Source organism: Salminus brasiliensis, chromosome 13, assembly GCF_030463535.1.
Source record: "Salminus brasiliensis chromosome 13, fSalBra1.hap2, whole genome shotgun sequence".
Classification (NCBI taxonomy): Eukaryota; Metazoa; Chordata; class Actinopteri; order Characiformes; family Bryconidae; genus Salminus; species Salminus brasiliensis.
The window spans coordinates 78,171-222,349 of record NC_132890.1 but is presented as its reverse complement, the minus strand read 5'-3'; the positions used below and the strand labels follow the sequence as shown (position 1 = coordinate 222,349).

The window sequence follows — 144,179 nt, the reverse complement described above, 5'->3', positions numbered from 1 at the left end:
CTGTGACTCTTACTATCGCTCTCCCACATTCTCTCAGCTTCTCTCGCGCTCTCTCTCTCGCTCTCTCTCTCGATCTCTCACACTTACTACCGTATCTCATCTCTTTCTTTGTTCTCTCTCCTCCTGTCTGTATTTGCCTACCATGCTCTCTCTCTCTATCTCTCTCTCTCTCTCTCTCTCTCTCTCTCTCTCTCTCTCTCTCTCTCTGTCCCTCCTTTCTTCTTTCCTCACTCCATCACTCTTGCTTGCAGTACAGTATGGAGAGCTTGCTCTGCACTGGAGGAGATCAATGTCTGTTCCCAGGTGCAGGTTGTGGCCTGTGGCGGTAGGTACCTGAAGGCCACTGTGGCTTCAGAGATTTAATTCAGTAATTAATAAAAAGACAAGAAGTCAACAACATAAGAAGACATGAAAACATAAGACCACCGGTAAGCAGCCTAAGACCACTGTGCAGAAGAAACTCCTTTAGAGCTGGAGGAAGAAACCTTGGGAGGAAGACTCACGGGGGGAACCGACCCATCCTCCTCTGATCAGAACTATTTATAAATTATTGACTAAAAAATAAAGTTAGGCCCTGAGTGTCTGTTGGAGAGTCCAGGTCGTGTCCCAGATCACTATGTGTGAGTCAGAGTCGAGTCTTGGGTCTGTTTGGTGAGTCCTGAATCTCTGAGTCTCTTGGCCTGAATCTGCAGAGTCGTGTTGTAGAAGGTAAAACCAGATCTCCTCTCACCTCTCATTACTAACAACCTTCAGACTGAAGAACAGCGTTTAAAGGAATGTGGTCTGAAACTTCAGCTAGACCGAAACTAGACGCTGCTCTGACCTCTTTCTTATAAACCCTGATTTCACTACCTGTAGTTCTTCATTGTGACCTTCAGACTGAACAGTGTCTCTAATGAAAAGCTCGTTATTAAGCAGTATCAAACCTGGAGCTCTCAAATGCTCTGCATTCGGTCCGTACAGAACACCTGAGCTGAACGTGTCCAATGTTCAGCTGGGTTATACATCAGGTCTTCTGTGTTCACTTGTATTGTATATGTTGAGTTTATTTGTTCGGTTTATTGAATATTGGCACAATCAAAAAAACTAATTGGCACAATACACAATGTCGTGTATTAGTACATTCAGGTCACATGTATGACTACCATCCACTTTGCGAGTCTAGTCCCTTCAGTGTCTATAGATTACATATGCAGAACATCTCGTGAACTGTGTGAATAGATACAGACAGTCGTAAACAGATGGCTCAATAAAACCAACAGAAGGAAACAGGTTCTTTGCCAGATTCAGCTGCATTATTCTTTAACAACAATACCCCGGCACTTCCACTACGGATCTTACACCGTTAATGGCCAGAACACCCACGTTCGGCCGTCATGCCGGAGAAAGAACTGACGGTTGCCAAGCAATAGACTGAGGGTGTTGGCATGCTTTGTGTACCTCCAGCAAGGTTAACAAACAGTGAGGTAAAACAGCAAACACACAGTAAATGAATCCTGAATATGCAAGCAAAGCACGGCCTGACCGAACTGTGCGCTGTTTAGATCCTCCAGCGCTGAGGATCAGCTTTCCGGACACTAAAGTGTGTGGAGATCAGGGTGAAGGCAAATCACGGGTTTGCCTCTTTCATTCTACTCAGGGGTTCTTATTATAGGGACTTGTCTCAGTCTCCTGAGCTCTGTCTCTCCAACCCTGAAGGAGCTTTTCAGAATCCTCCCATTCCTTATAGCCACCTTACATCAGTACAGTGCTGCAAGCACATGTTCCAGTTCTCCAGATGCTCTGCAGGAATAAACTGTACTGTACTCTCTCAGATACAGTTCATACACCCTCAGAAATCAGGTTGTTCTGTAGGTTCTATATAGAATCATGACAACTCAAAGAGCTATCTGAAGGCTTGGTGAAAGATTTCTTCATACACAAGGAAAACCTTTTAAAGGTTCTTCCATGGAATCTCTCCAGAGAATCCTTAGTGGTTGCTTGATAAAGATATGAGAGGTAATTCCAGATCCTGCTGTTTCTGCTGGAAAGGGAATGTATCACATGCCTATTAATAAGGCAGACGGGCCTATCCACACAGGAGTAATATCTGAGGTCATTACTGTGGTCTGTCATACACATTTTGGTAGCCTGGGTAGCTTTTACGGGTGGGCAAATATGTCTGAAAGAAGGTTACTGACTGACATTCTAATCCAGAGTGCAACCTCTGTGATTTCTACTGACATACGACGCTTATTAAACTCCAAATGAGGCTCATTTAATACCATAAATGGATGCTATGCTACATTAACAGTCAGATGCAGTGACACTTCATTCAGCAGTCTTTCAAACCCAGGACATTTTTACCAAGGCAGTAATCTCATCTACATGGAACAGCAGTGTCAGTAATAATTATCCGTGTTAGGGGTGATTTCAGAGGACCTTGGTAATTGTATGTGAATGGGAATATGTCATACTCTGCTGTTTGGGTGGAAGCACCAACCTAGCTACAAATAGGCCTGATTGAAAACACCCTTAAATTAGACCTAAAGGCCCACACACATGTTCGGCTTTAGTTTCTGAAAGTGAAACATCAAAAACACTATAAATGAATGTAAAATATGAATTAAAATTAGGAACAGAACCAGTCTAAACCGATCCGACTCTTCTGTGAAGATCCAGCAGCAGTACTGGTGTGGAAAGCTGAGGCTACAAAAAGCAGTTTTACCAACAATGTGGCTTTTAGAAACAGGTGACTGTTTCTAAACTATTCAGTTAATAATAATCAGGTAGTCTTGATGATGCCATATATGTAGGTTTTAAAAGGCAACATGAAACCAGCTGTCTCAGCAAGGTGCCTGATTTCTAATCATCTCCAGCCTCATGCCTCTTTATGCCACGTTTAGTCTCTGTGGATCCCCAGGCTCGTGTTGTGTGAAGTATTTGCTCAGTATTGACCCCTGTGATATTTGAAAGCCTCCACGCTCGTACGGTTGTGTTGTTTGCTCGGAGCGGAAGTTCCAGGATATTTATCTCTAAGGAGCTCAGCTGAGACATTTCAACAGGCAATCACAGAAATGCAATAGGCTGGAAAAAACAAAGAGCGGAAGCCTTGGGTGGCTCTACGTTTATATCAGACCATGAAACATTGTGACGTTCCTTCACACAAAGTGAATATAGGCTGTTTCCCTGGAGCATGCACTAACTGTCAGTGATGTACTGTCAGCGTCTCTGTTTTTGTAGTCTTTCCTAGTTACCGGGCACAATTAGATTGAGCAGGACTGTGTGTCGGTGGTGAGGTGGAAGGACTGCTCTGAGCTTTCCTCACTGGAGTTCTCTTTCAGCTAGCGTTTATCCGAATGTGCGTTCCAGGCAGGCCTGAGCCGCTGATCGAATTCTTTCATTTGAAGAACCATACCAACTCTCTTAACAGCTAAAAGTCACATATTCCTCACATGCAGAGCATGTATTTCACACTGGACAGCATGCAAACGTGTCTAACGTGCCTTTCTGCAAGAGCCTCTACTGATTCTTCCCTCCAGGAAGCACCTCACGAACACCCTCTGAAGTCAGAAGCTGAGGTCAGACACATGTTCAGCCAAAACTGACTGAGTTGTGACTCAAACACTATTAGCAACATGGCCTAACAGTCCTCAGTGGTGCCATTTCATACACATAGGAGTAATGTTTCTAAAAACTACAATCATTGTAAAATGTATATATATACAATTAAATAAAGGTCTTGATAGGTTGCTTTTTTAAAAACTTTCCACACAAACTATCGAAACCCGACCAATCGTGTTGTTTCATCTCTGAGACACTGACCCAGTACTCCCCTCCATCAATATCTTTTTCAAATATAAGATGCTAATGAATGCACAGTTGATTAAAGTTGTTGATCTGTGAAAGTGTAAATAATCAAGTGAGAGCTGTTTTATTGGATGTGTTAAACTTGACCCCCGCTACCCCCCCCCCTCTTTAACAGTGAGTAACTGAGTAAAGTGGGGGATGTTGTATCAGAGCACTCCGAGGTCTAACAGTGGTGTTCAGTAACTCTGTGTTCGGACCCCCTTGGAAACTTTTAATCAGTCATCGTTTGAGTAAATAGCTGTTTAGTCTGTTCAGCGGGAGAGAAGCTCCTTATCGAAACAAATGCCCTAATTAACCGCTTTTGATAAGTATCACGCTTTGCACTTTGTTTACTCCGAAGGGTCCCGAGGCCGGCTGAGTGGGAAGTTCTGGACATCATTAAGCTGTGAAAACACGCCTCGCTGTTATGATCTGTCCGTCCCCTTCTTTTACCTTCAGCAGTGTTAAGCAACTCGTTCCTCCACAATGTGTTTTGAAATGTGACCAAAGCAGATTAGAGCTCTACACGGGTCAGTACCGGCTAGACGGAGACCTTTCGATTGTTGGTGCAAAGGTGAACGCCACAACAGATGTGCCGGCCGCGACCTTGCCGGTCTTATCTTACTCTTGGACGATCAGACAAGCGCTTCACCATTAAACCGTCATTGCCTACAAGGGCATCTTCACAGGGGGTCTGTCAGGATCTGGTGGGAAAAGAGGAAGCTTTGCATTTAAATGAAGTGAGTTTAAGCACTTTATGAAATTTGGTTGAATACCGTCCACGTATCTAAAATACATCTGCTGCATTACTGTTAGGGTTCTAACGCCACATTTACATACGCCCTTGTAGATAGTCTGAGAATCCATGTGCGTATTGTGAACAGTATTAGTCACTGAAATAACAGAGGGGAAAAAGTTTGGGCCCATAACTGGTGAGTTTGTTTAAGGCTTTCCGTTCTCATTAATATTCAACATGTAGGAATGAAGCACATCAAACAAAGCGCAGCGTGGAGGCTTAAGCAGTGCCTGTCATTTCACTAGAACAACGTTATAGCTCCATTCCTTTTGTATATCTTTCCCTTTATACCGAGAGAGACGACACGTACCACCCACGTAACCAACTGCGGCCTTTAAACCGTTTGAATGACAAGTGACAAGGCGAGTAAAAGTTCTTTCATGCTTTCGTGTCAGAGAGAGAAAACCCCGAGTCGCAGGGAAACTCTTCTTAAAGCGGGTAAAACTCACAACAGCAACCTGTTCCTGCTGTATTCTACAGCATCTCTGCTATTCTGCAGTATTTGTAGAACTCTGGCCTACATAGCAAATCCTCAGTGCTGCAGCATCTCCACAGTGCTCCCAAACTTTTACTGGAGAAGGTAAAAAAGTTCTGTTCGCTTACATGGTGATCTTAAACGTACTGCTGTATAGTTCAGAACATCTCCAGCTGGTGTTTTTAATGAGGGCAGACAACCAGACAGACAGACAACCAGACAGACAGACAGACAGATAGACAGATAGCATGATAGATCAATATCTTTATAGATTAATAGGATGATAGATAGACAGATAGAGAGATCAGACAAGGACTTGGTTTTTCTTTTTGGTCTGGGCTGTTGGCTAGGTTTTGGTCTTTGGACCGTGTTCAGACCTGTAGCTCGGCTTGTGGTCTTACTGTTTACCGAGTGTTTGAGAGCTCGTGTTCGTCTGCTTGGTCAGTTTCTGCTGCCCGTTTATTTATTGCACTGCGTTCATTAAAGCTCTCTGTGTTTCTGTTCTGAGGTTTTACTACGACAGCGTTTAACAACACCTCACACACACAAACATCTCGACATCCAGACACAGCCTGTTTGTTTGTTTATTTAATCTCTCAAAAGCAGTGCTGGGTAAACACAAACATGGAGGATTCAGCATTCTGTCTCTCCATGTCTCATTTGTTGTGTTAATAAACTGTGTGGATTGGCTATAAAAGGGGGAACAGCAGAGCGGAGTGGTCTTGGTCTCTCTACTGGGGGACAAATGGGTTTCCACCACATTAACATCAGCCTCGTTTCTCCTCATCGCTGCTGACAGGAAACAAGAAGTGGAGAAAGAAGGTAATTAAAATGGGAGGGAAGTGGGAGACTTTACCGCTTTGGAGGAGAGATTTGGAAAGGAGCAAAGAAGTGAGCAATGAAGGACTATTCCTGTGGCCACTCCTCCGAGCCGCCTCTGCAGCGCTGACAGAACGGCAGAATGGCTGCGGGCCTCTATATAATCTCACCGTCCCCCAAAATGAGATTCTTTTGATTCAGACAATGGGGCTTTGTGATTAAAACTGAAAGACACCTCTGTCAGACAGAAGTGTATTAAAGTGAAATTAGGCCTGGTGTGAGGTGCTATCTGGTGAAGTGTCACTTTTCATTGTTGCCAGTCTGAGCGGGTTTTCCACTGATTTACAGAGCTTAGCTGTGGGCCCCCCCGGCCAGGCTGCGGGGACGGCTGGTCCTACCTGCTCTTACCTGCTCCTACCTGCTCTTACCTGCTCTTACCTGCTCCTACCTGCTCTTACCTGCTCTTACCTGCTCCTACCTGCTCCTACCTGCTCTTACCTGCTCCTACCTGCTCTTACCTGCTCCTACCTGCTCCTACCTGCTCTTACCTGCTCCTACCTGCTCTTACCTGCTCCTACCTGCTCTTACCTGCTCTTACCTGCTCTTACCTGCTCTTACCTGCTCCTACCTGCTCTTACCTGCTCTTACCTGTACGTACATTCACGACTGCACTGGTGCATGTTTAAAGCCCACTCCACACTGCCCTCCACACTGCACTCCACACTGCCCTCAACACTGCACTCCACACTGCCCTCAACACTGCCCTCCACACTGCCCTCCACACTGCACTCCACACTGCCCTCCACACTGCACTCCACACTGCACTCCACACTGCACTCAACACTGCCCTCCACACTGCACTCCACACTGCACTCAACACTGCACTCAACACTGCACTCAACACTGCCCTCCACACTGCACTCCACACTGCCCTCCACACTGCCCTCAACACTGCACTCCACACTGCACTCCACACTGCCCTCAACACTGCCCTCCACACTGCCCTCCACACTGCACTCCACACTGCACTCCACACTGCCCTCCACACTGCCCTCAACACTGCACTCCACACTGCCCTCCACACTGCCCTCAACACTGCCCTCCACACTGCCCTCCACACTGCACTCCACACTGCCCTCCACACTGCCCTCAACACTGCACTCCACACTGCACTCCACACTGCCCTCCACACTGCCCTCCACACTGCCCTCCACACTGCCCTCCACACTGCCCTCCACACTGCACTCAACACTGCACTCCACACTGCCCTCCACACTGCCCTCAACACTGCAAGCTGAGAGCTGTATTATAAGACTCGACTATGCCGGGTTCTGTGGATACCTGTGGATGATGACTGCTGGGTCTGTTACTGGGTTTCTTGGTTTTTGAGAAGGATACAGTGTATCTGCTGAAGCTGGGATGCTGGGATTACTAAAACCAGACAGACCTTTCTGAGCAGCATTATCAGGCATTACTGTCCCTGCCTGGGTTTCTTTATACTGGTTGTTTTTATGACAAACTGAACAATTCCAGGTGAGTCTTTTTGTACAAAGTAGGAAACAAACAATTAAGGAAGCAGAAAAAGCCCAGATGGGGAACTGGTTGCACTTTAAGCAGCATTAGAGCGGACCTGCCAAATCCCAGCCTTTCAGCGTGTTTCAGTGCTGTGGTTTTAATACTCTGAGAAACTGTGAATGTTCTTGCATAACAATCTAGTTGTGAATTTCAGCCAAAAAAGCACTAAACCTCAGTTCTGTACTAGTGTTAGTCTTAGTCTGCTGTCCACTGTCATGAATTCTTCCTTATTTCTTAAGGGGGGACTGACGAGGAGCCTAAAATCATATTTAACACGTCACTGAAGGACAGCTTATAAAGCTTCATAACACTTTATAAAAGTCATCACTGGAAAGAGCTGGAAAACACACACACACACACACACATGAACACTTGTACTCACACACAGACACATTTAGTGTGTTCACTGTCACATTGTCTGATTTTAATTTCATCTAATCAAGTCTCATGCACAGCCCTAAACGAGCTAATCTGAAAATCAGTTTTCATTTGACTTAATTAAATGAACTTTTAGAGCCCTGGGTGAGTGTGAGTGTGAGTGTGTGTGTGTATCCAGAAGCTGTTATTTCATTAGGTGACAGAGAACCTGTGTAATACATTATACACCCTACATCCCCCCAAATACCTGTGAGGGCAGACATCAGCCGCTCGCTGTAAAGCCTGCTAACAGAACAGCCCCAATCCCATTAGCCTAATGGATCACTCTAATAATAAAGCATTACCTGCTCGTAGACCAGATTAGCAACGATTGTGCCTTTGCAGGGATTTGCCCGAACGCTTGTCCGAGGTTCTGCCGTGCAGCAAAACTCTTTAAGCAACTTTATTTCCCTCCCCGTCGCCGTGCGCTGGAGGAGACTTTAAGCACGTCATTAAAGATTAAACGGGAATGATGTTCTCCTAACAGCTTGTTTATGCTCCTCTGACACAAAGCGTGAGGGAAATGGATGTTTTGTGGTCGGCTGCGGGTCCGGGACGGATTTGCCGCGGGTTTACTGTTGCTCTGTGGGCTCTCCAAGTTCTAATTGGTCCATAAGTTCTACCCTTATTGCAATAACAACGAGGAAGCAATGACCCAACCTTGGTGCTCCATCAAGTGAAATAGACCTTTGCTTCCCGCTCTCAGGCACAGAAATGAGCAGCGAGCTTCTGTCCCCGGAGACACGGCAGCTGCCCGGCTATATGTCTGCAGGCCCAGGTCCGCTTACCTGCATGGTGTGAGATGTGGTTTAAGGCTGCGTTTAATTTGTAAGATAGAAAAGCAGGGAGGGGGGCTTACACCAGAGGAGGATGGCTTTCCTTTTTGAGTCTTGGTTCCTCTCAAGGTTTCTTCCTCTTGATCCGAGGGAGTTTTACCTGCCGCTCTCGCCCGGTCCATCCCTGTGACGACATCCATAGTGAAAAAAACTGTAAATAAGCTGAATAGAACTGAGCTGAATTCATGTCTGCAGGGGGGTTCATTACAGTCTCTGAATATCTGATGAAGGGTCTGCTGGACTGTTTATCTTATATAGGCCTGAGCAACACCAGAGGTAGCCTTCATTTTCATCTTATCTGCTCCGTGTTGGGATGAGGTTCTGAGGGTGCTCTGTGTTGTAATTGCTACCTGGCTATGCTGTGTTCATCTGAGCACAGGCATCTTCTTGGGAGGCAGCTCGGGTCTCTCAGTTGAGAAATATGTGCAGAATGTCTGTCTCTTAGTTCAGGTACGTAAGCTGTCAAATGGCTCAAGAATGGGATTCGAAGCAGGTGAACTTTACACAACCTTGGCCGTTCATTCCAGATCCAGCCGGATTCTGTAATTAGCTTCCTAAAGGATGGGCGTTACAGGAAGCTGACAGAGCTCCATGTGGGTGGATGATGCTCTGAACCTTGACACACTACCCTGTGAGTTATATGGGACGATGGTTAATGCATGCATATATATGTGTGTGTGTGTGTGTGTGTGTGTGTGTATCTTATGCCTATGAGGGAAAATCAGCAGATCCCAAGCTCCGCCCCCATGCTGCTACCTAGGCCGTCGCCTCTAGCTCTGGCTGCAGAATAAACAGGCAGACATATGTGTTCCTTGGCGGGGATGCGGAAAGGTTGCTGCCGCCAGTTTCTGCCTCAGCAGGGGAAACTTCTCAGGTGCTGCCCGCAGAAAGAAGGGCGCTGCAGGAAACGCTATGCTACTGACAGCCAATAGGAGAGTAATCAGGAAGCACCGAGAGCTGCAATCAGCTCCGAGATGTGCTGCAGTCCGCAGGGGTGCCTTTCTTTTCAGTGCCACTGGCAGAGCAGACATATGTCTCCCTCCTCTTTAAAAACAGAGCAGTATTCAGGGTGAGAGAGGTTTCAGTACAGACGTTGGGAGAAGGCCGGATATGGTGTTTTTCACGGTCACCTTTTAGACAATAGCTTTCATGTTGCATCATTTTAGACTCTGTAAATAGAAATGCTGTGCTGTAGACGTCATTATACCATTAAACAAATGGAGTTCTCTGGAATAGTGACTCCACAGGAGGATCAAAACATGCTTCACTTTAATGTGCATTAATGTAATAAGACAACTACATTTAAAAGCCTTTATTTAATTCTGTTCATACAGAAATGATCTTTATTTAGAGACGGTCTGCACAGGCATTTATTTAACACATGAAAAACACATTTAAAAATAGCTCTTCTGACTCGTTTAAGATTTGTAATGATGTGTAAGGTGCTGTACAGACACTGACATAACCCTTAAACTGATGTGATGGACATTCATTCCATTTCTAACACTGTAGCACTGAAGTTGAGCTTATACACTCTTTCAGTTCTGTTCTCCAACTAAAATCATTTTTAAAACCATGTTCATATTGTTTTAGTTTGAGAGCGTATTTTTTCAGGGAGTTCATGTTCCTAATGTCAGTTTAATAGTATCTTAGATAATCCTAGATATGCGTAAGAAAAGCAGTTCACAAGCAGTTTCTTACGCATGTTTTCTTCAAGGGTTCTTTACCAAATTCAGTGGTTCTCCAACTACAAGTTCCTCAAATGTATGTAGATGGTTCTTTATAGAAAATTTGTTCTAAATTGCATTTAAAAAGTGCCACTATTGTCAAAGAACCCTTTTTAGTGCTAGAACCACATTTTCTTAATAAGTTTTGACATGACAGAGATGATATATAATGTATCTATGCTGATGAACATATTTTTAGAAATAATTTTACACCTGATTAGAATAGAAACATATAGCTGAGCTCTGAGAGTGAGGATGTGCTGGCGTCTGTATTAGATGATGTGACGTGGATCATTCTGCTGTATACAGAGTTTATAAAGTTCATCTCTTATTCGGTTCTGCGCCCCACTGTTCTCTCTCATCTCTCTCTATGTCGTTCTAATATGAGTGACTTCATTGTTAGTCGTAATGATTGACAGCATCTCCAGCTCTCTGTATGTGCGCCTGTCAGCTCCGCCCCCTCTGGGGGAGCCGATTTCTCGTCAAGCTGATCTACACTCCTCCTTTTCACTCCTTTCCTCCACATTCAGTGTGACAGCTCGCTCCCGCGGGCTCATTGATTCTATTGACCCTTAAGAGTTTGTGTTTGAAGACGTCGGCGTTGTGTGGTCATGAGAGACGGGCTGATAAGGAAACGCTAACCTTAAATGTACTGTTAGCATAATTAATATAGAATATTAGAATGAAACACATTTCTGAACTGTAAAGAGCCATGTGAGCATCTAAATGGTTCTTTAAGACCCCGTTTACACCTGGTCACTTCATAGGAGTACGTTTCTGGTGGTCACTGCATTCACTAAACTCTAGGAAATCCCTCTATTTTCTACATTCAGAACATTCTTAATTAAACTCTTAAGCCCATAAGGTCCTGAATGTGGACCCACATTACAATACCTTAATGTCATAACTGCACTACATTCAGTACCACCTGGACACACCTGGTTGAATACATCACTGTATTTTCAAAAAAGAGGCAACCCCAGCCATCCTAACAACATCCTACTCTGGTGGACTCCCGTGAGTGTTCCCAGTACCCTCGCTATTGAAAACACAGATATGGTCATGATGGATATGGACGTTCACTTAGAATTAAATGGTAATGTGGGTTCACATTCAGGACCTTATGTTAGTTCACCTTTTTGAGACAAAATAGGTTCTTCTGCCGCCTCTCATCGAGCAGATTATCCACCTCAATACCTGCCCATCGGTGTGTCCCCACAGGTAGCTGTAGGCCTGCCAGTGGAAACTGGGCCTCAGGTGTCAGCTCTCAGGTGCACAGCATTGAGTTAAGCTGCTTTAAAATGATTCAAGTCTTTTTATTTTATAAGCCCAGATAGATTTAAGAGCGGCTACATGGAGTGATCCACCATAAGGTGCAGCAGAAGATTGGAAAATCTTACCATCTTTTAACCTCAGTGTCTTTCTGAGGCCCAAAGCTTTGGTAAGACTCCAGTCTTAAAGGACCACTCCAGCATTTCTCCATCTACTGAGTCTGCTCTGTAAAACACACACGCGAAAAGAAAAAAGAAAAAAGTGCATCATGACTTTTGGAAACAGTATGTAGAAAATGTGAATTTCTGAGAAGTGAGATGTGGTTTCTGTATAGAGGGAGATTAGGGTGAGAACTTTTCCGATATTGAGACCAGCACTGAAATCCTGACTCTGATTTTGATCCGATAAACAGCTCTTTAAAATGAGCTGTTTAATTAAAGCAGTGTTGTGTGAGATTTGGACTTTTGCTCCTGGGCTCCCTCTACAGTTGGGAAGTGTAATTCACTCTACTGCAGTAAATACAAATCAGGCTTTGAGCGCCCCCTCATAAACAGCTGTACACATGCATTTCTGGACAAGCTGAGGGCTCTAGAAGCAGGATCATGCTAAAGCTCCCTGTCAGTGGAGTATCAGCATGATCCTGAAGCTGCTGATTTAAGGTGAAATGATACAGAATTTTGATTTAAAGCACTTCCCTTGGAATTACAATCTAAAACTATGATGTCACACTCGATATCATAACATCACATCACACAGTGTTCTGTTTCAGGATAGATTTATTACAGCACTGGATTAATTCAGCTGTTCAGTCCAACCTTTTCTGCTGATATCAGTCTATAAATACCGATATCCATCAATACAGACCATCTGTAATTCTAGCAGTATGATGTAGTAGTTTGAAGTGAGTCATCCATTGCACTGATTAATGTAGACATACCTGTTTTTATTTCATTGGAATTGGATTTTAATAACAGAACAAACAGTTTAAGTGCAGCAATTATTTGAAAGAGAAAAGAGGGAAAGGACGAGTGAATAACCTGGCATTTAAAAGCGCATTAATATCTCTGAATGTCTGCATGTTCGCTGCAGCTGTAAATCCGCCACCTTGCTGGAAGAGTGGAGAGCCACGGGCTGAGGCTCGGGCTGAGTATTGCATTGAGCACTTTCTGTTAAGAGTTCATGACACTACTTGGATGTACATCCAATGCAGGCGAGGGGGAAAAAAACAGCTCTGCCCACACATCACAGGCCTGTTCGACTCCAATCCCCGCCTCTCTGTGATGCCGATGTCCCAAAGCTATAGTGCTGACAACTGCACACTGACCCAGAAAAAGGACAGGGTTAGAAGCCAACTGCAGCTTTGCCTCAAATTCTCCAGCAGTCAAGAGACCAATTTTGACAAGAATAACTCCATTGTCCCCTCAGCTTCCCTCGGCTGCTCTTTTACGGAATAGAGGAACACTGCTGCAGCTAATGGAAGGAAAAGTCCCATCACAGATAGTATTTCACAAGCAGGCGTCCTCAGCATTGCTCCTAAATGATAAATGACCACTGCAGACCCCTGCCTTGGTCTGTGAACTTCTTTTTGGCTGGAATTCCAACAGAAGATTCATCATGCATGGTGTAAACCTAAGCTAGACAGATTTCTAATTTACTGACCACTGTTACTCCTGAAACATGTCCTGCTAGTGTTCATGCAGAGAGCTGTTCCTTCAGCAGTCAGTGTGAGGAACATGTGACAGGATCTGCTGTCATTACTGTATATTACAGTCAGGATAATCGTAATGATGACCTGGTAGCAGGACGTGTGTTTCTCTCCGGTAAGAGGAAGATAGAGTTCATCTTAGTGACAGAAACAACAAAATGCACTCTGCCTCCACTCTTACTGACTTACTTTGGCATTGTTGAACAGCACTGACCCACACCTTCTTTATTTATTTTACTTGTATTCATTTATTTATTAATTTCTGTTTTGTTTCCATGTTTAATGAAAATTTTTTCTTTCTCCAGAACTTTATTCAGCTGCTTGCTGTTCGTTGATCCTGGAATCAGACAAATGCATAAAGCTGCAGCAGTGCAGCTGTAAAACCCGCGAGCCTTAGAGATCCTCTAAGAATGTTCCCTATGATATTATTCATACCATGCATGAAGATGTAAGAGAAACCGACGTGAGTTGTCTTTAAAATCCCCTTAGTCCTTTACTCGATGACCCTAACAGCTGTGCCTCCGACACATAAATGTCAGTCTGCGGAGGTGAATCTCAGCCTGCAGCGAGAAACTAGCACAGAGCCTCAGACTTGATTGACTGCAGAGGAGCTGAGAGAGGCCTGAAAATGACCCATAACAAACAGTTCTCTCACACACACACAGACGCACACACACCACACACACACACACACAGACGCACACACACCACACACACAGACGCAAGGCCTGAGTGGAGACGTAATTATGATTGGAGTGAGAGTAAAGAAGTGAGAGCAGAGGAATGGAGAAGGATGAAGGTGGTGCTGCAGTTGAATCTCAGAACATTGTGGTTTTAGGATGTGTTGTTGCTGATTGCTCGGTGGCAGATGTAGGAGGAGGGAGGAAAAATCTTTTAGTGAAAAAATTAATAAAAAATATTTTATTCTATTTATTTATATATTTATATATTTATTTTGGAGCGTTTCTATTGGTCTATTCATCATTAAAATCCTGATACAGTATAAGGAACTGCAGATTCACATTATGGAGAAACAGTGATGTTTTGTCCTTGACAGTAACAGATAATACACATCGCAGATCATAAAACTAATTAAAAAAGCAAAACTTTTATATTATATTTAAATATCAATACCCAGCCTCTTCTAAGGGTCCTTCATTTGCCTTCTTTCATGGAAACCGCTGTCAGTGATCAAAACAGCTGTGTTCTATTGCAGTACAGCCGGGGTGCATGCACACACACTCTGCACAGCTACCACACACACACACACACAGGACTAGACTGGAACTCAATCCAAGACTGAGCTCTTAGAGAGCAGTTTTCATTAGCTCAGTTTACCCATAGGGACAAAACCTAGTACTGGACTAAACTCTGTGATTTACACAGTCTATTTAAAGGTAAGCTTTGGGGGTAATAGAGTCTAATCTAGTACACACTATAATGTAGTGCTGCTAATTAGACCTCTAGATCCACGGCTATGATCATATTTCAAGAAAAGACAGGCTTTACATTCATGACAATCCAGAAGGACAGCTGCCAAAAATGTCTTTCCATTACAGTGTCGGCGCCAGAGCTTTGTGTCGGAGCGTTTATGATGAATGGTGGTTTAAATGACAGCGGGAGGGCAGGTGTTTTTTTCCTCATGCTCATAATGAACTGCAGCTCAAATAAAACCAGACACAGCAGAATGCTATCAGACAGACTAAACTCTGCGTATAATTAGCATTCAGCTGGAAATCAGTAGAGTTACATTAGTCATGGTCAGATTTCCAACCTCATTTTTTTCTCTTTTAAAAGTTTCTTTCTTCTTTTTCCACTCTCAGTTTGAGACGTATCGACTAGCTGTCTGATACGGATTCTTTAAGATTGGGTTTTAGAGTACTCCAGCCTCCACTACATTACAGGACAGGCACTTGAGGAGACTGACAGAACATCGAGCAGTGAATAAGTAAAGGAAGATTTGTTTCCTCAGTCCAGCTTTCAGAAGAGATGAAAAGTCGCAGCTCGGAAATCCAATCCAGCCTCTGGCTTTATGAATACCGTTGGGTTAAAGGTAGCACTAACACAAAGCAGTGCCCTTTCTTCTCCTGTACCGCATGTTTTGAATGCAGTGAGACATGTCGTGGGTGAGTCAAAAGCAAGTTCTCCTGCTATTGCATAAGCATTCTTTTCAATGAACACCATCCACAAATCAGAACGGAGCACTCTGAACCTCCACGCGTCTCCAGCTCCAGCAGAACGGAAGCTAATAACTGAACCCTATTCAGAGGCAGTCATGGAGAACATTCCTAGCATAAATTGTAATAGGTTTTTATTTGTACTTTGGAGTCCACTGCAATCCATCAAGTGAGAAGTTTTATTTTCCAAGCGTTCAGAAAAATACATTAAAGATCTTCAGCAGAACCAGCAGATCTAAAACCAGCAGACTGAGGGACAGCTCGGTCCACCAGGCGGTCAGGATGCTCAGCTCCCTCTCTGCCCTGCCTCCCCTTTCCCTTTCACCCCCTTTACACACAGACTGCACACAAGCACACACCTCAGTCCTGAACTCTGCATCACCTGGTCAAACACACGTCACTTTAAGAGTCCAGAAGATCTGCACTACTGTTAATATCTGCACTGAGCATCCCCAGACTTTTACCTGCTGCTTACGCCACTTTCCCTCTTATGTCATTTCGGGGAGCTCTATACATATCCTTTATTCACACACTTCATAAATACATTGCTGTATATGACGCTGATGTTAACATTTATTTATGTTTAATGTTTATTGTTACACAGTGGGTCTGAGAGTAACACAACACTTTTGACTTCAGGAGTAAAGCCCACAAGTCCCATATTTATGCTTACCTACTACATCACCCTCTCACTCACTCGCTAATGTTTAGCAGGCTGAAAGTGGAGAGTGGTGCTTCTCACTACTAACACTGTGTGTCTTTACGTTGTGGAAGATGTGCTGGTTTATGCAAACCACTGCCACTCTTCATCAGCTTCATTCCAGTTCCAATTCTCCACCATCGTTTAGAGTTTCTTTTCCTCCTCCACCGTACGAGTGTGAGGCTCAGCAGGCCTTGCAGAGCAGATCACAATTATGCAAACTCTTGTTTCCATCATTTGGGCCGAGCTGATCTTGTTCACAAACTGCCCAAATACAGACAGCATGTTCTCTGCCCCACCAGGGAGATCACTGCTACACATTCCTGATCACTGTTAAGATCATCTCCCAACCTACAGGCAGGAGTGTTTTTGCGCAGCTAACAACCTGGATGAATATACGAACACTGTGATCTCCTACGTCAACGTCTGTGAGGACATCTGTGTGCTTACCAGGACATAGTTAAACATATTAATGCCCTGGCTCAATGCCAAACTGAGACCATGATGCTGGTCAGAAGAGGAGAGATACTGAGGTGGAGACCGGATGCTTTACATCAAGGCAAGTCACACTCTAAACAAAGAAATCAGAGCAGCCAGAATAAGCTGAGTGGTCTGATGTTAGACAACAGGGGATCATCTGGCTGATGAGCTAAACTCCTAATATCGTATGTTTGAAAAGCACAGCACCACACACCTCACCAGGTCCAACTCACACCTCAATCAAACCACAGTACAAACATCTGCACCTCTCTTCCCGCCTCTGACTCCTCAATCTGCCCTGAAGATCTGTGAACAGGATATGCAGTAACTCTTCAAGCCCAGGTGGAGTTTCACTGTCTAAAGGTCTGCACTGACCAGCCTGCACCTATCTTCACACCGATCTTCAGTAAGGAGCTGTGTAAAGTACCTTCCTGCTGCAAACGCTACAAAACTGTACTCATTCCCAAAAAGGCAACCATCGCTGAACCACAAGACTACAGACTCTACTTTCCTCTGACCACTGTGGTCATGCAATCCTTTAAGAAACTGGCACTAACACACCTGATGGGCATCACCAGCCCTCAGTTGGATCCCATGCAGTTTGCATGTTGGGCCAGTAGGTCTGTGGATGAATAAGTAAACATGGGACATCACCCTATCATTCACTACCTTGGCTAGAGTCCTGAAGTGAGAATCTAACATCATCTGCTAGTTCAGTTCTACCACCATCACCAGTTCAGCCATCATGGTGTGTGTGTGTGTGTGTGTGAGAAAGAGAAAGAGAAAGAGAGAGGGTGTATGTTTGCACAAACCTACTGTACCTGGCCAATAACACCTGATTCTTTTAACCGGCAGGATTCTTCTCCTGCTATAGAAGCAAATCTTATGCGGAGCACCGAATAGCCTCTATATGTCCTGTAGTCATTAATCTCGTTAATTAGAGCAGAGCTGTTACCTATTACTTTCTCAACAAAAGAAGTATGGCTGGAGGGGTACAAGGGCCACAGAGAGGGTACAGAAATAATTGGAGTTTACAATTGGCTTTATGTAGCAGACAAAAAAAAAGCTTCCCTGCTAAATCATGATCTTGACACCCACTCTAATAAAACATCACACCCCAAAGACCCGCCTCAGTAAATACTATGACAGCAGCTGTGTGGCAGTAGAATCATAATGTCTTACAATTCATAACCTCTTCTTTCTTTGGCCTTTAGTTAAATGGAGCTTAGTGTGTTCTGGCCCGTTCTCCGCAGAGCTGCTTTTCTAATGAATCGATCAACCGTTGTGAATCTGGAAATTCCATGTTTGCAGTAGCAGTTTAGGACCCCTGATTCCAATCTGATTCAAACCGATCCGATCTTAGTATAATTCATTCAGCTCCACAGTTTAGATCAGATGAGCTGCTGATTTCTGGGTTCAGTAAAATCCTGTTATTTTCAGTATCGGTTTCCGTAATCAGACATTCTGGACTGACTGATTTAGTTGAGTCGAGGCTTTTCTTAAAATGATGTTTTATAGAGTTTAATGATCCAGTGTGACTGAAAGCAGATGTAGAGACAGATGGGGGAAGGCAGTTAAAGAAGAAAGGTGCTGTAAAATGTAAACCACTCAGTAAAGCCACCTTTCCCCACCTCTGTAATCCATTAGAATTTCACAGAGCTTTTCCTTAAAGTGCTTTTAATACATATGTAAACAACCTGTGTTCTGATTGGTTGACTTGTGTCTAGTTCAAAAAGCAGTTAAGGTTAAACACTGAAGTTAAACACAAAACTAGTATTTCTGACATCACAAAAACAACAAATTCACAAAAACAACAAAGTTAAGAATATGAGACACATTGGACATATTGTTTTATTATTATAATTATTTTTTTATGTGATTATATAAAGATGCATCAGTAAGCCAACTCCTCTCGCTCTGTCCTTTCAGCTCTGTTAGAAGATATACATGGTCTGAAGTTCACTCGTACCTTATGGATGCTTTAGTCTTTACTGTGGTGAAGTGTTTATAGAATCTGCTGTGTGTGAGTGTGTGTGTGTGTGTGTGGAGGACAGAGGATATAAATAAATGATACAGTCGTTATGGAGAGGCTTTTATACCCATCACACACTTTTATTTGTCCACCTCTCTGTGGCTCCTGTGTGCTGTTATTTAGGGTGCTTTACGCTCCGCTCACTTCCAGTCTTGTAGAACGTATCTGGCCCTCTTCTCCTCTTCCTCTGTTTCTCTACAGCTTACAGTGTTGTACTGGTCCTGTTCCTCTGTGTTCTCCCAGGATTTCCCTCCCTAATTGGGAAGCAGAGTTAATTACTCTCCTGCTCCGTGTTGGCACGGTAACTGCAGCCTGTCTGAAGATGGGGTAGGGTCTGGTGCATCTCCAGCTCTCATCAAGCCTCAAAGCAGGGAATGATCTCCTAATTAAAAATATACTTGTGAAATATTCTCTTAAGTAAAGGTTCCTCAGTGCTTCTCTGCATGGCTGCATGGTTTTAGAAGAAGAACAAAACCTTGGTCTAGAACATGATGTTCAAGGAACCTGACATGCACCCCCGCATGCAGATCTCACTAAAGGTTTCTCCCCACCCCTATAAGCCATTTTTGCATTATGATTTTATGGCTGCAGTTAAATGATGTAGATTCAGAGAAGTGTGCTGTGTTGTTCATAGCAGGGGTCACTCGAGGGTGAAGCTTTATGCTGCTGCTGTTGTGGAGATGTTGAACTGACAGTGTAATTAAAGTTCAGCATTCTTCTATTTCAGGTCAGATGTCTAAATATGAGGCCACTGCAGGGCTGTTTAATACAAATGTGTTCAACTAGGATCTGTGAGCTGTTTGTGTGGAATGTCTGCAGTGGCAGTGTTTTGAGTGTTAGATCTGACCACCTTTCATCTAAATACGAGCACTGAAACTGTAAAGTCGTGTCTAAAATACACAGTTATCAGAAAACATTAACAGTGTGCTCAGAACTGCCTGCTGAACCGAGCGGTATGAAACCACAGCAGATTCACAGTTGTGCAGTTGATGCCAGTGAAGGTGTTCTTCCTGCTCTTTCTCGCACTGTACCTCACTTCCTAAACCAGTTCAGTTCAGTTCCGTTTATTTATTTGGTTCTTTTCACAACAAATGTCACAAAGCATCTTTACAGAGATCCGGGTCCGAGCCTCTTCTAAGCAAGCCAAAGGTGACAGTGGCAGGTAAAACTCCCTCAGATCCAGAGGAAGAACCTTGAGAGCAACCAAGACTCAAAAGGGTCGACATCTGACCAACACCACCAGTAGCTGGCCTTTCCTCAGTGTTGCTGTGTGTGAACAGCTGAGTTTTGCTATGTAGGGAGGAATAGATTCAGTTATATTAGCAGCTGTTTAGTTTAGGGCGGACTTCAGGATGTTATGCCAGAAGTGATTTGGGTTAGTTGGATCTCTTAGTTGGATCTGGATTCACATTTAATAAACACGGCAGCGCGGTTGTTTTGATGATGAATGTATTCTAAAAGTATGGTTTTAGTGTTTTATTGAATGAACTGGGCTGTTTTGTTTTTGGCGGCCCTCATTTGTCTTCCAGAGTGAAAGAAATGTTAGACTGTATCCAGCAACATCTGCAACATCTGCATTAGTAAACACGTTTAAACTCATCGATTAAGCAAAAGCAGGGCTATAAAGCATGCCCAGACACCAGACAGCATCCCCACCTTCACACAGAATCCTCCCTAATTACAGTAATTACTGCAGACTGTGAGCAGTGGGTTAATTCTGATGCAGCAAAGGCAGATGTCCTGAGATGGGCGAGACCGTGGAGATTTTTCTGGGCCCTGTTCTCGGGCCATGATGAACCAGAAAATGGGTTTGATTCAAGCCAAATTATCATGAAACAAACCTCCCTTAATCGCTGTGGATAATGCAGACTACCTCTACTTCTTCAGTGCTTTTGAGTGAATTTGCAGAGCTGTGCAGTCTGTGTTTATTTCAGATGGCTTCTGTTAAAGAGTTTGTGAATATAAAGCAAAATTAAAGCAAACACACACACAACACACACAAACACACATACACACACAAACACATACACACACACAATCACATACACAGAAGGGAAGATTGGCCTAAACCCAAACTCCAGTAAATGTATTATTAAAAACAGTACCAAAAAAAGGTCAGGAAAATGTTGAGGGCTTCGAGAACAATGACGTCTGTTCACTCAGCACTCAGATCTGAAGTACAACACCAAATCACTAAAATCAGAGGAGTAAAAGAGTAGAAGTAAAAGTCTTATTGAAGGTACATTATGTCTAAAAGTATGCAGACACCCTTTGTAATTAGTAAATCCAGCTAGCCTGCTTTAAGATGCACCAGTTGTTGACATCTGTATAATCTGTATAATCTAAGGCTGCGTTCTCTGTGTGTGTGAGTGATGATGGAGCTCCATCCAATACTTTTAGGAGGGGTTGGAGTGGCAGATCTAATCATCCAACAGCAGTACCTCACTGATGCTCCACCTCTCTTCCTCACAGCAATGTTCCAGTTAAGGGGGACAAACTCCAGACTAATAGCTTTGGTTTGAGGAGAGAAATTGGACGGGCAGGTGTCCAGTACAAACATTTGACCAGACCAGGTTTGGATAGCGGTTGGTGGTTAGCGTTAGCGCTGTGCTAGATGTGGTTATGCTGCAGTTTGGTGACTGTTGGTCTGATTGCTGCAGATGAGCTCATCTTCTCTCCAGCCTTTTAAAAGACTGAGAGGACGATCGTTTCACATCTGCAGCCCCTCTGGATCAATCATCTGATCTTTGCAGAACCGGCTGTCTCTGTTCAGGGTCATCACTCTCCAGTGTGAACAGTGTGTGATGAGGTGTATACACACTAAAACACACTCTCCAGAGTGAGTCTGTCTGTTTATTATCACTGCAGATACAAACCGTGTTCCTCCAAATTATCCGTGTTTTTGCACAAACATTTTGATGGCGCTCAGGTACTAATAATTACCAGCATCTACAGTGACCCCGGCTCTGTAATATCCCACCATCAGGAGGGATGTAATCACAGTCTATTGTTGAGGGAGGGATTCTGCGCTGAGGGAGGAGCAATAAAGCTGGCAGAGCAATTTCATATACAGCAATATATTCAGTGTCATACTGGTGGGAGTGACAGGCAGAGACAGGGAGGATGATGGTTATCAGGCAGTTGGATCATTGCATGTGGTGATAGAAAATGACAAATGTGAGGGATGTGAGACAAAGAGGATGTCTATCAAACAAACTGGAGCGTAGCGGAGTTGTTCTATAACAATCAGAGGCTTCAGACCGTCCTCTAGAGAACATTAACACGACATTCTGGGTCACATGACTCTTACTGACAAACACATTCTCCAATCAGTGTATTTACTGTAGGAACAGTCAGAAGATCAAAGCCGGAGATAGATCAAAGCAAAGTGTGCAACAAATATTTACAGGTAATATAGACAGAAAGACAGACAGACAGGTAGACACCTACCTAGATATTGTATGTGATATCTATAAATGCAGTGTACAGTAGTGTAGAGTATGTTAGTGGTAACTGCGTATAAATAAGGATAGTGTTTGCAGGAGCTCACACGGACACATTTGACAAAGAACTAAAAGATCAGTAACCATGTAAACATGTAAACAGCTGATTGGGTAGGTGGTTATGGTTAGTGATGGTAACTGCAGTCATATCCAGTGAACATTGTGGACCGTGTTGTCTCTGGTATAGCTGAGCTCCTGGGCTTATGTATGTTTCATCTGTTGTCTGAGATTCTAGAGCAATTAGCCACGAGAGGCCGTGTGTTACCACTGTTTTCCTACGATGCCAAGTGGGGTGAAATCACTGGCAACAGCACATGACCTCATGTGGATAACTGCTTTTAAAAACAGTGAAAAAGCTGGGGCATTATTACATCATACAGCTGATGCCTCATACTGTGTGTGTGTGTGTGTGTGTGTGTGTGTGTGAACGTTCAGTCAGCACAGAATCAGATCTCACTAAGAGATGTTCTAAACATGTGTGACGTGACGGTGATGGCTGTTCTTGTGTTTGGTCCATTTGAAGTTCATTTGGAAGTGGACCAGAACTGAGCTGCTCAGGAAGTTCCGCTCAGCTTATGTAGTCCATGACCTCACTAATGCTCTTGTCGCTGAATGCAATCAAATGCTCACAGCAATGCTCCTCCTAAATCTAGTAGAAAGTCTTCTTTCCTGGACAGTAGAGACAGTTACTCTGTAAACTCTTTTAATACTCTTGATCTCAGAAGCAACAATGAATGAGCAGGTGTCCCAATACTTGTGTCCAAGTAGTGTATGTTACTCTTTTGAGTATTGCATTTTTATGATTATTCCTAATCCAGCAATACGGTAACGCTGGCTGATGTGGGCCAGCTCTACTCACTGCACTAATCGCTGTATTATGAATGTAAAGCTGGTTTCACTGCTGAGTGAGATGGTTTTGGTGGCGGTTTGGTTTTGTGGTGTAAATATTAGAAGGAGAATTGAGCCGTTCTATTAATGGAGCTCATTTAAACTCTCATTTAAATGAAGACCATCTGAGCCTTAATAAACACTGCTTATTATAATTACAGAGCTTCTAATTCCTCCGACTTACAGAAGACTTCAGAGCCAAATTAAAGACATGTAGGTTTAGAAACCCTTGAGCGGCTCCACAATTTGCATATTGGGATCAGGTCGCTTGCTCTAAACCTGCGGTGGTCAGTAGGGACGACGCTTGGGCAGACGTCTCTCAGACCGGTCATCCTTGGGGGTTCTCTTCAGAAGAATGACCAAAGGAGTGCGCTGATTAAACAGTGCTGAAACCACCTCTCAGAGAGGAGAGAGGAGACCATCGTATGGAAAAGATTCCTAGATCGATAGTGACGGAGCTTCTCCTGAGGCACTTCATGTTCAATACGGTGGAGGAACATACGCACGGCGAGTGTGACATTTTCACGAGACAATCTGGGAAACAGGTCGGGGTCTCGGAGGGCAAGGTGGACTGATGTGTGTATGTGAAGAAAACAAAACAGAGGAGATGAAGATTTTCTTGTGCTTCTGCTTGTAGATCATCTGCTTCATTTTAATACAAATGTATTCAGATTTAATAAATAATAATAATAATAATAATAATAACAAATAGAAGATAAGCAACACTGACACTATATGCAGGGTCCAGTGTGAGTACATACAGGTCATTAACCTTTAATCCTGCCGTTATAAGAAGCAGCTCTGCAGATCTGTTGCTGGCTTGTTGACAACTTTGTTCAGTAGGTGTTAATTGATTTCACTTAGTGGAGGTGAAATTACAGGCTGGGGTTGTGTCTGCAGGAGGGGAGCTTAAAGAAAAAAGTGTTTGGAGATTTAAGAGGAAGCATTAATATTTCATCAAAAGGCTTTGGCTCTATCTCGATTGCCTGTCAGCTGATAGTGAGGATACACCATTCCTCCATGACCTACAAGATGGCTAAGGACTTATTGATGGATTTAATATGATTTGTGGACGCTACAGGGTAGAGGAGTCTCTAACGATGTGCCATTCGCGGCTCATTAGCCACACAGCTGAAAGTTTATCTCTCTTACAAGTTTATCAACGTCCTGCAGAGCTATAACTTTAAAACACACTTTTAACAGGACGATAAACTGCGGACTGATGGTACTGAATTATTTGCTGTATTTATGCTTTTATCTCTTAAAGTAAAAGTCAGGAACAGTAAACCATATTCCTCAGGAAACGAACTCTAATGCGAGGTGTGGGTTTATATGTGGTATTTCCATTCACTTGTAGTAAGATCACTTTCCATGGCTGCTTCCTGACACTCTACAAGTAATTGGTGCCTCAAAGAGTTCGCTGAACAGAAGATCACAGAAGAACTACTTCTGGCATACCCTGTTCAGGTCCAGTAAATATGACATACGACAGGAATCACACTGTTCCCCATAGTCAGGTTGGCAACTGTCAACCTGCCAAACAGCCTTCTTCACTGTTATTTCCTCCTGAGACAAAAACGAGATGTTAAACTCAACACACGATTGCTGACATTATCTTTAATTGTCTAGTTCCTGTAGTAGCATGTTGGCTGTTGGCTACAGCTCAGCTAGCTTCCCCCAGTCCACTCTTGGGTTTGATCCTAATGCCTTAGTATGAAGGTGGTGTGTGTAATCTGCGTTGTCTTTGGGAATTTATAATAAATTATAAATGATAAATTAAATCAGACGGCTGTTTGCTTTGGTTATCACACTTTTAGAAACAGTATCGCTGCTCTGAAGCACATTTTCATTCAGACCTGTTTTCTTAAGGCTTAGTCATGGTCAGTTTGTACAGTATTGGTTTTTATTTGTCTGCAGATCTGTGAGGGAAAACAGCAGCAGCTTACACATCCTCGGATCAATACAAGCCCTCATTGATCATCTTAGAACACAAGGGGTGTGGGGGGGGGCAGCTTGCTGTATTCTGGGCTGTAGAAGGCCGCTGTGCCGCCTGCTGTACTTGAATACTTGATTTCCGATAAAAGCACCGTCAGTGGCATGGCTGGGAGTCTGGGACTGGACCCTGGTGGTAGGGTACACCTCGGCACTGCTGATCAATGTGCTACTGGGGATTTGATTGCCCATTCATTGGAAGTCGGCTGAGCTTCTCTTTGTTTGTTGACCTTGCAGGGAGATCCTGTAGACTAAGCTGACTAAATTGTTAGTGATTTTTCCAGAAGGACTTCAAATTTCCAAAGCTTACAAAGGCACTGTATACCTACTGTATGCCCCTTATCTACCCATATAGACCCATCTTTAAATGTCGGTGCTAAATTCCTGTATATATTCTGCTGCTAAATGTTGTGTGTAATGATGTTTGCAGTTGCTGTTTATAAGGGTGATTACCTTTGCATTATGATTCATTGATCTGAAGGTGCTTATTTAGCTTCATTGATTTTGAAATGTTTGATTATTCATTATAATGTATTCTTTATTATTATTACTCTCCTCCTCCTTGTAGGGAAAGGTGGTTATAACACACAGGTTATAATCCAACACTTCCAGTTTCTGAAGTTCCTGTAGAACACAGTGAGAACATAGTCCTACAGGTGAGTTTAATTGTCTCGGAGGAAATGGCCGTGCCCATGCCTCTAGAGGAGAAATGTCACGTCTTTCTCTCAGGCCAGTGCCATAAAGCAATCTGAACATTTTGGATCCAGTGGATTGTTCTTCCCACGGTTAAAGATCACAACAGGGATTCCAATCATTATTTTCCTATCAACCTAAAGGAAAAACTGCCAGGCTAAAACCAGTGGCCATAGAAGTCCATCACCTAGCAAGGTTAATAGCAAATCTCTTTGAGGGATCGATCCTGGTGGGTGTCACGCCACCTGAGATGGAGAACCACTGTGAGGGATAGCCATTAATGATGGGACCTTCGGCAAACACACTTCGCATTGGAGGCTGATAGAGGGCATGGCAGGCGCTGGTGGCAGGGCCGGGGGAGCAAGTGCTGTGTACAGTTGTGTGACTTTCCTGGCTAAACCAGAAGCTCTGTATGCGAGTGAGTTAATGTGGGGAGCCACTTTTTCTGCTCACGACAGAAGAAGGGAAGATAATCTTGTCATCTTGTCATGTATAGCTCTGCGGGGACCACACAAACTGCCGTGCGATAAAATCAGGCACAGGTGTACGCTGTAATTGTACAAACGCACTGTTGCTCATGATGTAACCCTGGTCATCACATTTTAACAACCATAGAGGCCAGCAATTAACAGTAATTAAGAGTGACAGGTACGGGCTTCAGATGACAAAGTGAATATGTGAATGTCCACCAGACTCTACTACAGTTCAAAGCTCAGAACTCGAGTGATGGTTTCAGTTCTGACATGAACTCGCTGATGAAGAATTCTGTCATATTCTGCAGGAATGGATCTTTTGCGTGTCATACAGCTGCTCAACCAGTAAACATGAATTAGTATGTTTGAGGGTTGGTATTGGATCATAATTAAATGTACACTGTGTGGTCATACTACAGTAGAAATTAGTTTTTAATTAAAAATTGGTTGTGAGGACTGTAGGTGTGAGGACTGTAGGTGTGGGGACTGTAGGTGTGTGAGGACTGTAGGTGTGAGGACTGTAGGTGTGAGGACTGTAGGTGTGGAGACTGTAGGTGTGGGGACTGTAGGTGTGTGGGGACTGTAGGTGTGTGGGGACTGTAGGTGTGGGGACTGTAGGTGTGAGGACTGTAGGTGTGAGGGGACTGTAGGTGTGTGAGGACTGTAGGTGTGAGGACTGTAGGTGTGGGGACTGTAGGTGTGTGGGGACTGTAGGTGTGGGGACTGTAGGTGTGTGGGGACTGTAGGTGTGAGGACTGTAGGTGTGTAGGGACTGTAGGTGTGTGAGGACTGTAGGTGTGTGGGGACTGTAGGTGTGGGGACTGTAGGTGTGTAGGGACTGTAGGTGTGGGGACTGTAGGTGTGGGGACTGTAGGTGTGTAGGGACTGTAGGTGTGTGAGGACTGTAGGTGTGAGGACTGTAGGTGTGTGGGGACTGTAGGTGTGAGGACTGTAGGTGTGGGGACTGTAGGTGTGTGGGGACTGTAGGTGTGTGAGGACTGTAGGTGTGAGGACTGTAGGTGTGTGGGGACTGTAGGTGTGAGGACTGTAGGTGTGGGGACTGTAGGTGTGAGGACTGTAGGTGTGTGGGGACTGTAGGTGTGTGGGGACTGTAGGTGTGGGGACTGTAGGTGTGAGGACTGTAGGTGTGAGGGGACTGTAGGTGTGTGAGGACTGTAGGTGTGAGGACTGTAGAGGTGTGGGGACTGTAGGTGTGGGGACTGTAGGTGTGTGGGGACTGTAGGTGTGGGGACTGTAGGTGTGTGGGGACTGTAGGTGTGAGGACTGTAGGTGTGTAGGGACTGTAGGTGTGTGAGGACTGTAGGTGTGTGGGGACTGTAGGTGTGGGGACTGTAGGTGTGTAGGGACTGTAGGTGTGTGAGGACTGTAGGTGTGGAGACTGTAGGTGTGGGGACTGTAGGTGTGTAGGGACTGTAGGTGTGTGAGGACTGTAGGTGTGAGGACTGTAGGTGTGTGGGGACTGTAGGTGTGTGAGGACTGTAGGTGTGTGGGGACTGTAGGTGTGAGGGGACTGTAGGTGTGAGGGGACTGTAGGTGTGAGGACTGTAGTTGTGTGAGGACTGTAGGTGTGGGGACTGTAGGTGTGTGGGGACTGTAGGTGTGAGGGGACTGTAGGTGTGTGGGGACTGTAGGTGTGTAGGGACTGTAGGTGTGTGAGGACTGTAGGTGTGGAGACTGTAGGTGTGGGGACTGTAGGTGTGTAGGGACTGTAGGTGTGTGAGGACTGTAGGTGTGAGGACTGTAGGTGTGTGGGGACTGTAGGTGTGTGAGGACTGTAGGTGTGTGGGGACTGTAGGTGTGAGGGGACTGTAGGTGTGAGGGGACTGTAGGTGTGAGGACTGTAGTTGTGTGAGGACTGTAGGTGTGGGGACTGTAGGTGTGTGGGGACTGTAGGTGTGAGGGGACTGTAGGTGTGTGAGGACTGTAGGTGTGAGGACTGTAGGTGTGTGGGGACTGTAGGTGTGGGGACTGTAGGTGTGTGAGGACTGTAGGTGTGTGGGGACTGTAGGTGTGGGGACTGTAGGTGTGTGGGGACTGTAGGTGTGAGGACTGTAGGTGTGTGGGGACTGTAGGTGTGAGGACTGTAGGTGTGTGGGGACTGTAGGTGTGTGGGGACTGTAGGTGTGAGGACTGTAGGTGTGTGAGGACTGTAGGTGTGAGGGGACTGTAGGTGTGTGGGGACTGTAGGTGTGTGAGGACTGTAGGTGTGTGGGGACTGTAGGTGTGAGGACTGTAGGTGTGAGGGGACTGTAGGTGTGTGAGGACTGTAGGTGTGAGGACTCTCTTTCTCCCTCTCTCTCTCTCTCTCTCTCTCTCTCCCAGTCGAGATAGTAACTGACTAGTGTCCTACCTTTACTAAACAGTCACACACACACACACACACACACACACACACACACACACACACACACACACACACGGTCACACACACGCACACAGTCACACAAACACACAGTCACACACACACACACACACACACAGTGGGGAAGGAGTGACTCAATGTCAGTGGAGATGTCTGCAGCCCAGGTCTGTCCTCGGCGGAGGACAGCAGACGCGGTCGGCTTAAAATAGGCTTTTCAAAGAATGAAGAGCATCGTCAATGTGAGTTTAGACAGCAGGACGTGGTGAGAGCGCCGAGCAGTGTTTTACATAATGAGCTTAGCTCAGAGTCGCTGACCGGAGGACGGCGCGAATGCAGAGTGGTCCTGATGCAGTCGTGCGCAGCTGTCCTGTCACTCACACCTCCTCAAGACTAGACCTTCAGGAAGCCATTTATTCAGGCTGCAAGCCTTTGCAGTGAGGAGGGGCACGCCACTGCTGTGTCCCTGCATATATTTACTACATTTGATGGACACACTCCAGCGCAGGGAATTTCGCCTTTTCGTGCTGCATGTTTTTTGTGGACCCTGGTTCGGTCATTTCACGTCTGCTCAATGTAAAAAACTACATCCTCAGAAATCACCTTTAGAGGAGTGATTGATTATGACAGGTAATTATGAGAGTCTCAGTGTGGGACCGTCGCTTCAGTAAGACTCTTTGTGTCGTTTCTGACAGGAATAGTTACTGATGGCAGTTTGTACATCCTGCTCCAGTCTGTTCTTTAGATTTGCACTATCCAGGTTCTGTTGATTCTGAATCTAAATATCTGATTAAATAATAACTGATTAAAGCCACATTTACTGATCAACCATAACATTAACACCATAATCATAGTAAATGGATGATTTTTTTTATTAATCATTTCATTTATTTATTCTATTAGTGGAGTGTTTGACTGCTAAGGGAGTGAAACACTAAAGTTATTAATACAAATATTACTGTAATTAAAATCATTTTTAATAATGATATTAAGATAAAGATCGATTATTAGAATGACAGTTTTTAATGCTAAGATTTCATTTTTCTAGAGTGTGGGAAGGTGTTGGGAGCATTGTGTGTGAGTGTGTGTGTGTGTGTGTGTGTGTGTGTGTGTATTGAGGCGTGGAGGGGTAAGATGAGAATAAAAACAAGTCAAAAAAGAGAGAGAGACTGTGTGTGTGTGTGTGTGTGTGTGAGTTGAATGCAGACTTTGATTTCCACCCTCAGAGACAGCAGAATGTAGGGAGAGGCTGATCTCGGCGTTGTCGGAGGAGGGCAGGCAGGCGGGCGTTTCTCTGCAGACTAAAAACCCCAGCTGAACGTAATGCAGAGAGACACCCGCGTCACTCCAGCACCTCAGCCAGCATGACTTTAAACCAGTCTCTGTCTCATCTAATAAGAGGAGCTGGTTTCAAGTCACTACTGACGCACACTCTTACTTCCCAGTCCCAAAACAGCTGGATGGCTCTGTTCTGATCCGGCTGTCTGTGTTAGTGGAGGGGAACAGGGGGGTGAGGGGGGGTCTGGGTGGTCTGTTAGCAGGCCAAGTCCTGCGGTCCCAGCGCTCAGCTTATGATAAGTAGCTGGTTTTGGCAGAAGTTTTGGACCATTTGAATTGACGTAGGAGTGTGTGTGTGTGTGTGTACTGTGGCAGTCTGAAATCCGAATAAATACACTCTCTGAAGGGGAAATCCTTTGTCACGTTTTAACTGGAAGAGCAGTTATTGTAAAAATTGGATGGAACTAAAATTCAGTGGATTTCACAGAGCGTCTCAGGCAGCTTCGAGAAGGCCAAACCCCACTGCTTTAAGAGTTCGATAACACTGAAACTCTTGGTTTTCCTGGACAGCTGTATCAGGGTAGACTTTCTGCAGTATGCTGATAGAAATTCCATATGTTTAATTTAAAATGAGAGCCATTCACACAGGAAAGCGCTCATCGTTTAACTCCAGGGAGCTCCTAGCTCCAATTATTATCCCTGAAAACAACTTCCAGCTCTGCAGTAAACAGATTCTAGGAAAAGTAGAAAACAGTGCAGTGTTTTTTCTGCTCCTGCCCTCCAGACACAACAAAGCCTACAGATGCTTTTATCTCTCTCACTGAGGGTCTCAGGATGCAGGGTTTAAGTGGGCTACAGGCTACACTTTAAAGAGAATTCCTGATCATCGGGTTATGTGGTCAACTCCCTTTTCTTTCCAGATCACTGCAGGCTGAGGCTGGAGTGTTCTAAAACCCACTGATTCCCTCTATTGATCCTTCCTTCTTATTATAGCACGGAGGTGTTGGAGCATATGGAATATGATTATGCCAATGAAGTGTTCCTCAGCTCTGTACATACAGAAGGAATCTGTCATTTGTTTTCATGCGGATCAGTGCTTCCCCAACTGTTGTTACCCTAACCTACACTGTTGTTCAATCGATGACTGAGCCTGTTCTAATCAGATATAGCCCTACAGCACACTCGTCCTCACTGGATCGGTGAATCTACCAATGAAATAATAATGCAGGTATTACTGGGGAGCTCCCAGAATGCTGATTCTGCTGCTTGTGTTGTTGAAGTGGTCATGTGACTGTAGCACTCCCTATAATTTAACTCACATCTTACACATTGCTGCAGCCATTGGCTTTACATCATGGAAAACATCAGCTGCACTTCGCGGTGTGTGGAGATTTCATGACGGATTTATGAATAGTTATTATACGGAATCAGTGCAGAACATTTCTGCTGCTGTTAGTAAAACGACACCATCAGAAGAAATGAAGATTCTGGACACATTTTTCACATTTTATTGAATGTCTTCTCTTAAACTGCAGTTATTAAAAACACAGTTGTCACTGTCACATTCTTGGATCTCCAGTATTGCCATTTGTTTCCCTTTTCTCCATAATGTGAATCTGGCAGCTCTTCTTTACATTGTGTCAGAATTTTATGATGAATGGACCAATAGGAATAGTGTATATATATCCAACCAGGGCTAGTTATCTTTAGGTAACAGATTGAGCCAGTATCACACTGAACCCTTTCTCTACCAGTAAATCAAACCAGATTTAATCATATTGAGCTCTTGACTAATGCCGTTAACATGAAGCAGCTTTACAGGAATCCAGTAATAGGACAGGAGATCAACAAGTCATAAAAACAAAAGGTGATCAGCAGTAAACGTTAGAAAAAACTGGGCCCTGAAGATTTGGTGTCTGGGGTGTAAATCCTGTGTAAATTCTTGTGATGATAAATGCAGAGCTCTACCAGATCAAAAGGATGTGAGCCGTTACAGCGGCGCGAGGTCAGTGTTTTAAGCTGAGGTCAGTCTTTTTAAACAAATCTCAAAATTCAGTGACCGTCACTAATACTGCTCTCAGAACTGATCAATACTGAACCTCTTCCTGATACTCTTCTGTCTGTCTGTGTGTATTCAATTAGACCATTCATCTCAGAATGTCTAGACACGCTGGACATGCTCTGAGGTTACCTCCGTGTCTGATCACTTTCTCAACAAATTGAGTTTTGTTTGGGGGTTTTTCGGGTCGTTCTGAATTTATTCCCATGCAGGTCTGGTAGAAATCACCCGTCTTTTAACAATCAGAGAGAAAATAGCAAAAGCAATTCCCTCTGCTGGAGCAGGAAGGTCCAGCAGTGTCTCTCCGGATGCAGACGTTCCAGCATTAGCTGTGGTTGATATCCAATCTGACAGCAGCCTCCTCACACTGACACCTCTGGATTACCTGAGGAGATGTTCTTATTTCTACATGTGAAGGAGCTCCGGCGCGTGCTCTGCAGCGCTGTGAGTGGTCATTGATTGTTCCTTTGACAGCTTGTCCCCGCACCTGTAAGGGGATGTCTCACACAAGATTAGTAAAACCATTAGCTCTTCTTCCTCTGGTCTCCTGCTCTGTCACCTGGGTGGCCACTTCTTCACATTCTTCATTGAAGATGTTCAAAATAAGGGCTTTGAGGTTTTGGTCAGTTGAGAGTACTTTTACTGTACTGCTGTCCATTTCGGCTGGACCGGTATTAGTAAAGCTTGAGAGGCTTGTGCACTCCGCTAAAATTATACACGCTCGAAAATAAAGGTGCTAAAAGGGTTTTTTGACTAATGTAAAAGAGAAAAGAGATCCTCTCTAATGACTGCATTCAGCTACTTTAAGGGGAACACAGACACAGATGTGCAAATGCACACACATAGCTTGTCTTGTCCATGTCAAATATCACTAAATATGACCCTGGTGGCTCCATACCTAATGCCAGGTGTGGGTTAGAGGGGTTATAAACCCCCCCGGCACTGGAAATGTTCTCTCTCCAGTGCAGTTACTCCAACAAAAGCAGGAGAAACTCTTTAATACCCTTGATTTCAGAAGCAACAATGAATGAATGAGGAGGTGTCCCAATACTTTTGTCCAAATAGTGTATATGTGAATAACCATTTAAAGATTAAAAGAAGTGTGAAGGTATATTGCCCCACACTCACGGCTCTTTTACAAAAATGTTTCTTTATTGAACCAAAAGCAGTTCCTCTGTGACATTGCTATATTATTTTTCAGAACTTTTCGGGTTTGTAAACCTCAAGTCTTGGCCGTGGTGTTGTCATCTGGATGTAGGCTGTTAATTAATGATGTAGAACATTCGTGACTCGGATATGGAGCATTTTCCCACCTCACACTCTCTTGTAAAAACTGACATCTACTCTCGGTCGATTCTCGGTCTGGTGTTAAGTGAAGATGGTTTTTGGCACTGTCGCACTAAAATTAGAATTTAGCCAGAAAGACTGATTTACCTCTTTTTGTGATTTTAGTGAAAATTGACGTTCCCAGATGTTTGCAGATTTACTTCACTTTTAATCTGCATTTTATAAAAAACAGCAGTGAGGAAACCGTCCACTCTTACACTGTGGCTGACCTTGAAACTGCATTGACCGTAACAGCTCAGTTGGGCTCTTGTTCCAGACTGGGAAGTACTTAACACTAGATTACATTAGTCAGTGAGGCGTTGGGGCGCTGCTGCAGATGGTGTTCTCGTGTCTCTTTGCCATCTTGGCTGGAAAAGAGCAATCGCAGCCACTACACTGCAGAAAGGTCACACACATCGTGGGTTAGCTAGGACAGTATGACCTGAAGGGAAGTGTATGTACGTGTTTGAGCTGTTGGATTCTGTCTTCTCTCAATTCCTGTCACAGTGTTGGTGATCCACACAGCAGTGTAGTAACTGTAGAGAACAGCCAGCCCAAATGAACACGTTACCATAAACAGACAGCATCAACATGATGTCACCCGACTTCAAACTGTCAAAATCATCAACAAAACAAGTCAGAAAATGAAAGCTGAGGTCTGAACTCTTACCTACATTTATTTTGGAAGCGTTGTGTAATACTGGTCAAGACTAATAGCTTTCAAATCAGTATTGAGATTGGTATTTTTTCTCCTGGGCTCCCCCTACAGGTGGGGAGTGTAATTCACTTTTACTCCACTGCAGTAAACACAAATCAGGCTTTGAGCGCCCCGTCAATGCACACATGCATTTCTGGATAAGCTGAGATTCGGAAGCTTGATCTGAAGGTGGAGCAGCATGTGGGCTGAGGTGGTAGAGTAACACTACAGGATTTTACACTAATATGACTCTATGGGTTCTGCAGCCCCACCACCAAACCTCCATAGTGCAGTAGCAGCAGCGCTCCAGCCCGGAGTGGGAATGACGGAGACGCCCTTCTCCCTGTTCCAGACAGTGTGCCGATGTTTTAGTCATTCAGATAACGATCCGAAGTTCTTTAGGAATCAACAGTGATTCTTCTGTGGCATCTCTCCAGAGAACCCCTTTTAACAGCTTTACGTAGAGAGAGAACTCTCCCTCGCTGTTACTGGAGCACATGCTGAACTTCAGGACTGCTTTCTAAATCCCCACATTATAGGATTGGATGAACATTTGGAATAGTGTCGTTCTGCAGAAGATGATGATGATGATGATAGCCAGCACTGGTGGAGCTGCTTTTGGCAGAACTTGATGGCAAGGAGCATAGCCCTCACCACCAGCGCCCAAGCAGCCGTGTGCAGCTCAGACAGCGGGATCTGTCTCTGGCAGCTTCCTTTCCTACAGCTGAAGAGTTGCCCTTGTTGTGATTTGGAAAGGGTAGATTTGTCAACATTTGTTTTTTTCACCGTGTCGCTTTGTAGGAGGATGAAAGGGAATATTCTGTCGACAGTAATTAATCATATTTGTTTGTACAGAAACTGTGCGTACACTCGCAGTCGCCGCCAAAACTTTGGAGCCAGCCGTGACCGTAAGACATTATTTGATCTCAAAAAGTGAAGAAAGCCAGAATCCTAATGGACTATAGTAATGGCCCAGTTTGCTGCATTAACACACGAGTACTGGGCGTGAAGATTACAGGATTTAGCTGATGAAACAACACTGGATCTAATTCCTATGTGATCATTATAATTCGTAATAACAAACAATAGAAGTGTTTACTGTGTTGCTCTACATCTTTCTGACAGTGGAGAGTAGCCAGACAATAGGGCTGTACGCACAGGAGGGATCAGCGTTTAACTGATAACTACAACATGTCACCTAATATGGCAACAAGACTGAATGTCACACCACTCATCAGAGTGAGGAATGCACCGGATTTGAACACCAGTGAGAACGTCTGGTGTAGTCGAAGCATCCAACCACTATAGGAGGTCTGTGGGCAGCAGTGAGGAATGGGTGGGAAGCATTTCATTTAGATCATTTTATGAAAAGCTGCTAAAATGAGACAAAGCATTATGCATTTACCGACAGCGGTGAGGAAATACGACCCAATCCTAAAATCCAATTTTTCATGCACATACAGAAGCATTTATGAAATGTAGAAATTACGACTACATTTAACAGAATTACAGTAACTGAGCAGCACAGAATCACCTGAGCAGTCTGCTCTTCCAGACTAAAATAAACACACCCTGAGATATCGATCCCGGTTAGGCGTCTGTCTGATGCTGACAGGGATTTTGGTGGTCCCTGTAGAAGCTTTACTGATGATCAGCTTATCTGATCTTGAATAACTTAAATATGTGTTAAACTCAGTGCAAACAGAGTCCATAATAAAAACAATATCTCAGCAGCTCTTTTAGACTGCCAGGGTCTTTCTGACTACACAGCCTGCATCAGTCATACGTGACCGTAATGAAAACATTCAAAACCGTGGGATATCAGAGCGAAACCTAAAGCCACTTCATTAAAGAGAGTATTAAATCCTGAAGTCCTCATGGACCTCTGTAACTTAGTCAACAATGTAGGATCATCTTTCATTTAAATCTAATATGTGTTATTGAACTGAACGCCGGCTGATGTTGGGCCTCCTGGAGATACAAATCCAGCTCTGAAAGGGAGCAAAGCTCTGGTGCGAGATCCACCCTGGGATATGAATTAGGTTCGGCGCTGCTTTCATTTCTTTATTTATTTATGATCACAGATGAGAGAAAATCACTTCTGGTGTTTTTTCTGTTGTAACTGAAACTAAAGTATTACACGTTCTGGGGCGATTTTCAAACCCACTGTCTGACGTTGTTTCAGGAGAGAGAGTTTTATCCGAGCCTCGCCCTTGCCTTTAGTGCACGTTAGCATCAGCGTGTTGCATTAAACCTCAATCAGCTGTGTAAAGGCCTTCCCGCTGTGCGTGCTGTGGTTTGGCGTGAGGGAGGCTGACATTTCTAAATGCATCTTTGGCTTTAATGAGGAGAAAGGTTGGAGTGATTAGCATGGCGGAACGGTCTGTTGGGTCGGAGCCCTGTAAACGCTCGAACGGACACGAGTGTATCCCAGTGTTTCTGAAAATTGCCTTTGGAGCCGAGGTGCCCCGAACCGTCCCAGGGCGACTCTTTACCCTTCCTCACACAGCCGAGCCCAAAAGGTCATTCTTTTGTCTGGCCGGGTCTGTCAGATTGCTGTCCTTTCTCGTATGTTTTATCAGTGCAGAGCGAAGCTCCAGTCAATACAGGTATCTGTGGGTAATGGAACGGGATTGATTTTTAATGTTTTCCTGCCCTTTGGAACGAAACAAAGACTCCTCTCACCATATTGGGAATCTATGTGACATAATTAAAACGCGTGGTCTTTGGATCGAGCGGCGGGCTGAGGTGGTCACTGTAGTTCGTTTTAATTGAAATAAAAGCTGAGTAATATGTCCCTTGATTAATGCTCAGGCACAGTAACTGTTGGAATTAGGCAATATTTCAGTATAAAGAGGAGAAACCGTGTGGATTAGCTGATCTCTTATCACCGACCGTTCCAGCATATTGAGCCGTGATTTGTTTGAAGACATTAGCTTGGTGTGGAGCACTTTGCACGCTGTACTGCACTTGGCCTTCCACTGCGGTGGGTAATTTCTAACCGTCAGTCAACCTATTTTTCCCACTGATTGATTACCTTGCTGCAAATGCTTCCGATCTGTAAGCAGAGCCCGCTGGTCCTGTGCTCCTGATCTTGCTGTTCTTAGCAGTAGGGTGCAGTTTCAGAGGATTAGAGTATTTAAGGCCTGTATTTACTCCCACTTCCCATGTTTAAGACTCACTGTGATATTCATAAGCAGATTATTTGGAATTTGCTGTGGTTAATATTTACAAAATGCAGAAAGGGGCGAAAGGAGCTTTAGTCATAACTCTATCCCATTAATACGGACTCTTAGCAGTAGCTGCACAGTCAGGAGGCTGAACAATATGACCTTCTGTGCTGGGATGAAGGCTTCGCTTTGGCTGTTTTATAGACACTCACAGGTTTAGACAATGCTTATTCTGCTCTATATGAACAGTGGGGGTGGAGCAATACCCACAACCCACAATTCCATTCAGCTCACAATTTTGACTCTATTAAGCTGCTACATAATCTACTAATGAAGCTGGAGCTGAGCACGGTGGACTGCTGGACTGGGTTTGAAACCCACAGTTTGCTCATTAGATGTCTTGAAGAATGTCTTGGGTTGGTTTGGGCATACTGTAATGTTGAGTATCTGCCTATCCCACAGCCACATTACTGCAGTGGACATTCCCAGCATTACATATATAAATACATCAATAACAGAAGGCATGATGCACATTTTCATGTTTATTGTTTTGCAATAACACACAGTTACCCTCCCCTTCACTGAGCTAATCAAACTGAAGTTTCTGACTAACATTCAGTCTCTAATTTCTCTCCACTGCCACCTGAGAGGCAGAATATTAGAACATTAAAGGTGATAAACCAGGAATCTCAGAGAGGCTGTCTGAGCCTTAAGAGCTTCATTTATCAGCTGGGTATCAGCACACAAAAGCTAAGCAGCTTGCACTGAACTGGCCACATTTATTAGATGGCACGCAGCGAGGAAAGAAATGTATTCCAAGCATTAAATTAGTCTGAAAAACAATTCCTTTCAGCCTCAGCCACTGCAGTCTTATTTTAATGCTGGCAAGTCTAGCCACTCCTGGCTGTATTAATAAACCATCATCTCATCACACAAGGCCTCAGCTGGAGGGTTAGTGTCACATGTCTGCATTGAAACCAGGCCAAAATACATGCATGGCAGAGGGAAGATCAGGTTGTCAGCTGCTGCACATTCACAGCCTTAAGTTGAACATTTACTGCCCGCATTACAGCTCTAGAAATCTTTACTTTTACTGCCACTGGAGGTTTTTCAGTAACAGTAATAACATTTTAATGAATAAGTAATAACTAAGAGTTTATAATTGAAGTATATTAAGGATTATATAAAGAACTATCTTATCTTATATAATATGCATTATTTGCAGTTATGAGTCTACTAAACCACCAGACATTTAAAAATCAATGATCATTAAAATCAAGCGGTAATGAATGCTGCTGTAACTAAATTAACTCACTCTACCATTTCCCCAAAACTATCATTATTGGATTATTTTAATGTGCCTGTGGTAAAAAAAATATATATATATATATATAAATTATGTATATAATTATATTAAAATACACACACAGTCATTTCTATGAAAATGGTAATAAAAGATTAGAAAAAAAGTTTAAACATAGTATGATGACGAACAGTGAAATTGGAGTAATTAATCATGTGCCTTCAAATATAAATTTTACTAATTTTACTAATAAGTTTTACCTCCTAGATATGAAATGTGTTGCATATATATGTATTATTTCAGATAGCCTAAATGAGTACCTTCTATAGTAAAAATACTGTGTGTCTGTTGTACACTGTAATTAAACTGTAATCACCTGCCGCTGACTCTCCTAACATGAGGTTACACAGAACTTCCAGAAGACTGCTGGAAACAATGCACAAATTAGCATCACACACAGGATAAAAAAGACCATTACCTTAGCCTTATTTATTTATTTATTTATTTATTGTAGACTATGTATGCTTCATTCCAACAAGACCAATTTACACATTTCAGATAGCAGCGTTTTGCATGTAAATTACTATGCCAACAGCGGCTGCTGACATGACAACAGAATCGTATCTGTGCCTACAGAATATCATTACCCTGCATCAGCAAGACAGAGGGTGTGCAGAGCGGGGGGAGCTGGAGCAGCTTGTGTATGTAGAGTTGTGCCTCTTCATCAAGTACAACATGGTTCATTAGCATTAGGGAGATTTTACAGAACCTTCGTTTCAGTGAGACACCCTTCAAGAAGTGCTACTCTGCAACACAACAGCTGTGTTATGAGGTACAGCTACAAAGGAAGAAGCCAAGGTTACATGCCAGAACCTTTGTGTAATTGGTAAAGGAGAAGGGAGGGGTTGAGTAGAGGAGTGGACTGTAGGTTATAACTGTAGCTTTGCTCTACAGTTTGTTTTCATTAGCATTGAGAGAGCTGTTTGTTCGTCACATTGACCATGAGAAGAAAGGCTGGATGCTAGCGAGCTGCCAACTCCCTGCTGGAAAATCTATCAGTCCTGAAGAAGGCCGGGATACGAGGGCTTGATGTAAACAAGACCACATGCTGCTCTGCTCATAACACACAGCGGCGAGAGACACGCTCCGAGACGGCAGCAGAATCCAGGCCCTCTGCCAGCCTGGCCCGGGCTTTATTTGCAGAAGTAAAGAAATATTGGAGTTTTCATCAAGTGCACTCGCATCTTCTCTCCCATCCTCTCTATGTCTTTCAGTGCTGTTTAAGATCTGAATCTGCTTTATGAATGCAGTGAAAGAAAGCCGAACCGTATGTACTGATATTTACATGAAGTTGGTTAAAAGCGCACCCTAAAAAAACCCACAAAGAGAATATGTAATGATGAGCTCAGAGAGCTGACCGTCACAGCGGAGCTGGTGTTAGTCTAGTTTACCGCTGTAGTAAAAACAGGGTCATGTAAAACAGCAGATCTGGGCTGTAGCCTTTAAAGCAGCTCCACACAGTCAGCTCAGACCAGAGGGCTGTAATGGTGCTCCAGATGAGAAGTCATTGGCATTACTGTGTTGGCTGAAGCCCAGTCACACTCGATCTGATCTTTTAGCTCAGCCTTGTCCATCTGTATTGAGCTGTAGCTCCGCTGCTCTGCTCGGCTTATTAACTCAGCAGTTTTCTGATTTAAGGCCAGAGCTCAGCACTTCTTGCTTTTTAGAGAGGATTAGTTTCATATACACAACAGATCCCGTGTTTGGATACACCTGCCGACTGCTTTTTTTTTTCTTCTAGTTTATACATTTTAGAAAAATAGCAAAGACATTAAACTGCACTTAAAGCTAAACACGTCTTTATAGCGCTGAACAGAAACAACCATTTAACCAGACAAATGAACATTAACAGCATTTACCTGAGGCTTTTATACTGAGCTCTTACAGGGGAATCAGGTTACACAGGAAGGCAAGAACTCTTACTGGTGTAGAGTGGTGGGCTTACCCAGCTGAAGAACTGACCTCAGTCTACCACAGGGAAGGCGGAGTTGCTATTTAATTCAGTATATTTCAACTTTATTGTCATTATACTCAATCAGTACAGGGCTGTACAGTACAACCAAACACAGTCAGGCTCCGCTGCAGAATAGGTAAGGACCTGGGACAATAGTGCAGGACAATAGTCAAAACATGAGACATTCAGTACAAAGACAATAAATACAAAAACCCTAAATTAAAAAAAATATGCAAATGTGTGCATGAAGGCTGGGAGATTAGGGTCCAGACTACGTTACTGGGCTAACAGTAAAATGTCCACTGCACTACACCGAGCATTTAACTGTTTTGGAATCCAAATGGTTCTTTGTGCTGACATGGGTCTGTACAGAACCACTGCGTTTAGTAAAGAACCTTTTTAAAGGTATAAAAGTGAATCATGTGGACGAAGTTAAGCAGTCCCAAAATAAGATTTAAAAAAGCGAAATTCCTGGATTGTTCCTCAGTGTGTCTGAAGACGTGTAGAACATCTTCAAGCCTCTGGGGGAAGCAGATACTTTAATTTAGTTGAATCCGTATCAACTTCTGGTGCTGCTGGCTCGTTCTGTAACCTCTATCTCTCTAGTTTGGAATCAATATTAAATCAAATATAGAAATCCATTTAATTGTAGATAATGAATGAAATAATTAGGATCTGCTTGTCATGTGCACCCTCAAATAATTAGAGAGAGAGAGAGAGACAGAGAGAGAGAGAGAGAGAGAGAGGGATCAAACCAGTGCTTTACTGTAACTCTTCTATCCAGAACATCAGTGACTGTGGAGAGATGTTTCTGTCTAACAGAGAAGGCAGAACCACCACTTAACCCATCTCGTATAGTCTGCTCTGCTCAACTCTGCTCAGCTCAGCTCAGCTCAGCTCAGCTCGTAACTGAAGGTCTGCTGTGCCCTGATGGCCTTCAGACGCCGCGGCTGTAATCAGGATGGTAAGACCTACAGTGCACCGCCGCGCCCGGCAGAGCGTAATCATAAGCCTGTTTGTTTGACAGCCTGCTTCTCATTAGCACATTTCCAGTGATCCGCCCCCGCCCTGCCGAGAGCCTGGTGGAGCTGCCGTGTCACGAGAGGTCACAACACAATTATACAGCGGCCACAGCAAAGACCAGTTTATTCCACGTCCAGACCAACATAGCTGCTTCTATAGGCTGTCTGTAACCCGACCATAGAGCTGTTTATACGGCAGCTGCCTCATGGCCCTAACATGCACTATATGGACAAAAGTACTGGGACACCTGCTCAATCTTTGTTTAATCAGAAATCAAGGGCTTACAAAATCTAGGCTTTCTACCAGATTTTGGAGCATTGCTGTGAAGATTTGATTGCATTCAACAACAAGTGGGTTAGTTAGGTCAGGAAGTTGAATGATCACCACCTCATTCCCAACTCCCCAACTCATCTTTTAAAAGTTTTGGATGAAGCCCCACCATCATTTCAGAGAACACAGTTTTTACGCACAGGCTTTATACCCCTCCAGCCCACGTCTGGCATTAGGCATGTTGCCAACAGGGTCATGTTGATCTGCTCCAGAGAGTCCTATTCTATTGGCAGTACTTCTCTACAGAGACTAGATTTGCACATCTGTGTCAGCAATGGGTGCAGCTTAAAGTAGCTAAAAGCATTTATTAGAAGGGGTGTCCGCAAACATTTGGACATCATTTTAGTTGGGTAATGGACCTGGTGCGATTTCCGTTCAGTGCTGCTGTGTCGAGTGAGGTTTATGAGCCAGACGCATACAGACTTATTAATGTCCAGATGTCGCCTTACTGTCTCTGATTTACTGTACAGGCCACAGCTGTCACCACTGACGCAACTCCCAGCACAAAGCTCGGTTGGAAAAAGCAGAGGAGGACGAATTGGAAACGAGCCCATGGTTGAGTCCTTCATAACTTATTTATGATTTATATTCAAGACAATGACGAAGAGAAAACACGGAGCGCTCCATTACTTTTATACTCTGCTGAGTTCTGGGTGTTTGTTTCTTTCACCATCAATAGAAGCTTGATGTTCTGGCAGCACAATCACATGTGTGTGTGTGTGTGTGTGTGTGTGTGTTTGTTTGTTTGCCTTTGCTTCTGGTTAAAAAGTTTCACTCTGCAGTTCTTGAAACCGTCATTATTCAGTCTACCTTTGTAAACAGTCGTCAGCAGGAAATGAACACTTGCACAATGCTAGCAACCGCACGGCCTCCTCCATTAGCATTCCCCCCGCTGTTTCAGATTAGCCGTTAAGCCACAGGCCTCGTGGTTACCAGCTCTGTTGAAATGCACAGAGTGTTTCTCTCTGCTCTTCACTCGAACCTTGAATGACCAAACCCGTACAGAATATTTTACAGGAGCTCAGCTTGACCAAGCGCTCTGCTCGTTCTCTCCGCAGCTACAGCGTCTCCAGGCTGAGAACCCATAACCTGACGTACCGAATTGATTTGCCGAGGAGGCCGCCGACTTAAAAGAAGTAATCTTTCTGTTTCCTTTCTCCTCCTGTAGCTATGAAGTGCTGGAGAAGAAGCTGAAGGAGGTGTTCACAGAGAGGACGGGGATTTTGCGACAACTCTCGAAAACATCAAAGGAGCTGGACAGCATAAAGGGCAACCTGCAGGTATGAATCCATTCTTAGAGCAGGTGAAGGTCCGCAGGGATGGAAGGCTGGCTGCTTGAGCCTTTTTTTATAGATTCACTGGATAAACAAGCATCTTACGAAAATCCACCTCCAACTGTATACCACCACAACACTCCAGCAGGCCACTGATGCAAAACTACTCAGGACTGATACAGTTACCCACATTTAATTAATGATCGATTAACACCATTGATTTAACTTATTCTTCTGTGTGAGCAGCCAGCATTATCAAGTTTACAGTCTGAATTTTAGACATTTAGAATTCTTCTCCTGGTCTGTCTTACAGTAAGAACATGGATAGGGTTAAAAATGGATGCCTTGTGGACACCAGTGTATGTACATGTTTACAGAAGGATTTACATTTTCTTTACATTTACATTTCTTTTACAGTTCTTAGAGTTAGAATTAGAGTCAGGGTTAGAGTTAAGGTTAGGATTAGAGTTAGAGTTAGAGTCAGGGTTAGAATTAAGGTTAAGGTTAGGGTTAGAGTTAGAGTCAGGGTTAGAATTAAGGTTAAGGTTAGGGTTAGAGTTAGAGTCAGGGTTAGAATTAAGGTTAAGGTTAGGGTTAGAGTTAAGGTTAGGGTTAGAGTTAGAGTCAGGGTTAGAATTAAGGTTAAGGTTAGGGTTAGAGTTAAGGTTAGGGTTAGAGTTAAGGTTAAGGTTAAGGTTAAGGTTAGAGTTAGAGTCAGGGTTAGGGTTAGAGTTAGAGTCAGGGTTAGAGTTAAGGTTAAGGTTAGGGTTAGAGTTAGAGTCAGGGTTAGAGTTAAGGTTAGGGTTAGAGTTAGAGTCAGGGTTAGAGTTAAGGTTAAGGTTAGGGTTAGGGTTAGAGTTAGAGTCAGGGTTAGAGTTAAGGTTAAGGTTAGGGTTAGAGTTAAGGTTAGGGTTAGAGTTAGAGTTAGAGTCAGGGTTAGAGTTAAGGTTAGGGTTAGAGTTAAGGTTGGGGTTAGAGTTAGAGTCAGGGTTAGAGTTAAGGTTAAGGTTAGGGTTAGAGTTAAGGTTAGGGTTAGAGTTAGAGTTAGAGTCAGGGTTAGAGTTAAGGTTAAGGTTAGAGTTAGAGTTAGAGTCAGGGTTAGAGTTAAGGTTAAGGTTAGGGTTAGAGTTAAGGGTGGGGTTAGAGTTAGAGTCAGGGTTAGAGTTAAGGTTAGGGTTAGAGTTAAGGGTAGGGTTAGAATTAGGGTTAAGGTTAGGGTTAGAGTTAGAGTCAGGGTTAGAGTTAAGGTTAAGGTTAGGGTTAAAGTTAGAGTCAGGGTTAGAGTTAAGGTTAAGGTTAGGGTTAGATTTAAGGTTAGGGTTAGAGTTAGAGTCAGGGTTAGAGTTAAGGTTAAGGTTAAGGTTAGAGTTAAGGTTAGAGTCAGGGTTAGAGTTAAGGTTAAGGTTAGAGTTAGAGTTAGGGTTAGAGTTAAAGTTAAGGTTAGAGTTAGGGTTAGAGTTAAGGTTAGGGTTAGAGTTAGAGTCAGGGTTAGAGTTAAGGTTAAGGTTAGGGTTAGAGTTAAGGTTAGGGTTAGAGTTAGGGTTAGAGTTAGAGTCATGGTTAGAGTTGGAGTCAGGGTTACAGTTAAGGTTAGAGTTAGAGTCAGGGTTAGAGTTAAGGTTAGAGTTAAAGTCAGGGTTAGAGTTAAGGTTAGGGTTAGAGTTAGAGTTAGGGTTAGAGTCAGGGTTAGAGTTAGAATTAAGGTTAGAGTTAGGGTTAGAGTTAAGGTTAGGGTTAGAGTTAGGGTTAGAGTCAGGGTTAGAGTTAGAATTAAGGTTAGAGTTAGGGTTAGAGTTAAGGTTAGGGTTAGAGTTAGGATTAGAGTTAGAGTTAGGATTAGAGTTAAGGTTAGAGTTAGAGTTAGAGTCAGGGTTAGAGTTAAGGTTAGAGTTAGAGTTGAAGTTAGAGTTAGGGTTAGAGTTAAGGTTAGAGTTAGAGTTAGGGTTAAGGTTAGAGTTAGAGTTAAGGTTAGAGTTAAGGTTAGAGTTAGGGTTAGAGTTAGAGTTAGGGTTAGGGTTAAAGTTAAGGTTAGAGTTAGAGTTTGAGTCAGGGTTAGAGTTAAGGTTAGGGTTAGAGTTAGGATTAGAGTTAAGGTTAGAGTTAGAGTTAGAGTCAGGGTTAGAGTTAAGGTTAGAGTTAGAGTTAGTGTTAAGGTTAGAGTTAGAGTTAGGATTAGAGTTAGAGTCAGGGTTAGAGTTAGAGTCAGGGTTAGAGTTAAGGTTAAGGTTAGGGTTAGAGTTAGAGTTGGGGTTAGAGTTAGAGTCAGGGTTAGAGTAAGAGTCATGGTTAGAGTTAAGGTTAGGGTTAGAGTTAGAGTTGGGGTAAGAGTTAGGGTTAGAGTTAGAGTCAAGGTTAGAGTTAGAGTCAGGGTTAGAGTTAAGGTTAGAAATAGAGTCAGGGTTAGAGTTAGAATTAAGGTTAGAGTTAGGGTTAGAGTTAAGGTTAGGGTTAGAGTTAGAGTTAGGGTTAGAGTTAGAGTCAGGGTTAGAGTTAGAATTAAGGTTAGAGTTAGGGTTAGAGTTAGAGTTAGGGTTAGAGTTAGAGTCAGGGTTAGAGTTAAGGTTAGGGTTAGAGTTAGGGTTCGAGTTAGAGTCAGGGTTAGAGTTGAAGTTAGAGTTGAAGTTAGAGTTAGAGTTAGAGTCAGGGTTAGAGTTAAGGTTAGAGTTAGAGTTAGGGTTAGGGTTAAGGTTAGAGTTAGAGTTAGGGTTAGGGTTAGAGTTAAGGTTAGAGTTAGGGTTAAGGTTAGAGTTAGAGTTAGAGTTTGAGTCAGGGTTAGAGTTAAGGTTAGGGTTAGAGTTAGGATTAGAGTTAGGGTTAGAGTTTGAGTCAGGGTTAAAGTTAAGGTTAGGGTTAGAGTTAGGATTAGAGTTAGAGTTAGGGTTAGAGTTAGGATTAGAGTTAAGGTTAGAGTTAGAGTTAGAGTCAGGGTTAGAGTTAAGGTTAGAGTTAGAGTTAGTGTTAAGGTTAGAGTTAGAGTTAGGATTAGAGTTAGAGTCAGGGTTAGAGTTAGAGTCAGGGTTAGAGTTAAGGTTAAGGTTAGGGTTAGAGTTGGGGTTAGAGTTAGAGTCAGGGTTAGAGTAAGAGTCATGGTTAGAGTTAAGGTTAGGGTTAGAGTTAGAGTTGGGGTAAGAGTTAGGGTTAGAGTTAGAGTCAGGGTTAGAGTTAGAGTCAGGGTTAGAGTTAAGGTTAGAAATAGAGTCAGGGTTAGAGTTAGAATTAAGGTTAGAGTTAGGGTTAGAGTTAAGGTTAGGGTTAGAGTTAGAGTTAGGGTTAGAGTTAGAGTCAGGGTTAGAGTTAGAATTAAGGTTAGAGTTAGGGTTAGAGTTAGGGTTAGAGTTAGAGTTAGAGTTAGAGTCAGGGTTAGAGTTAAGGTTAGGGTTAGAGTTAGGGTTCGAGTTAGAGTCAGGGTTAGAGTTGAAGTTAGAGTTAGAGTTAGAGTCAGGGTTAGAGTTAAGGTTAGAGTTAGAGTTAGGGTTAGGGTTAAGGTTAGAGTTAGGGTTAGGGTTAAGGTTAGAGTTAAGGTTAGAGTTAGGGTTAAGGTTAGAGTTAGAGTTAAGGTTAGAGTTAAGGTTAGAGTTAGATTTAGGGTTAGAGTTAGAGTTAGGGTTAGGGTTAAAGTTAAGGTTAGAGTTAGAGTTTGAGTCAGGGTTAGAGTTAAGGTTAGGGTTAGAGTTAGGATTAGAGTTAGAGTTAGGGTTAGAGTTAGGATTAGAGTTAAGGTTAGAGTTAGAGTTAGGATTAGAGTTAGAGTCAGGGTCAGAGTTAGGGTTAAGGTTAGGGTTAGAGTTAGAGTTAGGATTAGAGTTAGAGTCAGGGTTAGAGTTAGGATTAGAGTTAAGGTTAGAGTTAGGATTAGAGTTAGAGTCAGGGTTAGAGTTAGGATTAGAGTTAAGGTTAGAGTTAGAGTTAGAGTCAGGGTTAGAGTTAAGGTTAGAGTTAGAGTCAGGGTTAGAGTTAAGGTTAGAGTTAGAGTTAGGGTTAGAGTTAAGGTTAGAGTTAGAGTTAGAGTCAGGGTTAGAGTTAAGGTTAGAGTTAGAGTCAGGGTTAGAGTTAAGGTTAGAGTTAGAGTCAGGGTTAGAGTTAAGGTTAGAGTTAGAGTTAGGGTTAGAGTTAAGGTTAGAGTTAGATTAGAGTCAGGGTTAGAGTTAGAGTTAGAGTCAGGGTTAGAGTTAGAGTCAGGGTTAGGGTTAAGGTTAAGGTTAGGGTTAGAGTCAGGGTTAGAGTTAAGGTTAAGGTTAGAGTTAGAGTCAGGGTTAGAGTTAAGGTTAAGGTTAGGGTTAGAGTTAGGGTTAGAGTTAGAGTCAGGGTTAGAGTTGAGGTTAGAGTCAGGGTTAGAGTTGAGGTTAGAGTCAGGGTTAGAGTTAAGGTTAAGGTTAGGGTTAGAGTTAAGGTCAGGGTTAGAGTTAGAGTCAGGGTAAGAGTTAAGGTTAAGGTTAGGGTTAGAGTTAGAGTTAGAGTTAGAGTCAGGGTTAGAGTTAAGGTTAGGGTTAGGGTTAGAGTCAGGGTTAGAGTTAGAGTCAGGGTTAGAGTTAAGGTTAAGGTTAGGGTTAGAGTTAAGGTCAGGGTTAGAGTTAGAGTCAGGGTAAGAGTTAAGGTTAAGGTTAGGGTTAGAGTTAGAGTTAGAGTCAGAGTCAGGGTTAGAGTTAAGGTTAGGGTTAGAGTTAGAGTTAGAGTCAGGGTTAGAGTTAGAGTCAGGGTTAGAGTTAAGGTTAAGGTTAGGGTTAGAGTCAGGGTTAGAGTTAGAGTCAGGGTTAGGGTTAAGGTTAAGGTTAGGGTTAGAGTTAGAGTTAGAGTCAGGGTTAGAGTTAAGGTCAGGGTTAGAGTTAGAGTTAGAGTCAGGGTTAGAGTTAAGGTTAAGGTTAGAGTTAAGGTCAGGGTTAGAGTTAGAGTTAGAGTCAGGGTTAGAGTTAGGGTTAGGGTTAGGGTTAGAGTCAGGGTTAGAGTTAGAGTCAGGGTTAGAGTTAAGGTTAAGGTTAGGGTTAGAGTTAAGGTCAGGGTTAGAGTTAGAGTCAGGGTAAGAGTTAAGGTTAAGGTTAGGGTTAGAGTTAGAGTTAGAGTCAGGGTTAGAGTTAAGGTCAGGGTTAGAGTTAGAGTTAGAGTCAGGGTTAGAGTTAAGGTTAAGGTTAGAGTTAAGGTCAGGGTTAGAGTTAGAGTTAGAGTCAGGGTTAGAGTTAAGGTTAGGGTTAGAGTTAGAGTCAGGGTTAGGGTTAGGAGGGACAGTTCTACAGTGATTGTAGCTCTGCCTCAGGGTGTTGTTTTGTAGTATTATAGCATCATTTAGAATTGTTTACAGAAGGGCTGAATACTGTGTGTGACAGTAGTGTTTAGAGCAGAGCGGCACTGCCGGGATCTTTGTAGTGTTTTGTCGAGTCTGATTGTGTTCTGGCATGATGCTTGAACTCTTCCCTGAGTGGAAGATCCCAGAGGCTTTGTGTCGGACAGTAGCTCTAAGGCTGGGTGTGAGGCTTTGTCTCCCAGGACCTCTGCCAATGTGTCGTATCCCGAAGGTCCAAACTGGAGAATCCCCCTAGCAGTGGATTTGCTGTAAAACCACAATCAACAGTAACCTTTTAATACTGATCAATTATGTATATGTGACCTTTCTGGAGCAACTTTCCACTCTGCGCTGTTTATTTTCATAACGAGATCCCCCCGAGTTCAGCTCATCATCATTAAACTTTGCCTGATGAAGCCCAACATCCTGGCAGGGGTGGGCAGGGGTCGAGCTGTGACGGTTCCTGGTGGTGGACTCCTGCCAGCTTGCCTTGAACGGACACTGGCATGCCAGTCTCAATCCAGCTCAGCCAGCTCACAGATGGTCCAGCGGTGACAAAGCTCTGCTGCTCTTACTCCAATCACACAGCAGGGTCAACTAACTGAGACTGACGCTGAGTGATGAGGAAGGCCAAGGTGACAGGGCTGTGGTGCGCTTTTCTGCTCAGCCATTCCAGTTTTACACCCCTCTACAGACAGTGTACTTCCAAATGTTACATGTTACAATAGATGTTTATGAGAATTCTGGGAAAGCTTCAGAGATCGTTAACTAAAGACAGTGGTTCAATATAGAGGCGTTACTGCTCAGATGACCCTTAGTTTCCTTACCTGGTTAAAAATGTAGTATTATTGCACCAAATGGTCGTGGACTTACACCTGTGGAAAAATAACATTTATTATTAAAAGTAATGAATATGTTTCAAAACTTACCCTTCAGTTGCCAGGTCTGGAAATTCAGCTCCAAAATTCACAGTTTTTGTGATGTTTCACTTTTGTGAACAGTTACATATCTCTGCCTATTCAGCCCTCAACAGTTTAGATTTAGTTTTATGGTTTTACTTGTTTTCTTGTTTATTTGGATCCCCATCACCTGCTATCACAATAGCAACTATTCTTCCTGGGGTCCGACAAACATAAACACAACAATTAACAATTTAAAACCAAAGCAACACACACATTCCTACATATACACACATACCCATAATCGGAATTGGAATCAATATTTAGCTGACGCTCTTATCCAGAGCGACTTACAATGTAGTGTTAGGAGTCTTGCCCAAGAACTCTTATTGGTGTAGCACAGCATAGTCACCCAGACCGGGAATCAAACCCTGGTCTCCCACATGGTGTGGTACCTCATTGGCAGGTAATGGTGTTATCTTTTGCACCACACATAAGAATACAGAGAAGCCACATAAAGTACAGTAGTAAGGTTTAATTCCATCCCCTTATACCCTCCACGCCGTCAGTAAGGATTCATCAGCTCTCCATATCTTTGAGGTAGTGTCTTTTTATTCATTTTTGAAATCTTACTTTATCTTATTTTCATCAGTTTTGAGCAGTGTAACAGGCAGTGAGCTCCATTCTGTAATGGCTCTGTAAAGAACTGCTCTACACATGTAGTTGGTTTTTGCTCTTTGCGTGTTAAAGTCATTTTTGGCTGAATATCTTGTAGTGTATGTTCCTTTCTCTGTTATTTGTTCTAGTTGATCATAAAGACCCACTGGATGTTTTATTCCCACAAGGATAGCCCTCCATCTGTTTTCAGCCTTTAGCCACTTTAGTTCGTTGTGCATTTTATTTCTACTCGTCCTGTATGAGCACTCATACACACTCACATAGTAACATTAGTTCGATTATGATTAGACTGTTTATTAAGCAGTAGGGTCATTCCTGCTCTCTGTCAGCCTGCTTTCACCTTTCAGTTTCAGTTTCAGTCTAAATGCTCAATTTATCAGCGGTTTCATCATTTCCTTTCAGAAGAGTGAGAGACACAATGAATCATTGCTGTTTCTGATAGATGACAGAGAGGGAGTGACTTACGCTTTTGTCCTCCCAGGAGGAGACATTTATTAGTGATTCAGAAGAACAAGTCAGCTTCAGCAATGCGAGTCAGATTCTTTAACATCAGATCTGAATGCGTTATCTGCGTCTGTCAGCCGACCAAGAGCGAACAGCAAACATGCAAATGTTCACATTTACGAAGCAGCTTTCACTCACAGCCTTTCCCCTTTCTTCTCAGTCTCTGAAGAACGACGACACAGTGCCCAAAAAGGATGTACAGAGAATTCTGGAGCTCAGCCACAAACAAAGGTAGGGGCAGAAACATCACAGATGATGATGATGATGATGATTATTATTATTATTATTATTATTATTATTATTATATTTAGCTCTTATCAATCCAAACTGCTCTGTGTGTGCTCACTGCAGAAAAAGCACAGTGCAGTGCACAGCAAATAAAAACATGGTAGCTCACAGAAAGCTCTGCTTCTACACCTGGTCTGTGTCTCTGTCTGCAGTGTGAACATGCTCACACTGTCATTCTTCTGACCGGAGATTTAAACCAGCAGAAATTATCTAACCATTCCTCCAGGAAAATGGCCACCAGGGGCCTGCAGAATGAGGCTACGATGCAAAGCAAAGAAGCAAACTGGCTTTCAGCAGTAAGGTCATGACATTTACAATAAATGCTGTTTAAATAAATTCTGATATTCAGGTCTTTGTATGTGAAATATTAGTGGGTTCTGGGTTGATTGGTGCTAAAAGTTGAGGTTCAGTCTTTGCAGTTGCATCGGATATTATTAATGTGTCTGTTCTCCACAATGCACTTCGTCTCATCCCTATGATGCCCGTGGTCACATGTCTCCATTGTAAGACAGCACTGGTTTGTATGAGAGTGAAGTACGGGCTCCCGCTGTACAGTTACAGTCATTCACGATATCCTACGGTTATTAAATCTTTATTAACACATAGTTGAAGATTAGCAGTCAGTGTTCAGTGTGGCAGGTGCTCTGAAAGGTGGAGCTGTGGTAGAACGGAGACTGTCCGGCTCTCGGACACACACAGCTGTAATTAGAAGGTGTTTGCATGCAGCCGGGCTGACGAACGTATTGCTGTTGCGCGAGTGATGGTGTGCGATCTAAGCTCATTTGCATACCACTCAGGCTTTAGGAGGGCACAAACGGCGACGGTGAGAGTCTGCTCACCTGGCATACATCACACCAAATTGCCCTCCAGTTGTGTTAAAGAACTCAGAGGCATGGAACAGGTCCCTCTTTCTAGCATCATGGCAACAGATTAGATCCATTAAGGGTCAGCCATGTAAGCTGCTGCAAGTTAGTCAGTGACAGAATTCAATTTCCCCCTGTGTCAGGTGTGTAATGGCTTCTATTTTTGCTCCCAATCAACAGAGAATAGACAGTGAAAAACAGGCTGGATGTGCCACAGCCTCCGAGACTCACTCTGTCTGAATTCAGCTGGCAATAGAAGTGGCTTTAGGGGAAAATGAATAGATTATGGCTTTAGAGAAATGTCAGTATTTGGTGAAATGTCAGAATGTTTCCAGTGAAAATAGTTTTATGAGCTAACATTGTTCAATTCCTGAACAGCAAACACTCCTAAAGCTGTCGAGATAGAACCAGCGAGTTTGGCCGGACGCTTCAGGATATTAAACATTGAGCTGAGCCGTAGTATGACACTGAAGTCTCCTTTGATCTGAAGGTAGAATTGCTGCTAATAACATTAACATTACTGATGTGTCGACTCCTGTAACAATTCTAAAAACAAACTTTCATCAGTTGTTTAATGAGAAGTGCTGATGAACAGGATTTTGACTCTGTGAAGTTTCTACAGAAAATTCTACCCAGCGTGTGTTTGGGGTCTCCAGCTGTGAAACAGGGCTAAATGTAAAGCTTTGATTCTGCTCGGTGTTGAGGACTCGGTTTCTTCTCCTCACTCTCTCCCTCCCTCTTCTACACAAACAGCTCTCTGAAATTAGCACACTGAGGGTTAAGAACTTTTCTAACCATCAAAAGAAGGAAATGTTTGAAGGGAAGCGTTTGATTAATATTGAAATGATTGTTATGACTCTTACGGCTCTGGCTCCTCAGAGGAAATAAGGCCAGTCTAAACTCCGGTTCTTTAATGAAGACGTTCTGTATAAAACCATGACAACTCATAAATGCTTTGATGGTTCTTTGCATGATTGAAAGGTTCTTCTCTATCTTGGAACACCTCTTATATGTGGTTCTTTAACTAACTTCATTCACAGTCAGCTGGATTGCATTGTGGTCACTGTAGTTATGGAAGAAGAAGCCTTTGGGTTTAATAGAGTTAAAGTTTCTTTTTTACAAATGATTCTATTTTGGGCAGTGGTGGCTCAGCGATTCGGGCTATTGATGACAGGGTTGTGGGTTCTGTAGCCGGGTTCGGAAACTGCCACTGTTGAGCCCTTGAGCCCTATACCCTCTCTGCTCCCCAGGCGCTGCTGCAATGGCTGCCCACCACTCCGGCCAGGTGTGCTCACTGTCCACTGTGTTTCACTGGTGTGTGTGTGTGTGTGTGTGTGTTTCACTGGTGTGTATGTGTGTGTGTGTTACTGGTGTGTATGTGTGTGTGTGTGTTACTGGTGTGTATGTGTGTGTGTGTTTTACTGGTGTGTATGTGTTTGTGTGTTTCACTGGTGTGTGTGTGTGTGCGTGTGTGTGTTCCAGTTTCACTGATGTGTATTGTGCACATTTCACTGGTGTGTATGTGTGTGTGTTTTACTGGTGTGTATGTGTGTGTGTTTTACTGGTGTGTATGTGTGTGTGTTTCACTGGTGTGTATGTGTGTGTGTGTGTGTTTCAGTTTCACTGGTGTGTATGTGTGTGTGTGTGTTTCAGTGTGTGTGTGTTTCAGTTTCACTGGTGTGTATGTGTGTGTGCTTCACTGGTGTGTATGTGTGTGTGTTTCACTGGTGTGTATGTGTGTGTTGCACTGCACGGATGGGATAAAGGTAGAAGCCAAATTCCATCTGTGTCACAGAAATGTAAGAAATGGTGAATATGGTTGTGTTGTCTGTGATCTGTTTGTATATTTGTGTACATTCCTCAAATGGAGCAGGTGTGATTCAGTCAGGGTGACAGGAAGCCAATTAGAACTTTATCCTGAAACACAAGAAACAGAAGCTCAGATTAAAGCGAGATCAGGTAAACTCGACCGCCTGACAGTCAGTCACACCGACATCAAGAGGAACTGCATCAGATCTGCAGCTGTGTTGCGTACATCCCAAAATAAACACCTTCAGCAGCCCTTATAAACAGCAAACATTAACCAAGCAGACAGACAGTTAGACAGACAGTTAGACAGACAGTTAGACAGACAGTTAGACAGACGGTTTGGCAGACAGTTGAACAGAGAGGACAGAACAGTCAACACACAGAGAACCAACAGGTATCGGATCTCACAGCGCTGACACCGAGAACCTTTACCACAGGGGTTCTTTAAACTCAGCTGGTGCACGGCTCAGAGAGGGAGTGTGTTTGTTTTCCGTGTGCACCTGTTTGAGAATAACAACAACAATAATAATAATTATTATAATAATAGTGATGATGATCATGATGATGATGATGATTGGGTAGGCCAAAATGAGCACATTCTTCACCGCCTGAAATTAAGAATATGCTGCTTTTCTTTCTGAGGATGAATTAGAGTCATTTGGGCTAAATTGATGTCCACCGGGCTACTCTCGCTCGCCCATTTGTCATTTTTCAGCTCTGGCCATTTTGTCATAAAAGTTCCAACAAGCCTGAAGCTCTAACAGGCTGAGGGGATTTATTATGTCATTATTCAGTGTCAGGCCAGCCCTAGCCATTCCGAAAATTTCAGGTCAGTTCACGTCTCAGGCCTCCTTGAGCTCTGTTATGTTAAGGTCAGTGGCACAGTCAAACAGCAGAAGACAGTTAAGAAGGTAATCACTTTAAACAGATTCAAGCTGCATGCTAATGCTAGCACGACTGGTGAGCAAAATATTAACCAAAAACATTAACATTCATTATCAGTTGGTTATTTATGGGAACTGAACTGAATTGATTAATTTGATCAGCAATACACATTCACATTCACACTGGTATTAGATTCAACATGTGGAACCAGACCTCTGTGTGCTGTGTTTCCCATCACTGTACAAACGAAGAAGCTCCCTGCTGTCTTTATTGTTGGATGCACTATGATACAGTTTCTCAGCATAAACCAATAAACCAATCAGACAGAACAGCTGAAGAGAAGAACACTGATCTGCTTGCAGTGGGGTGAATAGGGGTGAATATGTCGGGCAGTGAGTGAGACACTTTGACGAGAACTAAAATGTGATGTTCTAGATGACTGGGTCAGAACATCTCCAGAACATCAGGCAGGTCTTGGAGGTCCCACCGCACAACTTACAGGACTTAAAGGATCTGCTGCTAATGTTAGTCTTGGTTCTCCAGGTACCACAGCAGGACACCTTCAGAGGTCTTGTGGAGTCCATGCCTTGATGGGTCAGAGCTGGCATGGGGGTAGCTATCCAATAGTAGGCAGGTGGTTGTAATGTTATGGCTGATTGGTGTATGCTCAGAATGAAAATCACCATGAAAACGTGTTTGTTCTGCAGTTTCATATTTAAAAATATGCTTTGGATCAGAAACAGAATAAACATCTACAAAGAGGTCAGATAAATATGATGACAGAGAGATGCTGCATCGTTAACCAGAATAGCAGATTAAAGGATCTCTGTGATTCAAATATTAAAGAGCTTCTTTAAGGTTTAGTGATGTGGCTCTTCCTGAGATCAGTGGAATGTGCAGTAATGAGTGTTTTCACATGTTCATATTTCTCACCTGGTTTTCTCTGACCAGTCTATTCTGTCCTCAATCAGCTCTTCTCCAGGGTAATGAAATTGACCTCTGTTGTGACCTCACACTGCTTATTTCCTCTTTCACTCTCACTTTCATTCTCAGGGAGGAGATGAAGTCTCTCCAGGCAGCTCTTCAAAAGCAACTAGATGAAGCCGCTGAACGAGCAGAGAAACAGCAAGCCACGGTACACCCCCCCCCCCCCCCCCCCCCCCCAACACACAAACACCCAACACACAAACACAGCACTCTAAACCTAAAGGTGAAAAATGACACGTGTTCCTCCGGCTACACATCACCCATCTGATGATGACAAAATGAGTCTGATCGATATGGAGATCAATGAGAAACAAAGGGAGTAGATTCGTTACTCCTAATAAGCTGTAGTCGGCCCGACGGACGTGACGTCTCAGAGAAGCCATTTTTCATGGGCCCGTGTTATTACCGCATTCTTCTTCTCCCCGCAAAACTAATTATCAGGAATCAACGCTGGAGTCCTCATTACGCTGCCCGAGACGTGCCGGCGAGGGGCGAGATAGAGCCTCTGCTATTTTTGGACGTCTGCTTTTAGGTGTATGGGATATGTTAATTATGAAAAGCTGTAGGAGGCACCTTGCTGGCTCTTGAGGGGACATGCTGTTATCTGCATGCTGGAACTTTTCTCTCTCTGTCTCTGTGTGCGAGAGAGCGCTCAGGGCTGCAGGGGAGAGAGGCTCTGGCACTCGTGAGCAGAATGAGAATGAATCACTGAGGAGAATTATCATTTCACCAGCCTGGCCTATTCTTCCCTTTCCACCAACAGTTAGACATCGATTGACACTAATTACAGACAGAGCTGCAACCTTGCCACCTTAGACCTGTTTACCCACTGCGTTTACTGCAGCGTTTCATTCACTAAAGCAAGCATTAACATCTTACGCTGCTGTTACGACACCTCCGCTAGCTGCAGATATGTGGTATATATTGATATATACAGCCTCTTCTTTATATTATCTGTTGTTTCAGATTGATTTGATTGATTGATTGATTGTACCAGGCTGTCCATCAGCATTTATGAGAAGTAAAAAAAGTGTTGTTATAACTGAAGCCCCCAAGAAGAAGTGGTACAACAATCTAAGTGCTGGCTTTTTGTGATGCCACAGCCATCAGTCAGTCCCAGAGAGCATAATTCCATAAATGATTAGTAGTTTTTTCACTTTTGTGTGAATCTGATAGTTGTTCTTTATGCTGTATCAGAATGTCATGATGAGTGCTCCAAAATGACATTTTCCTGCTTTCCTTCTCCTAAACAGTTGCTATTTTTGAGATACAAGGTTTATGCATGACAGTGACAACCTTTTCAGAACTGGAGTGTACGCAGGGACGTCCTATAATACACATCAACACTGAATGACATCATGAAGCAATGTTTGAATATTTATTAGCTATACACGTGACTGTAACTAGACACGATACCAGATCAATATATGAATGCATTAAGAGGACAGACGGGTGTCAGAACAGCTACTGCAGTACAGGCACGAGTGTCCCAGAGCAGCACACTGTAAAGGGTTGAAGGGGAAGGTGTGCAGTGATGCTTGGTCAGTCTGTGCTGGATGCTGGAACAGGTTTGGTCCAGATGGATGTAGCAGTTTATTCAGTAATGATGTATTGCGGCGTGTCTTCATGCATATGGGAGCATATGTAAAACTAATCTTAATAATACGTTTTTTTTTAACTGAACCTCTGCCTTAACATGTTAGATCGCTGCATGAGGATGATCAGGCTATAAACACCTACGGGGTGTGTGACGGGAGGTGGTGCAGTGCAGTGAGGGTCTCTTTGAATGTTTGGAAAATGGGTCTCAAAGCAGATACAGTTAATGATTGGCTAAAATGAGTAACTGCATTTGGGCATGGACAAAGACCATAATGTGAAGGAAGCAGCTGAATCTGTAGGTGTATGGAAGCGGACGGTCATACGGGTCTACCAGCAGTGGTAGAAATTGCCTTCAGGATGTGAGGTGACTAATTTTTTGTCCTCAGTCGTTGTTCTGCTAATGTATCGTCAAATTTCTTCCGAGGAAGATATTAAAGACTGTTATTTCTGTTTCTAAAAGAGACGAGCATTAAAGGTTTCACGTATTTCCAGAATATTAATGTTGCTAATGTGAATGTGTTGCTGGAGTCTTCATTTTACAACTAGACTATAAAAAGCCTTTAAAAAGGAAAAGCAGTGAATGCTGACAGTTCTGCTTCTGTACCGAGGTGTAAATCACAATCCATATTATACTGTGAAATATTGCATCATACATTTCACACACAAGGAGCATAGTTCCACCAAAACTGTAGCCTTCAAGGATAGGAACTGCAGGCTGCTAAATGCTAAATGCTCTGTCAGACTTTGCTGATGGATCTGCTCTGTTACAGCTCTTACGGTAATAAACACTTCTTCCATCACATTCTTTTGTTCTTCTTAAAAGTATAGCAGACTGAGAGAGAGAGATAGAGAGAGAGAAAATAGAAATGACAGAAGGAGAATATGCCATCCTGTACCAGCGGAGCCGGATATATATAAAGCCATGTTTATGTATTGCCTGCGGTGTGTCAACTCATGAACTCGTACAAAAGTCAGTAAACGTGGAAGTGAGAATGAACGAAGCCGCGCGTACAGTTGGGTGTTGGCAGGGAGAATGTTCTAGATGTGTTCTTCTCTCCCCGAGACGCCTGCTGAGGCAAGGAGAAGGAGAGGAAGGCTGGGGGAGTCAGAGCTGTGCTTGGTGAATCTAGAATGAGGAGCAATAGTGTTTGATTGGTGTTGCATTGCACCCCTCAGGGCTGTAAACACTGCTGCTTCCTTTCTGCCTTTTGGAAACATGCTGCAGATGATTTGGGGAAGCTTTCACTCTGAGCTTCATGATTCCTCCAAACATTCATATATACATTTCACTGCACGCCTTCCTAAGGTGGATATTCTGATGGAGCCAGATGGTTCAGATGGACCAAACAGGACTTCTGATGACCCCTTGGTTTGTACATGCAGTATTTCTTAACTTCTCTTTCTGATGTATTTCCATCCGACCGACTCTCAGGCCATGAGCTCAGTCCAAGAACTCTGCATTTGCAATAACTGCAATAAGATGTCATTGAAAAGCTTCTGCTGGAGAAACATCAATAACAGCTTACTCACAAAGCAGTATGTAAACGATCAGAGAAATGTGCTCAATACTGTTCTTCTCGCATCCAGATTAAGTTTCTGAAGATGGAGATGGAGAAGAAGACCAAAATCATCAAAGACCTGCAGCAGGAGGTACAGTAAGCAGTGAAATACCTTTATAATAATGCCTTCTTTTATAGAGTCATTATATGAGATTAGAAAAGATAAAAACAACAGCAAGTATGTGATGTATAAGAACCATGATGTATTTACCATCTCAAGGGTTTCAAAATCTGCAGAGGTGTCCAGAACATGATGACGTGGGGCTCACAGGGGTCACATCTCAATATTTATTACACACTGCAGAATTTGCACACTACCGCCAATTATGTATTATCCTCTGTCTGTACTGTGTTGTTTTGTCTGTCCGCACTTGTATTGTGCTGCACTTGTGTTCTGTATGCACTGTGTCTATGTTGCACCATGGTCCTGGAGGAACGTTGTTTCGTTTCACTGTGTTCTCTGATTGTAGTTGAAATGACAATAAAACCCACTTGACTTGACTTGACTTGATCTAGGCCCCCCTTGTGTACTGTACAACCCAGATGGGGCCCATGCTTAAGCCCTCCTGGTCCCTGACCCTGATGGGCATCCATATGTGGGGCAAAACTCTCTGGTTCTCAGTTGGGCTACCCATACAGGCCTTACATGGACGTGTTGTTTGAGATTGTTGGCCATTTGTGGTACATTTACGTTTACATTTAAGGCATTTAGCAGATGCTCTTCTCCAAAGCGACTTACAAAAGTGCTTCACCAACCCTCACCCTTAGCTAGTTTGTATGGGCTGTAACGTTTTTATGGACAGTCTAAGAATTATCGCCAGCTGCCATTGGTCTTTTCTTATGGGCAGTTTGTTCTACTGGGCAGTAAAGTGGAACAAACCTATTGCTTTTTATTCTGACAGAGATTCATGAAACGTCCACTGCTATATTCTGGTTAATCTGTCTCTCGTTAGGTGTAGAGGAGACACATCTTTTAATTGAACGTAAAAATGGAAATGTCCCCTCTGTTCATCATAACCGAGTCCTGCACCAGCCACTCAGGTCCAGGATGAGATGCCATGATGTAATGATAGTAAATGAGCTGATCTAAAGACAATATCAATTTTATTTGGCATCTAGGAAATTGAGGGCATTAGGCCAATATAAGCAAGATTCAACGGTATCAATCAAGTTTGCATCATACTCCGGCTGCGTATGTGAAGCATCATCCGTCCTGGTGCACAAAAGGTGCCGTCACTTGGCTCTGAATCTTCCTGTTTTTCCTCATCTGGCTGAATAATAGTCAGAGTGCAATACCTTATCTGCCTGGGTGGATCCCAGTGTCAGTGTGGCCTGTAGCAAGGCGGCCACATGTCACTTTTAATGACAGCTGCCATTGCTCCAGCAAGGCCCGGCCCGTGGCCTATATTCGGGGAGTGGTGGGCATGCAAGTGCCTGGACTTGATTCTGAGCCAATTCCACCTCATTGAATCACATTGCAGTGCTATTCTGCCTCATTAACTCTAACACCCCCAACCCTCTCTCTCTCTGTGTCTCTCTCTCTCTCTCTCTCTCTCTCTCTCTCTCTCTGTCTCTCTCTGTGTCTCTCTCCCTCTCTCTCTCTCTGTGTCTCTCTCTCTCTCTCTCTCTCTCTCTCTCTCTCTCTCTCTCTCTCTCTCTCTGTGTGTCTCTCTCTCTCTCTGTGTGTCTCTCTCTCTCTCTCTCTCTCTCTCTCACTCTCTCTCTCTTTCTTTCTTGCCTTGCATATCTCCGTATTCCCTCTTCCTCTTCCTGTCTCTATCACTCTGTGTGTTGCTTCACTTCATGGACTGTCCACTCTGTACAGAATGACCCTCGGTCGGCTTTTATTAGGATGTTGACCACTGTCAGGTCAGCAGATCTCTACCTTGAGTCCAGTTTCCAAACCTGCAGCTGTGTCAAAGACAAAGACTAAGGATGTACAGGGGCAGTGGCGTCTCTGCGGGTCTTACTGATGACAGAGTTGTGGGTTTGATACCCTGGCTTAGCAAGCTGCCACTTTTAGACCCTTGAGCAAGTGTGGATGAACACATAGGGATGTGTGTGTGTGTGTGTGTGTGTGTGTGTGTGTGTGTGTGTGTGATTTAACTGATTTTAAATCAGTAAAGTTCAGCATCACCATCCCTGCAGCTGTAATATCTGTGTGTGTGTGTGTGTGTCTGTGTGTGTGTGTGTGTGTAGCTGTGTGTGTGTGTGTGTATAGGTGTGTGTGTGTGTATCTGTGTATGTGTGTGTGTGTATCTGTGTGTGTGTGTAGCTGTGTGTGTGTGTGTAGCTGTGTGTGTGTGTATAGGTGTGTGTGTGTGTATCTGTGTGTGTGTATCTGTGTGTGTGTGTGTATCTCTGTGTGTGTGTATGTGTGTGTCTGTGTGTGTGTAGCTGTGTGTGTGTGTGTATAGGTGTGTGTGTAGCTGTGTGTGTGTGTATAGGTGTGTGTGTGTGTGTGTGTGTATCTGTGTGTGTGTGTATCTCTGTGTGTCTGTGTGTGTGTGTGTGTATCTGTGTGTGTGTGTGTGTGTGTGTGTCTGTATAGGTATGTTTATCATTCTTTCTTTTCTTTCCAGAACAAAAGCTTGAAGAACAAACTTCTCTCTGGGAACAAACTCTGTGACATACACACAGAAGAAGTGAGGAACCCGCTCACACACATCCACCTGTACACAAACACATGTACACACACACATCCACCTGTATACACCTGTACATATATACACCTGTACACACACATCCACCTGTACACAAACACATGTACACACACACATCCACCTGTATACACCTGTACATTTATACACCAGTACACACACATCCACCTGTACACATCCACATCCACCTAGACACACACATCCCCCTGTACACACACATGTACACCTGTACATGCATACACCTATACACACACATACACTTGTACACACACATGCATCTAGACACACACACACATGTACACACACACACATCCGTCTGCACACACACACATCCACCTGTACACACACATCCAGTCCTACACGAGGATGTAACCTTTCTGCTGGAGCTCAGCTGGACAGTAATGGCTGCTGTGAACTGGAGCTTTACCAGGTTCAGAGGTTATTTGTTGTGAGCGGTTGTTATGAAGTATAATCCCCAGGGGTCCTAAAATAGGGTTTATGGAAGAAAAGCAGTGCCCAGACAGAGCTCAGATCCGTTTGTTGTTATTGGAAACACCTTAATACAAGCTCAATTCCAGCTGCCACCAAACACCACACCAACAGCAGCTCTCGAACGCTGCAGCAAACACACCTGATAGATCGCAGAGCACTCTTCAGAGCACCGGCGCCAAATAGGGTTTCTGGATGGAGGCCATAGAAGAACCACTTCTGATTCCCTAAAGAACCTTTCTAAGCAGATGGTTCTTTAAAAGATGAGAGAATAACAGGGTACGCTTTCCTGTATTTCTGAATGTTCACCAACATGACAGTGACTTCATTCCCAATGTTTCCCCAATGGACCCACAAGTTAAGATCAGTGAAGCTGATTCTAGGGAACTCTAGGCTTTTTTCAGGTGATACATAAGCATCAATCTGTCCGGATCAGCCGATCAATGCAGGAGACCAGCACTGCCCAAACCCGCTTCTACAGTGCAGTACAATTATCATCAGATATCAGGTTAAATATCAGTCATATCTAAACAATCTCTAATCTGCATGTGTGTGTGTGTGTGTGTGATTCCAATATCATTGGTCATCCCTACTACCAAAATGTCCCAAAGCCAAACCAGGAAACAGGATCTGGTCTTCATGAAATGAAAGATAGATTTCTCCCCAGAGTGAAAGAACCGCTGTTTCTATAGAGGCTGAAGGAATTAGTGTGCGAGGCAGTGTGCGTGTGTTTACAGGAACAGCCACCATTCCTGAGCGTGTATGCGAGTGTGTGTACCAGTGAGCTGGTGCACGAGTGTGTTTTCCTCGTTGAGTGGGTCGTACGGTTCACTGAAGGGGAATTTTTATACTTCCCAGCTCTGTGAAGGTCTCTGCTTTGAGTTGGAGCTTTGCCCAGCAAGTGCTCACAAAGGAGCTCTTCTCCACAGATGAAAAATCCGTGCTACATGATCTAAAACCAATTTTACTGTTTGAATAAGCTAACTCCCATTTCTCCTTATCTTCATTCTGCAGTCCAAAAAAATCCAGGCCCAACTGAAAGAGCTGAGGTACGGCAAAAAGGATTTAATTTTTAAGGTAAGTGCCAAACAAAGATGGTGCGTCATAATTGTCCCCGAACAGGGTGGCACAGGTCCGTCAGCACACCTTAAAAAAGGTGATTTCACCTGAGCTGGGAGTTTAATTGAGTCTCGGAGCGCCAGTCCGCTGCTTTGAGGTGGGGCCCGGGGGCACTTTAATGAGGGCCACTGCACGTCTCACTGTTTACCACATACAGGACTTCTGATGGATTTTGCTACATGCAGTTTAAAATGGCCTTCCCAGGAGATCCCCCCTCTCTCCTGTTAAGGAAACTAAACAGAGAGGCTCTGGAGATGCTCTATTGAAGTCAGGAAGGCTGTTATTGCTGTAGGACTTTCACAGAGGCTTTACTGCTTTCAGTGGTTTCCTCTCCAGAGCAGTTTTTATTCAGCAGCTTTCATGCCAAGATGTCTTTGAATGCTGTCTACTCATGTGTAACTCATGTACAAGATTATTAACCCTGTAGAGAAGCATATACAGACTTTTCAGTTCCACCGGGTCCATGTGTCCTCTGAGCTGAAATATGAAGACAAGTAGATTTTATCCCTTTCTTGTGTCACTATATGTGTACTCTATGTGTCCAAAAGTTTGTGGACACCCCTTCTAATAAATGCATTCAGCTACTTTGAGTCTCATTGCTGACACAGATGTGCAAATGCACACACACAGCTTGTCTAGTCCCTGTAGAGAAGAAGTACTGCCAATAGAATAGGACTCTCTGGAGCAGATCAACATCATGACCCTATTGGCTCCATGCTGCCTAATGCCAGGCGTGGGCTAGAGGGGTATAAAGCCCCCCAGTATTGAGGAGCTGTGGAGCAGTGGAAGAACTGTGTTCTCTGGAATGATGGAGGAGCTCCATCCAGTACTTTTGGGATGAAGTGGGGTGGTGATCATCCAACATCCTGACCTCAGTCATGTTCTTGTTGCTGAATGCAATCAAATCCTCACAAGAATGGACAGTAGAGACAGTTACTATTTTTAATACCCTTGATTTTAATAGAACAGTAAGTAAGCAGGTGTCCCAAAACTTTTGGCCATATAGTGTGATAACTCCAGTCTTATCAAATTAACAGATTATTCCGAACTAAAGATATAATATAAAAAATAGACCTTATCACATGTAGTGTTCATCTTTAAGCTTTAAGCATATCAGAGCTGAGACCAGCACAATAACTAATTATAGTTAGTGAATTCATTTGTTTGACGTGATTTACTTAATGTAAGACAACAACGACAGCAGCAGCAGCTGGGAGGGAAATGTGTAATGATTGTATGAATCTTGTGTAATGAGCAGGTTCGAACTGAAGGGCTTGACCTTTGGATTGGAGGTCGTATGGGAGGTCGTATGTGAGGACTCATGTAAAGATCAGTGGCATTTTCTGCCACATAGGTTGACCTTTCCTCTCGTATTTGCGGCGCTAGGAGGCAAAATGTCAGTTGATATTTCCCTTTCCCCCTCATTGCCCTTCATGGCATCATCTTTAAGCATAAATTCTCACCCAGAGCACATCGGTTCAGCTTCCGTACTGTTATCTTCACTAAGAAATACAAACAAGATCATTTTCAACAACCCAGATTCATATGATGCACAACCTCCAGACCTGCCGTAACGGGATGTTTTTTGGTGGAAACAGGTTTTCCACTCGACTTTAAAGCAGATCCTATACGGCTCTGCCTGGGAAGCCTCCCTTTTTATGCTGGGAATAATAGTCTTTTGAAAAGCAATATCCAATTTCAGCTCTCTATGGTCTAATGTATTTTTATCGGAGGGGCTGCGGATCTATTCCCAGTTCTCTGTTTGAAATTGATGTAGGAAGATTACCCTTCTTCCTTTTATATTCATGATTAAAGAAGTTCTACTGAGAGTTTATAGCTTCGGTTGCCATTTTAGGAAGGGTTTGTGACGGTTGTGAGGAGGCATTGTTTGAGAATGTCCTCAGAGGCGAAGGAAGTCTAATCTGGAGCTGAGAATAGCCTAGCATGGCTGCTCTCAGGGTTAAGCGTGGAGAGGGAATTTGTAGAAGCACACTTGTCAAACTTTCATTCCTACTTCAGCTTAGAGCTAAGGTAAAGGGTCTGTGTGTACACACTGCAGATCCGAAGGTTCTGATGTTTGTTAGAGAACAAGACAAGGTTGTTAGAGCTCTGTAGGATCCATTTGAATACAGTGTCTGTTTCATGTTTCAGAGGTACTGAGATATCTTTTGAATCCGGTAGAACACGGGTTGGTTCTCAACTTCTCCTTTGCAGCTCACTTGAGTTTACTTACTGAAGAATTGATTAGCTTAATATTTTAGCAGACATTGGGAAATGGGTAGATATATGACATATAATCACTGTTTATTCATGTAATTATTCTAATATTAGTCTTTTTCCATTTAACATTTTAATACCAACAATAGCAATACCTCAGGGGTATAATGTGACAAGTTTCGATGCCTTCTTAATATCTGTTATAGCAGATACTGCTAAAATATATCTATTTATCTTAATATCTGTTATAGCAGTTTATTCATCAGCAGTCTGAGCATTATTGCACTTTTAAGGTGCAGCCATTAATAAAAACAAACAGTAAGTGTAACAGTGTATTGTCATTAGCTGGGACAGATCAAATCTCATGATCACAGGCCATAAAAACTCTGTACACATTCACAAGCACTCCCTCAAACATGCTGTAATAGTCACATTAAATATTCATTAAAAGAACACTAATGTGTCTCCAAATCTCTCCTAAACTGTAGAACAACCTGCTGGTTTCAAGTGCAGACGCATTGATCCGCAAAATTATCTCAGAAAAAAAGTAAATTGCTTTATATATTGTGGCGTGAGTACAATTAACTGTGAGGATTGATCTCATGGGAAACAGCTCAGCAAATAGTAAGCAGTTTGTGCTCTGCTTACCAAACATCCACAGAGCTGGAGTTCCAGCACCAGAAGCACCAACAACAAATAATCATAAAGAAGAATTACTGTATTAATCCCTTTCTTTCTCCCTCAGGAGAGCCGGTATACCTGTGATGAGATCTTTCTCAGAGTAGAGTACATAACACACCTGCGTTTAATTTGAGGAGAAAGAAACTACACTATATGGTCAAAAGTATTCACTCACCTTTCCTAATTATTGAACTCAGGTCTTCCAGTCAATTCCACGGCCACATGTGTATAAAGCCAAGCACCTAGGCATGCAGACTACAAACATTTGTAAAAGAACGGGTCGCTCTCTGGAGCTCAGTGAATTCCAGCGTGGTATTGTGATAGATAAGTCCAGTCATGAAATTTCTACTAAATACTACTAAATATTTCATGCTTCTCCGTCCAGCAGTCTGATGGACGAGTCTGGGTTTGGTGGTTGCCGGTACTTGTATAACTGCATTGTGCCGAGTGTAAAGTTTGAGTCGACATTCAGTAAATCTAAATGATAGAGTCAGTAGAGTTTTGATTTAGTAGAGTTGGGAATCAGTAGGGTTTTAATTCAGTAGGATTATGATTCAGTAGGGTTGGAAATCAGTAGAGGTGGGAATCAGTAGGGTTGTGATTCAGTAGGGTTGTGATTCGGTAGAGTTGTGATTCAGTAGGGTTTTGATTTGGTAGGGTTTTGATTCGGTAGGGCTGTGATTCAGTAGGGCTGTGATTCAGTAGAGTTGTGATTCAGTAGGGTTGTGATTCAGTAGAGTTGGGATTCAGTAGGGTTGGGAATCAGTAGAGTTGTGATTCAGTATGGTTGTGATTCAGTAGAGTTGTGATTCAGTAGGGTTGTGATTCAGTAGAGTTGGGATTCAGTAGGGTTGGGAATCAGTAGAGTTGTGATTAAGTATGGTTGTGATTCAGTAGAGTTGTGATTCAGTAGAGTTGGGAATCAGTAGGGTTGTGATTCAGTAGAGTTGGGAATCAGTAGAGTTGTGATTAAGTATGGTTGTGATTCAGTAGAGTTGTGATTCAGTAGAGTTGGGAATCAGTATGGTTGTGATTCAGTAGAGTTGTGAATAAGTAGGGTTGGGAATCAGTAGAGTTGTGATTCAGTAGAGTTGGGAATCAGTAGAGTTGTGATTCAGTAGAGTTGGGAATCAGTAGAGTTGTGATTCAGTAGGGTTGTGATTCAGTAGAGTTGGGAATCAGTAGAGTTGTGATTCAGTAGAGTTGGGAATCAGTAGAGTTGTGATTCAGTAGGGTTGTGATTCAGTAGAGTTGGGAATCAGTAGAGTTGTGATTCAGTAGGGTTGGGAAGTGTGCATGTGAGGAAAACCATCAGAAGCTGTTAAAGGTCAGGTGGGTGGTGATGTTCTGAGCATTAATTGCTGCTGTGAATTTGCAGAGCTAATGAGTAATTAGTGCTGTTCCATATTCGGCTGTAATTACAGTAAAACTGACTGAAAACAAACCAAAGTCATTAAGTCTGCAAGTCTGCCAGAACTGTCCGTCTTCTCATCAGCAGTTCTAATCTAACCCTAATCTAAACTGCAGTTGTAATCTAACCCTAATCTAAATCACAGTTCTAATCTAACCCTGATCTAAACCGCAGTTCTAATCTAACCCTAATCTAAATCACAGTTGTAATCTAACCCTGATCTAAACCGCAGTTCTAATCTAACCCTGATCTAAACTGCAGTTGTAATCTAACCCTGATCTAAATCACAGTTCTAATCTAACCCTGATCTAAACTGCAGTTGTGATCTAACCCTGATCTAAACTGCAGTTGTAATCTAACCCTGATCTAAATCACAGTTCTAATCTAACCCTGATCTAAACCGCAGTTCTAATCTAACCCTGATCTAAACTGCAGTTGTAATCTAACCCTGATCTAAATCACAGTTCTAATCTAACCCTGATCTAAACCGCAGTTCTAATCTAACCCTGATCTAAACTGCAGTTGTGATCTAACCCTGATCTAAACCGCAGTTCTAATCTAACCCTGATCTAAACCACAGTTCTAATCTAACCCTGATCTAAACCACAGTTCTAATCTAACCCTGATCTAAACCGCAGTTCTAATCTAACCCTGATCTAAATCACAGTTGTAATCTAACCCTGATCTAAACCGCAGTTCTAATCTAACCCTGATCTAAACTGCAGTTGTAATCTAACCCTGATCTAAACTGCAGTTGTAATCTAACCCTGATCTAAACCGCAGTTGTAATCTAACCCTGATCTAAACCGCAGTTGTAATCTAACCCTGATCTAAACCACAGTTGTAATCTAACCCTGATCTAAACCACAGTTGTAATCTAACCCTGATCTAAACCGCAGTTCTAATCTAACCCTGATCTAAACCGCAGTTCTAATCTAACTCTAATCTGTGTGTGTGTGTGTACCTGCAGTGTGTGTACTCATGTGTTTTTCATGGAGGTGTTTAGCAGCAGAGGCTGCTGGGAGTGACAGTGTAATAAGATTCTGATGTTTGAATTTGCTTGATCTGTTATGACTCCTCTATCGATTTTCCTCCGGCCGGAGAGGACGCTGTGCACAGGTTTAAACATTTCACCCTTCCGGGCGAGAAGCCCTGCCTGCCTCTTTCCCAGAGCAGAGCTTTTAATCAGAGCTCCCCCAGAGTCCGTCAGACTGCTGAAGTCAGACGCAGCAGAGCACGTTTACAGCGCCGAGGACGTGCAGCACCGACAGCGGGCCGTGCGGGCCTGAGCAGGTGTAGAGGAGTAGCCGCTGCTGCTGTGATATTCAGTGGGTGTTTAATAAATGTCAGTGCGCTCTGCTCTCTCGGGTTCAGCAGCCAGCACAGGCCACATTTCAGAAGATTATTATAATGGACTTATGGAGTGTGCAGCATCTCCATGATCTGTTCCACCCTGAACTCAGCCATCAGGGTCAGGGAAGCGAGGTGCGGTCAGCTGTCGTAATAATCCTGAAATAAGCTGATTATGAGTGCATGCTCTCGCGGTAATGAAGATTAGTGCAGTTCACTGATCAATACTCCACCTTTATTAAAGTACGGCATACTTCAGTACTTTCTGTAAAACTGACTCTGAGAGCATTGCAGACGTGATGTTGAAGGTTCTTCACTGAGCTCTCATCTCCCACCTGATTGCTGAGTTTAATGGAGTCGTTTTAAAGAGTTGATTGCATTGATTTCTTTGAAGTGTTTTTTCTAAAGTGATCGCTCTGTTCACCTGTCTGTCTGTCTGTCTGTCTTTCAGCCCATCTGTTCACAAGTTCTGGTTCTCTGCTAAAACACATTAAACAGTGGAGTGCATGTTTTAAGAAGACCCTTAATACCCTGGTGGTGGCGCTGTAGGACAGATATGTCACATCAAATCATTTAGTTTGCCTCCGCAAAACTGATCTCAAACTATTTCCTATTATTATTCCAACATGATCATATTTATGAAGAATATAGCTTCTGTAGAGGTCAGAGGAGAACTTAGCTGATAAGCTGTTTTATTCATTTACGCTAATTCTTACATTCTGTGTGGAAACCTCTTAAAGTTTCTTAGTAATAATAAATCTAGTATTGAGTTTAATTTATTAAACTCAATACTTATTATTAATTATTATTATTACTTATTATTAATTATTATTATTAATTTATTAATTTATTCATTCTCTGACATTTTCAGAGTTATACAAAAGGTTTTTGAACTAATCTCTGGAATTTCATCCAATGATCAAAAAGAAAACCTCAACCTCAAAACAATTATTAAACACATTCTCTAATCTCCAATCTGATCACTGTACTTATCCTTTCTAACAAAGTCTCAGTTAAATCGAGATTCATATAAAATAAAATTGACAAATCCAACCTCAGTCTGACTTGAAGCTCTGATCATTTCTGCTTATGGCTGGAATTATTAGCACTCTGGTGAATTTGAGGTGTCTGTAATAAATTAGAATCAATATGATCTTATAATAATCTCAGCGTTACTAAAATAATAAAACAGCTCTGTTTAAAATACAGTCTCTCCTCCACAGCTCGTCCAGTTCCACAGCTTTTCACAAGAAATGAAACATAATCAGTTCTTCTGAATCTGTTGCTGATTTTCTTTGGGGATCGCCGTCAGAGTCGCTGGTGTCCAAGAGCATGCTAATGAGAAGAGAAATAGAAAACTCTCTTTTTCAGTTGGTGACCTGTGTTACACACACACACACACACACACACACACAGTTTGAATGCTGTGTGCTGAGCCTTTCTTTTCTAAACAAGAAAATCTTATTCCAAGAAACGTCAGCAACTGATACTCATATCAGAGCTTACAACAGTGTATAACAGTCAATCAAGGCATCTGAACAATGTGTCACTTTTTTATATTCCTGTTAATCCTGAACCATTTGTATTGTTCCATTCATCATGAAATAAGCCACACAATGTAAAGCTGACATCTTCAAATACAGAAACAAAGACACACAGGGCCCCATTTTAGCAATCTTTATGTGAGCCGTCAGCCAATCAGCGTGTCACTCGCCATTCTCTTTAAGATCAGGTGCGGTCTGACTTTGGCGGGTTGCTATTTCAGTGGCGCATCGCGCTCGGTCTGGCAAAGTACACAGGAGTGGTGGAGCGTCTCGCCTAATAATGTTATTTGTTTATTGTTGATGTAGTTGCAAGGTTGCTAACTGACATGCGCTGTGGGCTTGCGCTGTGGGCTTGCGCTGTGGGCTTGTACGTCCCTGAACGTCTGACTGTAGATTTCTGCAGGTTAGATTTCTAGGTTATTTCAGTGGCGCACTTGTGTTTTCCATTGCCAAGATTTCAATAACCAGAAACTGACCTGAACACACATCATTTTGAGGCCACCACTCCCACCGGCGCGAAGATAGACTGTTGGTGGGCTGTAAGATAGCAATGAGCATCACGACACGCCTTGCGCAGGGTCTAAGATAGGGCCCATAGTGTTTCTGATGAGAAGCACCAAACGCAGTCTGATTACCAGTAGCGAGTCTTGCTAAACATGGGCGAGTAAGAGAGCAATAAGCCAGGTCTGTGGCTCAGCGGTCTAATGCGCTACCGCTAAGCTCCGGGGGTCGCAAGTACGAATCCCAAGCCATGCTGCTAAAGGCATTAACTGCAGCCAGAGTTAAAAATAAAACAGAATAAATGACCAAGCCCAACTTGATAGAGTGAAGTGCTCTAATAATTATATTATATTCTGTTAAGGGTCAGCAGCTTATGGACCTGGAGAACAAGCTGCGAGTCGCCAAAGAAGAGCTGGAGAAAGCAGCTTTGGACAAGGTGAGAAAGAAGCTGATAAGACATAAGTCCATCTTTAGGGTCAGTGTGTCCTTAGATAGACTTCCACAGCTGTCTTTCAACTGACTGCAGTGTTCAGCGCAGAGGATAGAATTCTATTATCTTTATGATTCAGGGATTTTTACTATTTAAAGAAGGACAGACAAAAAAAATCAGTTAGAGGTGAAACACCATTTCAGAAAGTGCTGGAAATGAGGAGAGAACGTTAGTTAGTACTGCTCGAGGTTCTCACCTGCTCTTTCATTTTAACTTGATTTAGGAGTCACAGCTGAAGGCCCTGAAGGACACCGTCCATATCTGCTTCTCATCTGTCCTACACAGCCAGACGGCCAGTTTACACAGACTGCCCGCCACACCCACTCACCTGATGAGATACTCTCCCCTGGTCAACAATTCAAGAGTCACCTTTCAGCAACCACATGCCAAGGTAGGGTATGAAGGTGGCACATTCAGGTCCAGAAGGTAGAAATTTGCCCTGGGATTTTGTTCCTGCATGAATCTTGCCCCTCATGTTCTCAGCAGCTGAGCTTTCAGATGTAATATTAAATCCAGATGCTACTAAAAGATGGTGCCTGCTGAAATGTACGCTGAGCTACGTTTAACTCGTTGGTTACATTAACTACCAACTACCAACACTCTCTATACACCAACCTCCTCTCAAGTTTTGCCCAAGGCCAAGGCCTTTTGGGACAGGATTAGTTTTACATGAGGAGGTGGAGTCAGAAAGCGCCATGTCAGTCATTTTTTATGAACTGAAAGTTCCGAGCTTTTAAACGAGCTGTAAATAAAACCTCAGCTTATATTAATCCCATGTGAATCAGCATGTGGGTAAATATTCCATCATATCCTTTTTGTGGCTTTTCTCATAGAAGCATTGGGCACAGATACCTCAGGGTCTTCTGGCAAACAACACGCAAATCCAGAAGATCCAAGCAGGGCTTTATTTACATAGTCTGAGTGGTTGTATGTGTTCAGGGCTTAATCCACTACATTATCCAACTGCAACAAATCTCACACTGAAATTAGACAGGTTGTAAACCTACACATTTTTTACCACCAGAAACATTACAGTAAAGTTATCTTATTAAAATATGAATAAAACATAAATATAACTGAAATACAGTTTCTTATAAGGTTGAACTGATTTTAGCAAAGGTTCTGTACAGCTCGTTCATTTATTGCTTTTGTGAGTGGAGGATTGATAGGTCAATTTTTGTGCTGTAATGCTAATCAGACATTATAATCAACCAATAAGTATTACATATGCAGTGACTAAAGAATTAAGGGCTTTTCAGAAGGCAAGTGGAAATCCAATATGGTGACACTGCAGTGGGGTATGTGAGATTGTCACTGGCCGTGAGGAACGCTCTTGAGGGTCAGTCAGGGCACTGCAGGTAAACGTGGACAGGTGACGTGTCTACACAGTGCAGTGATTAAGACCAAGACAATGACAGTACTGCACAGTTGTGTTTACTGTACCGGTGTGAAAGGGTGTGACTGGCAGCAGGATTTCCTCCGCGATGGCGCCAGAAGCCTCGTTGCCTCTGTAGAAAATGTCCTGCTGGGAAGCTTGATGTTACCCAAAGCACACAGCACCTCCTTTTAACTGTGCTCCAATGGCTCTGTCCTTAACCCAGGCGTCTCTTCAGAACAACGTCAGAAAACATAAAAAGAACATCAACTCAAACCTTCAGAGGATGTTCATCACTCCAGCTCCAATTCTGCTCCTCAAATACTTCAGTATTGTTCACATGGCGTGAACAGATGACATGATAGCTGACTTCTAAACCGGGCTTCTGCTCTGAAATGTTTACATGTTCAAAGAAATGAGGGAATAGGGTTATAATTACTGCTCAACAAAGAATCTGTGATCCTTTTATGGTTTTAATTGCTCCCCTGCATTAAAGAGGCCATGAATTACTTAATAAGAGTTCTGTACATTTTCTCATAAAAAAAAAACTCAAGAAAGAAAGCAAGAAAAGTTTTTATATTCAATGAATCAATAGAAATATTTTTCCTGTGGCTTAAATGACTGACTGGCCAATTGTGCATCATCTTATTGTGGATAAATTTCTCTGTGGGTTTTCTTTTACTCACAGATCTTCAGCCTTCACTTTCCTGTGGGTTAAAGTGGATTAAGCATCAGTGTTTAGTATTCTTTCAGAGATCTACACGGCTCTACTCTCTCTTGTGAGAGTGTAATGAGGCCTAAGCTCCAGCAACCAGCAATGATAAACCTACACTCTTAGCCTGCACACACAATCTCCTGCTAGTGAAACATTCATAAGCGTGAGGATTTAGGGAAGAGTGGGTTTGGAGTGGAAGTTGTTTCATATTTAACAAGCTCTCAGAGGAGTGAGCTCTTGTGGCCTTTAACTATGCCATGTAACTTTTATCAATATTTTTGAGAGGTTGTTCCATATTGTGAAATGTTTATTTATGTAAGACTGGCAGCATTATGTATAAATTAAAGTTATCTGTGAGCAGCGTTTCTGCACTGCAGGCGATACGAGAACTCAGGAATGCACTCGGAGCACATCTCCTGGGCATGTCGAAAGTAATGGCTTTAGATGTCAAGATATGACCTCTGTATCTCAACCAATTGCAGCGCCATCAGAAGATTCCCGGTGGGCAGAGATGACCTTGGAAATGTCCTTGTTAAAGAACTCACTAAATGCTCTTTGTGATGGATGATGAGAATTTTAAAAGTTAGCTTTTTTAAACTTCTGCTTCTTCCAGTTTAATTGAGTTAGACTCTACCGGATCCTAATTAAAAGCCATTTGACCTGCAATTAAAACATATAGAGAATCAAAGTAATCATACTTCAGCATACCCTGAAGGTATTTGTTCCAAACATGCGCTAATTAGCTTGTGTTTTGAACCAAGGAGCTAAGCTAATTAGCTAAATCAGGAGTTGGAACAAATACCTGAGTTACGGATAACACACTTCTACAGTCCGACAAGAAACAGCGTGTTGGCACTGCGCTTTAGACTCCCTAGAGATGAAGTGTATTTTAGATGTGTGTTAGATGTGTTCATATGTAAAGCAAACACTTCTGAAGCTCTATCAGGATGTGTGTGATAGTCCACAATGCCATCTGCACCTCTACATACTGCATCACAGTCTCACTGCATCACTACTGTCTGCTGTAAAGGATCCTAAATATTCCCGGCCTACGGTTTAATGATCTATATTTCTGTGAAAACCCTTACCTGGATTATCTCAACATTATGTGGAGGTTCATGAAATTTCCCTGCAAAAATATATATCTGGTCAGTATGTCTTTTTCAGGATGTGTTTTTTACTCGTTTTAAGTCATTTACTCTACAGAAGTCTTATTCTGTTTGTGTCAGAGGAATGGTCTGGAACAGATCCCTTTGGCCATTGTTTACTCTAGACAGGGTTCTAGAGTCCATGACGTAACAGAGGCCGATTCTGGTCTTACGATCAATATCACACACCTTGTAATGGAGAAACAATAAGGGCATCACATTTCCTTTTATTCACTAAAGCAGAACTAACTGGATTACTATTGCTCTCCCCGGGGCAGCGGTTGAGCCAGTCTGCTCGGAGTTTAAGGCCTGTTATCTGACTATTTATCTTCTTTGTGTTTTGGCCAGTACAGCTAGGCGCTCAGCCCTCTTTACCTAAAAGATTGTATAAACCATAAATTATATAATTAATCATTCTGGTTTTGAAATCTGTAAGCACTCTAAAATGATCAATTATCACTATACTGCCTCTACCAGTGTGTAAGAGATTAAAAGATCCCAGACTGGGCTTAACTTAAGTGCCGCAGACACCAAGAACAGTCCAGGCAAGAAACAGTCTAACCTTTGTTTAGTAGAAAGTAGGAAGGAAGGGAGAGTGTGCAGATTGGTACACCAGCAGAGAAGGACACAATCCTCCGGAGAGATGAGAGGGGAAAATGTGTGAGTATTAGTGGGATTCACTGTACTGCAACTCACCCACATTATGGCAGTGGTGTGGATGGGGGTCTTTTTATCCTCCCTCTTCCCAAGTGGCAGCTGCTGATCATCAGTGGAATCCAGTCATAGGGCGTTCAACTGTGCCGTCCTGCATGTGGAGATGTAGGGCACTATACAGACTGGATGCTGAACCATGTGGCTACATGCAGTTTCAGCACCTCGGAGGGCACCTGCCAAGGGTAGTGATTAGGCCCACAGTGGTGAAGTGGTGATCACTACAATACAGGGTCTATTGTGGCTTATTGCTCTCATGTACAATATGTGAAGGCACTGTGATGGTAAAGTGATTCTTAAAATGACAGGTGACTAACCAGCAATCAGTGAAATCCAATGATTTGGAGCTTGAATGCCCAAAATTCTTTTAGCGTAGACACAGCTACTCTAAAGAGTCATTACATATAATTTGTAGCAGTTGTTGAAGTTCAGATGAGTTCATCTGGAAATGTTTCAAGTATACTTTGCCATGTATAAGAGGAATAGGTCTAGTAGGTCTTTCTGCAGAGGAGAAAGAAGAGGTGTTACTTCACACCTCACATCTCAAGCTGGCCAGTCAGGCATTTGTGGAATAAAATCTGTTAAAAGAGTTGGATGCAGCCTTTCTGAAGAACCACTATAAGGGTGCTTATGCAAGAGAGCCTTCGCTGGAACCTTCTAGGCATGCATATGAATTAAACGGGTAGGCAGAGAGTTGACACAAGGTCTTGGAACAAATGGATAAATTCTTGTGTAAAAGTTTGGCAATTTACTCCGTTATGAAAGTACAGTTGTGTTGTAGGGCCTCCTTCTCCCTCCTGTGGGTTTTCTGAAGCAGCTTTTGTTAGTTGAATTTCCACAATAGGTCTTTAATCCTCATAAGAAATTAAATGATTCTGCAGCAGCGTGATATTACTGAAGTCTATTTGGAACACTTTTGAGAATATTGGCTTTTCAGGTTCTTTTCTCGTGTGCTATGTAGGATTAAAGCAAAATTACAATTGCATGTTAAATAAATTAAATGAAAAAACTAAATTAACAGCAATTAAAGCGTGACTTCAACTGTTCTTATTTTGCCAGTATCTGTTCTTCCAGGTCTTGTCCTTTCTCTTCTCTCCTGGCTGGTGTGCAGGTTTTTGTGCTTTATTTCTTTGGGTCTGGAGAGTCTTAAAACTCTCCTCCTCTAAACGAGGCACACCTGTCTGTGTGATGATGGTGAAGGGAACACACCGTCTCTAACAGTGGCTGCAAATGGAAAAACTATGTTGACTTTAGACCTTTAGTTAAACATGGAAAGGCTTTAAAGCAAATGTTATTACTGTTTTATCTCTCTCTCTCTCTCTCTCTCTCTCTCTCTCTCTCTCTCTCTCACACACACACACACACACACACACACACACACACACACACACACACACACACACATTACATTATTTCTTTCTGTTTTTTTCTTTTAAGGACATCCCAAAAGTTCCCAGAATCACAACAAGTAAATTGCCCGTGAATGTGGAGGTAATGAGGAGAGATCCTTCAGGAGTCAAGGACTGCCAGATGGTAAAGGTAAATCTTTACTGCTATTACACTCTAATGGCCCTATGCTGACCCATTGGCCCAAATGGAGCAGCTAATATGTTCATTGAGTCTCAGCGCATCTCCTGGCATCACAAACCATTAGCTGCTCTGCTCTAAATATCAGTCCCTTTCCTTCCAGAGCAGCTTTGACTATGCTGAAGCTTTTACTCAGCAGATTTGTTGGGACCCCTGCAGTATTAAGGGTTTTTGTAGATTGAGAGAAACTGTGTAAATGTAGTGTATTATTAACATGGCCTGCACTGGTAACAGAAGCTTCAACTGGTGATTACTGTTAGTTGTTCCTGCAGTGAAAGTCTAGAAGCAGTGGATCCTACATCATATTACTGGACAGCAATTCTGAGAAAGTAACTGGCACTGAATTGGCTGTGGAACTGAGCACAGTGATGGTGGTGAACTGAAGATTTGTCAAATACATTGACACAGCAGGTTCTGTATTCCATAGTTCAGTAAGACTAGAATTTGGGACATTTGCATGAACTTTATCCTACAGGGCTTAAAATTGGCTCCTTGTTCAAATTTTCCATCCCAGCTTTAATGATGCAGCAGTGACCTGAAACAGAGCTCAGCCCCAGAAAGAACCTGCAGCACCTTTTAAGGTGGAACAGAAATACTGAATCAGACACGGGCGAATCAGAAACCAGCTTCATGTTTAGCTCCTTCTCTAAAGCCATTTCGCCCGAGGCTGGTTGAAATGGCTTGCTTGCTCTGCTGTATGAGAGCTGAGACATGAGTTTACCTGAAACTGTTTGTTCTGCAGTGAAACCCAACGCTGTGATCTGAGACTGTGCTAAAATGCACACTGGATTAAACAGACTCAGGCTTTCGTTCATGCCTGCAGCACTGTTTGTAAATGTTGGAATAAATGTTGTATTAATGTGGAATATTAATTCACCCTGCATGTAAAGAAATCTATGTCCCGTTGCTATGTGGGAACACTGGTGTGTTGCTATGTTTTGTTTAAATAAACTGGTGGGAAACTAAGGGGCACTACTGCAGAAACTATCACCAGACACAGGCCTGTGGTTAACAATGTGCAATCCGTAAAAAACCTAAAATCTCCTCTATAGTTTATTCATCTTAATCACGTTATAACTAGTAGTTTGTATATAAAATAATAAATAAAATAATTGCTGAAAAATGCAGTGTGCATAAATATCAAACCTCCTCAGACCAGGGCGGGGTAGAGGCACCTTTAGCTGCAGTATCAGCTGTAAGTGAGCTAGGGTGAGGTTCTAACAGCTCTGCTGTGTCTGGGAGGGTTTTTGATCTTTCCTCCTGCAGTTCTGCTCCAGGTTTTTCAGCCTGATTGGATGATATTATATGTATGTTTGGGGTGTGTTTGGGATCTTTGTCCTGCTTTAAGTTTTTTATATTTTAGATTTTCAGCAGACTCTCTGCATTTTGCACCCTGTAAGATATCTAATCTTAGAAACAGCATGATGCTGCCACCACCATGTTTCACTTTGGGGCTGGTGTTTGTTTGGGGAAGTGTGAGCAGTGTTGGGTTTATGCCACACATAGTATTTGGCCCAAAAGCTCAATCTTTGTCTCACCTAACCACAAAATCTCATTTCACTCGGTTCACTCTGATGCTTTTTGATCAACTCTAGATGTGCTTTGATGTTGATTTTGTTCAGTTATGGCTTCATTCTAGACGTCTTTTAATCTGGGTGGCTGACTGGTTTTCCCCCTTATCCGGCCTCAGCCTTTAAGCTCTGTGATAGTTGGCCTCTTCTTGACTCTGAGTTTTGAGGGTGGGTCTTGTCTGGGCAGTGCTGATGCAGCTTCCATGTCCTCACAGTTGATCCAGCAGAGCTCACTGGGAGATCCAAACACTTGGATATTATTCTGTAGACATTTCAGATCTTGTGCACATCTATAAACTCTGATTTACGTAGAATGCTTAGAATCTGGCCAAGGGAATTTTAATTAACTCCTTATGCTCTGTGACTTTTATTACACCCTAAGGATTGCTAATCGGTAACTGCAGGCAACACCTAAATAATTACAGTGGGGAAAAATCCTTGTGAACTTGATCCGGTTCACTCTGATGCTTTTTGATCAACTCTAGATGTTGATAGGGGTAGAGCAGTTTTTTACCTCAGTCATGTTTGTTACAGAATAATTGCTGGGTTGCGCCCACCTCACCCACCAACTACTTTACACTTTAATGTTGCTGTGATCAGGACAGTCTGATACTGGCTTGACACGGATCCAGAAGCACAGTATAACATTATGTCTCATGGTCCATTGTCTCAACCACCAAGTAGTCAGACGTACAGAAACACCTACAGACCCCACGCCTAATACCTACACCCAGCCCACCCCACCCCCTTCATCCGTACACTTATTACAGAGGTCTTCAGGTAGGCACCTCCCTTCATCAGTGTGGTTTAAAATAAAACAACAAAATAAACAGAACAGAATTGATCATTCTGACGGATCTGATGTGGTGGAGCAGATGATGGATGTTGGCTGGAAGCCTCGTCATGCTGAACCTCACTTACATGAAGACGCTGGTGTGGAATGGAGAGTCTAGCGTGCTCCAGCTTTTTAGGACTCTGATTTGTCATCATGTTGACTAATACGCAGCATATCGGGCTGACAGTGTGTGTGTGTGTGTGTGTGTGTGTGTGTGTGTGTGTGAGATTCCCTGGTTGGGAAGGTTTGGAACAGGACAGGAGAAGATGTTGGGAACCTGTAACAGTGTGTCAGAGTACAGATAGTGAGAGAGAGAGTGGAGATCAGGACGGCAGCCCAAAGCAGATTAATCTCACTGCTGACATCTGCTCATCACCCACACTGACAGAACTGCGCGTGTGTGTGTGTGTGTAGGGGGGGGGGTCTAATGTGTGTGAGTGTGTGTGTGTGTTAACAGAGAGAGAGGGAATGTGTGAAACAGACTTAGAAGAGAACTAGAGAGAGCGGGGACACTGAGGACGAGCACGTCCTCCAAACCTTCACCTTCACTCACCTTCAGCACAAGGAGCCTCGCTTGCCCCCTGTGTGGATCACCTGTCATGAAGATCCCCTTTTAATGAAAAAGCTCTGTCATGCTGATGGTACTGATGAAATCACTGTGGCAGGACTACAGGGTGGAGTCCAGTGACAGAGAGAGGTACGTAGAGAGAGGGAGGTAGAGATAGAGAGAGAGAGAGCGAGAAAGAGAGGGAGGTAGAGAGAGATAGAGAGAGAGGGGAAGAGAGAGAGAGAGAGAGAGAGAGAGAGAGAGAGAGAAAGAGAGGGAGGTAGAGAGAGATAGAGAGAGAGGGGAAGAGAGAGAGAGAGAGAGAGAGAGAGAGAGAGAGAGAGAGGGAGGTAGAGAGAGATAGAGAGAGAGAGAGAGAGAGTTCGCGCCAGTGCTGTTTTATCTTTAATGAACGGAGCTGAATTTTGCATCTTATTCACAGGCAAGTCGGAACAGAGGAGCCAAACAAGCCAACAGTTCATCCTATTTGCTGTAGAACTGAGGAAGCAGACAGACTCAGCGAGGCGGGGCGAGCGAGAGGAGAACCGTATACAGGGTTCCTCTCAGTTCTTTTACTGCAATGATATATCCTGCCTCTGCAGGCCGGAGATCCGCACCCCACTCACTCACTTTCCTCTGGAATCTGAGGGTGTCTGTGTGTGACTGTGTGTGTGTGTGTGTGTGTGTGTGTGTGTATCTGTGTGTGTGTGTCTGTGTGTGTGTGTGTGTGTGTGTATAAAGGATAAACAGTATATTCAGTTCCTTTAATCTTAAACTTACCCAAAACACCTGAACCTCACCTGAGAGAGTGTTCAGTAAGTGGTGTGTTAAGGGAAATCTCTCCGGCTTGTTTGGAAGGTGTTAATACAGCATCTGAAGCGATCCCTTAAAACACGGCGTTCCCGGAGCGCCGCCATTAATCTGTTTATATGCAAAGCTGTATAATCACCGGAGCTCAGGCACGGCTTTTGGGGAGTAAACAGCAAACAGCTAAATTCAGCATTACTGATTCATTTCACCCTACATATGTGCTCACTCAGAAAAGAGGCTGTGGTGTAAAACACACACACACACACACACACAATGAGTAATAATCACATCAGCGTATTTAATGTATACAGTACATACAGGAGCTGTAAACCTGCTCTGTCACAAATTCAATCAAACTAATTTTCCAACTAAACACTGTAGATCTGCTCTGATCCCTTAAATACTCACTCACTGGCCACTTTATCAGAAACGCCCTTGATTTTGCGCTACCACTATGGCCTGGGGGTCGCATTCGAATCCCGAGCCAGACAGAAGTGGCTAAATAAGTTGCACCAACAGATGGCCTTCAGTCTCAAACTGTACAGAAGCAAAGGTAGGGCTTTCTAATAAAGTGGCCAGAATTGTGTCGCTATACACAATGTGTAAAAACAGCAGTTCTGCTCTTCCTGATTCCCTCATACCAGCGCCACCCCCACTACCATGTCACGATCACTGCTGCATGGAGGATAGTCCACCACCTGGTCCGGTGATGGTCCATCTCCACTGATAAACAGGGGCTGATAAATTGTGCAGCAGCAGAAACATCTCCACTCCGTAATTATAAACCCACCTCCAGCAGCTGGGTGGTAGAAGTTCTTGATGAAATGGTGGATAGGGTAGATGGGGGTACGTGCAGAGCATAACTCAGCAGCTCGTGTGCAGACACACCTTCCAGTGTCCTTTCTAAAATTAGGATTTCTCCTCAGGTGGGGGCGGAGTGTTTCCAGAATCAGACTGAGAGAACATCTGTGGAGAAAACAAAGATTAGCCACAACCAGGTGAGTGTTGCACCATTGACCTTAATGCAGTAATTGACCCCATGACTGGGCTGAAATGGAGAACGCCTTTGAAAAATTAAGCTAGCGAGACTGTTCCTGGAGCCCCATCCCTGGGAGACTAGGACTAGTTTGTTCTGATGATGTCTAAAAGTCTCAGGGAGCATTATTACCCACCATTCTTCTGGCAGACCTATAGCTGCCCGCTGACGCTGTAATAATGCTCAGTTAACGGTTAAGGCCAAACGCAGCCACTGCTTTACGAACATGACGGAGAATAAACTCAGGCAGAAATGAAGATTTTGGCCTCACAGACGCCTCCGTTTACCCCGCTGCCTCCGCAGCCTTTGTTGTAGTAAGTACTTTATGACGACCTCCTCCTCCGCCGTCACCATGTTTGTTGTCAGAAACGTTTGACTCTGAACTGCCCTCTAGTGGATCTATTCCTTAACATCCATGCTGACGTAAAGGACACATTTCTGTATGTGAAGCGAGTATTAATGTTTCTGAAGCAGTTTTAAAGACGCAGTGGTTCTTCTTGTGGTTTAGAAGAAGCGTGTTCTAGCCTTCCCTCTTGCATCCTGGTAGGACGAAAGGAGATCTACTAATAGTTAATAGTGAATGGTCTTTAGTCGCTCCAGCGACATGCAGAGAGCTTCAAATCATGAATTTAGCCCTTACTGGAAACGATGACACTAAGTGTCATCAGTAAAATCTACAGTTCACCTAATCTTCAGTGAATCCAAAATACAGACCTGGAGACCAGATTCAGAGTCCAGGTTTAAAGACCTTTGGTGTAGTGTCAATTCTATGCCGATGACTGTTCTTGACCAAGACTCGCTAATATCATATTTGAATTCTTCTCTAAGACAATACGACTGGATTAAACCATAGAGGCCGTACATGCACAGTGAAAGTAACTGAACGGATCTGTAGTGGCTGAGCAGCTGAACAGATCTCCCTCTGTAATAGAAGTAGATTCAACACCTCACAACCAGCTACCCTGAATCCCCACCAATAACAGTCGAATCTCCTCTAGTGAAATGAATCCAGCTTAATCCTTAGAAATCAAAGGTTATTACTTTCGCTCTGCTTCACTAATTCAACACAATTATGTAATTACACACAGTCCTGAGCAGGTTTTAGTCCCCTGTGAAAATTACAATAAACAGCTGCTGATCTGATTAGTGAGACTTTATCTCCTCAGTAAATCACTGATATTAGAATAAACACTAATAATAACACTCCTACAGAAAGTGGAGGAGGTTCTCCATCACTGTGTTCATCATTAGAACATCTCCAAAGTTCTCCTCATGGAGTCTAGTATTATTTAGAGTTCTCCTCAGATCAACACCTGGTTTGATGGTAAATCAGGGCTTAATGATGGTAAATCAGGTGAGCTGCTGCTGCTGCTGCTGCTGATGATGGAGTTGAACACATCCTCCACGCTGTGCTGGCTGGACTGGGGGGCGTCCAGGAGAACCCTGGAGGAACCGAGCTCTGTTCTTCAGACTAGCTCACCGACAAGATCTCACTACTTTCTTTCTTCAGAATGAGAAGCTCTTGTTTCTCCTTTTTACTGGATTTATGTTCAGCTGCATCTGTTCTGATGAGATCTGGAGCTTCTACAGGGGGGGTGGGGGCTAGAGGAATGGGATTAGGAGACTAACTCCAGACTGACCTCTGGACAGTTCTAATTAGATCCAAGTTAATAAAGATTCTAAATGTTGTTTTAACAACAAGACATAAAAAAGGCAAAATGCACAACAGCACCTTCTTCAGTTCAAAGTTCAGATAATTCTAAAAGTATATAACAGATAAATGTGCTTTTTGTTTGAGTAATAAATAGCATTAATAAATGACATCATGCTTTCATCATCATCAGCTATAGCTACAACGTATAAAGGGAACACTGAGCTCTTATTATCTCTCTCCTCCCTATTTAACCGAATGAAATGTCAAGCCCTGCTAAGCTTAGAGCCTTCTCCATCATACTCTGTTTGGTCAGATCGATATCTGGGCCCTGCAGTGACGGCCCGTACGAGGCGGTGTGTCAGCCTTACGGCCAAAAATCATCCTGAATGAACAGACATCTCAGAAACGGGGGAACAGCTGCATCCCTGTGTGCTCTTTAAATCCGCTTCCTTCCTTCCTCTAACCTGTGACACCTCCGCCTCTCGCTCTTCTGTCCCGCAGCCCAGGACCCCAGAGAGCAGTGGACACGGCAGGGCACGGACGCCGGCAGACAACGGCAAGACAGAGAGCGCCCTGGAAAAAACACACATGGACAAACACAACTAAGAGACACTGAGTTAGCAGATCTTCTGCATGGTAGAGATGAAGCCAGATCAGTTTAAGACCCCCTATCTCTCACTCACAGAGCATATAGGCACACACACACACAAACACACACACACACAAACACACACACACACACACACACACACACACACACATTCCTGTCATGGAAAGAAGCAGTGCTTTGGATTTCATTGGTTCAGATGTGTCAGGTGATTTCACAAGAAGAAAATGTCTCCGTCCTAAAAAATACCTCCATAAATCTCCATTTCTGTCATTCCTCACTTTTCTCCATAATGTGAATCTGGCAGTAGTTCTTTATACTGTATCAGAACTTCATGATGATCAATAGAAATGTTCCAAACTGACTGAAAAGCAGCTGATCAAGTTGAGTCAGGAGGCTTTTACTGTCATTTCAGCTCTGTACAAACAGTGAAATGATTTCCAGAACAGGTGCAACAAAAACACTACAGCACAGGACAGACTGCAGAAAGCGCAACGTGCAAGACAACGTTCTGGAGATACGAGGGTTTGTGTGTAACACGTGTAACCTTCATGTGCAGAGGAACACATTAAATCACTTAAATCCTGAGCACTGTTTCTTTTCAGTGCACTCATAAACACACACACACACACAAACATACTTGCTGTATGTAACACTGCTATTGTAGAAAAGGAATCCCCTACGTACAATTCTGATCTTTCTCGATGAATCCAACAGCATAGTACAACGGCATGCACTCTAGACTTTTAGGGTTTGATTTTGAGGTAAAAATGGTTCTGGTCGTTTCTTTTCTAACTGTTCCTTTCTTTGTTATCTGTTTTATTTCTCCAAAATTGAGGACACAAACTTTCTTTGAGTTGTGATGTTTGTAGTTTGAGAATACTTTCTGGTCTGGCATCGGAAGACCAGAGGCGTATTCACGAAGCCTCTCAGAGCAGGAGTGCTGCTGTTGGGTCAGTAGATGAAGCTGGCGCCCGGCACCGCGTATGAGCGCTCCTGGTGTCGGTTGCTTTGTGAACGCAGGCCCAGAACTTTCAGTGCTAAAAATGACGTCCCAAACTGAGCAGGAAGAGCACCGTCAAGAGCCAGGCGGTGAAGGTTCGGTCTCCGCGTGGTGTAGCAAAGGTTAATTTACTCGCCCTCCATATTCTGAAGTATTAGTAACTGGAGTTGGCTGGCCAACTTTCACCGTTGAATATTTCGGAGCTTTCGGTGCCAGAGTTAAAGAGAAAAACCCGACTCACAGTGAGTCGTCTCCCTGAGAATGATGTGCCATGCACTGAGTACTTAATCTACTGCTACTGTACATGTCTCAGTTTCTCTACTTTCTTGTGTCCTTTCAATAAACCGTGATTTTCGCTAAATGTGTGAAGAATAAATGGTTATTTGTGAAAAAAAGAGAATGAGCCTCATCACTGTTCCTGCATGTCCCTGTATTCCCCCTTTTGTTTCAAGCCACGTCTGCCTTCATTAGCGCCTTTGGTGACTGTGGGGAATTCATTATGCAGATGTTACAGCACAATGTCAATTACCCAAATCTCTTCATAGCAAACGGCTTCAGCGGGGAACCTTGTCACGAAGCTCCGAGCAGGTTGCTTTCTCTGCTTTTTGTCAACATTCAACTTCAGTTGTGCAGAAGTTTTGAAGTTTTCCTTCAAAAAGCATCAAGGTAGCTTTGCCGGAGATGCCTTAATGAGACGGCGGAAGTAGGGTTGAAGATAATGAGTGGTTGTTCTGAAACTTCACACCCGCAGCTCTGCAGCTCCCTGGCCTGACGTTATATACACAGTTATGGTCTGGAGTAAATGTAGAAATGGCGCTAATGAAGAACGCTCTGGCTTTCTCTGTCAATAGTGACAGCATTCTGCCCAAAGAGAAACTCCATCGGGGGAAACGTTCAGACGCACGCCGGACCAAAACACGGTAATTGAGGATCATTTGCACCTGATGCGCTTTGTTGTTGTCTTTAACGTGAGATCATCTGGAGGAATCCCTGATAAATTGCTGCACTGAAGGAAATGTGCATCAGCGCTTCCTCTGATCTACTGCTCTCTCACCTAATAACCCTCTCACATTGCCGCTCGTGAAGCCAAGGCTGCGAGAGACAAAGTCATTCAGTTTGGGAACAGCCAATTTACCTGCAGCCTCTCTGCCTCTCAACATACTGCGAAAAATAAGTGCTAGCCTTAACTCCAAAGCGCACTTTCTCAAAATCTCATGAATAAAAATGAGGTGTGATCAAAAACTTATTAATGTCAGACTCTCTAAAAAAGCCTGGCGGAGAAGCAGCGTACGCATGATTTAATTTACACGGGGAGAGGGGTTGATGTGTCACAAACTTTTTAAAGTGGAGTGTTACTCCCTCACGCCCCGTGCTCACCCAACAGGGCGTTCATTTAGCATCCAGCTAATTACTCCAGTCTTCTGTGCTCAAACCGTTCCACGTTGATTAACATTGTTGATGGTGATTAAAAGCCTTCCTGACCCAATTAGACGGCCTGTGCCAACGGTACACACACCGAAGCATGGTGCAGAAAATCCCTTAGCGTTTACGCTACCCTTGAAAAGATGCAGAGTGCATTAAAAGCTACACAACCAGACCTTCTGCTCCCCTGATCAGTCATGGAGGGGCTGGAGGAGGAGGACGAGTGGCAGAACAAAGGAATCGGTCTCACAAAGCTTTATGCACTCAAAACTACTTTTACCCACTTCAAACCTCATGCCACACTCCCCGTTCCATCCTGATAAAAGCAAAGTAGGAAGATTATTTATGGAAGAAAATGACTCAATATAGCCATTAAACTTTCTCCATCATCTCGTAAACAAGACCAGACCAGACCAGCCGAGCCGAGCAGAACGGGTCGTCATCAGCCTGTTTTTGAGAGCAGCTATGGCCGTCATCAGACAGACCAGAACTCTGAGACATCACAGACTGCACAGCAGCAGAAAGCTGGTCTTACACACACTCACACACTCACACTCAATGAGATGATATTTTGGGCATAATGCACACAGCGTTTATGTAAACATGGGACTAATCTTTTCCTCAATAATACAGTGCCTCTTAAAAGAGCCCATCCACTTGTAATATTAGCAACATTAGCGCTGATGTGCTATCCTATAAATACCATCTCTACTTTGTTCACAGGTCCAAGTCTGCAGAACCTCCACCACCCCGTCACCTCCTTTCCATCTCTTAGTCCTGGCTCCAGATATCAGAGGGGAGGGATTAGCTTCCTACCACAAGCAGAAGCCACCTGAACTCCAGAGTTCCCTCCCCTCTCTTCAGTCATCATGCTGATGGAATGGGCCGGACTAGCAATTAGCTTTTTGTACCAGTTCTGAGAGTTTTGAGATGACTCTTATTAGCGTAGCACAGCATAGTCAACCAGACTGGGAAACTGAGGTTATCCACTGTGCCACACAACATACACTGTAGAGAATTTGTCACATTACGTTCATATTACATTAATGTTTTACTTACTATCATACTGCATGCTTACTATCTATAATACTGTGTCTACAATATATACAATATTTACCAACTACATTTACAACCAAAGTAAAATCATTGGGTTTTTTATGATGCGGACCCGTTCATTTTCTCTGTACAACAAATTAGATCTCTGAGTGATTCTCTCTGTTGACACATCTTGGTACAAACGAAAGAAGAGAGAAAGGACACACACCAGTCCGCACTGCTGTGAATGAAATGGTCCGTTAAATGTCCCTCTGCAGCCACATGGCAGAAATTTCATTTCTCAAGTTTGAGTTTTCGCTTCTTCACTAAATCAAATCACACATCAATGCTCAAACAAGGTCATCCTCAACCATCACACACACACATACACACACAGGTCTGTTCTTATGCAGACTCCATATTTACTGCATATATATATATACAGATGAGCTAAAACTTTAAAACCACCTGAGTTATATGCTGCTGGCCATCTACATGCCACTAAAACAGGTTAAGCCTCTGAAGGTTCTGAAGATGGTATCTGATTTTTGCAGATACTCAAAAACTAGCACAGAGCTTTATCCAGTGTTAAGTCAGTACACATGTGACACCAGTGTGAAATGTAACCGTTAGAGCTGAGTTTATTTTATTTGTGTGAAAAGCACCTATGAATATACCATATGAATAAATTAGGTTAATAATCATTACTGGTGAAAAAAGGGAACAAACACTAGAATAATAACAGATGTGTGAATCCACAGTTCATTCTCTCGATTCTTTCCTAGACATCGTTATTTTGTCCTTTTGCTGCAATCATTCATCATTCGCTTGTAGTGAGCAGAGCTTTCTAGAAGTTATGGCTGGAGTCAATTCGCTAAGCTCTGACGGTATTAAAGGTCAACAGCATAATCCATCTAAATAGCACTCGGCACAATCTGAGCCCACCAGCTAATTAAACGCTCTCACACTAATTAGCCATACTGCCCCTCCCTCCTTTAACACTCAGCTGCCTGCTCATTAACCAGCGCTACCAGACATGTCTACTTACCTCCTTATCTCAATTACATGACTGGAGCTACTTCTACCACAGTCAGTCACAACTGTTCACAACTTCACTCCAGTCTTTCTCTGGCATTTTCTCTCTTTCTTGGAACTGGTCACCTGATCGTGGGAGATCTGGACAGTTTGTGTGTGTCATCTCTACTCCAGAAGCAAACTAACTGCTAGCTTTAGCTGCACTACCATCTTGTTTTTCAGCAGGCTGTTAATTACACAATGGAATTATGGGTGTCCAGCCCTTTCCCTGCTTCTATGCTTCCTTCATTTAGTTCTGCTGCACTCACTGATGACACAGGGGTTCGGTTGGGCTCACAGCTTGTACAATCTCTATAGAAAAGCACTGTCAATAGAACAGGCTGCTCTGGACTCTCTGGCAGTCACATATGAGAGTAAAGCCACCATGCCTAATATTAAATGTTGGCTGGAGTGGTATAAAGCCCTCCGGCATTCAAGCTGCATTCACTAGAGTGATGGAGCTACATCCAATACCTCTGGGATGAGTTGGAGTGGCAGAACTAATCATCCAATGTCAGTACCTGACCTCATCACTGCTCTCATAGTGGGGTGCAACCAAATACTTACAGCTATGTTCCAACAGCATAAAGCCTTGCCAGAAGAAGATGAGCAGAGGCTACTACTGTAGTGAACGAAGAACAAGCATCTGGTTAATACCTTTTTTATTTTGGAAGAAACATGGAACGAGCAGGTGTCTACAAACATTTGGACATTTAGTATTTCTCTAAGAAACACTCTGCACAAGTAACCTAAATCAAAAATCAAGAATGTTGGAGTGGGTTGCTTTTTTTTTTGCTTGCATTAGTGGTCTCCAAAGCAGTGGTCTCCAACTCTCCACCTGTAGAGCTCCTGAATTTCCTTCAAACGCAGGAAGCAACCCTAATCTACCAAGCTGACCGTTGACTGGCTGGATGGAGTGTGTTGGAGTTGGGTTAGAGTTGAAGCCTGCAGGGCGGTACGGGAGCTCTCCAGGCAAAGGGATAGAGCAATGTTACTCAGCATGACTGTCACTGTCTCCGGTGTTCATCTCATAGCTATCTGGCCAGCCTGATTATCTCACTGAAGCTCATAAATAATGAATGAATTTAGAAAAACACGGCAGAAAGAGTGAAAGTACAGTTTCCAGGCTGGGCTGATCCCTCACCCCTTGTCCTCAACCTCATTTTAAGTATTAAAACTGTAAAGTGCTGCGATTTTCTACACGCCTCAGCTGCAGGAAACACTGAGAGTGTAAAACAGTCAGCGGATTAGTGCGGCACACACACCGCTCTGCTAAACAGCAAACTCCTTTGAAGTCAACACTTAGCCGTCTGTGTAAATCACAGGAGACTTCAGAGCTGACAGCTATCCATTAAACATCATTTTCAAGTCCTGATTTAATGCCACGCTAAACCCCTCTCCTGGGCTAAGGGCAGCGCAGTAACTATCGACTGTCGGCCTCAGTGCTATTCTTCACCACATCCCCACAAACTGCTGCGATTCTGAACCATCAGCACTTCTGCCACTTGCTGAGCATCTTCTCAGAACGTATGAGTCTTAATTAATATGATAGACTCGCAATGAATTGGGGAAAAAACTCTCTCTCTCTCTCTCTCTCTCTCTCTCTCTCTCTTTCTGGGCCTGAATCATGTGATAATAAAGATGGTGGCAAGAAACCTAATCCAGGAGGAGACTGCTGGAGCTGCTCGTGGCTGTTATCTCCAGCTGGGTTGATTTAATAAGCACTGGAGGACAGTACCGTATTAAATCTCGCTTTTCTCTCTAATAAGAAGCTACATGAAGTGAGACGGGGTAAATGCCCCTCCCCCTCTTTGGATGTAGATAATGTGTAGAATTTTCAACTCTTTATTTGGTCAGTGTGAGTAAAAACATAATTTTGGAGGGAGAAGATGAGTTTCAGTGCTTCATCTACTGCAAACAAGAATCAGTTGAGAAGAGAAAGCATAAATAAAGTCAAGTGTGAAATGAAATAGCATAAAAAACTATAGCCCTAATGAAGTGTCATATGTGGGGGAAATATTCCATGGCAGAGGCGCCCGATCCTGGTCCTGAAGATCTACAGCCCTGGAGGGGTTCATCTCAGCTCTAATCTAAAAGACTTAATCCAGGCAGTGATGGTCTTCAGGGGCATCTCAGTATGTTGGATCTAAACTCTCCATGGCAGAAGATCTCCAGGACTAGGACTGAGCACCCCTGCCCCCGGCCATCACCATGATTCTATTTTATCCACATCATCACCTTGGGAAAGACGAGAGCAAGAACAGAACCAATTATCTTTTGAATGACAGGACCATGTCCAAGTAGAGTCTGGTGGAGAAATAAAGGAAATCAAGAGGCTCCATTAACTGAGCAGTTTGCTGTATCTTCTTGTTACGCTTCTTACTGATCTTTGAGGTCACAGTTTCCATGTCCTAGTTCGGTTACAGGTTGTGTTTAAGCAGCTGATGTCTTGTCCTGGTGTCTTGTCTGTAGTGCTGGCTGTTAATTTGAGTAGTTGCTGTTTTCTAGTATGTTTTGTTTCTTTGTTTTATTCTATATTTTCTTTTGTGCATTAAAACATGACCCCCCCCCCCCCACACACACACACACACATATATATATATATATATATATATATATATATATATATATATATATATATATATATATATATGTAGGAACATACACACACACCCTTTATATATCAGCTAAAGTGATTATTTCTTTTTTTAATTCTACTTTGATTATTGAAATTCCCTTCCAGTGCTTTTCTTTCCCAAATTGATTCTGCTGTAGTGTTCTTTTGTTTGTGTTCGCGTTTCATGGATTGACTGATTATTTTTTCATGTCTGGGCTCAGGTGTGCTTCAGAATTACTTTCTGCCATATTGCTGTGTTTATGCTTCTCAGGGAAAAAAGTCACTTCTATCCAAACAGCATTTATTTGCAGCTATAAACTGCAACCTTGAGTGTGTTTACAGCCTGTTAGACGAAACAGTTTCTGCCGTCAGCTGCTGCAGTTGGCCAAGGATGAATTGACAGCGAAAGCAAAAAGCAATTAAAACCCTGTTTGATAATATCATCATGGCTGAACATTTAAATGATCTTGAATTGATCTTTAAATGATCATTTAATGCAGTGTCTGTGTGCACAGCTATGCTGCGGTTCCATGTGGACTCACTGGTGTAATTCAGTGTGCTTTGCCATTAGGAATTACTTGTGTAATTCTACAGTGGCAAAACAGATCTGTTCATTAGAAATACACCATTTCAGCTGGAACCTTCAAATCCTGAAAACCCTTCTCATTTTCAGTGAAACCACATCTATGTAAATATGGGCACTTCTGGTCTTATCACTCACCCTGAAGCTACAGCAACTGAAGGACCTGTTCTGTTGAGATGACTATCTGGCTCTGCCACTTTGATAGAGCACACATACCCTCTCAAAATCACTTCTACAGGTCCTTTCAATTTAAATGAATTGTAATCAATATTGTAGATAAAAGCAATTACACGATTGGGTCTGTTAAAACTGTCTGTATTTGACTCTGGTAGTGATGGTAGATGTACAGTAGTGTAAGGAGCTGTGTATGCCAGAGGCTGCCTCCATACACACTCCTCATGGCGATATTCCCCAGCCTTTTTACAGCTTTGGAAACCTGGGGATCACCATTCCATTATAATGAGTCCAAGAGGGGGCAGCAGGAGATCCGCTCAGTAGTGTTTCACTCTTCTTCCTTGTCTTATGGTATCTTCATGATAAGAGTTGAAGTAAAGTTCACGTCAATAGAGTCATTTGGGGAATTATTGCATGCAGTGCAGCATGCACTTCATCCTTTTATGACTATCCTCCACACTTCTCTCAGACATTCGAACTGTCCGAATAAAATATTAGCACACTGTGTACACTCTCAAAACATCTTACGTCATGCCAGGTGTAAGAGTTCCATTTTTTTTTATTTTTTTCTGCTTATACTGTTATCTTACTGTAACAATCCAAGTTACTAGGTTTTAATACAGTAATTAACTGATCATTAACATTTACAGAAAAATGCTTTTTGGCTAAGAGAAACCCTATATTATAAATTCATCCCTTAGCCCTGGGCATGTACCCCAAACCCTTAAATAGCTGTCATAAAACCTTTAATCAAGAAACCAAACCTTGACCCCAGTGTATTGTCTAATTACAGACCCATCTCCAACTTAACATTCATATCTAAGATATTAGAAAAAGCTGTGGCCCAACAACTCTGCTTATACCTGAGTAAAAATTACATGTATGAGAAATTCCAGTCTGGATTTAGACCAAATCACAGCACAGAGACAGTCCTTCAGACCCAATCACAGCACAGAGACAGTCCTTCAGACCCAATCACAGCACAGAGACAGTCCTTTGGACCCAATCACAGCACAGAGACAGTCCTTTGGACCCAATCACAGCACAGAGACAGCCCTTCAGACCCAATCACAGCACAGAGACAGTCCTTCAGACACAATCACAGCACAGAGACAGTCCTTCAGACCCAATCACAGCACAGAGACAGCCCTTCAGACACAATCACAGCACAGAGACAGCCCTTCAGACACAATCACAGCACAGAGACAGTCCTTCAGACCCAATCACAGCACAGAGACAGCCCTTCAGACACAATCACAGCACAGAGACAGTCCTTCAGACCCAATCACAGCACAGAGACAGTCCTTCAGACCCAATCACAGCACAGAGACAGCCCTTCAGACCCAATCACAGCACAGAGACAGCCCTTCAGACACAATCACAGCACAGAGACAGTCCTTTGGACCCAATCACAGCACAGAGACAGCCCTTCAGACCCAATCACAGCACAGAGACAGCCCTTCAGACCCAATCACAGCACAGAGACAGTCCTTTGGACCCAATCACAGCACAGAGACAGTCCTTCGGACCCAATCACAGCACAGAGACAGCCCTTCAGACCCAATCACAGCACAAAGACAGCCCTTCAGACCCAATCACAGCACAGAGACAGCCCTTCAGACCCAATCACAGCACAGAGACAGCCCTTCAGACCCAATCACAGCACAGAGACGGTCCTTCAGACCCAATCACAGCACAGAGACAGCCCTTCAGACCCAATCACAGCACAAAGACAGCCCTTCAGACCCAATCACAGCACAGAGACAGCCCTTCAGACCCAATCACAGCACAGAGACAGCCCTAGTAAAGATTACAAATGATCTCCTTCCTGCCTCTGATCAAGGCTATGTATCTTTATTAGCTCTACTAGACCTCAGTGCAGCCTCTGATACAGTAGATCACACTATTCTACTAGAAAGATTAGAGAACATGGTTGGAATCACAGGAACAGTTCTATCTTGGTTCCATTCTTATCTAACAGGACGCTATCAGTTCGTAAAGATAAAAGATTTATCTTTAAATTACACAGAAGTAAGATATGGAGTTCCACAAGGCTCTATTCTAGGACCGCTATTATTTACATTATACATGTTACCACTGGGCTCAGTTATAAGCAGACATGGCGTTAATTTCCACTGTTATGCAGATGACACACAGCTTTATATATCAGCCAAACCTGATGATAAATTTAGATTACAGAAAATGGAGGACTGTGTAAAGGATATAAAACTCTGGATGTCACATAACTTCCTTCTCCTCAACAGTGACAAAACCGAAGTTCTCCTTTTAGGTTCAAAAGACTCTAGAAATAAACTTAATATAATATAAACTTAATAGACTTAATGTTAGACTTGGCCGATGCTTCCATCATTCCTGGTCTAGCAACTAAAAATCTTGGCGTCATATTCGACTCAGATTTATCATTTGAGCAACATATAGCTAATATTAGTAGAACAGCCTTTATGCAGCTTAGGAACATCTCCAAACTAAGAAACACCTCTCCACAGGACGCAGAAAAGCTAGTACACGCTTTTATCACCTCAAGGCTAGATTACTGTAAGGCACTACTGTCAGGTTGTTCCAGCAGGAACCTCAATAAACTTCAGCTGGTGCAAAATGCAGCAGCCAGGGTTCTTACTAAACCTAGAACATCTGACCATATCAGTCCAGTTCTAGCAGCACTTCATTGGCTCCCAGTTAAATTCCGTATAGAATACAAAATTCTTCTATTAACATATAAGGACCTACATGGCCTCGCTCCTGAGTACCTGCAGGATCTTATAGTATATTATGAACCATCAAGACTACTTAGATCTCAGGGTGCTGGCCTCTTACTCGTTCCCAAAATTCAGAAAACCTCAGCAGGGGGTCCCCTTGGTTCCTCCCAAGGTTTCTTCCTCCAGCTCTGAGGGAGTTTTTCCTTGCCACTGTCGCCGTTGGGGCTCACTGGGGGTCTTTGATCCTTCATGTCTTACGTTATTTTCTTCTTTTCTTCTCTGTCTCTGTCTTTTATTAATCACTATTTATGTAAAGCTGCTTTGTGACGACATCAGTTGTAAAATAAATGACATCAGCTCTACAAATAAATCTTAAAGACTTGACTTGACTATACATTTATGGCAGTTAGCTGACGCTCTTCTCCAGAGTGACTTACACGGTTACAGATGTAGTGTTAGGAGTCGTGCCCAAGGACTCTTTTTGGTGTAGCGCAGCATAGCCGCCTAGACCGGGAATCAAACCCCAGTCTCCCGCATTGTGCACCAGTTCACTGGTAGGTACTGGTGCTATTCGACCGGTGCTATGCAACCAATGTGCATCAGAGAGATGCAGCAAAAAATGTAGGACACGGTTTTTAGGAGCATTTTAACAAAACACTAAAATATGTGGTTTAAACCTAATGCTGCTCATTGCTCAACAAACACCAACCCAGCGGTGAAGCATGGTGGTGTCAGCAGTGTGTTGTGGGAATGCTTGTACTTAGCAGGGATTGGGCAGCATGGACGGATGGATGGACGGTGCAAAATGCAGAGAGATACTGCAAGACAACCAGCTTCAGTCTATCTAAACCCAAAACTTCACTTTTCAATAGGACAATGATCCCAAACACAAGACTAAACAACACAAGAGCGAACAACAACCAGGTGAATGCTCTACAGGGCCCAAGCCAATGTCCAGATCTCAGTCCAACCAAGAATCTGAGAAAATGAATCTTTGAAAATAGCAGCTCATGAGCATCATTCAACCAACCTGAGCCACCTGGAACAGATCTGCAGGAACGACGAGTGAAATCCTTCCAAACGAAAAGCCTTACTGCAGCAAAAGCTGTTTCTACCCAGTTCCTGGTGGTCTGAAGGGGTGAATACTTATGCATGCAGCATTGTTCAGTTTTCAATGTTTTTACAAATAACGATTTTTGACTTTAAGAGCAGACGGGTTTCCAATAAAATACTGTCTGAATATTCCAGGCCCATATTTTTCTGAGGTCAGTTTGGTTATTTCATTCTGAGCTCGCCTGTGGCCTGTGCTGCTCGGACCGATATGAGAGTGGTAAAACTGATTTAGGAGGAGGAGAAGAAAACAGACCCCATTTTTCTGGATTGCTAATATTTTCTGTCTTGTTATTGTTGTGATCCATATGGATTAGCGTCCTCTGTAGCCACAGAGACCACGAGGGTTTGCTGGAGAGTTTGACATTGCAACCGATTACATCACTGGCCTCTTATCCTCGTGCTGTTTGAGGTGGACGACCAGCATATTGGTGTGTGTGTGTGTGTGTGTGTGTGTGTGTGTGTGTGTGTCAGTTCATTGATCTTTGTGCTCTCTCTGTCGGCTCTGGTGTTGCTCTGGATCTGCTGCTGGTGACACTGCCAACAGGGCCAGAAGCAGGAGGAGAGGAGAGGATCCATTCTGCAGGAACGGTGAAGGCATGTGTCTGGTGTGTTTGTGCTGTGTTACAGGGTTGTGTCTGAAGAGGACAGGCCAAAAACTCCCAGACCTTCCGCTACACTAAACATGAAGGTCTGGGGTCAAACCAGCAGTCTTCTGTTCCCAAGCCTGCTCTTCTAACCTTTAGACCACAGCCGCCCTGAGGGTTAAAGAACATCTATATAATGTAACGATTCTGTAGGAATTCATGATTTGCTTTGTTTCTGAGCAGAAGTGCAAATGTAGCCTGACAAGAGGGTGAGGGGCAGGAGACGAGAGTGTACACCCAGCAATACATACATAAAACTAGATGGAGAATGAATGGCCATCGTCATCAATCATGATATCTAATAGACATTTTCTTTTCATTCTATCACAGGAATAATGTGTAAAAACCTCACTGTTTGTTTTAAATAATAATAAAGAATAAACACACAGTCAGGTGAAAATAAGCATACTGCAAATACAATACAAATAATCTAAAAATATGGCAGCAATATGCATATATATATGTGTGTCTGTATATATAAAAGTATGAACATACAGTATATTTTATATTCTGTTTACATGACAGCAGCAGAACATGTGACACTTCAGCAGGAGGAAATGGAATATTACTGAGAGAAGCAGCAATGATATCAACCTACAGAATATAATGGACGTGAGAGTGTGATAACAGCAGCAGGTTATGAAATACAGTACAGCTCATGAGCCGATAGCGTTTACACTGATCTGCAGAGTGCAATTCACGTTAGTTCAGTTGTCTGTGTGTGTTTACGACAGTGTGTTACTTGGCTTGTTTTGATCTCTGTTCTTCTTTGTTTAGGGTCTAGATTATGATGATCTTATTCTGTTTATTTTCAGTCATTACTTGCATTTATGTCTGCCTCCACCTTCCAACTCCACAACTGTGACAATACGGGACCGTACAGATGGAAACTTCAGGTCCAGTAAAAAAAATCCACTTTTCCATTTTGTTCCAACTGCCCAGGGGTGGACTTTTTCCAGGACAGTGTGAATGTTGGGTGAAGAGAAAAGGAGACGAGGTAGTAAAATATAGTGTAGGAATGATAAGGTCATTACCTGTAAATCTGCCTTCCTCCTCAACGTTTGACATCTTGAACTAACTTTAAAAGTCAAGCACTCCCTCTGAACTTCTCTCATCTCCATGGAAACAAGAGCTTGCGCAACATGCACAACCTTCACTCGGTAAACCCTGTCCTTGCTGCAAGGACCAAACTGCGATGTTGTCTGTGATGACAGCTTGGCAGTTTCAGCTGAATACTCTATTCTGTTCATCCACCACTAACAGAGTGATGTGATGAGTCTGCGTGAGGGCGGGTCGAACTGTTCAAAACTGGGATAAATCTCTCAAGGAACAATTCACTAATTCTGTAATCACTCCGCAGCCCTGCGTTAGTCCTTAATCACCACGGCTCAGCTTATTCCCTATGGAGCATGCTGTGTATAATCATAATGTGGATCATATGTTTGATATTCTACTACATCTCCCTGGGTCAAAATAGCAGAGAAGCCAAGAATAATTATGGCATTAAAGATGATTAATATGCAATTAAAGGTATGCTAATTAAGATTGTCTCAAAGATTTTGCAGTGTCTTCAGTTGCTGTTGTGAGAATAAATACGCACAGAGCATTCATGGTGTAAAAGAATCCAAACAATAGTACGCACTTTTGAATTTTGATGAATTTGACCTGCTGGAAAGCATCCTTATAGAAACTCCTGAATACACTTTAGTACAGCCTAACCCTAACCCTGATCTGATCTTAACCCTAACCTTAACCTCAACCCACAACCTAACTCTAACCCTGATCCTGATCCTGATCCTAACCCTAACCCACAAACTAACCCTAACCCTAACCCTGATCCTAACCCTAACCCATATCCTCTACAGCAGCTGGTTGAGGGTGGTGAGATGGTCTGTATTAGAGACGTTAGATGATCGGGGAATTCTCAGGTGAACATCTACAGATCTTCAAACACAGTGAAGAACAGCTGAATTCAGTGGACGTCTCTTGATGATCTGCTGAAAGTTCAGATGCTGCTCCATCACTGAGATGTTGCTGAGATGTTACTCAGAGGGTTTCATCTAGACCCTATAGGGTCACTATTTTAGTTCCCTCCTCTGAAGCTCACTGCAGGAGGAGGTAAAAGCTGAGTGTTTTAAAGGCTGCAAATATTGATCTTAATATTTCACTTCCTGTAGTCGTCTCATCTCCCTCATTTGTTGTTTGCTTGAATGCCGTGAAATTAGAAATGGTCCTGGCCTCTGTGGAGACTCGCCCAGTGTTCTTCCTGGTCTCTACCTGTCCACTGACCTCCAGGTCACTGAGTATCTTTTGAGTAGCTGGCCTACCTTTAATTAGATATCTGATGCAAGGGATTTCTCCAGTTCAGCTCCCCCGTTCAGGCTCTTCATCTCAGATTCCTTTTCATATTCATTTTCATTCAAAGCAGCCTTCAAAGCTGGTGTCAGAATCCACCACGCTAACGGAGGAGATGCTGTAAGGCATGGGGAAAAAGAGTGCCCTCCAGACACTGTGCATGTGTCGGCGTGATTGCATCATTTCCTCCGTTTACGTTTGGCAGGAATGGGCGAGTGTGCTTCACTCTCTGTTTTTCCCTCAAGAATGCAGCGGCTGGCAGGTGAAGTGGGAAGTGTTTCTGAACTGATCTTAGTGTAGTGGGCGTATCATGATGCAACAGTGACGTCTTTATGCTTTCTCTTTCATGCGGGAGGTTTGAGGATGAATATTTTGAAAGATTAAAAGTGTTTTGCATGCAGGAGTTTAGGCTGAAAGTTGAAGCTTGGGAGTGTTGGTAATATTCTGGAGAATAACTGGAACAATTCCTCATTGACTGTCAAAACATATTCTTGAATCTGAAGGTAGATGCCTATTAGGATTGAACTGTGTAATTGAGGAAGCATTCCAGAAATCCAAAGAGCAAAGATTTCAGTTTCCTCTGCCAAGAAGTAATCCTCAGTGATCATAGCAGAAGTCAATAGAACCACTAGAACTTCCCTAGCTTTGTTGAAAGAAGGCACTAACTCACATTTTGGGCCATCTAATAATAATTGGACAGTGTGAAATAAAAAATGTAGGGTCCAGTGGGGTCAAAGCTTTTTTTAAATAGCAAGAAGAAGAAGAAGAAGCCCTGAGAGGAACCAAGATTCAAACCTATCCCAGCTCCAGGGACTCTACATACCTTTTGTAACATGAATGCTAAAGTATCCCAGTGTGTCCCCGACTACAACAAAGGACAACATAATCAGCTGTGTGTCTGCAGGTGTGACCAGAAAATTAATCAAATATGTTCAAAATATCTCCCAGGATAGACCCATTCAAAACACAAACTGGTTATCCATGGAAAGACTGGGAGAAGAACTGAGTGAAAAATGAATTTGTGATGGTCATCAAAAAGTAACACTGATCTCCAGGCTTCTAAACATCTAAGTGGCAAAAACTGTGTAGTTAGGGATCAGAGAGAGCTTTATAAATGCATGTGTTTCATTTTATTTAAATGAATCTGAAGAGCTGTTTTTATCCCTGCTTTGATCTTTAATTACCATTTCATAAAAAAACACGAGCAAGAAATGATTGCAAGTAGTTCGATAAGTCTTTTCACCATCCAGTTCAGAAGCCGCAGTGCTGCTTGTTGTTTTGTAGAAAAAAGAGAACAGTCTGCTGCCACAGAACATTTAAAATTCAGAGCACATTCCCAAATACAGAACTATTACCAAGAAAAACACTCCAATAATGAGGGCAAACACTGTGCAAACACTCCAGGGAAGAAAATATTCATTGCCGCCAGAAATGTGTGGGGGAATTAACCGGACAGACGTGCAAGACCAGAACTTCCCAGATAAACTTTAACAAATAAGCCTCAATAATATGAAAGAACTTGTTTAAGAGTTTGCTGGAAATACACTGGCAGGAATGATCTTTGAATTTGTTCCATATCTGCATACAAAGTCTAATCAGGGTTAATGTCTAAAAATAATACTTACACACATACACACACTTCCAGTCAAAAGCTTGGACACAGCTAGGGTGTTCTCTCATTAGCTTCATGAGAAGCTTCCTGGGGTGCTCTTCAACAGGGCTGAAGAACTAGGTCTTTGTGCTGAACGTGCCTGCTGAGGACGTGTCTGCAAAATGAAAACTATTTAGATGTCCAACAAATACATTATAAACATGTGCCTTTGGAGTGTGCCCAAACTTTTGATTGGTAGTATAAAACATGCAAACAGAGTGGTGTTTCTATGTTGAAGAGTGTTACAATGAAATGCAGAATTTACAAGGACATTTTTGTCCAGTAAAAAAAAACACATGAACACATTCTTAATTCCTTCTTAAATTTCATTCATAAATAAAGAGTGTGCAAATAATTTAGTATGAACTGCAGAATTAAACATCCAGAAAATCTAAAATACTGAATGAGAACAGCTTACTGATCTAAGCGTTTCTTCTTCTGCCTGTAAAAACACATCCGCTCCCTCTTTAATCAGCGGATCCAGATTCAATTGACATGTACTTTCATACTCGTCTAGTGCCGCAGTAATTTTGCTTTCTAGGTACACATCGAGTTTGACAGGTCTTTGATAAGACTGTGAAAGTGTATCAGAAGATTCAAAATCCAAAACTCCAGTTTTATAGAAGCAGAATTTCACATTTTAGACTAAAAAGAATGATTGATTAACCCCACCACACCCCACACCATCCCACACCACCCACTACACCCATCACATGGTGATAGTGAGTGTAAGAGATGTAGTGGCTGAGTTTATTTCTACATACTGAGCTTCTACAGAAGATTAAACTGCAGTCAGAGGAGAGGCTATGAAGGTTATAGTGGTAAAAAACAAGACTTTCAGCCTCTTTCAAGCTGAGTAAGGGTCAAGTTGAGGAGTGAAGCACAAATGGAGAAGTGGACATTTAGTGAGCAGTGAACCAAAGGTGGACCAAAGGTTCCAGAGAGAGTGAACACTATGAGAGCTTTCGACAGAGACACCATTGAAGCCAAAGCAGAGTTCAGAGATTCTAGAGAGGCTTTAAGACTGATGAGGAAACCTGAGAATTCTTCATCCTTCTTCATCATTTTTACTAAAAGGCATGAGTGAGGCTGATGGTGAGGTTTGTAATGGTTCTAGGTTCCACACTCTGTCTTTCTGTGTACTGACTTGTTCTGTCCTGCCTCAGTCTCTGATCTGTCTCCCTCTGTCTTCCCAAATTCTTTCCACTGTTCTGCATTACTGGTAGATTACAATACTGTTACTCTTAGAGAGCAGGAATTATATTTAAAGCATTTAAAACATACATTGTCTCAATATGGATCTTCCTTTCTTGTTCTTGACCATGAAACAGCTGACTGTGCAACTCTGACCATGAGATTGATCAGTGCAGAGCAAGCACGGGGAACTGTGGAAGCATCTAATCACACAACTATCAAATTGATGAGTACCCTTCAACTGCACCCAAACAGATCAGACTCGATCAGAAACAGATCTAAAAGCTTAATGTTTTGAGAACAAAGGTTTCACTTGGTGTCAGCTGGTCTAAACAGTCATCATTTATCTGACTGGCTGTGTTCAGGGGCAGAGAGAGAGGCGTGTGTTTGGGTTTTAGAGAGTAATGTAGAAGTAAAGTAATGATCAGGGAGATTCCTCTTCTCTATAAAGTACAGAGAGTAACAGACTGATAGTAAGAAGTAATTAGTCATTTGTAATGGATACCTCTTTCTTCAGCTCTGATTCTGTTCCTTTGCCTGTTTTATGTTGGATGCAGTTTGTGTTTAGTTGCTGTCCAGCTCAGTACCCCTTTCATCTCCTGCTATCTGATGTTCCTGTGTATTGCAATAACATCCAACACTCACACCTCCATCCACTTGCCTCCAGCTCTGTGATCATGATGAGCAGTAGCAAACAACCTGGCAGACTGCAGAAGACAACAGCAGAGGATGACCTAAGAAGACTCCCAATTCTGAAGATGCTGTGCATTATGGAAGGAGATCATTCTGAGGGGAAAATCATGCAAAAGGAAGTCATCAGAGGTTTACCATGAGGTGCAAACCACCAGCGACCCTCAGGAACAGAAGAGACGAGTTAAGTTTTGTTTAAAAGTAACAAAACTTTCCACAAAATATAAAGGTTTTATAACCCATTAAAATAAACCTGAACTAGAGTGTTGGAATGCTGGTTTATTTAGAACCTCCTCAACAGATAAAGTTACAGTCTTGCTCTAAATCTATGTTCCTGTTCTTATATTTAAATAAAAGTTCTTAAATATATAGTTTAATGTTTCAGATTAGTTTTGAGCTGTTATATTGCATTATAGCAGCAGCTTTCATTCTAAGAATGTTCTCTATACTCATTCATCTCATTTACAAACACTGTTGCACTAGAAAGGTCTGGGTGGTGTAGTGTAGTAGGCAACAACAGCACCATTCTCATGGCAGACTGGGCTTCAATTCCCCAGCAGGGTTAGCTACAGCACTCTACACCAATAAGAGTTCTAGGGTAAGACTCCTAATTCTACATTCTCTTACCTATGTTACATGACTCACCTGCAGGAGCTTTGTGTAAGCGTACAGAGAGCCTGAAGTAGTGCAGAGAAGTGATTACAGTGTCTCAGAGCCGCTCTGCAGAAAACAGCAGCCATTTAACTCTCACTGAATTTGAGATCAGCATGTCATATTTCTTGGGAGTCGTTAGACTAGATAATAGATATTGCCATACAAGAGAGGACGAAGCCATCAAGAGTGTGAAGAAAAACAGGAGCTGATGTTTTTATCTGCAGGCTTTTTCATATTTGTCACTGTCAACAGCGGTGAAGCACGAAAACTGATTGCTTACCATCTGTTTTAAAGGTTAGCCTGTGAGAGAACGCTAACCAGTCACTTCATTAATTTTTATACTCTCTGTACGGGGCAAGTTGTGGAAAACCACTAAAGTGTCTGCTGTTGGTGTGAAAGTGGCTTACTGAAAGCAATTTCTCAGAGCATGACCGTGATCTTGTTAGTACGCTTGGTGACTTACAGCGAAGCACAGAGCCTTTCCATACTAAGAAGACTAAATTAGGCAAAGATTGAGTTTTCTTTTTTTTCAAAGCTAAAACCTCACAGCTTTGTATATTTTCTTTGGGGGCTTTACATCTGCATCTGCACTGACTGCATTACTGGTCTGTTCTTAAAACGAACTGTAATTAACCGCCCTGTGCTTCTCGCCATGAGTTCTCCTCAGCAAACAAGCTTCTATCCAGCTGATATCTGAGTTAGAATCTGTCCTGCTGATAAATGAAACATGAAATCTTCAAAACAGTGTTGACCAGAGCTTGACCAGAGTGAAAATAACTGGCAGCCAGTTTTTGGTGCTTTTCTCTTTAAGCATGGTGACGCAAAGACAAAATGAATATGTCCGCTGGGTTCTTACAATTCTAAGATTCTAAGACAGCATTTTTTCTTGTTTCAGGTTTTAAATAATGAAAAAGATTGAGGCTGACAGGCTTCACGTCTCAAGGTTTTGAAATTCATTCATTTGTAAATATCAAAATCCAACATGGGACTAAATCTAAGGCATGTACCAAACACATTTGCTATTTGCTGGACATGTATTAGCCTTTCTGCACACGGACACGTTTGCCAACGAAATGTCCAGGGAGAGAGTTGATAAAATCAATTTGGCAGAAAATGCAAGCAAGAATTGTTACACAGGGCATTTTGTAACTGATCAATCACACAATTTGAAGTTTTTCCTTTTTAGACTAAGCCTAGATTAAGATCCTCTGGTGTTTCTGTGGTTAGGAGAGTGCAGTAGGGTCAAGGCACCATAACTCTGTTGACTCCTGAAACATCACACTCTCCAAATTTGATCTAGCTTTATCTAACTATGGAATGAAACAGTGAGTCATATTAAACTGTAGAATTTATTTTATTGAGTCTTTCTTTTCAGGGGATCATATTGGTTATGACAGGTGGCTGTTAATGGGCTTCTGGGGCAATCATGTTTCATTGTACCATTAGCTCATGCACAAGAAAGCCAGCAAATGATTCATTTGGAGATGGTTTCCTCAAACCATTAGGACAAAATATCAGAATAAATCAGTCAGGTTTCGAGAGAAAACATTAGTTCTGTCAAGTCAACAGTTTCATCCATTGTTAAGAGGCAAAGATTTACAGAAGAGCTTGACAGACCATGGATGGCCACAGTAGAAGATGAACGAAACACTGCCTTTAATCATGAAGAAAGAGCGTTGTAGAGACGCATTACCATAAAAGGCTTCAGCAACAGAAAGGCTAGAATTAGAGACTGACCTGAGAAAACGGGAGAAACAGGATCTGCTCATGATTCAGGGCACGCGGCTCATCTGTGAAACATGGTGTTATGGGCACGTATGGCTGCCAGTGGAGACTGGTTCACTTGTCTTCACTGATGATGCAACAGCAAGCAGCAGCAGAAACAAGATAAACTCCCAAGTAAAGAAACATCTGAATCGGTCTGATCCAGTCAAACGCCTCAGAACTACCGCTTCACCTTGCGGCTGGACAAGCGCCCAAAACATGTTATTTCACTTGTGTGAACTGGTATTACTGAACATCTGCCTGAGAACACATTATAAGAGAAGAACCAAAGTTCTGGAGATGTCTTTGGGTCACTGACTGCAAAAGTCTTGAAAACAGGGCATTTTTTATTTAAGATTATGTTCATTTGTCTGAGTACTTACAGTGAAAATGAGAAAGCTAATGAAATAAGGACGCTATGCAAAGAAATTGAATTCTTTTATGGTTCACATAATGTAGGTTTAAATGGCCTCATAGAGGCTGATGCTCTGCTGAGCTTATTAACTGCTGCATTTAAAATCCCCAGAACATAAATACAGTGCAGACACAGGTGTTTCACTGTCCAGTTCTTTACTGACTGCTCTGTGTGTGATCCTGTTATTTATAACAAATATTGATTAAAAAATGTCATTTGTATTATGGATAAACTGATGGTAAGCATGGTTCCATATTACTGATCTAGTAGTATTTCATTACTGTCATGCTAAAAACACATATCTCCAAAAAGAAATAGCAGCTTTACCTTCTTAACTTTCAATAGACAATTTTATTCCAAGTCGTTTTGGAGCATTTCTATTGGTCCATCCATCATGAAATTCTGATACAATATAAATATTCACATTTTTGAGAAAATATATATCATGTTTATAAAAATGAGATGTAAGTGTGAGGAGCCTTTCAGTTTGTAAATTTGTGAAGTGGTTTCACTCAGTAACTCAGTTCCTATGTAGCACCTGTGTGTGTAAGAGGGTGGAGATGTAAGTGTTTGACATTAAAATGTGATCAGTGTAATATCCACATACAGTACAGTACAGTTCATCCACCTTCATCATCAGCTTAGCTCCACCCTTCACATTAAACTTATATTTTTTAATGTGTTTTAAATGAGGCGCCATACAGTGTAGCCAATCAGAATCAAGCTTATTTACATATTGTAGTCTTATATCAGTAGTAGAAACAGCCTATTTGATCACAGAGGATTATAGGGGACAAACATAAGTGGAAAATTGTAGTGAAAATGAGGGATCTGGTTCCTTTAGAAGGCGACTCGGTTAAGAGAGAGCTTTTTGAACTTGGCTCTGGTGGTCCACTGATGCGCTGCTTTTCTGATTCTGTGATAGTTTAGAGATCAGAGCAATGCACTGCTCTTCTTAAACTTCATTTATATGTTTATTTCACATGTCAGCTATTAAGTGGCATTCCTAAGAAGAGTCAGATGAGTTTTCAAACCGTCCTGGTGGTCTCTTGATTCAATGATTTTTGCAAGGTTTCCCAGCAATTACTGGAGAGACATGACGATGCCTCCTCTTATCAATGATGCTCTTTCAGAATGTATTAATGTCTAAGATTTCATTAAGCATGCTCTTTGTCAGCCTGCTTGCTCTCTCTCTCTCTCTCTCTCTCTCTCTCTCTCTCTGTACTTTTCCTATGTTGTGTAAAGTCTGGTATTTGGAATCTGTCACTGTCATCATCTGCACATTTCTAATGAGATCCACCTTTTCCAAAGCTAAGCAGAGGGGTTCTGAGGTGAACACTGATTTGGGGAGCCAGTAAGACAAAAGTACACAAAACATATGCTCATGATTAATAATGATCATGATGAAAGATCATAAATAAGTGATTAATTTATTTTTTGCCCAGTTTTTTCCCAGTTTATTCAGCTGTGAAGATTTGGAATATTTATCCCTGATCTTTAGCACTAAAAACGTCTACCACTGAACATTTTGTTGTCCATTAGTGTAACATATTCTCGTTCTTGGGCTAAATGAAAACGTCTTGACTCAATTTTGCTACGGTATTTAAAGTGTTCAGGGCATTAGCCATTAACCTTGAACACAAAGTCATTAGAGTTGCATTTAGTCTGATTTAACTTCTTAATCTTTTAAGCATGTGCAATGCTCTGCATCCGCCAGACTGTGAGAGACCGCTATTAGATAACGTTTCTGCTGGGTTTTACGAACCCATACTTTATTAAAATTCCTTTTCCACCACAACACATTTTTAATATTTATGAAAATTCCACTTAACTGCTTTAATCACTGTCAATCTCAGTGTTGTATAGACTACAAAAAAGTAGAAACTATTGATCATGTAGCTCCGTCAGATCCCAGTCATGTCTGCAGCCACCATGTTCTCCCTAATAGAAACTGCTGATAAAATAATAGAACATAATAACTGTACAGTACTTTTATTATAGAAGTGAAGAAAACATATACACGAATGATTCCTACTTCTACTCAAGCAGTGTGTTCTGAAGAACATTTCTGCTTTCACTCAAGTGCTGGATTTTTGTACTTGGCCACATTCCCCATTGGTTTCTGGACACAAGTGCTCATCTGCATGGACGAGTCCACGCTGCACTTCAGCTAAATCATGTCCACTCCTCTGGAAGATCTACACAAATCTATAGTCATTTTTCAAGGTCACGTCTGCTGCGGATCTTGACTCAGCTCTTGGGTGAAATCCGTTCAGGACTTTGTGCTTGACAGCCCATCAGCAGGAACTTAGATTAAAAGCCTGCTAATGCCCCTTAATGCTGCTTTCCTCATGTTTCTAGGCATTCTGCTCTCACCTCTCAAAGAAGATTAAGCTAGACAAGAGAAAAGAGCTAAACTCGCAAAACTTATTCACGTCTTCCAGCTTTATTTAATTAATAGCCCCACATTAAAATGCCTTTGTAGTCGGCACATTAAAAAGGGCCTTCTGTACAGTATGAAGGTGAGCGTGCTGTACTGAAAGCTTTTTAATAGAGTTTCATTTCCATCTGAAAATAAAACACTTCTGCACACTTTGCATTTCCCAGTGTCCATTCAGAAAGACCTCCTGATTCTCGATAAAGCTGCAGTACATGCTTGGTGTGTTTTAATAAAGTTCTTCAGTATTGTGAATACCTCTTGAACATCTGTTAGGTCCTTCTGTGTCACCCATTAAAGCAGACCAAAAAAATGAACTACACGTTTAAACTCTAAACCACTGACCATGAAAGAGTGTTAGATCTCCAGGTTGACAAAAAAGCACGTGTCTAGCATCTGGGACATCCACCTTTTTACAGTTTTTATAACTTTGTGTATTTTTGTAGCACATGTATACTCTGCTTAGGCTGGCGATTAAATACTTACTCCAGCCAGAGACACAATTCGGTCTCTACTGGTTGCACATGGACTATTTTGAGGCAGCTGGACTGAACATTTTATTTTTTTTTCTGTTCGGAAATAATGTAGACAGTCACCCTGAAGCAGAGGCATAACTACGGATGTTTGATTGCTCAGAAGGTCTCAGACTCTACATAAAACACAGGATGAATCTTTATGCCTTTTAGATAGATCAGCTCTCCTCTGATCATCACCAGTTTTGGTGGCCACTATCACCATAGCACTGCATCACCTCCATCAGTCACATGCCAGTGGTGTTTCACAGCAGTTTTACAAGTCATCTGCCAACACCATATTGCCTGCTCCACCGTAATGACTAGAACCTGTTGGGCATTTTAGAGTAATTTAGTTGAACTCGCCATCAGGTTACAAATACCAGAATAAAAGAGCTTAACTGTTCTATCACAGATCATTTTTATCATCTTCTGACTGACAGCTGGGGAGGAGCTGTGCTCCTCATTCCATGAGAATTCTGGGACTATAGTGTATAGAAGGAGGTGTACTGTATCTGGGTCATTAAACCTATCTTTTGGTCAGGATAATTTTTCTGAAGTGCTTTTGCAGCATAGATTCTCAGCCCTGGTCCAGCACCTGCTGCTATACCCACCGGGGAAACACAGGTATGCAATTTTAAACATCCCTTCAGTGGATGAAGACAGACCTGGGAGAGTCCAGACAAGGTGAGGCAGAGCTGGGAGGGTTTTTGATGATTAGAGCTGAGGTTAGGGTCTGTATATGCAAATGTAGCAGACCACTCTGTTGATTTTACAAGTGTTTGACAGACTGTTATTTATCATGTAAATTGCATGATGTAATCAATCCAAAATTAGTTTGATGACTAACGAAGCTAATTAACTGTTAATGATGAAACAACCCCTAAAGGCCCAATTAGATACAATTTTGGAGTTTGGAGTTGATTCAGTGATGGAGCAAAAAGCCCCCGAATGTTTTTTCTTCTTTATCCTGAGGTTGTGATGCAAACTTAGAAAGAGTTGACCTTGGGCATCTAATTATCCTCCCCCTCAAGGAGGACAAAAGAACACACTGTTCAGTCAAAGCAGAATAATGACAACCATTAGGAGGGACATTAAGTCAGAGTTAGCACTGCCATCTATAAAACCAGCTCTCTATCCGTCCTTGTGTGTGTTCATTATATGACTGTGATTACTCTGATATGTCTCATATTACTGAGAGCCAAATACCTGCCTCCAAAGGGCAGTTAGGGAGTGTCACTCCAGCTAAACACTGTCTGGGGCAAGATCTTTCCTCCAGGGCCACTTGACCATTGACCTGCACTTAAACCAAATTCTGCCCCTGAGTTTAACCCATATTTATCTTCACCCAGTCAAACCAAACAAATCATTAGTGTGTATTAGTGAGGTGAATTCTACTGTAAAAACCCAGCCTGCTTTTTATAATCTGGAAGTGGAACAGCCCACTCCACCAAACCCTCTTCACAAATACATACACAAATGTGTGTGTGTGTGTGTGTGTGTGTATTAGGGATAGAACAATGCAACAGTGTGTATAGTGTATGTTAATGTGTACATAGTCAGTCTTTATATTTGTTGTTTTTACTGTTTTTCAGTCTTTACTGTCACCTTTTTCACTACATCTGTGTTCATCACAATACGGCTGATTTGATTTGTGCTTTCTGAGAAACCACTGCAGTGCAACAATAAAGGAAGCACAGTGTTTCTCTAATACAGTGATAGGAAACACATCATCCTACTGAATGTTCCAGTCCCAGTTACTGATGCAGTTTATTCTACATGAAGTGGACATGCCAGTGCTCTTCACTGCTCTGTGGGGAGATTTTAACCAGTTATGGATTAAAAAGTCAAAGTCTCTGAATCCAACAATGCATTAGGTAAGAAAGGGTTAATTCCCTGTAGGTGGCCATCGGTTTTGGAGCCCTCTGTCATGTGAAATGCACCAAATTGGGGAAATTGGGGAGCAGAACCAATTCCCCAAACATCATGACTACCATTCTCTCAATCTCCTGCTGTGAAAACTGCAGTTATTCTTAAGGTCTATTTCCAGTCACACTTTAGCTCGGTGTGTTCCCAATTCTGCGATTGTTCAGAGCCATAGACAGAGCCGTGACTTTCTACATTTGAGCACTGTACTTGTGTAAAATAAGATACTGATTACATTACTGATTGTGATCAATAATAACACAAAATGTGATCACAAATGTGCTGGAAATATCACTGTGTTTTACACTGGTGACTATTAAAGCTCTAAACACTATATATAATACATTTATATATAACTATAAACTCTAAAACATAAAAAAACAAGAATTGTGACCTGTGTTGCTTTCTGCTGGCTGTTTATCTAACATGCAAATCCTAGTTTGAGAAGGCCTAACCAACGCCATCTTGCTGAGCTGTATCCACACAGATAACACAGAGACAAAATCCTAAGCAATTGTTTATGAGGCGTTCCAAGAAAAGAACATTTTCCATTAAAATTAGAACTTTTTTACTAACATTTAACTGCATTACAGTTTCATTTCAAATAGCATGACAAAACTATTCAATAAAAATAAACTAAATATTACTGATCAAGAGCTGCTGTGTATCGTCTGCTGAACCTACACTGGGAGTCCTGCTGAAGCTGAAGCTCATATGTTCAGAGACAACTTCCAGAAACTTCCACAACTTTCCATTCTGAGTGACGTCTAGGGGGAAAAGGGTCCTTACTGGGGAAATTAGCTTTGACAGTCTGTAATGTAAACTGTTAGTCGACTACAGTGGGACTTCACCACCCACCCAAAACACAATTATTTCTTACAAAGAAAATGGAAAGCAGCACAGTAATTACAGTACTGTAAGCCGGCTTTCTAACATGAGTCTGACAACAGCAGCTCAAAATGAAACAGATGCGTTAGGGGTTGCGGGGTGAAATTCGGATTAGCCCAGAGCAGCAGAACTGTGAGGAACCGTCACTCCCCTGTTTGACTGTTTGCACTTCAGTCACTCCAGGCAGCACCCGGTGATTTCTGACCTACAAACTGTTCCCCTGAAAGTCACACTGATAACAATGCTTTAGCCCGAAGCTTGTGAAGCGCATTAGGCCTTCACCTCAGCCAATATCCACAAACACTCCTTCCCAGACATTTCTACTGGGGGAAATACAACTCCATCCATTTAATTACAGTCCTCAAAGGGCCGCTGTTGATCCTGTGAGCTAGCCTCTCTCATGAATTAATGATAGTTCTCCCTTCCCTTGTTATGTAGCAGCATCAGGGGAATAGCTGCTCTGAGTCAATTTGGGACTTCTATTGTGAAGCGGGGTGAGTGTGTTTACAGCCGTAGCTGGTTGTGCCTCGTGTTGAGCAGGGGTTTGTTGAGGCCAAGCGATGCCACCTTGTCATATCTGCCTTGTGACACCCTGTAATGGACGTTTTTGAGCGTCAGCTTTTCTACATCAATGTGTGTTGTCTAAGAATGCTGTTTGCAAACTATCCAACACCTCCTTCAGAGGTTTAGAGGTTTTTGGATGCTGACATGATGACATGAGCAATGACACTTTCATACGGTAGATTTCTTTAATAGATTTTTGGTTTGATGGGGTCTGTGTAGGGTATTGGAACATCTAGGCAGCCCTCCTCTTCTGAGGTCTCTGATTTGGCCAGACCTGTGATATATACAGTAATCATAATAATGCCCTGAATTTTAATGATCTGATGCAAGATTGCCAAAAGCTTCTATATATCTTCAAGGAGGAGCACTGGAAACAGGACACCCCCTTTGGATAAACAATCAAACAAATGAGGCAGACACAGTATTTATGACACCTTACATGACAGCGCGACCTTCATAAATGTTGCATAGTTCACCACATGTAAGCGTCGTACTGCTGTGTTAAAGAAACAGTGAAATATACAGGTCTAATGTACAAAGCCTTTTGTGCGATTTCAGGTGCAGATCTGACACGCTTCTCCTGGGTGCTAGATACATGGAAAACTGCACGAGACAAAATGCACAACAGTATATGAAACATTTATGGACCATGTGCTTCTCTCTCTCTCAGGCATGCAGCATGCATTTGAGGGAGGGCTGAGCAAAATAGGATGTCTACTGACGTTTGCACCACCAGCAGCAGATTATCAGAATCAGAATCAGAATCAGAATCAGAAATACTTCATTGATCCCGAGAGAGAAATTGCAGTTGTTACAGTTGCAACCGTTTGTGTAAGAATAAACAGTCTATGAAATAAACACTCTATACAATAAACAATCTATAAAACAAATACTCTATAAACAAAAACTCTATAAAATAAACACTGTATAAATAAACACTATAAATAAACAGTTCAACATGTTCAACAACCATGTAGTCTATTTATATTTTTATTAGCTAGAATTAATCTGAAGGCTGAGATTCTCCACATCTACTGAAGGTCAGAACGGACAGGGACGTCTTTTCAGTACCTGTGAACATATTCAGCTGGTCGTTATCTTGCAGATCATGAACCGAGCATTTAGGCCATTGCTGTAATTGTACAGAGCTCTTTTTCATTCTCGGCTTTGAGGCGACGAAGGAGAAACATTTAAATTCACAACACAAGCAGCATAAGCACTGATTGAAACCGGCATAAATCTGCTGACAGATTTTTCATTTGGACAATGTGTCCTCCAAGTGCCTTTGCTACAGGAAGATTTGAAGCTACGGTAAAGTTAGTTATTCTGATTTCCACTGACCCCTCCGCCATCATCTCACTGACACTGCAGTCCACTGTACCAGACTGACAATAGAGCTAGTAAACAAAACAATTACCTCCTCACTCTCCAGAGCCCGCCTCAGTCCCAGCCTTTCAGCTCCTGTCTGACTGTTTATTTAAGCATGAGATGCAAAGCTAAGGATTGAAATGCAGTCTCCTGCTGCTGCTCCTCAGATGATGCTCAGAAACAGCAGCTTTTCTTATTTGGGCTTATTTTGTAAAGGTCTCAACATTCACAGAGTAAAAGAGATCAAAGCAATAAATAACCTTTCCAGTTTCTATAAGGAACACCACACACACACACACACACACACAGCAGACCGTACAAACAGCAAGGAGACCTCTGTGACCTTATGCAGCACAGTCTGCAGCAGTGCATACACAACCCACTCGGTTCTTCTTTCAGTGATGAGGGTCTGGTTTAGGTTAAAGAGGCTGAGGGAAGAATTTAGGATTAGAGAATAAGAGACGTGTGATTTTAGATTAATTCAATAATAATGTAATCAAAAATCTAAATCTAATCAGGACAGTTTGACAGCTGAGATTCTGAAACGGGGCTTTAATTTCAACAGTAGCTAGCAGATGATGTTTAGTAGGTAGTAACACATCTGACATCTGTACTGATTGTTTTAGATTGTCACGCCCGCGCCGTCGTGCCCGCCCCAGGGGCGGTCTCAGGCCGCGGCTCACAGGCGATCTAGAACTCCCCCTTCAGAGTCTTGTCATGTTCATGTCATGTTTAGTTATGTTCTGGACTTGCATTTAAGGAGGGCTAGAGCAAGCAGCCAGGGCTGAGAATTACCCTTAGTGCACCACATGCACCCAGGTTATTCAGTTAACGGTATAGACTCAGTATTCACTGGTCTGGTCTGTAGAGTCCATCCTCGTACAGAGGACTCTCTCTCTACCTAGCTAGCTTAGCAGGGGAAGCTAACTAGCTAGGCTGCTCTTGCCTCAGGGTCCATTAGGGAGCCCATTAGGGAGCTACTGCAGGTCTGTGGTGATCTCTCGCCAGGCTTCTTCGGTTCTGCAAGCTGGGGTCCAGGAGCTCCAGGAGTGAGCGACTCTCCAGCTCGTTTCAGCAGTTGGCTCTCCTCACCGTCGGACCGGATCAGTCGTCTAGGTTTGGCGGCTGACTCCTCACGCTCTCAAGTCTAGTAAGTTCAATGCGCCTGACTAGCGCTACTCTATATGTCCTAGTTCATAGCTTTCCCAGGCTCGGCTTGGAGGTTTATGTTTCTGAGTAGCGGTATTGGCTCAGCCCCGGCAGCTAGCACTGCCCTAGTGCCTCACCAGCCCCAGGTGTGTTCTTTTGGTTTGCCCAGTATGGTTTGTCACAGTTTTGTTTAAGTCTTCCTTATCTCTCGTAATTGTTGATGCATTTCTGTTTTGTTTATGGTTTATTGTCCCACAATAAACTTCTCGCTTTGGTCCATCCCCTGCGAGTGTTCACCCTGTCATTGTCAGACCGAGTGGATCATGACATGGATCAAACAGATTGTTAATTGTGAATTGTTTCTTCTGTAGACCAATCGAAGCAAATTTACGTCTCAGCAGTATTTGTGTTCAGCAAAAACATGGACTGGTGGTTGTGCTGAGTTTGGATATTCTGTCTGGCAACAGACACATCCATAACATGCTCTAACCATGGACACAGTCTTTCCTAGCAACTGTTGCCAAGTAAGGCATTATCAGAAACCTATTCTAACTTATTGAGAAATGGTGGAATACAGTTCTCAAATCTTTTATTCCAGATGTGTCACATCTTTAGGATATTGTAGAGATCGGATTCAGTTCCGAATCATTTTAATTGGAAACTAAATGTTATGTGGTGAGGCACGTCCCTCTGGGTGACAAAAGCTGTGGCCAACACCCAAACAGAGCTTAAATAACGAGCCTATCACCCCACTGGGCTTCTAAGGGCAATGCTTAAACACTTGCTTGAAGTCTTATTGACTAAGTTGTGGCTTCCAGCCATCCTGGTCCCCCGTGTCTCTCACCCAGGCGTCTCCCTGAGTCAGAGCGCGAGGGCTGCTATAGCCCTTTTATACACCACCTGGGGCTCATTGTCCTCATTGTCGGCTCCAGGTATGCGTAGGGTGTCATAGAGACCGTCCCACAGATTGACGCCTCCTCATTGCCACAGTAGCTGATCTAAACAATTCCAAAAACTTGATTCAGTTCAGCCACTTTACACAAGGACAGGTTTAGGAAAGGCTGTCCATCTGATCTCAGTTCACCTGTACCGTATGTCCTTTTCTTGAGTAATTGGTGTTGATTGTTCTGGTCAACGCAGCAGGGGGCCACTGCAGTGTAATGCTCTGAACTCAATTTCAGGACAAATGACTCAGTGAACATTAAGTCCCCACTGTTAAACAAACCCCAGCAGTGTTAAATGAATTCCCGCAGGGTTCATTTGAGCCCACTTGTGCCAGACTCAGCTCCTCGAACTGTGTGGGAGTTCACTGAAACTCTGGCTGCTTAAACCTTGTTTACTTTGTGTCTATTTTTAAACTTGTCGTTTATTTAAGCAGCTAATGAGTGAGTTTGTTAAATACATCTTAAATATGATTTCTGTGACAGTATGGATTTGTAAGGATTACAAAGATTCCCTCCAGGTATTTTCCACAGCAGTCCTATCAGAGAACTCGCCAGTTGAAGATATGCAGACCTTGATGAAAGCAGACGGGGTGTCGTCTGAATTTAAAGACGAGTTTGAGTGTACGGGGAATTTCAGGAGAGACACTTCCCATCAGCTGGGCGGAGAGTGGCAGTGTGCAGGAGAGGATGAAGGATTCATTAGAAATGCCATCTTTAATGTCTCCACAGCATTTTCATAATTATTCACTTGCATATTTGTCAGAGCTCGTTCTCTCAGCAGTTTTAGCTCAGTTTCGACATCTACAGGGGAGCTCCACCGAATAAAGGAGCTGAGGGATTCTCCGTCTCTTTCACAGCACATTTCACAGTATCAGGACTGCCTTAGGGCATGATACTGAAAATGGCAGACAAGTAAAGCTCTTATAGAGCAGTGAGAGAGAACCTGAGTCTAAAACAGTGTGTTTGACTTGGTGTGAAATGTGATGACTTTCCCTGGGCTCATTCTGGTTCCTGAGTGGTTCCAGCTTCAGGGCAGATTTCTCAGTGGCTTGTTGACTGTCCTTTGAGTTCAGTGCAGTGATCATGTGTTTCCGCAGTCATGTGATGGTGTAGCCCAGTAAGCAGGGTATAAATCCTCTTGTTGTGGTTGTCAGTGGTACCTTTGTCTCCAAGGCATGCTTCAGAAGATGCTTATAATGTATACTTAACATGTGCCCTGGAGCCTGAATGAATGAATTCTTCCCCTTCAGCGCATCTATACAATATTTGTAGTTGCATACAAATATATACTTGCACATTTCAGTGTATTCACTTCCCAAAGTCCTCCCAACAGCAGAGACCGCCTCCACTGCTCTGAATATTACACTGCTTCAAAGGTAAGGTCCAAACTTTGTCAAAAAGCAAAGTACCTTTATTGTCATTACACTCACACACTCTTACACTCTCACCCCTACAGCAAAGAGGCCTAAGAGCCGTGTTCAAGGGCCCAACAGGGGCTGCTTTTCAGGCATCCAGGGTATCGCATCTCTAACCCTGTGATCAATAACCCAGCGCTCTAACTACTGAGACACTACAGATCAAGTTCAGATAATGATGAATTAGTTTGAAAAGAAGTTGACCTGTCAGTTTCACAGGATAGTGCCCCTGTGTCGGGTCTCCAGATTCCCTCACAGTTCAGCCTGAAAGGTCACAGCCCAGATAAACAGGTCAGTGTTGCATGACAGTTGTCCTGTCCCCCGTGGCACCCTGCGGCCCTCCTCAAAGTATCCACTTTGGTGAAGGTAATAACCAGCTGACGTATAGACCGAGTCTGAGGGTATTCAAGTTGGGACAGTCGCTGCACGTCCAGAACCAGAACAGAACCCAGTTACAGAGATGAGCTAGCGTCTGTTTTCATTTTAACCACCAAGCAAACTATTTACTGTTTGTGTTTGTCTACTCTATTGACATCTATATCCTACTAGCTATACTATATAGACAAAATTATTTGGACACCTGCTCATTTATTTATTTATTTGAATTATTTTAATCAAGTGTAATAAGGAGTTTGTAACTGTCTCTACTGTCCAGGGAGGACTTTTAATAGATTCTGAAGGATAATTGCTGTAAGGGTTTGATTGCTTCAGCAACAAGAGCTAGTGTTAGTAAGATCAGGATGTTGGATGATCACCACCCCACCTCATCCTCAAATCCCCAACTCATCCCAAAAGTACTGGATGGAGCTCCTCCACCATCACTCCAGAGAACACAGTTCCTCCACTGCTCCACAGCTCCTCAATGCTGGGGGGGCTTTATACCCCTCTAGCCCACGCCTGGCATTAGGCAGCATGGAGCCAATAGGGTCATGATGTCGATCTGCTCCAAAGAGTCCTATTCTATTGGCAGTACTTGTCTACGGTGTGTGCATTTGCACATCAGTGTCCTGTGATTATTGTAGAGTCATACTGGATTAAAATCACAGATCCTCCTCAGCAATCATAACCTCATCCCTGATTAAACGTACTCAAAGCGAGACATCTTGCTGAAACACAGAAACATGGATAAGCAGTTCTGTCAGTGTTCAGAGTTCAGTGGGCTATTTTTTCTTACTGCTGGCAACAGAACTCTCTGTACTCACAACATGTCATCACCTGTCTAACAATGAAGCGTTCTTATTTCTGACATCACATTAATGTCTAATAAACGTGTCCTCATTTAACCCTCGCACTTCTACCCCAGAGTGGAGCAGACATTTAAAAGTAGCTGAGATAAAAGTTCAGCTTGACAATGAGACATTTCACCTTAATGAACCTTAACAAACTCTGATTACACAACAGGACCCTTTTCAGCGATGCTGACACACAACAGTGTAGTAGGTAACCTACACAGAATGGAAAGAGCACTGCCTTCATCTCACAGCTGAACACCCACCCATTGATTTTTTTAAAGATAGTATGGCCCTTGAAGTGCGTAACCTATGTGCTTCTTTCAACACAGTTGGAAATGATGGTTCTTGGATCGATGTCAGAGTAATGATCAGGATTTTAATGAGAATCTGAAACTTTATAAATTCCTCTGCACCCTCAGGTTTCAATAGGATCAAATGATGTATGGAGTTTGGAAGGTCGTGCATTTCAGCTGTGGCTCACAGCCCACAAAACAAGAGACCTTTAAAAGAAGCATTTCAGACTCAACCTTGAATTATACCCTCTCACTGCAAGGTAAGTAGTTATTAGCTTGATGGTAAACAATGTTATTAATAAACCTGGTCAGTAAATAATGGGGAGTTTATAACATAAAGATCATAAACAACTACATATAAGATATATATGTATATATATATATATATATACATACAGTATATATTAGTATATATTAGTGACACAAGGGTGACCTACATACATATATGCTTGGTTCAATACATCTCTTTCAAGAACTGACTGTTCATATGTTTATTAACAATAATATAAACCACAGTTTTGTTAATGTGGGACTGCTGAGACTGAGTAATGATAGCTTGCTGTAACACTGTTTACTGTTCACTGTCTAACCTGAAGGTCAGTGGTAGTGCTTTGGTCAGAATGTACAGCTGGGTATTAAGTCTCTGGGTGTGTAATGTTCCACATGTTTGTCTGTAGCTTTTACTTTAATCATCTTCTTTTTACAGGTTGGAACAAAGATGCCAAAACGTCTGCAGGAAAGAAAATAAATATTAAACATTGGTCAAAGTGTGCTGTTCAGTTTAACAGTGTAGTACACAAGGCTGTATTTTAATGACTGTTTGTTGACCGTGTTCTTTTAGTACTGGAGCTAAACATTAACACACTCTGTGGGCCGGATTCATAAAACCAGCCGTAACAGCACTACAGCAGTGTGATAATTATGTCCTGTTCATAAAGTCACTGTGCCGGTGATTACTGTGCCAGTCTCTCTACCACTGGGATATTTTTGCACATGGAATCTGTAGAAATAATCAAAATCAAAATAATCAAAAAAACTCTTGTCAGAGTTTAGGTCATTTTCACAGCCTAGTGCTGGGTCACAGTATAATAGTAGACATACTAGGTTAAACTGATATTCTGGGTTATAAGAATACTTCAGTGTGCTCGGTTGTCCCCATGCTGCTCCCATATTCATTCAAACATAAAACAGTAATAATATATGTCACTATGGTAAAAAGGTATAATCAATAATTTCTCAACTCGTCAATTTTTTTTACATTAAAACATGTCCCAACATGTCTACCTATTTCTTGAGAACGCAGTATACATCAAGCTAAAACTACTCAACAAGTAAAGATTTCAATTCTACTGATGTGAACTGAGATTATGTACAGTACACGCCCTTCCACTCTTTTCCCATTGGACAGTTTTATGGGTCATTTGAAAATAAGAGTAGGTTTTACAGAGAAGACTTCCGCTCGGGCTGAAACTTTACAAGGTCAACTTTGACCAGTTTTACTTTTAGTATTTGGGTCAGGAATGGCTGCTGGGGATTGTGCACCTGACAGCAACAACGTTTACCTCAAGAGAAATGTTAACTTTATGGTTTGTGACAAAAGACCTGATTCCAGAAGAGCAGGACATCCCTCAGGCAATGCTGAAATAATAAGTACTTCAGTGCAGATCAGTTCTACCTACAGAGACTTTTTTTTTGCTTTTTGACGAACATATGAATGAACTGATCTGCAGTGATTTAAGATGGGAGTTAAATGGTTATTTTGTTTTCAGTAATTCTTATGTCAACAGTAAGCCTGGGTGTAGAGTGGGCTCAAACATTTACCGCCCTCATTATTAATTATATAACCAATAAGAGTTTACAAATTTTAATAGAGTTTACTTTTCAATATAACAATGAATATCTGCAAGTAATGACTGACTGATTGTAATATTACTGATAACTCTGGTCTCTTGCCACAATCAGCTGGTGTTCAACACAATTTTAGTACAAAACCCTCCAAATGTCAAGCATGAGTGATCCACGCTGAACAAGATCGAGGGTACATAATTACAAAAGCCTTCCAGTGAAAGAGCATTTTTTTCGTTTCTCAGTTCCTCCCTTTCCCAGCTGGTTCTGCTCGTGTCCTCAGGAAAATAACCACTAAATATAAATAAACAAAAACACAGCAAAAGACTTCCTTTCTCAATTTTGCTATTCAGTGGTTTGAGAGAATCTGATATCTGAGTGAATATGTCTGAGCTCGTGTAATCACGCTCCTGTCAGGCCGGTGTTGACGGAGTATGTAGCTGAATGGGTGGTGGAGTGCTGTCAGAGACCTGTTGAATGGCCTGTCTTCGCTTGAGCGGTATGAGTGATTATGACGGATCTCTGTGCAACACTTCAGTTCTCCATAAGAGAATAAGACTGGCGATTTATGCCTTCATTATTATGATGAACAGCAGGCTTATTCTTTATGGGCAGAACTGTTTGTTCTGTCTAGCAGCTTCTTCTGCTTGGCTCTGTGGAGCGCTCTACTGAAGAAGGTTCAGAAACCAACTGCAAACACAGAACACGTTCCTCAGGAAAGTGCCTAAAACCTCTTCCTCCATTCACTCGATTGAGAAAGTGTTTGATTGTCAAGGACCGTGGTTTTGGGTTTCAAGGGGATTTTCTAGCATTTGTAGGATGTGAGTCTTATAGGGTGGATGCATTGTAAGTAAAGTGTTAGTAAATCATCTGGGTGGGGTGAGGTGATTGATGATTGATGTGCAGATGGTTCGTCTGTGTGATCAAACATGTTTGAGAGTATCGTAGAATTGATTTCAGCTTTCCTGTTAAATTTATCACTACAATCATTCGGCTGGTATTTTCTTGTGGGATGATCTTGTGTGTACCAGCATATGGACAAAAGCTCTAAATACAAAGTAAATCTGGCAGTGAGTTTCATGAATCTGGCCCTATATGTCCAAAAAACCCTCTGTGTACTACACTGGGGGCTGTATACCCTCTAGCCAGTGTTTGGCATTGACCTTGGTGATCGTGGACTCACGTGCATCTGGGGCAGTGGTGCTCAGCGGTTAGAGCGCCGGGATATCGATAACAGGGTTGTGGGTTCGATTCCCGGGCTCGGCAAGCTGCCACTGTTGGGCCCTTGGGCAAGGCCCTTTACCCTCTCTGCTCCCCGGGCGCTGGAGTTGGCTGCCCACCGCTCTGTGTGTGTGTGTACTCACTGCCCCTAACACGTGTGTGAGTGTGTGTTCACTACCAGATGGGTTAAATGCGGAGGACACATTTCGCTGTACAGTGACAAATACGTGCACCTTTTTTTTTTACCTTTTTCAGAGCATCTTGTTTTATTGCCAATGCTTTTCTATGGAGATTACACAAGCTGTGCACAACTGAAGGCCAGACTACACTTTAAAATGGATGAATTAACTATTTAGAACATATGTCTCACACAGCAGGACAACGAGACGAGACGAGGACGAGATAATATAAGAAATTCAATTTGAAAGGTTGAAATGTTCACTTAACTTAAAGCACTTGCTTTCTCATGCTGAACTGAAATCAGAGAAATCACTGCAAATTAGTGTTCTTCTAACTTTAGGATCCTGTAGAATAAATGTTCTCTTCCTAAAACGAAAGCTCCAGTAATTGCTGGAGAAGACTGGCATTTAAAGTGTAATCAAGGAGATAATCACACGCTTCAGTCTGAGAAAGGCCTGTGTCTGATAACGGACCAGCTCAGAGTACAAGAAGGTTCTGTTGAGCTGTAATCAAGGGACTCTGAAACATATTTTCACGGCTTCTATATGACAACTGACTGTTGGTCTCTGGCTCATGCCTTTCATTATAGTGCCTCAGGCCCAAACCACGTAATACTCCACTGGAGGTCTATGACCTGTGATAAGCCTCACTATCCCACCATGTACTTTAAACAACTGTGGAAGAACATGTAAAGCCTCCTGTGGTGGAACCGCGATGAACATACAGTCAGGGAAAAACACTGACCAGCAAGTCAATTAAAATCTGAATAATAACCTGGAGCCTGTTTCTCAAAAACAGCTTGGCATTAGAACATTATAAATTGTAGAGAGAGAGAGTGTTCTATGGGATGGACACTCGACTTTATAGGAATCATCTCTGTGCTAAGCTAAGCCCAGGTGAGCACTGACAGTATCTAAGTGTTTGGGTGGTACTAAGACTCCTCAGACTCTACTCAGCGTGAACATGCCATATATGAGTTAACAAGCATACAGTCATGTAAGGTTGACTAAGCCTGTTCCCTCTTGAGTGCAGACTGAGCTCTTCAGGATTACAAATGTCCATATGTCCTCTCCCAGTGATGTCTATAGCAGCTGTCATATCTTTTTTGTGGCACGATCACTCCAGCACAGCAACACTCCTTCCAGCAGTGTGTACTAGAGGACCGTTCAGACAGACATGCGTACACACCTTTACCTTTACAAACGGGTTCTACTGTTTCCATCCTGACTCCACTGTCTTTGAAATGGCATGGGAGTTCATGGGAAATATGTCCATATGTTTGTGGACATCCCTTCTAATGAATGCATGTAGCTTCTAGACATGTTTTAACCTGAATTTAAAACCTGGTTTGTTGAGAGTAAATCTAGGATTCCAGTCTAAGAGCTGCTTCATTGGGTTTAGTTCTGATTCTAGGCTCGACTAGCTGACCTGAATCCAAGGATCTAAGTGACCAACTGGGTTTTTGACTGTCATTTGTAATTCTAGACAAAGTTATAAATAAAGATATAGATTACCATGCAGTAAAAGCTTATCTTCAAAGTACAGTATATTAATATAAAGTGATTTTATCTCAAAGATTTTGGTCAATTTCTATTGTTCCATTTATTATGATGAGTGTAAAATAATCAGAAATAAGTCAATAAATATAGTGATAGGATTTTGACACAACACCAACCTTCTGCTTCCAGATACTGAATATCTGGGTGGTTTGCAGAGTAAGACACATGCTTGCAGAATCCCTGAGTGATCCTACTGAAGCCCATCAAACCTTTTTTTAACCATTTCCCTGTGAGCCATATGCTCAGACAGAGCACCTACTAAAAGTGTGATTAAGAGATTTTGAGGGATAGCAAAAAAGCCTCTGTTATAATAAGGAGCTCTTCTGCCTCACTACTGTAATCACAGGTTTATTCTGAGGATTAAGGTGGTGTAGAGAATGCGTATAGGATTTTAAGGGTGGAGGGGCTTGAATGATTAATTGAACGTTAATAGGTATGGGTAATGATCTCCGTTTAAAGTAATAGTTCCTTTTTTGCAGGATTTTGTTCATTTCATTAAACCATAATAGCCGAGTGCCCGTGTGCTTCCAGAACCAGGAAGAAAGATTTCTTCACTTGCTGAGACTGAACGAGTAGAAATTATAATATTTAAAATTGAACACATTTTTGAAAACTGTGGCTGTCATTGACGTTGCAATCATGGCCATTGTTGTCTCCAGAATCTGGCCAAGTAGGTGGCTCCTTGGTGGAAATGCCAATTCATAAAATGATTTAATAACTGTGTCAAAGATGTTCCAGTTACAGACAGTAATTACAGTTACAACCATTTCTGATAGTGTCTGTAAGCATCACTGCTAGCTGTCAGATGAGACCTCTGTCACTTTGTGAGCTTCTTGCAAATTTAGCTAATTTTGATGTTTATTGCTCTAAGTGAGGAGAAGAGGGTCTTTGCTTTTTCCTAAAAATGCCAGTTAAATGCATTTAACCCCTTAAATGGTCAAACAGGCCCATGTTTCGGTTCCTCACTGAAGAACTACATGCAGTAACCTCGTAGTAAGAGCTTTAGGGTGTTTGAAAGCTTGGGTATGTAAGGGAATAAACTCGTGTAAAGGGTGAACCAAGCATATTTAATGTGAGTTAAAGTAAATTAACCACAAATGTAGATTTTTCATCAGGCTTTCATTGTTTGGTGACATGACAGGATGGTGTATAGTACAATGGCTAATCAGCAGAACTGGTCTTTACACAAAGATGAATTAGGATAGTTATGTTCTTTCATTTTACAATAATTTCACCTAAGTTGGATGATTTTATAAAAGAATTACATTTATAATAACTTGAGTGCACAAGGGAAAGAGAAAACCCCTGTGACATTTTTTAGGGAAAACTTTGAAGATCTAATTGAAAATATTCTAAACATCTAAAAAAGACGTTCTGTGATGTTTATATTTGAAATGTGTCAGATTCTAAGTAGAAGTGTGTAATTTTAATAATACTTCATTAAAATACAAATTTTCCAAAATAGTTCAAACACAACAATTATTACAATGACGTGAAAGAATCTGCTTCATATTAGGTAATACTCTACGGGATCCTGAGGTCTCTAAGTCAAATCCAACAACCTAACTGAGCCCTATTATCACTCATTCTCTCTGACATTCTCAGAAGTTCCCATCCAACCTGGCTGAACACACTCCAGGTTCAATTGTGTGAATCTGTGTGTGTTCTTGATACTACATGTGCAGGTAGGTTATTTATAGGGATCAGGGTTTCTTGTTCCATTAAAGCTGCAGTTTAAAACAGTAGCACCAAATAGAACCAGAATTCACTCCTTCAGCGATTGGATGAGCTTGAGAGTGATTTCCTTTGACAGTGTCTCACTCGCTAACATAAGATAGCACACAGCTACAGGGGAATAGTTTTATCTTAAACTTTGGGACCCAATATGGAAAAGTTTTAGGATCCCAAGTGAAGAAGAACTTATAATTGTATTTCATTACCTAAATTCTTCCACTTCCTGCAGTTTAATTGCACAGGTTTGTCAACGAGTTGAAATATTAGCTGTGGCTGTTTTGCTAGCAGCCAAGGGCAACTCATTTACACAGGAAGCAGAGAGCCGAGCGGTGATGAGGCGACTGGCTGCTGCTTTGGCACAGTGGAGCGAATTCTGTCGCAGAATAATGGGAGATTTTAATAAACTGTCATGACAGGAGTGGGAGCTCCACTGACCTCCCAGTATCAAGTCAGATTTTTGGAGCAATGAATGCAGGTATACGTCAGAGTCATAACAGAACATTGGACTTCTAGCCTCATCTAGGGCCCAGAGGGGTTTGCTTTGGATGTAGAGAACAGTGCCCTGATAAAGAAAAAAAAAACACAATAACTTTTGTTGTTGTTTTATTTGGTCAGACAGTTGAGCAGGTCGGCCAAGAATAGTCCATGTCCCTAAACGACTCACTGGCTGATTCTCTGACTCTCCACTGCTGAAATGCTCATATAAGAGTTATAAGAGAGATCATACAGTGGCAATATCAGCAACACTGTTTACTGTAGCAGCTGGAAATGAGCTAATATTGAACAAAATGAGTTCATATTTCAACAGAACACAGCGATCAATCCTTTATCTGTCATGAGGAAGGACCTCTGTTCACCCAGTATCTCATCATTGCTAGTCACTTATATAGATAGACTACATCTGAGAATTACAATTCTGATTGCAAACATTTAAAAAGGTCAATAGATCTTTGTGTCTAAAGGTTTAAACCAGGCTTTTTCAGTCTTGTTTTTGAATGTATTATCATTTACCATGCAGTGTCATCTACACTCATACAACGTTTGTGGTGAAGTGACACATGTTGTTGATGTTCAGATTGTAAATAAATGAACACTTAAAAATTGACAAACAAACATAACATTTAATGTGTTGTTAATTTTGCATCAATTATGCCACATGTTTATTTTTTATTTTGCAATATAATTGTGCTTTAGAGTGTTTTTGTACCTTTCCACTATACAGTATTATTTATGTGTGTGTGGGCTATGAGTAAATATGGTAGAAAACAGCAGAAAATAGCTATATAAATACATATTTACAGTATATATGCTTTAGTGTGTCTGAAGGATGTGACACTTCAGAAAATCAAGATGTGTACTCTGACTAGGGGTGCCCAAACTTTTGCATACTTCAGAAGCTCAACAGACCCTTTCTTACACAGACCTTCAGTCATTCTTCTTAGCTGTGTGAAAGTTCAGGGTCAGTAGATAGAAATGTCAAACTGCTCTGTATTTGTGCAGTGACTGTATTGCTGGGCCTGTATCGCTGGGCCTGTATCGCTGGGCCTGTATCGCTGGGCCCGTACAGCTGGGCCCGTACCACTGGGCCCGTACCGCTGGGCCCGTACCGCTGGGCCCGTACCGCTGGGCCTGTACCGCTGTAGATGGTGTCGGGGGATTGCTTAACTGGGACGGAAATGTGTCTAGTTTGCAAATTGAAAGCGAATCGGTCTGATGTAATAGCTTTGACCATTCTCTCGCACTATAGAGACCTTTTTATTTATCATTAAATAGAACTTCGCCTGCATACTCATGCTCTAATCATACTAGCCTGTTCTGAACAGGGGGGGATCAGCAATCGGCCAACCCTGACCTTGTAGGTTAGAAGACGGATTACGCACAATTTTCTCCAAACCAATTAGTCAGACATTATCATGCAAATGGATATTATTTCTCTTGGTGATCCCCAAACACAGATGTGGAACGGACTACACTCGTGGTGATTTCCCCAGAGAGCCTCTCAGACGGAACCGCCAGCGTAGAGTGTGCTGCTCCTCACTCAAGGCTCGGAACCATACGCAGCACTCCTCCAGTCCCAGTAGAGCCTTCATAACGAGCACTTAGCGTAGCACATCCTTCACCAGTGTTTATAAACGTGAGTGTCGTGATTAAAAAAACAACAGCAAGCACATACCAAAACCCAGAAATGACCATCATGGTTCCTGGTGTTGCAATACTCTGTAATCTGCACTCACTCCAGCTCAAGGCTGATCACTGGCCTGATCATAAATTAAGAATTGATCAGGAATTGACAGTGTGTGTGTGTGTGTGTGTAACCTGGTACACAAGGAAAACTGTTTAGATGATGGCTCTTAAATGAAATACAATCACAAAATGTAAAGCTTACTTATCAGCAGTGTCCATGAAATCAGTGTGTGTGTCACCATAAAAAAGTTCTCATGCACTGTAATCAGGCCAAAACAAAAGGCCTTCAGGTAAAAAATAAAAGTACGTAAAGCAGGTTCTCTCTTACTTGGCAAATCTTCACGGGTCCCGTCCGTATGCAATCAGCAGCCAGCTAGCAAATGCACAGTAGGGCAGTCCCACAACACAATCTTCATTGGTCATAAAACCAGAGTATCAGTGAGTTTACAGGGAGCAGAAAGTAATGCTGAAATTAAATTAAAAGCCCTGTCCCTTAATTTCCTTTATTTATTCATTTTTCACCACTTATTTAACTATCAGTATTGTTGAGTGGGTTCCATGTGCACTTTCAGCTCTTGTTTCGGGTTCAGTAAAACCGGAATTTGCCATTTTGCATGTATTGACTATGCATTAAGCTTTATTCATGATTAACTTTTGGTACATAATATTGGTATACAATATTACACAACATATATACACAACATGCAATTTGGACAGATGTTCCTTTCTTTACAACCAAGCACTGATAAATAAGCAAAACAAGCACTGTGTGATATATATATATATATATATATATATATATATATATATATATATATATATATATTATGGTAACTATAATAAATATCATAAATTGCATTATATCTATTCAGAGCTAAGTAACACTTGCATGTAACCTAAAGCACAATTAAATGTAAGCTAATAAGCTGTATAATGAGCTATTACATGTTCCTGTACTTAATGCCCTCCTCCAAGAACAGGTCAACAATGCCAAACCACTTGTTTATTGGGAACAGAGACTGAAACCTACTCCCTTTCTCCTCTAGACACATTTGTGCCCATTCAGACCCATTTCAGACAGCATTATTTTTATTAATGTGATTTTCACCCTGCCAAAACAGACCACCTCAAAGTAAGCAGCCTCCATCCATGACCTTTGTGATATCAGGCGGGTGTATACGCCTCTACCGGAACACAACCACACTCATTAAAATGCCAGCAATGCGGCCGTGTTGCCCCAGGCCATTGTGTAATTATCATAAACAGAGAAAAAGCCATAACTAATAGAGTTTAGACTGTCTCTTTCACCTTTAATCAAGCAGCCCGAAGAGGTATTTATTCACACTGTTAGGCACACCATGCACAGGGCTTCAGAAAGCAAACTCAAGAACACCTTAATGCATTTCAAACAAACATTATAACAGTCTTGTTATTGGAAGCTTAAAACTCAATTATTATTTTTAGTCTGTATAACTGAGCCAGAGACAAGCTTTTTATATAGTAAATATAGTATAAGTACACTCTATCCACTGGCAGTCAGGGACATGGGGAGGTAGTGCTGTATAAATCATTCAAAATAAAATCTCTATCATTTAATTATGTCTGACTCGTCATAACCTGCTATAAAATTAGAAATTAGAGCATACTCATACTGTAGAGCTGTCCCTAAAGCAGTTTGTTTAGAGCAGTGACTCTTCTAGCTCTGCTGAATGCCACTGTATCGGTATGCCCTGGACACACATCACCCTGTCGCCGGTTTACTGGTTGTCCGTCCTTTTGGTAGGTACTGGCCACTGCATACCAGTGACACCCAGTAAGACCTGACTGATGTTTTAAAGACGTTTGCCCATTTTTTCTGCATCAACACATCACATGACTGTTCACCTGACAGGAGCCAGAAATCAGATACTCCATGTTATGCACTTCAGCGGTCAGTGGTTTTAATGGAATAGCTGATTATATAGAGCTTTTATAGGAGGTGGTAAATTGACATGCTGTATGGATACATACAGTCCCAGCAGTTAAAGCAGCTTGTATTAGTGTGATTAGTAGACAGGAATATTCCAATTTTAATTTTAATGAACATTTGAATTATTCCTCCTGTTTGATAAGAGATAGGACTTCATCAGTGATGTGTAGAATTATTTGATGATGAAGCTTGAAGAACTTTTCTAACCATTGTTTCTGATGATAATTCAGATTGTTTGGTTTTATCTATTTAATTTCTTGTTTGAAGATGTCAAAGATTTGGAGACTTCATTTAAATGCTAAACATTCCCAGACCTTTTTTAAAAACATATTAAACATGAAACACTCTCTTAGATATTTCACCAATGTAAAGATTACCATATACCCTTAGATCCCCAATCAGCGCCGGGGAGAGTTCATTCCATAATAAGCATTTTCAGTTCTCCCATGATTGGGTTTTGTTATCAACCCATTTCCATTTAATTGACTTTCTTTGCCTGGATGCAGATGAGAAATCTCAAACTGCATAATTAAGTGAGGCAGCATTATTCTGCTGTGGGGGTCCGGGCTTCTGTCCCCCTGAGTTCAGTTAGAATTCTGAAACATCATTTCTCTCATCATTTGCAGATCAGGGCCTGTAGTCACAAAGTGTCTCAAGATAAGAGCGCTGACCTGAGCACATTCTCCCAAAGACACCCTCGCATTAAGATAATCTTCTGCACTAAAGAGGGGGTTTACAACGGGTAGCTGCACTGATATCTGGCTGCTCTCCTGCTGTAATCAGGTAGGTCAAACAGCAGCCTGAACTTCTCCTGACGCTGTTCAAACACAGGTCCAGATTATCATGTTTAAAAAATGAAATCGTCAGTTTTTTCAACCCTGAACCAGACAGTTCGGCCGGAGCTGCTCATTCGGTCTTAATAAATTGCTGTACCCACCCGAACCTGTCCGTTTCACCTGCTGTAACGCGATATGTTTTTCACTCACCAAAGCTATAGCCAGCCACACATGCTACCCAAACAGTTCCACCATTGACCTTCATCGCAGTCACGGCGTTGTCTCGTCTGAATATGAATAGCAGCATCATCGAACTTCCTCCTGCACTATTCAATAGAGAGTCGCCAGTTTTCAGCCTCTCTTAAAAACCTTCATTGGGCTTCAGCACAGCCAAAAGGAGGGCAGATAACATGTCTGGAAGTCCCTCCAACACGGACCAAAGGCTAGTCTGTGTCACGCAAAAGTTCAACATATTTGTACTGTGTGTGATCCAGCACATCTGCTGCTCAGTGTGGAAAGCAGCAGCGTCCTGAACACCTCAACTAGCACAGAGACGCAGCATTACACTCCTCACCAAGACCTGCCGCTGAGGCGTCCGTTTATTAAGCAAAACTTGCTGAAACAGTTTGATTGGATGTTGAAAGAGTTTAGCATTTTTAATCACAACCTTGAGTAAACCTGTCCCACCGGTCAGCCCTGCATCAAGCTGCCTTGTTAAAAATGACACATGATGGGCGGAGTTTATGTTTATGCACATTATTGAACAAGAAGTGTGATAATGGTCTATTAGATGATCTCTCTAAACTCTTACATACTGAACAAGTTTTAACAATAGAGAGTCATTAAGTCAGCTAAGGACACTGACTCTGCCTGGCCGGCATGCTGAGTGGCCTACTAATTAATCAGCAAAATGAATCAGCTAAATTACTCTTAGAAGTGAGTTATGTAAGCTTGACTGTATCCAGTTGTTGACGCAGATGCGTTTAACATTCAGCAAATGTTTGTTGATAAGAGAGCAGAAAATGCATCTGAACATTCACAAACCGTTTCTGTGCACCTAACTGACAGCGGTGTAAGAGGAAACATCAAACACAGCTCAGATCAACTTCAAAGTGGGTGTGGATCAATACAATCCCTTCAGCTTATTAATAACATATTTTTAATTTTTTATCTGTCTGTAAACATGAATATACAAGTACCTTAAAAAAGAAAATCAAAAGACAGGAAGAAATGATCTGTCCTGCAATTTATGTAAAAGTTTGAATCGACCATAGAAGGCTTTAGCTTCATGTCATCACGCTTTCTGGTCCTGCATCCATCTTACTATCTGATTCTCCCGGGTCAGGGCCACAGTGGACCCAGAGCCTACCCAAGAGCAAGGCAAGAATGCTCATTGCACAGGGTGTTAGTCCATTGCAGGGTACCCCCTGGGTACCACCATTCACTCACACACTTAGACTGAGGGTCACTGTAGCTTAGCCAGTCGGCCTTCCATGTGTGTTTTTGTGAGGCGGGAGGAAACCAGAGCACCTGTGCAGACACAGAGAGAACACACCCCTTATTTTCTTCCTTCCTTATGCTAGCTAATAGTTACAAATCCTTTGATTTGTTGGACAGCTAGCTTTGGCTAGCTAATATGCTAGTTAGCATCTTGTCACTAAGTATCATGAATGAATGGTCGTGTGTGTTCATCAGGCCCCTTATTAGGCATGCAGTGATGCAAATTCGTCTCTGTTACAACATGCTAATGTGAGCTCTGGTAACTGTAGTAACTGTAATGAACTACATTTCCCACAATGGCTCATTCCCATAGCGAGTTACACAAAGCTAAGCCTTTCAGCCGGGGCTGTCTTTTAGTAGCGTGGTTACATTTTAGATGTGACACCAGGTTGAACAGTACCTCAATAATGCCACTTTGGTCACGTCAGAGGCAGTTAACTCTGACACTGTCTTTCAGAATCACTCTGGCCTCATTACAGATGCCACACCAAAGCATTCTGAAAACGGATTTTACCATCTTGAGCTATATGTGAGAACATGCTGAGGTAAGAAAGAACGAAAGACCAAGCGAATGAAAGCCTGAATAGTATTCAACTGGGCAGGTGGAGGGAAAATAAAGAATGAACGACAAAAGGTGAGTAATGCACACCTGGCCACACATCTTCATGAGCTTGCATACTCCCCTTTCGACAGGCCTCAGGGGGGCAGTGATGTAATTAGTGTAGCACAGGTGTGCCTTGTTTGTGCAGGTGTCCTCTGATATTTTGTTCTTGTCTCACTGAATTAAACTGTTATAGATCTGAATACAAATGATCAGTGTTCAAATCTTCATGGTTCTCGATCTCTATCTGGAATGTGTGTTAGAAACCTCTTTCTGAAATTTGTCCCTAAACGGTTTGACTTCCTGTTTGCTGTTCTGCTTCTAGAGGAGAGGTTTTAGTGTAAATGTAAAGCTTTTAGGCGTGATGTGTTTCTCATGAATAACTGAGAAGGGATCAGATACTCATGGTAACACAGAGAGGCCGCAGGTTAAGAGTTGTACTGCACAAGTGATCTAATTATGATGGATACAGTAAAGTCTTAAACTCGTATTGCAGCCGTTAGTACAAACACATTCACACATATTTGGAAGTTGAGGCGCTTTAATAGTAAATATAACCGCATAGAGAAGTAAAGGACAGTCTAGCCCTTTATACAGGCACTTTAGGCACTTTATGCATCAATGAACTAATTCATTCAATTATTTATTTACCTATCTTGTGGGAATTGAGGCCAGCAACTGTTCTTCAAAGCAGATGTATTTCCCTCAAGCCATGAAGAACACCACTTGTAGTTATTTGCAGTACCATTGCAAACTCTCAACAACTCGCAAGTTGCATGGTTTGATCTCAAAAACATTCAGCCTGAAAAAAAAGTGCCTGAGGTTTCAGACAAATGTTGCATTTGGTGTAGGGATGTTAACTGATTAACTCTTATACTCAAAACATTCAGTCCAACATGTTCAACAACATCCAGTGAAAACAGACGTTGTTCTTCTTTTTGGAGCTGCAGCTTGTGATCTGGGCTTGAATGTGACTGATTAAAACAGGGTTGACATCGGATCCCTTTCTTTGTAGCTGCTTCTCAGCTGATCATTTAGAAAGCACAACCCAATGGCAACAGCGCTGCCAGACTGTTCATACACTATTGCTGTAAAATAAACATCAGTTACAGTGTATTGCTGTTCAGACTATCAATACATCCTGGCTGATTGTCTAGATCTGACATCAGTATAAAAACAGTTAAAGAAACATCTTGTGACAAAATTATTATTAGACTGCTACCTGGGCTATGTAACTTTGATGAGGTGGGCAGGGCAATGCTTCTATTCCTTTAGATGCTGCTTCTGAAATGCATGTGTAAAGCAAGTGGCGTTGCAAAGCATGCATTCCTCTACCCGTCTGTAGGGGGAGACCAGGAGCAGGAACTCTTGCATGTTGCTGCTTTAAAAACAAGGCAAAATGAATCAATGCTAATTGTGCAATTTTTATGCATACTGATCTATAGATTTTACAGTATGTATGAAAGAGATGAACAGCAGCAGCTCCTGACTCAGCCAAACACAGGCAGAGGCAATGATGCAAGCACAATGACACAGATACGGTTACACAATGCAGCGTGCAAACCCATCTCCTGCCTTACAGCATGTCAGGACAATCTCGCCCTGCACAGACTCGACGACGACATTGGCTCTGAAGAGCTGCTTTGAATAAAGATGAATATGAAAAGGAATATGAGATGTGGAATGAGGAGGGCTCCTGCAGAGACAGATGCTTTTTAATATGTCATTTTCACTGAAGGCTGAGCGGTGCCAGAGATTCCTCTTCTTCTTCTTTTTCTTTTTTTTTTTTGGCTAAAAGTTAGTCATATCACTTTCTACCAAGACTGAGACATCTGCTCCCTCAAAATAACAAGCGTACAAGCACATGCCCTGGTTGCTGGAATATTCAAGGCAAAAATTTCCTCAGGAATCAATTGAAACCTGTTGACAGGCGTGTCTGTCATCATGCATTATGTGTATTCTATTCTTGAAAAAGCAATTAGGTCATGAGTAAGATCATTAAACATGATATTGTAATCGTATTGTTTCTCTGTCCATTGTTCCTTCTGTTGTTTTCTCAAGATGTGAAATTGCAGTAAAATCTCAGTGGTGACTAAATGAACAGGACAGCTGAAGTGGTGTGAATCATGAAGAAAGTGTGACTAATTGTTTCAGTTTCTGGAACTATACAGAATGAACTGTAATGGAGCTCTACTGCACCCTCTCAAAGCTGATGAACTATTCTCGCTGACGGCTGAAGCCATATTCAACCACATGAAAAAGCCAGTGTATTGGTGTGACCCTGCATCTGCATGCAGTGATGAGTGGATGCCTGCACATACAGTGTCTTTATTGCCAGACAGACAACATCAGCAGGTGAGATGGAAGCTCAAACATTTTAGTGGCACATATTGACCAGATCTTCAATACAGTGATATGTTTTAGCAACAGGTATTCTCCCATCAGCCAGCATGGAAACCACCACAGAATGTGGACGAGGACAATCACTAAGGCTAAATTACAGAGAATTGCAGCAGGGTAATAACCACCACTTCAGCCAATGACCAAAATAGTACGAATCCTACTGCAGGTGCTGCAGCCTGTGCAGATGGGGAGCGGTGTGGGTTTTGGTGCTGATGCTGGGGAAGAATATGCATCGGGATAAACACCTTCACTAATGAAGAGTGCTCTGAGCCGTGCAGCAAAAAGGCTGTGATAGAGCTCCCCTCACCTGTTGGACATGTTGCTATGGTAACGGATATGTCATGGTAGAACTGTAAACAGTTATGAGGGTGATGCTCGACGGTGTAGCAGCAGGTTTATGATATGGGTTTATTATCGAATAAGTAAACAAATAGACAGGTGGAGGAACTGGATGGATTAATGGATGGGTGGATGGGTGGATGGAAGAATAAATGGGTGGATGGATGGATGGATGGATGGATGGACAGAAATATGGATAGATGGTTCAATAGATGAAAGAATGGATGGATAGGTGGACAGAGATGGATGTAAGAATTGGGAGATGGATGGACGGAATGATGAATGAATGCATGTAGGAACAGATGGAATAAATGCTTGGATGGACGGACAGATGGGCTGAAGAACTGGATGGATAAATGGTTCATTAGATGAATGGATGAATAGATGTATGGTTGGACAAAGATAGATGTAAGGATTGTATGGATGAATGGAATGATGTGCAGGTGGGTGGATGGATGCACTACAGTGGATGTATGATTGCTTGGATGTAAGAATAGATGCTGCTCTCATTGCTGAGTGGTAACTATATAACACACCCTATTACTACACAATTCATCCTGGAATTCTAACCTGAACTGAGCTAAAACAGACAGGAAGTACTGAATCTTGAGGCCATTTTTTTAAACAAAAAAAAGGAAAAAGAAAAGAAGGTGGGCTATTTTGTTAATCGATGACCTAACATGCGCTGGCTCTAGGACTCATGATTTATGATTGTTATCACTTAGAATAGCTTGCAAAGCTATTTGCTTTGCGGAAGGCTAACATTTCATTAGGTTGAAGTGCATACTTCTACATGCAATGTCAGCATCAGCTTTTTTATGAAAGCCAGTGAAAAGCCTCCTTTAAATCAAACGCAGATGTTTATGTCAAGGTAGCGCACTCCTAATACCATAATCTGTTTTACCCTTCCTTCAGCCAATATGACATGAGTTCATTTCAGTTCCTCTTTAGAGAATCTAACATTTGCAGAATGTAATTAAACATAAAGGCGAAACACTCGCAGGGCCTTGCTGATGAAATGGGCACTGTTGGTCTCTTTCATTCAGCGGTCTGTTCTGTTGTTTACGCAGAGCGCTGGTGGATTTCCATTTCAATGTCGCAGTGATACAGCGAGTGTAATCTCATCTAACACATTCCCTTTCTCCTGAAGACACATTCGTTTTAATGGGGATCTGTGAAATGAGCCAAAAAACGCCTGAAACTATAGATCAGTATTATCTGTTAATGCCAGGATGCATGTCTTTAAACCGCTAATTAACCGGTGAGATAGCATGAAGACAGAGTCAGGCCTGACCACACAGTTTACTGCAAGAAACATGACTTCTGCTGTGCTGAAACACTGCCAGATTGTTACACCTCATTATCTTAAATATGTTTAATCTCAACCCTGACCTTAGCTGGTGACAGCCAGAGGGAATATAATTCAAGGGATATTTCAGGCAAAGAATAGCTGAATCCGTTGGGATAGACCTACATGGTCTAGACTTTCCAGCTACAGTCAGTATTCAATAATTAAACACCAGCATTTCCATTAACGGCATCTGTCTGACTCTCTTCTTCAGAGCTTGTGCAGTTTGAAGCCTTGCCCAAGAACTCTTACTGGTGTAGAGTGGTGTAGCTTGCCCAGCTGGGGAATCAAACCCTAGTCTGCCACAAAAAAGGTGGTTTTATCCAGTGCTCTACACCAACCACCAGCAAGAATTGCACTGAATAAACATTGCTTGGAAGCTCATTTTCTACCATTCATTATAAAACCTGCCCAGGCTCTGTCCACAAAGCTCTTTTGGAACAATTAAGGTGAAACTGGACAGAATTAACCTAAAAAACAAACACTTTAGTCTGCATTTGTTTTAATTTAGTTATACTGTTTTAGTCACACAAGTTTAATTAAACAGCTGTTTAGTTTTTTTATTTTTCAATAATCTGAATATTTAAATGATGCTATTATAGTTCTGTTTAGTTTAGTCCTGTTCTGCGGACAGAGATGAAAGCATTTCACTGCTAGTTGCACTGTTTATGACTGTGTGTGTGAAGTAAACTCCATCCATCCATCCATCCATCCATTCATCCATCTTCCTATCTACTTCTTCTTGGCCAGGGTCTCAGTGGGTCCAGAACCTACCCAGAAACACAGAAGACAGAGCTACCAGTCTTCAATGAAAAACCTCAATGATCTACATCAGCCTAGTTTATTATTTTTAAAAACTGGAACACTCTGAGCTAGAGAAACAAAGAGAAATGATACTTTACTATATTTACTTGCTTTCTTTCTCATTAGTGCAGAGGAGTGCTTGTGCTGAGAAGACCAGCCTGTTCTCTGACAGCTGGGAAAGAAGCAGAAAGCTTCCAAATCTTTTGTTCTTCTACTTCAGAAAAATGGACTCTCAGCATGGTCACTCAACTCCCCGCACCGCTGTGTGAAAAAGGAGGAAAGAAAGATTATTGTTGTGAAAGAAGCCCATATCTACATCCCTGCTCTTATAAACTTTGCTGTCGGGTTGCAGAACTCCTGTGCGGGGAAATGAAGTGACACCCTCTTTTTGTGGGAGCACCAGTGGAGAGGATATCAGTATTCAGCAGGCAGAGACAGCTCAGCTGCCTACATGCTGTATGTTCCTGCCCTCTGCTCCTCTTTCAGACGCCAACCCTGACCCACACAATCTCAGCGCATGAAACAAAACACATGTTCCTGTGCAACAGAACAAGCTATTAATGCTTTCCTCAGTTTATCTTCAAAAACAGTTGGCAACAGTTCTGGTAGATCCTGGTCCTGTATGGTGATGCATTATGTGTTGTGACCATTTACAGTTCTATTTAACCTTTATGTTTTATTGCTGTTATATTGCATGGATTAAATCGTTTATAAGACACTGTGGTTAAAACTGAATGAATATCAATAAGTATCTATAAGCACATTTCCTTACAGGCCACAAGGAAAATGGTGGAAACACAAACAAAAGGGAGCAGAGATTGTTACTCAAGCAAGGGACAGATTCCCAAACTACTGGTTTTTGGTTAGTAGAATGTTTTTGGAATATTTTTTAAATCTCTGATAAGGTTAAGGTATTCTTTGAACTGAATATGGGCACATTTAATATCCTGATATTGGTGGGACTGGGTAACAGCTGTACCAGTGCTTTTGATAGTAGGATGGTAAAAATAGTGTTTCAATAGTGTTCTAAAAACGTTGTAATACAAACCAACATTTATTCACATGTTTACTGAACGTTATTTCTGTTACGTTACAGGCTAACCTTCTAAGAACCTTTAGTGTGTTGGGTTGGTGTTAATTACACTGCAGGATTGTGGGGTTTAAAGTTTTTCTTACTAACAGTGCTGCGTCGGAATTGCCCTCTGCTGGCAGGCTGACTCCTTACGGGTAGCCAATTATTCTATTAAAAAACTCTGATATCCAGCAATACAGGCTGTATAATACTATCCTTTACTATCAAAAATAATACATGACCTTTGTCTAAATGGAATAAAAGCTGAATGTATTTCATTATTTATGCATTTATTAGATTCTGTTTCGCTGAGCAGAACTGTGAACATCTCAGAGAAGAACATTCCACACTAAACCCACTCTCAATGTCTTTGTTCTGATTTTAACTCTTGATTTTTTTAGAAAATTAGAAAACATTTTCACCCCTGGATTCGAGAACCAGAGTTTTCTGAAAGGGCTATCATATTCTTACAGTAGTGAAACTTGACAGACTGGAAATCCATCAGCAGTCATAGCAGTCTTTGCCAGCTGGAACACATTTCTTCCTGTCAAACTCATCCAAAAACATTTTTTGGACTTGTCTGTACAGCGTCATTATCGCCACAGAACATTCAGATAAGTGCTGATGAGGTCTAAAGCAGTAGTCGGTAGGTTTGGCAGAGTAAGTGATAGCAGCTCACAGTCGATACCAGCTTATAAACCCTGCCACAATAAGTCAGCAGTGCTGAACTTTCTCTTTCAGCTTGCTGAATGGATAGCTGTCGTCTCTGATGTTGCTATTGATTTGTCAAGCCAGCAGTCCTTAACAAGTGTCAGTTTCAGGGGACCCTGCTGTTTAGTTATGCAAAGCGAGCACTTAGTCCCATTGTAGATTAAGACGGGTCACACACTGCATTCCAATACAGCAAAACACAGCAGCTTTCATGATTGGAATATCGAGCAGCTGCTGAATTGGAATGAAAATTGCACTCCAGGCTGCCTGAGAGTGCATCTGTTTCCTTCATAGTGGAAACTCGCCCTCAAGTAAGACAGCATGGAGTGATGGCACTTTTATCTAGTTAAGAAAAAGATGTTAACCAGATCTTAGCTTACACTGATAACCAGCCGCAAGAAAAGAGCATTTTGCAGAAGGGCTATCAAAATTGATTATATTAGATCTTGGTTAATTAACCAATTATTAGACCAGGAATAAATAAGGACTTAGCTGAACAATAACAAACCATGCAATAAAAACCCTTAATTGGAGTACTGGGCACTTCAGCACTGTTTAAATTCACTGGTGTTCGTAGTTAAGTGCACTAATGCTTGTCTAACACCATGTAGCATTTACAAACATACAGCTATTCTCACACCTATGAGCTGAAGACCTTCTGTCTTTGACTGACAGATAAACGCCTGGTCATGACACCACTACTGCTCTATCAGGTGTTCAACAGGCAGGCGAAGGGAACATAACCCTGCATCAGGAAATCAATAAAGCTGAACACAGCACCTCCACCCTCCAGGTTTGGCTTCCATTCCATTCCGTGGGAGTTCACAAGCTCTGTTGCCCAAATAAGAGCCCCTTAGTGTCTGAGCTGGCTGATCAAATGAATAGTTCCTGTCTCAAAACACAGAACTGCATTACTCTCATTTGAACTGAGAGCTGTTTTTCACTGGGAAACGTTTCCTTCCAGCCAGAGAGGGATTAATTAATGCATTCGGGCTAATTTTGTGTTGTGTTACCCTGAACAACACAGTGGCATGAACGATAGAAAAACTATATTTTATATGTTTGACACATACTGTCTTTCCTTGGATATGAAAAGATACAGAGAAAAGGCATTTCAGTGAGAAACGTGCTTTGAAATGACATCATTTAATATATTTATATCATTTTGTTTGAACAGTATGTCCAAATAAAAGTACCTAACATTGCTTTACCTGGGCAAACTAGGGTTTGATTCACAGGAAAACTCTCACTCTACACCAATACGAGTGCTTGAATAAGAGTCCTAACTACATTCTCCTGGATGAGCTCTGGATAATGTGCTGCAGGTGTCGATGTTTTGTACAATTATTCAATCGCAACTAACTCCAATTTCTTTAAAGAATCAAGAAGGTATAAATCTCTCATGGTCTGATTGGAGAGCTCATGGTCAGTGTTTGGCTTCATGTTGGTGTCAGTAACACATTTTCATTTCATTGGCTTTAACATCTTCTACTATGAGAACACGATGAGGAACATAATGAAGAAAATGATGGCCTCATGACATGGTGCGGTTTAGGGTCTGTAAAAGGACTGTATTCATTGGCCATTATATGACCACGCTTTATTGTCCATTATGGATCCAGCACTGCGTATAAGAGCTCATATCAGGTGCTGTTAAATACATTGTTTGCCTTGTTCTGAATCTGGTCACCAGACTTTTATATGCCTTTGGATTCATGGTTTAGAAATGTGACCAGAAGAATACAGTACACAGCACCGGGTGGCTGAGACGATCCGGCTCTATACTGTACAGCACCTCTGTTTTGTGGTGTTTAGTGACACTGCTCCTCTTCACAAACGCACTTTATTATTCTGCCTCTTTTAACTCTGTAAGGGATTGTTGTCAGACATCTTTTATAGCAAATAAATACTTTATAGCTGCTAGCCTACAATACCACACCTGTGTAGCTGTCTTTCTTACAGCAATCAATTTCTTGTCCATGGTAGCTTTTCCATACAGAATTTAAGCCACAAAGAGCCGAGTGAATGCTTGCTGATTTACCAGATCTTCACAGCATTGCGTCACGTATTAAACAGCAGATTTGGAACTGAATGCTGTTTTAATGGATGTAGTTATTACTGCATAAGTTAATAATGTTGCGAAGCTGAACTGCAGCATCAATTTTTCATTTGTATTAGCAGTGAGCGCAGCGAGAGTGATGCAAACCTCAAACTCATCCTACAAACACCCCAACGAATTAAAGACACAAAATCCATGCATAATAAACCATGCAAATGCCAACTGTTGGGCTGTACTGATGGCACTAGAACAGATAACTGAAGGTTCTGGTGAATCAGAACCAAAGTTTTTGGAGTGTGTTTCACTGTAGTGGAGTAAAGCAGATGAGCTTTAAAGATATGAGCTGTTTAATTAGTGTTTAATAGCTTTACATATTGATCCGTGCAGACCATTACACCATTACACCAAATCTCCGCTTTTAGGAAAAGGCTCCAGTTTGGAAAAGTGAAGACTACTGTCACCCAGAGAGATATGAGGAACAGGAATCTATAAAACGACAAGAGTGTGAGGGAGCGAGGTCAAGGCCTGAGCACATCTGCTGTGGCACAATGAACTTGATTGCTTTTCCCTCTGACTGGTCAGGACTTCCATGTCCACATAGCAAACACTTAATCCCAGAGTTGAGGTGCCGGTTTGTATTATTTATCAGGACGGTTCTCTGGACTCTAAAAGGGATTTAATGTGTTAGAGCATTATTTATTTTATTATTTCCTGTTTTGTTTGTTTTGTTCTCATTTATCTAAATATATTAAATATAATCTAATCTACACACAGACTATCCCGGTCCTGCGGCGCCCCACACTCACATTTTAGTGTTTAACTCATCTGACTTAGTTAACAGATCTACAGTATATGCGTATTTCAGGGCCAGGGCTGATAAATACAGCCTTACAGATGTGTGGATTTGGTGGTTTTGAGTTTTGCAGATAATAGACAACACACAAAGTTCATGGCTATTGTCAGGTCATACAGACTCTGGAACTTGTTTTTGGAAGAGCTTCAGTGTAAGTAGTTCTGAGGTTGGGATGTCTGAAGTCTTGCTTTAACTTACAGTCAGTGCTAATTCCAGCTTTCTGTCTTATATTACAGATGTCCACTTGCTGCTCTTACAGCAGAAAAAGCTGCCCTACATGATGGGAGCCAAATCTTCCATTAGTAAATAAATTACTACCCCAGTGCTGTGTTACAGTCACAGCTAAACATATGGCTGTCACTTAAATAGATTTTTATATATTGATTTAAATTAAACTCCATACAAAAGTGTTTATATTAAAGGTATCTTTTTAGTCATAATATGATATTGCAATAATGTAATACTGTAATTTATTTTAAAAACACTATCACTGAATTAAATGTAATAAACTATACCAACAATGAAAAACAACTCATTTAAAACCAGTATCGTGAAACTGAAGATACAAAAAGTTCTATAGCAGCACATCCAAACCATTTGCAAACCTTTAATTTTAAAAGTGTAGCTGGAAGAAAATCTCTCAAAGTCTCCAATGAGAGTCTTATCAGTCTTAAATATGGCGCCATTATCTTCATGAATACTGCTCCTTGAATGCAAAAGTGTACATCGTGGAGCACTGGAACCTGGGCCTTTATTACAGGTGACTAATGCATCACTTTGACTGATATTTGAAGGGAGGTTGGCCGTCCCTGACTGAGATGAAAGCTCCAAATGGACATTATTAAGATGAGAGTGCCCTATTATTGCTGTTCTATATTACGTTTGTTCACAATGAGAAAGGCAGATTATCAAACCCAATCATCAGACTGACTAGTCCCTTTTATACTGCCATACATTCTTCTATTACTACAGGAAGGATTTTTTAACATTTTTTGAACTTTTAAAGTTTTAAAATATATGCTTTTAAATGTGGCATCCTTCTGAAATAACAACTTTGATCTAATCTCAGTAGAGTTAACATAAAACATCAGAAAGGTAAGTATTTGATGTAATGCACTGAATAGAACTCTTGCTTCTTTCTCCAAAATTTCCTCCATATCAGGCTTCACAGGAGAGCTAATCTGGTAAAATCCAAAAGTTCATGTTGCACGGTGGCCTGGATGGTGGCAGCATTGCTGATTCACCTCTGATCAATAGCTAATTCACTTACATAATTAAGGAGCCCAGTAATTGTGTCATGTCAGAGGGCGTAATAATTGATCACTGTGGCCGTACATTTTCCCCCTGCGGCTCTGGGATGCACCGACCCATCATTTTTCACACTGAGCCCCAAAGAGGAGTCGGGCTGGGCTTCAACACCCGCTTCACACCATATTAAGCAGCGTTGGCACCTCTCAGAACGAGCCTCATTTGAACTCATTCAGGCAGCGCATGTGAATGTGGGCTTGATTAAGATCCCTGCAGCTATTCAAGGGAAATAATAGCTCGAATGAAGAAATTCAGCTACAGTAAGAATGATTGATTTTCATTCTTCACATTTGAATAAATGTTTTGTTGCATTATAGAAAGTATACACGATGGAAATCAGTCTCGGAACGCTGCCTGGAGATTTACTTTATACGTGAAATTTGAATGTAATACCATATTTTCTACTTTGTGTCCACTGGCATTCAATCAGAATGGCTCTATTTTTAAAACCACAGTCAGTCTGCCAAAAGTAAATACATGTCATCTGAATAAATGGCTTGCAGGTTTATGTGGTGGTAGGGAAATAATAAAAGTGATAAAGACATCCTTCATAATTGCTCTATTCAAATAAACGTCTGATAAATAATAGAATATTAATGTGGTGATAAAACTTTCCACCACAAACCAACATGTTTTAACATAGGATGCATCCTCCATGATCCTCCACAGCATGGAGAGCGGCCAGGCCAGAGTGAACAATGGGAGCTGATGCACAGATTCAGAGTGGATAAGTACAGACTGGAGAGGGACAGTCACACAGTCACAGCAGATGGTTCCGTCCTCCTCATTAAAGATGCTGGAATTTATTTCCCAGGTAATTGAGGGTAAAACGAGGAGCTGACAGTCAGCAGGCCCACATTTGTCATCCTGGTAAACAGAACAATGAATATTTCAGTACTGGTTAATCTCATATAGCTCAACAATATGAGGTACAGCGTCCCACCAAAACTCAACACCAATGAAGTTTGAAGTGTGTCTTCAGCAGAAGCAGACTTTTTTTAACGAATGATCCACCAGCATGCTGTATTAATAAAAACCAAAAAAAAAAAAAGGAACTAAAAGGGGGTTTATGAGTTTTAGTTAAGAGGGTTCTATATAGAACTGAACTAGGGTTCTTTGATCCCTTTATGGTGCCTTACTAAAGAACATTTTTGATGCCTTAAAGAACATTTCAATGGATGGTTCTGTAAAGAACTAGATCTGAGGACATAATGTTCTTGTCATCATTATTAAGCCTTTAAAGGGCAAACAGCCGGTAATGAACAGCATGCTCATTAATACATTTTTAAGCAATAGTTAAAATAAGCATTATCCAGATCACTGGTAATGCTCTTATTAAGTCTGTCAAGCCACAATTTGGTAATTAACTGACTACATTATTAATCAATAACCAGAATGACTGAAATGATTTCCAGGGCACTGTTATTAGAGGGTTAAATAGTGTAATGTACTTCTTGCATCTTGGCGTCTCTATCTGGTCTCTGGGTAAAGATGAAGTTTTTCTCTTGATCAGTCGAGTGCAAGAATTTTAATTCATTCTATTAACAGCCTTTTATTGTAGTAATGAGCAGCCAGTTAATTGCCAGCCACTGGCTTGATGAACCTTAATAACAGCATTACAAGGCTTAATTTACCCTACTTACAGTTTAATAATGTAGTAATTACCAGGTAATTAGCACTTATTAGCCTGAGAAGACTACAGAATTAATATGGCTCATTAGGACATAAGAACAGACACCTAAAATGTTGTGCAAAAGATAATGATTATGAATGAGCTCATTCCCCATAATTACTGCTTATTAATGCAGTAATAAGCAGTCTGTAGATCACTTCGGCTGTATTAGGTATTATTCAAGCTTTATATTTTCCCCTTTAACTAAAGTGATTCCTAATCTATTTTAAAGTTTAAAGAACCCACACATACAATAGAGGTTCAACACAAATTACAGTTTATTGCTAGAACTGAACATCCAAACTAAAGAACACTGAGGAACCTTTATTTCTGAGTGTTGCTCCAAATGCGAGTCGTATTCTGGATTTGCAGTACTGTCAAAAGACTACTTTTCCACTGATTCATAAATTCTGTTTATTTCTGAACTTTGCAGGTGGAGCAGTGAGGGGTCCACTCTGTGTTTTGGTCTAAAGGCGCTGACAGAAATTGCACCTTTAAAGTACATCAGCTGATGTGATTTAACTGAGTGACAGGGCATGCTGGGAAGAGCGGTGGAAAAGAA

General features: G+C 42.3%; 1 protein-coding gene across 1 annotated transcript; it reads left to right on the top strand.

Moving 5' to 3' along the window:
• Positions 1-43,074: 43,074 nt before the first annotated feature.
• Positions 43,075-84,234, top strand: luzp2 (leucine zipper protein 2; the record flags this gene model as incomplete). Its single annotated transcript, XM_072695470.1, has 11 exons — positions 43,075-43,248; positions 50,759-50,829; positions 55,497-55,578; positions 58,617-58,679; positions 61,171-61,233; positions 62,752-62,814; positions 70,922-70,996; positions 71,274-71,441; positions 76,437-76,538; positions 81,276-81,347; positions 83,541-84,234. Coding segments are annotated over 11 exons (1,038 nt in total), but the record flags the coding sequence as incomplete, so codon positions are not given.
• Between the last annotated feature and the right edge of the window lie 59,945 nt (positions 84,235-144,179).